Here is a 137,995-nt window from a genome sequence, read left to right as displayed (position 1 = left end):
GTAGTCATCAATCAATATCAACTGAGCCTTTTTAAACTGAAGTTTGTTTGAGTAAAGCGTACAAAGTATAATTATGTTTATCAAGCCTGAGGTTTGAACATTCTTATGTGGACTGAATAAGCTGAACAAATGACTCATGAAAACGAATCACTAATCTAAGTTGTACATTCCGGCCAGTAGATGGTGGTACCGTGCTTCCTGCAACTTATCCTACTTTCCAAGTGGTCATTTGTGATGTAGTAGAAGGCATCTATGGTAGAAGGTCTTTGCAAAACACACATGGTTATCATTTTAGCGTGGAGAGACTCTCTGTGGCCTTTTCATGATTTGATGCAATATTTGTTTTCATCATCATCAAAATCGAAACTGCAAGACGATTAAACACTTCGGAAACAAATACAAAACTACAATCACATCAACATAAATGAACCAATGGTTTCAGTTGAATAGGTGGTAGTATAACTTGGTCTCATTTATTTGATATAAGAGTTAAATATGGAATAATTTCTGAGAAATAACTTGACTGATATTGTGCAGCACAGGCAGGGTTAGTGATGCTCTGTCCATGCATGTTGTGCTAAATTAAGACGTCCTGACTAATTCCTTAACATGTCATATCCTAAATATATCTTAATCGACCAAGTGAGGACCAGAATGTTGGAACGAGCTCTTAAACATTCATTGAAATGTGATGTTGGGAAGTCTGTTGTCATATGTTTGTATCACATTCAGTACAACATAACCACAACGTTAATCACATCTTTATAATATCTTATACCCCTCTTTGTCTTCCTTCAGACACTGACAGACACAGACATACAGACATGTAGGCAGGCAGACAGGCAGACAGGCAGACAGACAGACAGACAGACAGACAGACAGACAGACAGAAACACAGACACAGACACAGACACAGACACAGACATAGACAGACAGAAACACAGACTGAAACAGAAACACAGACTGAAACAGAAACACAGACAGACAGACAGACAGACAGACAGACAGACAGAAACACAGACACAGACATAGACATAGACAGACAGAAACACAGACTGAAACAGAAACACAGACAGAAACACAGACTGAAACAGAAACACAGACAGACAGACAGACAGACAGACAGACAGACAGACAGACAGACAGAAACACAGACACAGACATAGACATAGACAGACAGAAACACAGACTGAAACAGAAACACAGACAGAAACACAGACTGAAACAGAAACACAGACAGACAGACAGACAGACAGACAGACAGACAGACAGACCAACAGACAGAAATACAGACACAGACACAAACACAAACATAGACAGATAGAAAGAAACACAGACTGAAACAGAAACACAGACCGAAACACAGACAGCAACACAGACAGACAGACAGAAACACAGACATACCCACAGACACACCCACAGGAGCACGTCTCAGCTCTCCCTCCCTGAGAACACGTCTCAGGCCTGGTCACATTACCTCAGCCTGAATAGAGTTTGACTCCCAGCTGCTCAGCTGAGACGTCACCCTGTCACTCCAGTCTACTGGGATCGTTCCCTGACTGAGTCTATGCTGGGAGACATCTGTCAACATGTGTAACACGCTCCAGGAACTAAACTAAAGCCGGTACATGTGGGAGTAGGCTATCAGTGTCGATAAATCTCAACCTGCACAGAGAAACACGATTGGCAATGGGAAGAAAGCAAGAGACATTAAAAAGAAAAACATTGAATTAAGTGAATTCACTTACATTTTCTAAATACAAAGTAAATGCTTATTCAGTCCCATGAACTATAATGAATCTCATTATCCTTATGTAGATGGAAACGCTTTGTGGTATTAAATACATTAAATGATTAAGTGTGTTAAAGCATCATAGAGGATAAACATATTTTCCATAATTTGATGCAGATTAACGTAATACATGTTGATGCAATGAACAATATGCAGCATAATGAAGCACAACAGCTTCTGTACAGTTTCTATAATATGTGGGCTGAAAGAGAAATGGTGTCTTACGTAGCAGAAATGTAGTTATTTCAAAATCTTGGGCTATTTCCATCCTGCCAGAAACAATATTGAAGACTCGACTGTAAACAGTATGGGATAATGAATATTCAGCAATTAGCTGAAAAGACTGTGGAACAAAGGGGAGATAGGGATTGAGTGATGGTCTGAGGCTTTTAACATCCTCAGACTTCAGAGATTTTTCAAAAACCTTGGCTTTCTTTAGTTAATGCTGAGTGGCATCTTCAGTCTGTACCAGCTCATATCTGATCAATATTTATAATAATAAATACTGTATTTGTATCATCAGTAATCTATACAACCTTTCCTTTAAGGGTCCCAGGGGGATAGCCAGAGCCCATCTGCGCGGACATTAGTCAATTGGAGGGCTACACCCTGAGCTGCTCTCAGACCTGCACTGAACTCCGGAGATCCTCTGTGTGTGTGTGTGAACGCAAATGTCTGAGTGAGAGCCTTCAGACTTTCTGCGGACGGTCTCTGCCTGGCCCACTAGTGTAAAGAGAGACAGAAGAATCCCATGTGAGAACACAGCAGGAGATCCCCGCTGGATTCAGGCAAGTTGATGAAGCTTCTAACGTAAACAGATGCAAAAATGTAATATTATATATTATATATATTATATCTTACCTCAGCCTGTGTACCATCCCTCACCTCAATCCTGTGGAGGATTTGTTGCTGTTGTGAACAACCCCTCCATTATGTCCACTTTGGGATTGGTTGCTCCTTCCATGCTGGTTTGTTAATTGCTACTTTGCCAATTTTTTTATCCATGTCACAACGCAATGAACTGTGGGTAATTCCCGTTGGCAAAGTCTGCAGTGATTCACACTTAAGGACATTTTGCATAAAGGGCTCAGAAAATCTGCAGCAGAGCCCTCAGACACTTAGCGATTTCCCAGTGGGACGGCCCTGCAGTTCAAAGTCCTTGAGGGTGGACTTAACTTTTGAGGCTCTCATTGCCGAGCCCCAAGGAAGTCACGCAGCGAAACCAACCCGGGATTTGAACTGGGAATCTTTTTGCTCTGATGCGACAGTGCTGACCACTCTCACCTGTTGTGCACAACCTTTCGAAAAAAAGGAACCCAGTGAACAGGACCGTTTCTGTTTCGTCTAATTCCTGCCGGCTTGATAGACTCACACACTGTCTCCTTTTCAACAGGAGGCCACAGAAATGAGAAGGTCAAATCACAAAGACCAAAAAAAATCAAACAATCAAAAAGCTTAAATTTCTTTATATTTACTCTGTAGGGGGACGCATGACTGAATAACCCCTCAGCTAAACATCCTGTGTCGGAGTAAAACCTTTTATTTGTTTATTTATTCACTCATTAATTTATTTAGCAGAGTTAGGCTTGGGGTCTAGGGATATAAGTTGTGAAACGCATGAGCAATTTGGTCCTTTTTCATTAAGTGTTCATTGAAATATTTCAAAGACATATTAGTTTTGTTTCCTGTATAACTCTCTTTGATATGGCTCAATTTAATCAAGCTCTGAAATGTGTTCTTAGAGGCCTGAAGGCCACAATCACATTCTTCTCAAATATATTGTCCTGCATAATTACTTATAACAAGAGGTAAACAAAGTTAGGTTTTCTCAAAGTCATGGCATGAAAACAGTCTGACTGTTAAATATGTAAAAAATGTCATTAAACGTCTAAAGACGATTATGTTGTATATCTTGTTTACTTACATTACCCCACAAATACAAAACCCTTAAATTATTCCAAACATGTGCAAATCCAGAAAAATCCCAAATTCTATTTACATCTCATTCGTCATGGTCGCCCTTTAATTGCATCATTTCCATTTTGACTTTGTCCATCTCTGCCATAACTTCTGTGGCAAAGGACACATGATGAATGTAAATCAGACTGCTCGGCAATTAGCAATTCGGCTGTTTTTGTCCCTTCCAAATCCCATGATCCAACGATGCTTCATCAAACTAGCTCTCTTGTTATTGTTTTGATTGAGAGACCCCTAACGGCTGAAGTTGCATATTGCACTTTTAATTTATGTATTTTAACCCTGATCTGAAAGCAATGACGAGTTCTTATTGAAAAGCTTTTACTCCTTTTATTTAGACCTGGAACCGAGCACCGAGCTTCAGAGCTGCTGCCATAGAGTGATTTTGATAAATTACTTTATTACTTGTTTGGATGTTGAGGGACGATGTTTTTCTGCCGCCCATGATATTAGTTTTTTTGTCCTCACAGAATGATGCCAATAAATCTCACCCAGGGCGGACGGTACATTACGTGGACTGGTCCCATACAGAGGAAGAGGCACCTTCTCTATTTTCCTGAGAAATTGTTTGTCCCACAAAGATGCCTCGGGGCTTTGTTCCGTACATTGTCACCTGGATTAGTGGGTTTGGCCATTTGGGGAATAAACACTCGGTCACCTTCTGGCTGACGGTCTGATGGGTGGGGACTCGGTCCAAAGCAAGGTCGCACAAAGGTTGCACATGACAGCTGGTGTCCATCCGTCACTCACACTCTGACACTGGAGCTCTGAAAGTTACACCACACATGAAACTTTCTCATAGGGTAAGAGTTAGGTACCAACTTTACCAACTTCACTGCAATAAAAAAAACATATATAAGATGAAATGTTTAGCTTATACTAACACATTTCAACCTTTTGAGGGCAACAGCCAATCATTTGGGGCTTCCATTGTGGAACACTTCTCCACCCAAATACAAACCGTGTTAAGGCGTTTTAGGTCCAGATAACAGTTTGTCTCTCTTGTAATAACTATCAGCATATGAACGTATAGATGAAATAAAAAGCAGATAGCCTGGTCAAATGTGATTGGCCCCCGAAATCTTGTCCCTCCCCTACAAAATCTGCATGTTGACATCTAGAATATGTCTAAAGAGATAAGTCTTGCGGGGGCACATCCTCTGGGAGCATGAATGTCTGTACAGAATTGATGGTCGATTCTTACAGTTATTGAGATATTTTAGTCCGTCCGTACAGACACAGTTGATCTGCTGACGATGACCAACGATGGGATTCTCATAGTTGTGATGTGTAAAGTTAAAACCCTGCATTTGAATTTCACACATATGGATGTGGTTTGTCGAAAGCAGTGAAATAGAAAAAAAGTACTTGACTGGAGTACTGGATGAAAACAAGTGTTTTTCCATATGTTAACAAAACTGCTTTACGGAATCACAAAATTGGACTTTTAGTGTTTGGTCTCTTTTTCACTTTTGTCTTATTACAGAGAAAACACTTTAACTTCACCCCGGGGAGCACTCTCTTCTCTAGCAAATCTCATGCTAATACCGTCAAGTCCCCAGGTAAAACCCTGCCGGAGAGTAAGCACAGCTGGAATCAGACGCACGGTCTGTCACTGATGACTCAGACTGTCCCTCAAGCCCAACACAATTTGGCTCACAGGACGGCCACCACTGCTCTGCCTCAGCATATTCATGCAGCCTGTGCACAGAATATAAAATACACAATCATCACAAGCAAGTTTTAGAGTCCTGTATGTTCATTTACAATATCAGGAGCCGCACGCCCTCACTGACATGTACTGTATGAGCTGCTCCGTCAGCAGTGAATAAAAGCCAATTATACGGTACACAGGGTAAACCACCATTCACTACATGAGAGGCATGTCTTGGATAAGCCTTGCTCATGAGAACAGTAACAGCAGCAGCGAGTCAGAGATGTGCTTTTGAGTTTTTGACACAACCTACACTGTGCTGTAGGGTGGGAGTGCCTGGGGGAGGGGATTCAATAGGCCAGTATGAATGAATAATTCAGCCAAGTTATGGTTGTTCTTAATGTGATTCATGTTCTGTATGCCAAGAGTTCACTCAATTAAATTTGCATTGAAAAAAAGATTTCTTTCCCCCTTCTATCTCGAATGGATGGTTTCTAAACCTGTTGACCTCTTCACCCGACGGCTATGGAGCTCTAATAATCCTGAGGCATTAATATGCACCAGCCGTGTGTGAATGCTCATATGTGCAGATTGGCAGGATTAAGAGAAAAATGTAAACACACAAGGTATAATTCTATACCTTTATAGCATCTGGACCATAGACTGTGTATAAAGATGGAAAGTAAAGCCAATTCATCTCAATCACACCCTGGTGGCTGGCTGTGGGTAATAAAAACCTGCTTCCTCCAAGTTAGCAGATGGGTCATGGACCAAATAAAAAATCAAATGGCATTTTTCAAATATCGTTTCTGTAATCACAAGGGTTCATTTCTCTGGTAAGCTGCGTTTTAGTTAGTTATTTGATGCAATAAAAACCAGGTGACACTGAAAGGTGATTGGTCGGGGGGGGGGGAGGGGGGGGGAGGGGGGGTCAATATGCAGGGCTCTAAACCTCCCTCACCTCTGAACGGAAGTCTGGGATATTTTAGCTTCTGTACAACGGGAGACACAGAGCCCGTCTTTGATCTTTCATTGTTTTTTTTCACGAATGTCCAACTTGCACCAACATGTCTGTTTGCATATATGTGTGTTTCTGTGCATCTGTGTGAGCAAATTAATCTGAACGTCAGAAAAATTATTTTCTGTCAGCACTGAATGCACGATCAAGGACAGGCTTGTTAGTTTGGCACATGGGCAATAATCAATATCAAAGATTCAAGACTCTAGCAATCAATTTCTCATCTTCTAGCTGGAGGACGAGGGTCTCCTCAGCACTCTCATTCATATTCACTTTTATGGGAAGAGGCTGAAGATTAATTATTTCCCTGCAAATTGTAAAGTCAACACGAGTCAACATCACATCATTTCTCTCAAGGAATGAATGTCAGGGAGACTTGACAGCTTTGATTTATCAAAATCTTATTAAGCCTGCCAGCTATTGTTCAAAGAGGAATTACATTTCTTTTGTAATCTCAGAACCTTTAAGGAACAAATGACACGTAATGTGAATTTGGTAACCCCACAGCTCCTTACAGGGTGTGTAAGCGTGCAAACCACATAGTGCAATCAATTAGTGTAAACCAATTTAACCATCTTCGGTGAATTCTGTCTTATTGTTGTGTCCACTACAGTTGGATAATCACATTATGATCGTTAGGCCCACAAAACACATTTTTCACTCTAGATATGATGTGATTGTCTTTTTTCTAAGAAGTTGTAGCACTGTTGATGTATTTATTTATTCTAATAATGCAGGAATGAGTAATAACAATAAGAGCATCTTTTCCGGGGGGATAAAAATAAAAACCTGTTAATAAACCTGCTGCCGTTATAATGAGTGACAGACGTGACAAAGAAATGTCATGTGAAGTTTATGAATCCATTAAAGGAGGATGCTGTGGTGGTGTCACACAACATGTTCCATCGTTCAGATCAGAGCTGTTATCACGTGTCGGCTTCACAATGACACCATTGTGGAGGCAAGATTTTGTGTCACTTTCGATAGTTATCACACGTAACGGCGCCACACTCTTCTGAGCTTAGTTAGCGTGGCAACACTGTGTGACCGGATGTGAGGCTGCTCCCAGGCACTGTGTTGTGTTGTTGGTGTGGCGCGGCGCTGACTTGTCACTTGTGGTGTGGTTTTGTGGATGTTCTTCGCTTGCAGGCATCCACACAATGCAACAGGGGGAGGAAGAGAGATTGCTGTAATTCTGTTGTGAAAGGAGGAGAGCAGTAAGAGAGGGGTGTAAGAGAGGGGGGAGAACAGGAACTATAAATGTAACATGGTTGTGCGATCGGTACAGATCACTGCCTGTGGCACTTTACCCAAGTGCCGTAACCTGAACTCTGTGAGCCTGGCGGGTTCGCAGATCGTGCTGCTGCTTAGGAGGAGCAATGGACAAAATGCTCATCTGTGTTTGCCAGCACATTAATATGAACATGATGATTGAGAAGAATAGCTCTTTAATATACTATGAACTTTCCGCTATAGTCCCAATCTGCTTTTGGTTTTTACTGATAAATCCCATGAAAAGACCAAACCCAGGGGGCGGATCCAAGGGGGGAGCCAGCTGAAATCTAATTGGCCCTTGAAGTGCACCTCTCCTGTGAGCAGTCTTTACAAAACAGCCCCTTACCCACAATATTAACAACACATGTGATGTTATGAAGAACACAGTGTGCTTGTCCATGGAAACCGTTTCAAAACACATTCAGGGATGTGTGGCTTTGCTCAGAGCTCCAGAGCTTATGGTAAACAAGGCGCTACTTACCCGTGCACCTTACGGCTGCTGGATGTGTAATTGGCCCCTCTGCGTAAACTGTTGCTCCTTTAGAAAGATCCACCAAACAGTGAATTGACCCTGCTCAGCTTTGCGTGCGAGTCCCCAGAACCTGACCTCGCTGTCTCCTCCTCCATCGTGGTGAGACTATTAAAAACACATCAGTGAACCATACTTCATTAAGATGAATGTGGGCAATGTAGTTTATTTGGATCTCATCCCATAAACACTTTCCTGCTGCCATTGGTGCGGGCCACACACCAAATCTCTGGCCCTTTTAATTAAAAAACCACAGAGCTCTGCTGTTTCAGGTGATCATTAAAAATTTGACTTTATAATATTGTGACCCGTTCTGTCGGTACAATTTCGATCGGAGCACAGGGGACAGCACTGTGAAATTAATGAGTCCAAACATTTTTTTTGCACAGATGAGTGGTTCACATCTTTACATTACACCCACTTCTCTTTCTAAAGAATTGTGTGAATAAATGTTAAAACATAACGGTAAGGCACGATGCTAACCTCCCTGTTCATTCGATATTTTCTTAACACCCTCTTGCAGCTCTGTGATTTCCTGTTGTTGTTGTGGTGCGATGTCTTTTTTAAATTTTTTTATTTGAACAGCAGCTGGGTGAAAGCAGCATTTTCCAACAAAAGGGTTCTAGGTGTTATATTAATGGTGATGGCAGCTTCTACAGTATGTCTGACGAACAGGATAGTTCAGTATCGGCACGTTTATCTTATTCACTGTAAATAGATGACCCTGTAATCTTCCCAACATTTTATCCCTTTGAGGATTCATGTGCACATGGAAGCTCCACCAGACCAGCTCTCCTCAGAAATGATTTTCTTGAAATTTGCTTTTTAATTCTCATATGACAGCAAATTTTTATTTTGTTTGTGGAATTACACTACTTTACCACTAGCTCCAGTTCAACACAACTTTAAACTGGCACTCGTGGAGCGCATACGTCTGACAAAGTTCATAGATATAAGCCACCTGAATGTGTCTGATTTAAAAATTATCAAGATCCATGAAATATTTCCTGGGAAAACAGTGAAAATGTTGATGAAAGGGAAACAAATATCAAAAATCCTTGATCCACATCCCCGATTTGGTCCCACACCAAAATATCGTTGGTTCTTTTCCGACTCAGGCTGCATCCTTCCACCGAGTTTTGTGGGAATCAGTCCAGTCCACAGAAAACACACTGACTTACCTACATCACCTATTATTGTGCTAAAAACACCTAAATATAAAGGGTGCAGTTTTTGAGGAATTGAGTGTTGACAACACAGTGTGGCCTCGGTAATTAAACATGTGACTTGTGCTAATCGCTCACCTCCCTGTAACCTTTAATTTGAACTCATGTTTACTCTATCCTCTCCCATAAGACATTCATTAATTACTCACTCAATTAAACCATGAATATTCAGTCTAATGCAGAAGCCAAACATAGATGAAAAAAAGTGCTTAATTTCTTTTCTCCTGGTGAAAGTATAATTATGAGAGAATCTACTGAGCTTCCAGCACATCGCTGGAAGCAAGTGAAAACACAACGTGAGCATTGTTTTGTCCTTGAGGGGAGATTTAGAGTTTAAATGAGCTCAAGGCTTTAAGCTCCAGTGGCAGCAATAAGTAAACCATTTTACAACGTAACCAACAGACCAACTGCACTGACAGGTTTGCAGCAACCTCGGCAAACCGAAGAAAAATCATTGCTCCTTCAAAACTAAGACCTTGGTGTTTTTTTTTTTTTTTGATTGAGGTAAATTTTATTGTATTGCTCCTCCTCAGGTCTGATTTGAGATTTATTTGGCGTCAGGACAACAAATGCGACCTAATCTCAAACTGGTTCCGCACCTCCCACTCGTTCGGCTGTTGTGACTAAATCAGCCTCCTTTCGATTTGGAGCTCACTCGTCTGTTGTGCTTCATTACTTCTCTAATGACCCTCTCCAGTTTGAATGAACAATCCAATATAATCACCCTGAACAGATGTTTATTCCGGATTAAAAAAATCTAATCATGTCATAAAATAATGATGAAGCCGTCCGAGGCGACATTTTCACTGCAGAGTGATCACTTTCATTATCTATTGGTTCATTTGAACTTGAGTAAAACAAGACGGTTATGATTGACGCTATCAGTGCAACACGATAATCAGCCTGAATTACTGGACGGGACAGTATTGAGAAAATGGAAATGGAGGAATGTCACCAACCCTTCTTCTAAGACGAGAGGCTCCTATTATGTGTCATTTACTCACTTGACCCTGAGTGGCTGCAAGCTGTAAGGTAAAATTAATCGACTGTGTGACTGTGCTGATTCCGTGTTAAGCAGAGACGGTTTCCAATCATCACGACACAAAGCTGCACCAGGTTTCAGTCTCTAACAGATAAGACATAGTGCACTATAAGTAATCCAGATATAACCGAGAACATAACAGTCTTTCAGTTTCTCAAATTTAAATGTAATTATATTTTAGCGCTTTAAGGTTAAATAGGCAACATTTCTGATCGATCTCTCACAAAAAAACATGATATCACAAGATGACATGCATGTATTTCACCACAGCACCCTTGTCCCCTCAATTACATTCATTTATTCATTTATTTTCTCTCATATCGCAGCTATTATGCATATTGCATTATGCTACGTGTTTTGCATAGAAGGAATGAAGAAGAATAGAAGGAAGGGCCATATAGGTTGTTTTGCATTGCTGGAAATGTGAGCAGTTCCATTTTAATGGTGTGTGTGGTTGAGGTGGAGTAAATGTTTAGAGCTCAACGAACTGATCCAAAACTGTGAGAAATGAGTTTCCTAAAGTCCGGTGTGTTTCGTTAAAAGGTGAATCTCACATTAAAGAAGCAGAAATTATCATTTCTTCAACATTTTGCTGAGAAAAAAGCCAATACATTTTCTTTTGTGTGATTATTTAATTACTAATTCAGCAGCACTAACGTTATGTGTTTATTTTCATGTAGTTTAATCTATCACACAGCATCAAATTTGATAAGGTTTTATCCAGAGCGACTTACAATAATAGCATTCAGCCATGAGGGTACAAACCCAGAACAACAAAAATCAATCCAATCAGATCAAATCCTGGATATGAGGCTTTAAAATGGTGAGTCTGTCCCTTTCCGATCCATTAATCCAGGTCAGGGCTCAGGTGAAGTGGGGAGAGCAGTAAGGTTTCGTCCCTTCTGGATGTCTCGACCGAGTCTGCCCGGCCGTCTCCTTCACGATTGGAGCTATTTTTATTTGGAACTCCAAACACTACAGCTGGTTTTATCTGTAGGAACACTGGCCGGACGCCAAGGTCCCCTGAAATTGCAAATTCCTCATCCTGTCACTCAGAATATGACCAGCTCCCTTTCAGACGCATCTCATTTCAGGCGCTTGTATAGGTGATGGTCATAAAAAGGAGCGGTCAGTAAATCCAGAACTCTGATTTATGGTTTAGTTCTTTCTTTACAACCAAGGTCTGATAGCAGGGTGTGTGGTGCTTGAGTTGCAAAACAGTCATTCACCATTCACCATCAATCACACAATCCTACCTTCGCCTCGTTCACGAACCAGGGTGACCCGATCAGCCGCCTTATACCTGGAAGTTGGAGAGCGGGGTTCAGCTGAAGTTTATTGTGCAGGACACATCTCTGCTCATTGGAGTCACTGTAGTTTCACAACAACAAAGCGCAACACAACTGTGACCATTACAATACAAAAGGCCGCACCTGTTTGTGAGTTTGCATATTGTACGTTCGCTCGTGGGTGTTTGTTTCTTACCGACGGAGTCAATTTGCATTTCAAACAGTTTCAGCATCTAAAAATCTGTCACATCTCCTACTCCAGGAAAACAAGATCAGAGTTGCTCACCCCGGTGTCTCCTGCCGCTCAGGTCATTTGTTTTCATTGAGAATGGCAGCGTGTGAAGAATATTAAACAAGCGATTGTTAACAAACTGTGTCGGGTTCTCCCAAATGAATCCCTGGCCTTGTTTACAAATGGAGCAAGAGAGTCATCCCAAATTTCCAAATGGGTTTCTGGGTACTGATCAATCCGTGCACACCCCTCCCTTTAAAAATCTCTTGTCTGCATTTTGGTACTCTACTTTGTAATTATATTGTGATTTCTTTACTTTGTGTGCAAATAAACAGGCTGTACCTGCACTGGTAAAGCTATGTGCTGGTCAAAGTAATGAATACCTGTTCAAGATCAAGATCCAAGATTCAAGATTTTTTTATTGTCAAATGCACAACAATAACATTAAGCAGTCGCTGGCAGTGAAATGCTAGAGTCTCAGGCTCTCTTCTAGCAATGCTCAAGTAATTACAACCTATAAAATAAAATAAAATAGAAATAGTATAAAAGAATAAAATAGAATATCATAATTTAAAATAGAAAATAAAGTATATATATCTCTATATATATATAAACAGCTGAGGAGAAAATAAAACAACAATAGTGCAAATGTTACTTACCTCTGTGATACATTGATTTTGATGCTGCCATATTTGTACTTAAAAGCTATCACTGTACTACAAAGCTTGTATTGATAAAGCAAAGCCTGATTTAAAACACACTGAGAAGAAGAATATGTGATATTTGATGTAATTAGCCAATTCAGGCAATTCTTACTTTTCATATTGTAATACCTACATTTCATTATGATATCAGCTTCATTATATATATCATATAATGACAAATGATGCTTGATCTAAGTAAACTAGAGATCGTGCCTCTAATCAGATTGTTTGCATACAAAATAAGATACGATTTTATTAATCCCGAGGAAAACTCTTGATATTAAAATAGAATACACTGAAAAAGTTAAGTTAAAGCAATAATAAGTTAATAAGTTAATAAGTTAAAACAATAATAATACAAATCTGTAACTGTATGTCCTGTAAACTTGTAACCTGTGATTTACAGGGCAAAGGGTAATTGTGTGAATAAGGTACAGCTGATTCCTTAATGTGGCCGTGGTAAGATGCTATTCTGAGGAAAATCATTCTTTTGGGAAAAGGGAGAGAACAGACCAGATTATCACAACCCCCACACCTCATTCTGATCAATCCCAAGTTATTTATTATCCTACTTCTTCCTCCTTTTTCACTGCTTATGTTTATTCCCCATTTTGCCCACATTTGAGAACTTTTTAGCTACTTAGACATGCTCAGTATCTTACAAGTACCCGATTCATAAAAACAAGATCCCAGTGTAGCCTGGGGCTCACACCGAATCTCCAAAAATAAGTTCTTCCCGGTTATGAATAATTTTACCGAAAATGGCAACACGAGAGCAATCTTATTTTTCTATCTGTTAAAAATGAATGTGTAACCTCTGTTTTGTGTACCAGGAAATAAATCTTTAAAAGTTTGTGTGAGACAGCTGTTCGGGGGTGGGGGGGTGGGGGGGGGGGATATCTCTGTCTGTGAGTTTCGGTGTGGAAAGCAATCTGTTTTCCAAGGCTCATCTAATTGAGTTCTGTAAGGACATTCAGGAACAGTCTACTGATGGATTTTGTCTTGCAATATACTGAGGATTAGAGCTTATTGTGTTGCGTCTACCCATGATAACTTTAGAGCCAGGTGGCCATAGAAATGAGCTGCTCTCCTTCCAATGCTCCAACCGCCGCCGCTCTTTGCTTGACAGATGCCGTTTGCCAATAAATGATTCATTTTGCATCGAGGTCAGCGTGTTTGTTCGGAGCTTCAAACGTCAAACAAACGATACTGTGGAAATAGCATGTACTGTACGTGTGACACAGATGGAATAAGCCTTTGAGGTGTGATTAAATTTTCATTGACCTGTGCAGTTCCACTCTCTCCTTGTTCCTGTGTGACTTGACTAACGAGGCTCTCACTGAGCCACATGTCTCCATGACGTCTGTCCTCAGACATACACAGTAAAAAATTATTTAACGTTAATGTTTTAAACAACATGTCAAGTGGATAAACAGATAATGAACAACAATATAGTAAAAAACAAGCAGATGTTATATTTAGAAAACCCTTAACATAGATACGGCTACATTATGAGTGTGAGATATTCTTATTTTAATGTTTGCATATAATGCTTAGACATGTTTAATACTAGTACTTGAAATAAAGTGGCAAATAAAGTTTTTACTATACAAACCTTTTCTTGAGTCTTAGATATTTGTTATCTTCAATGAGACATATAACAAAATTGTTTACTTACTTTAATGACTATAACCAATATTTCATAACACTAACGCATGACAATGACAATAAAAAAGGATATGGAATATGGAAGGAGTTGCCTGCAATATCATCATCACTCAAATCTACAGCTCCCCTTAGCTTTAAAGGGCTTTACAACAAACTTCATTGTTTAAAGAACTGGACCAGAACTTCACAGTTTTGGTTCATTGTGTTGGTTTTGGCCACATGAACCAGCTGGTTGCAGTCAAAGTCTTCTGCTCAGCAACAGATAGTACAAGAGATGGTAGAGACCAAAGTCAGAGCTATTATACAATCAAATCAGATAATATTGGACTTATTTATTTATCTTTTTACATATCAGTTAAAATCTCAATTAACCTGGGTTAGAGTTATCTTCATGTGGTTTTATTTAAAAGACCCCTTTTTAAGATAACCATACACCTCCAAACATGTTGTGATTATTTTGTAAAACAACCCTGAACAAGATAATTATTTTAAAAACTCACCAGCTTTAATCAAAGTACTGCAGTGATTGTGTGTTGGTGTAATATTAAGGCTCTGTGGCTGCATCTAGCAGTGACAGATTAATGAGGCCGCCCTTCAGAATAACTGAATTAATTGTGCTTTAATTAAGGGGAACAAGTTAAGAGGAACATCATGTCAGGAATTACAGTCTCACTCAGTTCTTTACTCCAGGTTTGAGCAACACAGGTTGTTTTCATTGAGCCTGATATATTCAACAGACTCAGCTTTAATTTAAACAAAGTAAATCAAGATAATCATCTGTGATGGTTTGACCCTCTGATAATATTCTGTGTGTTACTGTTACTTCCTTTGCTTCCTGTCCTCTGTTGGGTTAGTCTGCCTTAAACTAACTGCTGTGATTTTGCCTGAATCCAGGATGACCCTGCCAGCCCTGCTACACTCAGGCAGCCACTGTCACATGTACTCACTCAGATATAAGTCAGCCTCTCAGTCTGACTCTCTCCATTCTGGATGTGGATCTGCTGGACTGGTCAGAACAACAAACTTGCTGGAATCCGAGACACATTCCCAGTATCATACATTCTGTTCTCTTGTTGCTGATAAAAACATCTTGAACTCTCTCTCTCTGCTCCTGTGTTGAGCTGTGAGAAGCCGTCCCTCACCTTTGACCCCGAGTGATTCAGTGGCAGAGGATGTGTACTTCGAAACATGGAGAACACTAACAAAGACTTTCCACAGAGGAAGACAGATTTAACTCCAGTTAGAACGTCCTGAGAGCTAAAAGCAAATAGACTTCAGATAATACAGTCAATAGTCATTTTCACAGTTTAATCTGATTCAGAGGCTTCCTCGTGGATCCTCATCTATCACTGTCAGGAGCCAGTTAGATTGCAATGGATGAAGTGTCACACTATCTACATCCTCTCACTTGTTAACACTTAGGGAATATAACAAGAGCAGTACAGTGGGATCCCAGCTGCTCAGGCAATGAGCCTTTTGAAAATCTCTTCTCAGTGTTGATGACTTCACAGACTGGCAGAGCTGAGACATGTAACATTCAGGCTCGTTGGTGGCTCAACAAAATGACTATTATGGACAGTAGGGAAAAAAGGAAATTAGCATCTCTAACAAATTGACATAAGTGAAGATTTTATAGCTGCATTAATCAACATTTCATATAATCAATAAATCAAACCATTATGTGAAATGTTTGTGTATTTTCCGTCACACTTGCTATTTTAAAATGCATAAGGACGTTTACAATGACAAGTATTAACATAGAGTGAACGATAAGTACCCAGCTGTTGCAAAGTGGTCAATAAGTTGATCGTAAAATCATAATTCATATTTCTTAAAATGATAAAATTATGAATTGTTAACTGCAATCCTTTTTCAAAATGTGGAAGTAAAGTTTGTTAAATTAGTGAAAAAGTAATTACTGATTTTAATCATTATGTAAATCACATCTTGACAAGTCTAAAAATAATTTCTATGTAACAAAATAAAGTCATTTCCACGACTGAGAATCAAATCAATGCTGATCAGTGCGACTTATTAAATGTAAAAACAGTTTGAACAGATAGTCGGTGTGAGACGAAAACAGTGTTAGTTGTGTTTATAACTTTCTGTTTCCCAAAGAGATAATAATGCAGCTTTAGAAGCTAAACTACAAACTAAATTGGTTATTCTTCTTATTGATGAATAAAGCTGCTTGAAGTATTCTGTGGACAGAATAAAACTATATGATTCCATTGTCATCTGTAGTTTAGAATTGGTTTTCGCATTAAGATTATTAACATTTATACTATTAAACATTATTTAATATACTTGAGTGGTGATTTTATTATTCACCTACAGACAATGTAATTTATCACAAAAAAGGCTACTACAGTTTATAGATACACTAAATAGTATCTGAAAGAATGAAGAGCTGTTTAATTTAAAGTGCTTACATTTAAAATGTTAACTATTTATGAATGTTTTAACAATATGCTATCAATAATACTAACCTATTCAAAATGTCCTGTATTAAAACACATCTTCCCGGTAAATATTTTCAACCCCAACTTCATTTTTCCTCTTGTCAAGAACTATATTTCTGCTGTAAATCTCTGATTTGCACTTTTTCTTACAGCACAGACAGATATAAAACATAACAAATAGTTTTGACACTTGCTTCATTTGCAAAGGTCAAAACATTGAACTGCAGCAAAAAAATGGCCAAAGATGAGAGTTAAATATAACCCTACAGGCAATTAAACCCTGTCAGGTTTTTCCAGCTGATACGCTCACCTGTGGTTTGACGCCTGAGGGAAATCTGAGAATATGCAGCGTTCGGCCTGTAGCCATGGCAACGAGGGCACAGCTGCGATTCGCTCTTACAGAAAAACAATTAACGGTGTCATTTATCCACACGTGGAACATTTGGTCTGTGCAGCAGGCACAGATTTCACGCCCACGTGCGTTCTCCTGGCAAATCTGTTTTTTTGGTGTTTAAACATTTTGTTGCTGCTTTAGATTGTAAGTGAAGAGTCATTTCATCTTTGGCAGGGTCTATGTTTATTTAGATTTTATAACACAACCTGTTTTGGTTTCTCTTTGTGTGTGTGTGTGTGTGTGTGTGTGTGTGTGTGTGTGTGTGTGTGTGTGTGTGTCTGTGTGTGTTGTCCCGTACGCCCTGCGGTAATGACAGCTTCCCCTCAGCTACCTGTGGCTCACCTGCAGGAGAGATAACAGAGACAGACGCCTCTCTGGATCCTGGGGAGCGTTCAGGCTTCCTCATTTCTGACAACCAGCTTCCTGTCACCGGGGTATCCAAAACCCAGCTGACTCCCCTGATCGCCCAAGGCTGCCAGCAACACCAAACCCTGTGTTTCATGTCTCTGCATCATAGGGCAGAAAATAATGACAAGACATGTTGCCTCTAAGAGCCTACTGCCACCAAAATGTGAATCGTAGAGGTAGAAAAAATAGATTGATGGGGAGAGAGAGAGAGAGAGAATGAGAGAGAGAGAGGTGGAAAGTGACTAAGATTCTATTCTCAGAGATAGTTTGATATTTTAATGTTTATTTCTCCAGATACATGAGAATATTAATGGTGTCTGACTCATAGATCTTATGTTTGCATGGCAAATACGGAGCTAGAGCTATAGTGAGCTTAGCTCAGCATAAAGACTGGAAACAGTATAAACCAGTTCCATAAAACACATAAATAGTAAAACAAGTAAATCGATTTTTAACGTTTGAACAGGATGTTAATATCTTAGATATTAACTGGATAATGAATATTAAGTAGGTCAATGGTCATTTTAAAAACACTATAAAGTTCCTAATTAAACACTAATTTGTAACCTCATTATTATTAATTCCGCTTGACTTGACTTAACTTACATTTGACCTGATGTAGGCAAAGTACTTCACTGATAATCCAATGTCCCCAGTGATTACTCTGTAATTTACATTAAGTGATGTGAACATTCACCTGACCTTCCGAAAGTAATTCCACTGTATAGCCTAATATTTCAAAAGCATGTTTGAAGTCTTCACTTAGTTTAGCAAGAAGATTTAACAATGATGGGGAGCAACACAACTGTTGAGAATCAAGGATATTTTCCAGAGAGGAATTTCTTCTCATGCACAGTAGACATCATGTTCCCAGAAATAGTGCACGGTGCCCTTTCGGTCCATGCAGTTACTGATCATTTTGTGTTATATGAGGCCAAATCCTATTTCTAGCAATTTTCAACTGAAGAAGCGCTTAAATTGAAATGTAAAAAAACTTCTCCTGTGATGATGTGCAGATGTGAACACAATTTTCACGCCAGTCCGTCCAGGAAGGAAGGGGATGTACCTGTTAAAGGTCAGAAGGGAATTTCTTTAACAGGGAAAATTATTCGAATTTGGCAAATGCTGGATCTGGAAGGCACGGCAGATATATTATCAGGAAGTCTTCATCGGAATCAGGACAGCACTTTTCTGAGATAGTGCATGTGACTCATGCTCAGACAGAAACAGCTCCACATCTCAATCTCCATGGGATACAGTTAGATGTGTCTTTTACTCCAGATTTACAGGGAATTGAAGTCTCGGCAGTGTACTTTGTGCCAAACCTAAAAAAAACTCCCCCCTTTTTCGAGTCATTTTATGGCACAAGAAGAAGTGCTAAATCAACAAGGGTGATAAATATATGTATGATAATAGAATATTGAGCAAATGCACACACACAGACTCTGTATCTACAGTTATTTTCAAGCTGAAAGGAATGTTCGGGAAGTGCACCAGCAGGCATTCAGGATCAGAGGTCAACTAGAAGAAACTGCTGGGATGTGCATGGGGATACTGCTTTGTAGAATTTCTTCTATTCAAAAGTTGGAGCAGGCAGAGGCGCACACATTGCATATATCAAGCTGTGTTAGTGGCCCTTTTGATGAAAGTGGGTTTGCATGTATATTTGATGCCATGGTTTGCTGAGCGCTGATTGAATGTGGATGGTAATCAGGACTGGCATGTTGAAAACAGGCAGTGCCACTCGTCTCCTCCCCAGGTGAGCGCACAAGTCGCCGCCGTTTTCTGTTACAGCTCCTGCTCCTACAGCTCCTGCAGTTGTGGATACAAACCGACGACATCACTTCCAGGACCCCGTGCTTTATAGATGTGTGCGCACATTAGTGAGAGTGTGTGTACATTATTCAAGAACAGGTTCCACTTTGTAGACAAATCTATGGTGGCTTAGTGAGAGCAACAGACACATAGAGAAATCACCACCAATTTGACAGAACAGTAAAAGAAAACATGGTTTTATGTGAATTATTATGGATTATGTTACACTCTCTTAATGCCCAGTATAAACAGAATTCATGATAAGGGTAAACAACTGGTATGTATGGTCACCTGACTATTCTTTTAAGACAGATGTAAAAATGTATGTTAACCTAATCCTTAAGCTGACAAGTTGTGCTCTAAAATAATTTTTTAAGTGTGCTGGTTTCTGAATACAAAATGCACATGTTACAGGACAATTACATGTGAATAACTGTATGTGTGAAATGGCTGATATATACTGTACCACATCTGTTATGAATTAGCATACACTGAGCATGTTCGGCATATGACTTTTGATGAATACATATTTTGTCCTGTTTTTATGGTTTGACGCATATGAATTTATTCAAAGATATGTTTTCCTTCTTTTTTGTTTTGTATATTTCCCAGCGTTTTTATCTTTTACAGTGTATTGAACTCTCGGTGCACCTCAGTAAGTTTTGAGAGTCAATAATCAACTTGAAAGCGGCGACAGATTCCAGTCCTTCCAGATTCAATTCCAAGGTAACGTCTTTTATCAATGTGTGAATAATAAATTGTGCCTTAAAAGAAAAAGAAAAGAAGCACTTGCACTAAGTAGTTTACATCAGTAATCATCAATTTACTGTTTTATATGACAAACATTTGAAATATTTACATTTAGAAAATTATCTCATGTTTTCAGATTTATTCCAACGTTTTTCCACAACTGTTCAGATGAATCTCATAATAAACCTACAAACCTGAGACACTAAAAGAAGAACATAATTACAGCAGGGACAGGCTCAGAGAACTTGCTACACAGTAGCAAATATGAACAAAGTACAAAAACATACTGAACCCATTACGTCTTTCAAGTCAACAAAAATCTGACTATACTTTTCTTACCACAAAATATACTCAATATACTACCTCGTCAAATCTGCAAAATGTCCACCAACGAGGGCGGATCCTGTAGGCAAAATAAAAGGTTTAACATTTGTGATGTGATGTCGACTGCTCAAAAAGTGCTAAAAAAAAACATGCTCAACCATGCACCAGTCACACACGCGGCCACGCGGATACACATGTGCACAAATCCCCCCAAAAAACGATGTGCTATTAGGTCAGAAGTTCCTTTCAGCAGTCCATCATAATAAGCTGCTAAACAGAACGTTTGTGATGGACCACTTCTGTCCAGAGCATTTCTGCAGAGCCAGTTGGTAGCCGAACTCATTGTCGCTGCTCGCTACCAGCTCCAGGCATCTCTTCGATTTCCTGTTCTGAATGGATCCTCCCTGAAAAGACAAACAGGCTGGTTAAAATGGGGCCGAGCTCCAGAAGAACAATTAGAACAACTATGTAACTTGCCTCCTCTTAAACCCACTCTGTTGTGAATGGATACTGATGGGAGCTGCCGGAGCGGCCTGGGCTCTCGGCGCTTTTGGCTGATTCACACAACCGCCCTCATCGGGGCCCACCAAATATCATCAACATGGTTTCAAGGCAAACACAACAATGCGATTGCCAGTGTAGTCATTAGCCCTCTTCTGAGCAACGCCAAGACTGTGAGAGCATGCACACGATGAATAGACCAAATGAAGAGAGCGAAAAAAGGGAAAAAAAGACACAATACCAAGCGATCGACAGAAACAAAAAACATCTGGTACTGAAGTGGTATTTGGACAAATACACATTTTTTGTTCTCCAGGCGCTGAGATTCAGCACATTCAGTGTGACATCAAATTACAGATGCTGCATTAAAGTGCCAAGTCTCAGCTTTAATTTGAGTTGGTTTACATCAGTACAGAAAGAACTCTGTCGGCGATACAGCTCCTTTAACACATGGTGTCCACAGACGCAGGGGCTCAAAATACTTGAGGAAAAATAATTTGCAGTGAATGACCCACAGGTTTCAGCGGACACTTTGTAGATTCCCCGGCGATGCTCTCTCAGAGCTTCACCGCAGCCTCCTTCAGCTCCTGCATGTTGCAGGGTCCCTCTGTTTCATCTGGTCTCCAGCAAGTGAAGCTCTGCTCAGGCGCACTGAGATCATGACACTGACTAGAGCAGTCGAGTATATTCACTCTCCTCATCTTAAAAAGCGTATTTTTCTTCCCGCCATGGCTGTATGTTTAAAGCTTGGGTTGGTAATCCTGGCAAAGCAAGTGAGAGCCAGCTACACTGATACATCCCGGCTTCCTGTCAAAGCTACGGCTACATGAAGTTTGACTTTCATATTATATGTAGACGGCTACAAGGATTTCAACAACTAAGATGAAAAAGTCTTTCAGAAACAAATTACCAACCCTACCTCCAAGATTCATATCCCGCTGAATGATGACCTGCAATCTACCTGCTCACCTCATGTGTTTCTGTTCAATTACTTTTTAACCCATAAACTTTAGCCACTTTGCATTCAAAGTACGTTAATATAGTACCTATTGTTTAATTTAAAGTGAATATGCTGGAGCACGCGGCTCGAAGAACAGAAAAATTTGGAACCAAGACCTAGGTCTGATATATATGGAGCCTGAAGGAAGAGGAAAAACCTTTAGAGCAAAACTAAAGGAAGGTCCAACAATTTACAAACTATAGTAAGACAGCTGTTGCCTGTCTGAGCTGAGGGAGCCTGATGAAATGAGCATTTTTCCATTACAGTGTCAGGGTTGAAAAAGGACGTGTGACTGAAGCCATCACCATTCAGTACAGCGCTCTGAGGAGGAAGCTCCTGCCAATCGCTCAAGAGGAATGAAGAGGGACTGGGGAGAAAAAAACCTAAAGATGGGGCTGGTTGTACCGACTGTGAGCTAAATTATTCTTTCGTCACTGAGGCTCCAAGAGACATCTTTCTTTATACATAGCAGATTGGTATTAACTGCTGTAAGTAGGCATTTATGGGCCAATATGTAACGACGCCCTGAGCAAGCTCATAAGTGCAATCAAGACGTTAAACTAAAGTGTATCACTTGTAGGAAGCCAGATTCATTTAGATCCTCCGTGTATTGAATCCCTATTCTGGGAACAACAGCTTCCAGCCGAGCTGTGAACGAGCGAACTGCAAAGATGATAATATCGCCATGACAACAGAGCAACTCCATGTGGTGGAAAGATTCACACACGATAAGATGCTCTGTTAAAAAACTACTGTTTGCAAAGTAAGACAAAAAACAACAAATCAAACCTCAATTATTATGATATTCAACTGAGAAATTAGAACATGAAGACCTATTATACGTTTTTTGTTATTGCCATTAAGGCTGATGTGTAGCCAGTAATAGGTCAGGTCAGCACCAGCCCCCCCCCCCCCCCCAACAATACCCACTGGGCCACCCAGCCAACTGTGATCAAAATACATTTTGCTTCTAACTATAGAAACAAGTTATTGGAGGCCACCAGAACCTGGTTCCCACAGAGAGACGCTCGGTTTGCCTCTGATATTCAGGAGCTGACCGTAGTAATGAAGCAACAACGGCTGAAATAATTTCTGCACTGAAAACTTCAACAAGCAACACAAAGATGAGACGCATACTTCACTCGAGACTTTTACGGAAACATTGATTAGAATAAATAAGTTGGTTCGGCAAATATATGTCTGCTCTACTGTTCCACCTCTGGTTAGGAACTTTGCTGTTATTCAGATAAATGAAACCCAGAATCCATGAAAATGTGAAACACCGATAGGAAGAGCTGCTCTTGGATTTTCTCAGCCAAGTCGTGCACACACACACCATTTGGGTGTTCTTCTTATAACAGCCTCCAGGAGCTGGATAATGAATGTACTGTATGTATGATGTACAGCACAGAGCATCGTTATTTTAGTGAGGATACTATGGGGTTTACATTAAATTCACTATGCTATATACAGATATTTGTCACAGGCATCACCCACACATATCCATGAGCAAACCAACCGTACAGTCCCACCCACTGAACATGTGTTTGTTTTTCCTAATGAGGACTAACTCATGACTAATAAACATGCAACCATGTGCATGTTTAATTCCACATTCCAAATCCACAAACCGAGGCTGATCAAAACCACTTTGAGGTCTTTACAGTGGAGGCAGATTAAGAGTATCTTCAGTTAATCAGGTTCTGTGCAGAATGGAGCAACATTTGAATACAAAATAAATAAAATAACCTTCATCCAGTAACTGATGCCTCATTTCAGAGACATGATTCGCTCTAGGCTTGCCGACTCCCTCTTACTAAATTATACAAACTAAATAATAAGTGAGGAGATGTGTTAAAGCGCATTAAACACTTTCATGCCTAGTGCCAATTATGCAACAAAACCATATGTACACACCTATAGCAGCCGTCCATAAGAGACATGATCAAGAGAATACTATATTCATTATAACAAGCTTTTAATGCGACGCACATTTGGGATTTCATACACATTTGGCTGAAAGAGGAACATAAATCTATAATTAAAACTGCACTGACAGCTTAGCAGAAAACAATATGAGGTCTTTTGAGCCCAAATCAAAGCGTGCTGTAAATCAAATTCACTCGCTGTCATATGGGGCATTCTGCAACGTGGCTGCTCGCTCTGTTTAAACACAACGCAAAGTTTCATATGGCTCCTCGCGTGTGAATGAGCTGCAGGCTGGAGCTGAACTCCGGACCGCACTAGATTAAACAACTTGCACGACCTACATCCACCCCTTGTTGCTTTCACAGATTAGAGTAACTGAGGCTGCTCAATGAATTCAGTTGAACATTTGAACATTTGCACTACACTGTACTTTTTTTACTACTGTATTATCCCGCCTACGGTATATTCATATTTATATATTTTTATATATTTATCTTGCTCATAGTTCTTATATCATACAATACCTGTTAATACTGTACTATTCCATATATATTTCTTACTGTACATATCTTATTTATTTACATTCCACTTAAAATACGCACAATACTCTGCACTTTTACTGCCTTTTTTTGCACTTCTGGTTAGATGCTAAACTGCATTTCGTTGTATAAGTACTTGTACTGTGCAATGACAATAACGTTGAATCTAATCTAATCTAATCTAATGACAGTAATCTGACAGTGTGTGTGCGGGGGGGGGGGGGTTACCTGAGTGAAGAGCCAGTGGAGCTTCATGCGTTTGGCCGTGGCGTAGCTACACTCGATGAGGCGAGGTCGGCCGTTCACGTCCACCAGGCACTTGTTGTCGTCATCGTCCACAGTGGGACTGAGGAGCCCGACCTGCAGCTGCTGGGTACTGGTGTAGTAAACATTCTGCAACAAACACCACATCCTGCCGTGAACAACCTGTGGGCTGCGATACTCCGAATGCCCAGAAGGCCGAGGTGACATTTTGATATTGGCCTCTCCTCAGCTCTATGTGACCATACAGGTGATACATTATGCAGTAAGTAAGGCTCTCCGGTTGTCTTGACTATGAAAGAGACGTCTATGAGGTGGATTTACATACACTAAAAATGCATATTTATACAGCTACCCTGACTGAAAGGAGGACAGGGGGAAGACAAGGAGAGGCACACAAAAGCCGCTCATGATTAATTCAGGAATTTGGGGAGAAACCCAAATAACGGTGCCCTCTATGACGGAATCCTTCCTTTCCTGTAGGACAGTTTGCTCTAATGAAGCTGAAAAAACATTGAAACCATTTGCAGGACGAGCGTGTTGGGCATTAAAAAGACAAAAATAAAGACGTAAGCATGAGAGAGAGAGAATGAAGAGAGAGAGAGTATGTGTTTATTGTATTTGCATCACGGTGCCCAGAGTTTAACGGCGTAACACTGGCTTTAATCTGGTGTAGTGCGAACGGAATGATAAACAAGTAGTGAACAATAAGGATGTGCCCTGTATGAATATATGAGATTGGTAATTGGTGCAAAAGACGTACCGCATTTTAAGAGGGTAGTATTGTACCTTTCCCTTCCGGTTTTGAACAAGCTTATGAAAAGCAATGCAGTTTTAAAGGTCAAACAGTTTCTCCAGGCCCATTTGGCTTCTTTCCCCTTTAAGAAAACACTGTCTTGTCAGGGGCACCTTCACATGTCTTTGATCTCTTGGCCGCTTCACCAAAGACACTTTCAAAAGAGGCAAATTGTCCAACATTTCATAAAAAGACCGATTTTTGAGACGTAAATATTGATGCATATGTAACAACAATCTATTAATGTCCCATATGCTGTGAGGGCTTTTAATGTTTCATACTTGGAGCACATTTAACTGAATACTCTGCTTTCACAAAACTAACAGCTAAAGTGATTTTATAACATTTTTCTGGTACATTTACCTAAACACAATTATTCCAAGTACTTTGATCGCCACCAGCGAGTTCAGCAAACAAATGAACGAAAACAAGATTCAAGAGTGGGAAGATGAATTGGTTTGTAGAATCCGAACGATAAAGAGGCACAAGACGGGGGAGTCAGATTCAGATCGAGCGAGCTATTTAGCAGAGTCTCTTTATTACATCAAGTGGGATCAGGATTTTTCTGACTGGTAACCTCTGACTCAGGACCCCACAAAATGTTATCTCTTAAAATATATAACAAACCAGTGCCCCATTTGCTTATCCGTCTTTGACTCTTATCCTTTCACTCCATTCTTGTTTGTCTGATAACGCTCCAGCCGCCTCCTTCACAGGCGCTTGAACAGTCTGACGAGAGCGATTTCTGTGTTGATGCGACGCAGGCTGCCGGGCCGTGTGTGTCTGAGGTTTTTCTTATTGTCGCTGTGCTGAAGTCGGTATGTTTTTATTTCGGGCTCGAGCTGAAGTGCCGCGCTGTCGCTTTGCTGACAACATGATCTTGCAAAGTCAGCCACGTGTTTGATTGTGAGCTTTGTAATTCTCATCCCTGCACGCATGCCTGTGCGGTTTTCTTTCAGCGCGTCGATGTTCTGCATTAACCGCAGCACCTTCTGACACAAAAACCCAGTTCTCCCACAGCAACTGCACTGAAAAGGAACTGGCACTGACAGTATCACGTTTTGACTGACTACAGCAAATATGTGAACCACTCTGTGAATCTGAACCATCACAGACGCAAATTGGGCTAATTCCTCCTGATGATGTAACACTGAAATATAAAAATAGAGCAGACTAGATTTGTCTTGCAAAAGAGATCCCAAATCTCATTAGGAATGCTGGTGCTCCTCCAATCCTTTGTTTGATATGCCTGGATGTATTAGAGCTTTATAGAACATAACATATTTATAATTAACAACTTTTCAAGTTATCAAGGTCTCATAAAGGACAGCAGAAGTTGACTAATGAGAAAGTGAGATTCCACAAGATTAACACAAGCGTTGAACTAAAGATTTCCCCCTGAAAGAGTTTTAATTTGCACGGCGACGCAAACGTCAATTAGGTGACTGACCTGCCAATAGCTTCACTTGAGCTGAGAGGGATAATGTGAGATCAAGTCGGACTCTGGGAGACAAGTTTATAACTGTCACAGCAAGGTTGAATAATCTCTGAAAACAATCTGCTCAGACGTAATGGGACGGACGGATCGATAGGAGCTGGAGGAGGCTGGAGACAGTAAATGATCATCAGCAGAGCTTACATTTGAAAACACTTACAACTCCCTGTTGTTTGGGCAGAGATGTTTCCTTCAGAAGAAAACCCCATGTAATTGGAGAAACAGCGGAAATAAACCGGTGTGGGATCAGTTTTTCTGAATCCCTGACATTAAACCGAAGAAAGCTAGAGAGAGAGGAAGAAGTTCTAACCTCTAAAGCAGGATTTCACCTGATGTGTTTTCCATAATGTGGTATTTTATTCTGAGCGTTCAGTATTCAGTTAGGACATGCCAGCCCTAAATGAAGGCGTATGAAAAATGGAGAAGAGTTTAATATGTATTCAAAAATAACAAGGACGGCTTCCGCAAAGGGCAAAAGAGAAAACTCAATCTCGTTTCATAAGGTAAGGCTACTGAGTTTGATTGAATCGAGAAAGCAGCGGGAAGACAAGTCATTTTTTTTCATGAACAGGTTTTATTGAGGAAGAAAAGCCCAAGATGCAAGTAAAATATAGTGGTGATATATTAAAACTGGGAATATGCTGCTCGCTCTGTGAAACTGTGGTGCAGAGAGAGAGAGAGAGAGAGAGAGAGAGAGAGAGAGAGAGAGAAAGAGAGAGAGAGAGAGAGGAGGGGGCTCAGGAGGGCTCTTACCTGAGGCGTCATCCCGTGACAGAGATAAAGGATGGGAACATTGTCGTTGTCAGGTCCCTGGTCCAGACACAGATCATTCTTCAGAGAGTTTTTCAGCTGAAAGAAAGACAGACAGACACACACACACACACACACACACACACACACACACACACACACACACACACACACACACACACACACACACACACGGACACAAACAGACAAAGATATTTAAAGATTCAAAGTCAGTAATCAATTGATTAATGGTGAGATAATCAGCCGATTCATCCATAATGGAAATAGTAATCAACAGCTACAGTGGGATAAAAAACTTTTCAAAGATCTCAAGCAGCTATAACAGTACAATCTTTCTTTTCAGCAGCTACTCTGGCAAGTGGCAGCGCTGTGTAGTCTTTGTATCCACAGATAGATCTCAGAGTCTTTGTAGATTCTTCTCAGATTTTTGTGGGTTCAAGTGGACAGAATTATGTGGTTCATCAGAATTTTATTTATATTTTCTGTTGCAATAAACAATAATACTAATGGGAGCTACGATGCTCTTTGTTCACCACCTCTTTCATAAATAATAAAGATTCAGATTTTCGGTTTTACATTTACTGCTGCTTATTTTGTGACAATTACATAAAAGAGGGTTTTTGTTTTCAGAACATTTAGGACCGTCTTTGAAGTAACTCTGGGGTTACACATGAACTATGAGAGATTTTGAATTGAAAAAGTTCACCTCACTTTGAATAGAAATATTAGAGAGGCTGAAATAATTTGAAACAATGAATGTTCTGACTAATGGACATAATACTTAAAATGGAAAACTATAAATAACCGTAGATACCATTCGGATGAAGGCACGAAGTCGTTAGGTGGTCACAAACCAAAGATGCTGACCAAACAGTGGTAACCAGCATCTTCACTGGGATATGAATATGAAAGGATATTTACAGAACATTGGGATGAAGCTGGACCTTAGCAAACTAGCATGTGAATCATAATCTGAATCCTCTTAAATTCATTATTTCTTTATGAAAATGTAAATCAGATGCATTCCGCCTGATGAACATGACTCAGACTTTGAGGCCCAGAGGGTTACTCATGCGTTTCATGACAAAGGTTTGCCTGATTGCGAGATGCACACTGCACCGCGGGGAGTTCCAGGGCCGGTGGTTTGTGTGTGTGCGTGAGTGGTGGATCAGGTAAAGATGTGAGATCAAAAGAACGGTTTGGGATGATTCATTTCCCCATTGGCTCGGGAAGCGTCTACATCTGACTGATAATCATTAAATCCACAGGCAGCACATGGTCCCGTGCAACAGCTCAGGTCTCGACATTTCTACTGTGTGGGCGAAACAAAATATGCAACACAATGAGAGACACCTGTGGAGGCACGATTAGCCTGAATCAACCCCAGTGAAGCAGCAGTTAGAGCATCTTTGCTTTCTGTAATGTGACACATTTCTGAATAAAACATAAGAGGTGCATGGAGGGGAATTAAAAGAGCTTCAGATTAAATCCAGATTGGAATGCTCTGATGTTGGCCTGGTTTGGTGAATATGGAGCCGCTGCTGCTGGATCACCAGGAAGAGGACGGGTCTTATGCAAGCACATTTTCATATTCTTTTAATACATTTCTCCTACATTTGTTCTTATGGTGAGTATAAACATGCCATGTCAGATTCATCAACTTCCATCTTAAGAAAAATGTGCAAATGACATACATGATTTAGGCCAGCTGTTCTTTCTGTGAAAGACGATGATCACAAATTAGCATAAGAAGAATAAAACTACACAAGGCTACATTTCCTGCCCAATGTCAGAATTGTTCAAACATGAAAATGACATTGAAGAGTAACAAGCAGAGCTTTATGAGTTCAGAGCCTGAAGTCCCTAGTGCAGAGATGCAGTAAGTAAAAGTCTCATCATCACCTCCTCACAGCCTGGCCCCTGACGACTGCAACAGGAGGAGAGCAAGGTAAAGTCTCTGTTCCTGATATGGAGGAGCAAATATCAACCATAACAGGGGATGACACATTTTGAACTTTTTCTGCTGGTGCTGCATCAGCACATCTACGTCCACAGTAATATTATACAATACGCAGCAGGCTGAAATAACGTAGCATGAAGGGCAGCTTGCCACCAGCTGTGTCAAGGCAGATCCACCCAGGAGGTGTAATTTGTATATTCATTTACAAGTGCTATAAACCAATGAAATATACAATCCATGAGTGAAAAACTTGACTAATGACTAATTTAATTGGACTCCTGCAGGTCAGGAGCTCTCATAAATTATGTTTGTACCTAAGTAAAACTTGAAATAAGAAGTTTGAGAACAAGCAGGGTATGTTTGAGTGTGAGTGCAGGGTTTTGAGTGTGACAGGATCTGAACGTGAAATCACCAAGTGCTGCTGTCAAACTGAAAAACCACTCTCTTGAATGAAGATGGTGAGACTGGCTCGAAGCATCTCTCTGCCTGTGTTCCACCTCACGGCCTCTTAATCATCCTCCGAAGATACTGTACACTTCTTCCACAACACCGTTCTGACAGCTAATTAAATTTTACATAGATTAACGAGAGGGATTTCAATATAAGTCCCTGAACACGCTTGTTGTCATATACGAAGCATATCAAGAGGTAACGGAACAATTAGGACCCGGAAAATGTATTTTTCTGTAACATAATTTATTCGTAGGTCCTTTCTGTTTTTACTGCTCTGCTGTTGAACACGGACGCTGATGTGCTCTCCGGCAGTAACTCCTCAAACCACCGGGGACTGGCTTACCCATCGGATGCATGTCACAAATAAAGGATAATGAGGTCAACAGTGTCAGAGACGTGATCGTAATGAGGTCGTTCTGCTTCCCTGGTAATATATCCATCCACCATTTGTCAGTGTGTATAGGGGGGGGGGGGGGGGACATCCCATATAGCAGTGAAATAACACTGCGGTATGTGTGTCACCGTGTATTAGGGCGCGTCACTGTAATGCAAGGTTGGAGGACCGTGGAAATAAAGCTGTTTGAGAACAACCAGGGGGCAGATAGAGACACTGTCAGCGTGCCCTGTTGACAGCTCATCTGGCGTCTCCGAGTAAAACAATTCTGCTGGAAAGACTTCTGCATCTATATTTAAAGTCAGCTTAACGTTCATGTATATTTGTGTCTATATCTGTCTCAAAAATACCAACGTAACAAAGTTAGTGCGATTTTAAGGAAGGAAAGAGTCAAAGTTGCTGCAGCAAACTTAGTCTTTGAACCGTTTGTGTTCCTGACTGCAGCCACCCGGATCCCACCAGGGATTAGAATGATTTACAGACATGGGGATTTTTTTTAAAGCCATTCTTTTTAAGCGTTTGCTGCCACTGAATTGAATTCGGGATGAAGACGGAGGCGGCTTACTGCTCCGTATGCGATGGTGTCGCTGTACATCCTCATCTCGGGGTAGATGTTGACCAGGTACCATCGGAAGGTTTTACACTGCAGCCTCTTCCTCAGGGCCTTCCTCTCAGAGATGTCGCCGATATCAATCCCTGAATCCTGCATTCATCCAACAACAAACACACACACACACACACACACACACACACACACACACACACACACACACACACACACACACACACACACAAATAGTTCCACACAGGGCATAAAAATGGTTTTACCATGTTTGTGAAGGATGAAGCATTTCAGAGCCATTTGCTGTGTTTTTGAATCCTCTATAGGGTTTGGATATTCTTTCCTTTTCAGACTTGGGAACCCTTGACAGTATCATGGCAGCAGCTACTTCCCACAGCCCCACTCAGCCCCACTCTCATGTTAACACTGATGGAAAAGTACATTTCCATCACCAGTAAGTCCTGACTGTAATTGTGGTTTTAAAGCACTTATGTACGTTATTTCCACTTAAAACTGTTTTGGATTTCTACCTGTTTCAGGCACGTTCTGTTTTAATCTTGCGACATTATTCTAATGACTGGTACTGATTGGACTGTGGAGTGCCCTTCAGGGTCTGTTCGGGGACCTGTGTTATTTTCTATCTGTATGTTTCCATGAAGGGTTCTAATTCTCTGTTTTGAATATATCTTTTAATTTATATGCAAATGACACTCAGTTCTACGTGTGAGTGAAATGTGAGGATCTCAGTGATTTAACCAGACTAAATGAATTCATGAAAGCAATGGGAGGTTGGATGTGTCGACACTTTAGAAAACTGGATGAGGATAAAACCGATGTTCTCACTGTTGGCCCTGATGGCAAACCCAGGAATTTTACAGAGAGTAAGGCAAAACTTTAGAATTTTTTTTCCATTGATGTTAAAAAAAAGAATCAGGCATATATAGAGTGCAAACATCTGTGAACAGGTGGATTTAGTGCAGATCAATGATCCAGATAGATCTGACCTGGATACATGTGGTAGACAACTGGTCCTGGTCTCTCTCTCCTCTCTCTCTGAAATCTTAGTTATTAATTCTCTGGCTCTAAATAGGAGAACCCTAAAAATACACTGATGAACCCATATAGAAAACTTGAAATAAAATGGCTTTAATTGGAGAAGTTTAAATTATAGTGGACAAGTTAAAATGAGACTAACTTTTTCGAATAAACTCACATTCGTGTGTTATAAATGTTTTGAAGTTGGTGTAAACCTCCGATATTAAAACATCGGATTTTTAGCACTGACATTCTCCAGACCCATTTATATACACCTCGCTTTTCACATGATTTTTTCACTTTGCACTCATTTTGTTTGATTTGTTTTCATACGAATTTCATATGAGATATAAATAAATCTTAGGTTACTCTTGAGATTAACATCGTACATAGACAAACTTAATAAGGTCATAAAATACACATTGCTAGGAATAAATCAGGGGCTCCAAGCATTGTTATCCACTTATATGGTTTCACTTACTGGCACACAGGAAAGTGTATCTAATAAAATAAACAAAAAACAACACAATAACAACAACTAAAAAAAAGATTATTAAATCTAAACAATTATTATTTTTTGACTTGTTGGAGGGGCTAGACCCTGTATTAAAAAATCTTAACTGCATCTTAGAGGTTAGCATCTCCAACAAATATAGCAATACAATTCTAACAAATAATATTACATGTTATAACTTAATATGAATGCTGGCACTGTGTTGATCTCAGAGGTAAATTTACCCAAACCAAATTTGCTGTATAGTTAAATCCAGGGGCTGAAGCTGGGGCTACATTTTCATGCTTCTTAAGTAGGGACTGTGTTAAATGCCTCATTATTGACTGAGTGAATTGCCTGCAGATGTTCATCTATTCATAACAAGGATTTACATATTCAAACAGATTATGCAGGAGATGTAAAAAAAGCTTCAGTGAATAAACATTTGACTTTGCCTTTGAGCCATCCTACATTTAACATTAGGCAACAGGGTGCCATTATTTATTTTAATTCAGTCAATTCAGATGAAGATCAAATAAAAAGATGTATCCTCTCCCCAGCTGTGAAGAGCAGGAGACTTGTACATTTTGTATCAGATTCATGTTGACACTGCAGATAGCTTTCTTCCAATATGTTCAATAATACAATAAAGGCTAAAATAAAATGATTCAAAAGAATGTATTCTGTAAAATAAAATATAAACTGATTATGCACATTTTCTATTATTTCTGTACATATCATTGTGCTCTTAATGCAAATCTATAATGCAGTGAGTTTCTTCAATTGACCTTTTAAAATGTTATTATACCCATTGAATCCTCTAACTGCTATTGTTTACATTTTATTGAATCATATTAAGTATAGATTTGTTCTGAGGCATGCTTTTATTTCAGACCATGAAATGTTATGATTTCTCATCACTTTGTGAAATGATGAGAAATCATAACATTTGAGCCTCCAGTAGACGTCTGGTACATGCTTCCACCCATCTGTGGTGAGACAGGAGCAGGTGACACTGAGGCCGGCTTCTATTTTTCTCCTTTTCAGAACAAACGATGCATCAATGGTTTGAGCTGACATCTGAAATATGCTGGGCAATATTGCTGTTTCAGCCTCACTGTCTCTAAAGCTTAGAAACTGAAAGAACTTCATAGCAAAGTACAGCTCATGATGGTTTAATGCTATTTTTTACATTTTGAAATTTTAATGGTATTTTTCTCCTCAGTAATTCAACTCTCAGCTTATGGTGCTGCATTTTAAATGGTTATTGGCAAAAGGTAAATGTATTTTTCAAAGGAAAATATTTATTTACTATAATGAACATTTTATTAATCCAGATTTGATCCCAACACAGATATTTTTTAATAAAATTCCCAGAAATATTTCCAGACAATGTGAGGTAAAAACATTTACCATTTAAACTCAGTCCATATGAAAATAGGATATGCAGGGAAACTCTTAACAGGCCATGCGGTAAAACACAAAACACTTCCTTTCTTTTCTGCAGATCTAAATCCCATCAAGTCGAGGTCGAATACCACAGAGATAATCTGAATGGAAAAAAGCAGTGATTCCAAAACAGTTGCTGATTAAAAACCAGGGACCTTCAAAGTGGCCAAACAACTAAGGAGTCATTTCCTGAAACCCGACTTCCACAGTTTTTTGCATTTATCTCTAAAATCGGATTACTACAAGATAATTAAATCAAATTCATCCCCACCTAGGAAGAGGAAACTAACAAATGTAACAGGATAGAAAAACAGAGATGTGATGAACAGGATCGCTCACCTCCACGGGAATATTCCAGGCCATGTACACGTGGCTTTTAAACTCATCCATCCAAACCTCGGCAACTCTGAGAGCGTTTCGCCGCACGTGAGACGTCAGGTCCTCCGTGTAGGGTTTGTGAGCGCGCTCGATGTGGGCGATGCGAGCGCAGGGCAGGACCTCCACGCTGCCGCCACACTGCCACACCTGAGTTTATTAAACATCACAAACACAGAGAAAAGATTTGTCAAGGATCTACAACAGCCGAGCAACGAGTCCGCCCTACTTTTAAGAGTTCGGTTAAAAAACATTCAACTGAGGTCTCGCACATGGTTAAAAGTCACAACACAGACACAAAAGCTTCGAGATGTGAAACCACAGCTGTGACCGAGGCCGCACAGATGTTGTTGTGACATGGTGTGTAAACCTTGCACCTGATGCTCAAACAGCTACAGGATAGTTTTCAGTGAAGAAATGTCTGAAGTTCACTTTATAAAGTAAAAGTTTGAGTTGAACTCAATCCCTCGTGTTGCCGGGAAACACAAGTTGTGAATAACATATTTTTTGTATTTTCTTTTTTGTACTGTTTTTTAAGGGGGTGTTGTGTATTTCTGTTTTGATCTGAGCATCAAAATATAAGCAGAAAATCTCTGTCTGCCTCTTCTCTTAAGAACATCTTCAAACTTTGTGAGCGGGTTTCGGAGGATTCAAGTGAGTTCGGTTTTTTGGAACGTTTTTTGGACGAGCGGCTGTGGAGAAAATCGAAAGTACAAATCCAAAAGAATCAATGCAACCATCCAGCTGACGGAGGCTTCTGAGACGACCCTGGTTGTGTCCTCGGTTGTCTCACAGACATTTAACATCATGGACTTGTGCACTGCGAGATCATAAATTATACAAACAGGAATCAGCTCCTCGGGACCAGTGCTGCACTGATCAGAATTAAAAACCGACCTGGGGCTAGATTGTGTCCAATGTTTATTTAATACAGGAGACATTCACAATCAGCGCATGAATACAACACAACAACAAAAATAAGAGCAACACTACAAGGAAGAATCGTGAAAAACATCAGAAACCAAAGATTTGAAAGCACCAACGTAGGAGATTGCAGCTCACTCCATTTAAAAGATGCAAAATACCTGAACCCAGTTCTGCCAAAATCAAGGGAAGGTGATATGGTGATGCAGTCGCTGGATGGATGCAGTGACCAGTTTTGAACAAGATAAGATAAGATTAAACTTAATTGATCCACACAAGGGGGAATTCAGTTGTTACAGCAGCAGGCACGTCAGAATAGAAAAAGGCAATAGAAATAAAAATTACAATTAAATAAAAGTGCAGTGGCACCCGAAGATTGTACGAGCAAATAACAATCTGTTTTGTACATAAGAATAAACATTTGTACATAAACACAAATGTGCATAAAAACAAAATGAAGAGAGAAGTTTGGGAGATTCATCAGTAGAGCTTCATGAGTGAATAACTTGAGATGACTGTTTCTTCTTGAATGTGAGGACGTCCAGCTAACCAAGTGAAACAGAGGACAGTGGTGAGTGTGAGATTTGTCCTTTTGATAAAAGTAACACCCTGTGATACGCAGGGTTTAACTGTTGAGGTGTTGACGGGGCAGCGTGACAATACACAATATCTCCACATCTCCAGGAAGGACATGACTGTGGACTACACAATCGTTTCACAGTTGACAGAAGACAAACATCCTTCAATTCTGTACAAGAATCAAATTTGTTTTTTAACTATGGAGTCAAATGTTCTGTGTAGCGATGTACATCTTGTAATGCAGTGGCCGATAAGCAGAAGTGATTCATCACCTCTGCAACCTAATGTATTCTCCACTGTGAGAAATGAGTCCCCATGATGGGAAATGTTAATGTCCCACAATCCAGGAGGAGACGTCCGTGTCCTCGATGACTAAAGACCTGTAGCACTCACTCGCCTCATAATGAAGACCCCTGGGAGGGTCAGGACCTCGGGGTGAGAATCTAGACAAAGCCTTTCTAATTGTGATACCGTCATTGAGCAAATGTTAATGATGACAAATCATTTCGCCCTGCGGTTTTGTACCTTCGCCAGCCACAGATTCAGTCTACATGAATTTCTTCCAGACTCACACGAAGAAAGGCAACATGACCTTTGACCACTGAAAACCTAATCGGTTGATCTTTGAGTCCATGGTTATAATTGGAAAAATATCATGTTGAAGAGGCGAGAAACCTGTTTTGTGAGGCCAACATGACATTTGGCCTCATTCACAAATATCTTAGATTTTTGGCCAATGGCCGTAAAAGGGGGTGAGACTGCAGTGCCGTGTGCACACACAGAAAAACAGAAACTGAAAAGAACATTAAAGAAGTCAGGAGTGATCCAACAAAATCTAAAGACGTAGCTGCACCGGAATCAAACCCTAAAAAAGTTGTTATATTGTGTCGGCAGTGGATATGAAATAACACAAAACAACTTGAATACAAATAATAAAACATTGTGTTAACTTAAATTATTATTATACAACTGTAAAATTAAAAGTAAAAACAACTGATTATTTTACAGAAGCATCTCAGTTTCCTTGAAAGCTGAGATGCTCTTCAGTGTGCGTAGATTCTGTTCTTACATAACTAATCACAGAACATTCGCCGAAACCACTGGTGAATGTCAGAACCTTTGTAAAACTGCATTAGTGGGTTTTAGGAGAATCTGTGAGTCAAAGTGATCAGTTGTGTCAAATCTAAAAGGATCCTCTCGAGGCGCTCTTCAGGTTACATGTTCACGAGGCAGAAAAGGATGTGTGAGGTCACAGTGCTTCCAAAATCGATTCAAGTGATCCTCGGGTCCAGGTGAAAGTTTGTGTCTGTTGTAATGGGATTCCCTTTGAGAGTTGCTGATATATCATGTTCACAAAAACATTGGGGCATTGTGACCTTGACCTTTTGACCACCAAAATCTAATCTGCTCTGCTTCGAGTCCAACCGAAAATGGAAAAGAAAACTGAATAGAAATCCCCTCAAGGAAATCTTCAGATACCGAGTTCACAAGAATGGTTCGGATAGACAACCTGGAAATAACATGCCTCCAGCTTAAGGCATCGCCAGCATGTTAAATATATTTTGTGTACAAACAGTTATACTTTCTTTATTTACTTTACAGCATCATGTCTGTGAGTCAACGAAGGACAAACAAACCAATGCAGCTTTATACATTTTTTACATCACTACTTACTGTTCACACATAATGGCATAATTAGCCTAATCCGTGCTTCACTTCATGTATATCTACTCATCATGAAATCAAGATTTAATATAGTTTGTTCTGTGGTTATGGTTATTCATGAGAACCCATGTGAGTGATTTTCTTATATACATTCTCGCCTGCATTTGTTGACAGCCGTAACAAGTAAGTTAATAACGTTTATTTTATTCCTTCTGTTATCATTTTAAATGAAAACATCAAACAGGATATGGATAAAGAAAAGAAAAACTGAATTAAAGCTTGGAGCGGAATGAATCAGGAAATGAATCAGGAAATGAATCAGGCTGCTGATTAGTATCTGAAGAATTTGAATGGTATCTCAAAGCAATTCCAACGCTCTGCAGAGGGAATGAAGATGTACTCCTCTATTTACAGGCTTACATTTTTATGGAGTTATCGAAAGAGACGTCAGGAGCAGCGCCAGCGGAGGAGGCTCAGAAATCACTTATATGTGCTGAGATGACCATTTGTCCGGGACAGTTTCTGAGAGACTGACGCTGCGGCCGGCTCCTCCTCCGTCCGGTTTAATCAACAGCTTACATCCCTTCTGCTGAGAGAAGACTGGACGTACAGCAGCCTTATAGAGCTGTACGCAGGGGTTTAAATGAGGTTTGACATTTTTGGACTTAGTGCTCGCCAGGTTACAGGTGACTATAGTCTGCTCGATTATGGGTAGTGTGGTTTTGGAGTTCTCTATCTTTTGCTAGAGGATAATTGGGAAGATTACGGGTCCGGCATTGAGCAACTGAGCAGGTTATTTGGCCAAATGATCCTGACTTGTGACGGATTCATGGTCTTAAAGTCACAGACTGAATCAGAGTTGTTTTGAGGTGTAAGTATTAAAGATGTTTGATATTTACAAATCGAAAATCTGAGAATTCTGAGATGACCCTGTACACTCTTGTGTAGTATGACAGGAACAATGATTCAGAAAGCTGCAGCAGCCGATAAGAGTGAGCTGAACAGAAGGCGACAGCAACATGTTGCATTCTTGTGTTTCGATCTGAAATACTGCCTACAGCATAAATAAGACTATTTTCCTGTGCCAGTGGTATGAGTGCTCGTTTAATGAGTAAAGCTCATTAAAGCGCATGCAAAATATTGTTTTTTATTCTGATGTCATGTTTGATCACACAAGTTACTGCAAGTATGAAATCGTCACTCAGAAATGCTATGTTTCAATGTCAAGCGTGTGGTCCTGCGTCTCCACTGGATCTTCTACTGTGTGTAAAAATGTATATGTATATGTATACAAATTATACATTTGTCGAAATGACTTTAGTTGTCCATGGTTTTAAAATCTGATTTGAAAATACTCTAGTGTGCAGGAGGCATAGGTTAATATGACCAGCCAGGGAAATCCTCACAGTCCAGACTATCAGAGGGAAAGCTTCCCTGATGTATCACTCACAGCATGTGTGATTCACAGAAATCTGAGTATCATCCCTTTGACTGGTGAGAGCGAAGTCTTCCACAAAAACCTCGAAACTAATGTCCTTATTTTGGTGGGCTGCCACGCTGCAGTGTTGGACCATCTGCTGCCCTGAGACCTCTCTCCCTCTCCTGCCTCAATTCTGTGTGCTTTGGAATCCGGAGCTTCGTCCTCCAGCCTCCTCCTCTTCACCTACTCTCCCTCTGTGTGTTTGTGTTCTGTGCGAGTGTTTGGTTTTGCCTCTTGCATCTGTCCTCTTTCCAGGTCTTAATGCGGGAGAGGAGGTCATTTGGCTCAGGTTTTATCTCTTCCCAGCACCTGGATGATGCACAATGTTCTCACAGATCATATTCTTCACTAATGTGTACAGTCTATAACGGTGTCATCCTGGATGTCCATACTATAAATCTATTTAGTTGCTCTATTCTGTGCACATAACACCTATTGCTTCTTTGTCCGTCCTGGAATGGATCCCTCCTCGGTTGCTTTTCCGTTTTCTCCTCCGATTCGAGGGTCTCGGAACAGAACATGAAGCTGAACAGATGTCAAACTCCCTGATGCAAATTTGTTATTAGTCATATTAGGCTATTTCAATAAAGTTTGAATTGACTCTTGACACCCCTGTGTGCACTGTGTCATTATGTGAAGAACAGAAAGCAAAACCGACATCCTTCTCTTGTTAAAGTAAATGTGAGTTTAATTAACATCTGTCAGAGAACATTATATCAAACGCAGTATCATCTGACGAATAACTAACATGGGATGTGACAGTGAATGTGACTTGGGTGGCTTTCAAGTAAAGGGATCACAAAGGTCAATAGCATTAATCCTTTGGACACTATGTATTTCTGAAATTCATCCAACATTTCAGTCTGGACTATAGTGACTTGGCTTCTGTGTTGGAGGCTTCAACCGAAAATGCTGGCAGTTCCATTTGAGTGGGAACACGTTGTGCATTGCTGAACTGCATTGTGCTGATAGCGGCATGTTAGCTTTAAAGATGGATATGTTGAGTGTCCTAAGCATGAAACTGGGATTGTTGACGTTGATCAAAAACCAACAGATTAATTGATAAGGAAAGTGATCTGTTGCAGTCTTATTCCTTGATCAAACCCAACTAAACACACACAATATTCGTTCAAGCTAAAAAAGCTAAAACATTGGAACATTAGTGGAATCCCTTTCTGGTATCACTGTGTTCAACCTCAGCCAGGAAATAATCCAGTGTCATCTTTCCCCCCGTGACAATGAAACACACGCCTCAGAGTGTTTGCCCGTGTGACATCCCTGTAGTTAACCACTAATTATCTGCTGCCTTCTCCAAATTAATTACAAGAAAGAGGTCATTAGTGTCAAGATAGTGGGAGTCGACCATTCCTATGGAGGGCTCGGATGTTCTTCAAAACACTCTCATATTTTACAGTCATATTTCTGATCAAACGCATCATTGAATTTGCAGTGGGCCTCATTCAATCCGTTTCCCCAGGAAAGCAGGACGCCATGCTCAACAGCACTTCAGCAAACACTCACACTACACTTTACTGCTTTAAGATGGTGCTGGGAAGAGCGACTGCCCTCCTCCACCCAAAGTCCAATAATAATTAGGTCTACCAAACTTCTGACACCTGCTCTGTGTGGTTTAGCGGCTGCTATCACAGTGGATCAGCATTGAGGTACAAACAAATCACCACTCCAGGTTAGAGTCCACATTGGGTTATTAATATGCAGGTCCTCATGGCACAGTAATGGAACAATCTAAGTCAGCACGGCACAACCACGCCTTTTCCTTGTAAACTCGGAACTCATCTCCTCAAGAAATAAACCACAATCCCCCCTCCCGTATCAGGCCACACTCCTCCATACCCTCCCGCAAATATGCCCCTGTCTGAATCCGATCTTCCTTGCTCTTGAGCCACTCTTCCTCTAATTTCTTTTTGTCGAACTTTCCTGGCAGAGGAGCGGTCTCACGTTACAGCAGTGTTTGTTTGGATCTATTATCAGGGCCGATCCCATAAGCTAATTCTACTGCTGCCCTCATGATAATTTGCTTTAGATCAAAGCAAGAGCTAAATAGCTTTAATGTAGATGTAATGTGAGTGGAAGTACTCCATTAATTTATTCTGTCTAGAGTGGTGTCAGTTACAAGATGAGCATCTCGTGAATGTAAGTGGAATTTGATGGGACTACTCACAAGGTTATTTCACAAACTCGGTGCAGATATGAGTCATAATGCTGATGCAGCCTTGTGGTGCAGCAGCAAATCAATTACAGGAAAAATTCAAGCTTGTACTTAATGTTTGTTTTGCCAATCTTCTTAATAATTCCCTGAACTTTCCACAACCTCCGGTTTGTGTGGAGTTCACAGCCTGAAAGTACTCGACCTAAAATCTGTCTTTTGAGTGTCAGCCACTCAGTCTGTGCCGCCTTTGAAAAGCGCCTGTTACGTGATTTTGTTTTTCTTCTTCACTAAGAAAAGCAGCAGCATGAAGCTTTGTCAGTAACGGATTTCAACATTTACAAAAAAAAAGACATCTTTCTGCTGCTCATTCTTATCCTCAGTATTGTTCTGCTGAGACATACACGTCTTTGTTAGTGCCGTTACCCTCCTCTAAGTTCTGCCTTTCAAACAAACTCCAGGAGAATTTTTTTTTAATAGAAAATAAATCTAATTATACCCTAAATCAAATATAATTTAACACATTTTACAACAATATTACCCAGTTAAGACGAGACAAGACAAGACTTTATAATGCAAAAAGGTAATTCTTGAGTCAGAATAATATATAACATCATAATAGTTAAAAAAATATGAGATTAACTAGGTAAGTACATTTCTATCTAAGTCATAATCATTTAGAGAAACTGACAATGACCTCTTTGACCTATACTAATAAATAAAACGCACTTTTCAGTTTGCAGCATCAAGTGCATTGTTAAAGGCAGTAAGCAGGGGCAGAGTTATTGTGATATCGTTAAGTTTGACATGTAGCAACAGTACCTATAGCCTTTATCTCAAGTCAGGGGCTCCATCTTTTGGAGGCTGCACTTGAAGCCCAATAAAATGGCTGCCGTGAAAATGGTGTATTGCCTCACGGCTTCACCACTAGGCTATCCTTCCATTCCTGAGGATCCAATGGGTGGATTTCTCTTGGGCCAACATACCCCAGGATTCACTGCATTCTAATGACAAAGCTAACGAGCTAGCCATGTGGGTAGCTGACCTGCAGCAAAGTAGCTAATGTTGCGGGACAAGCTGGTGACGCAAATACAAAATCCTCCAGACCACCATGATTCCCGTTTGGCCTTTGCAGTCCAAGTGTCTCACTAGGTCCCTGAAATGGGACACCGCTCTATTTTTATATTTATATTACCCCTCATTAGCATATGATTTATATCATACACCATTTACTTGAAATATATTCCCACATAAATGCTTTATTACAAATCTTAGATTATTCCCTTCGTACATTATCTGGTGATGACATGATAATATATTCTTTGCATTCCTCAAAAGTATTTTCACGGTCCCTGTGTACCATGAATTACACATCTAGTCAGAGATAGAGGTCTATGGGACGTGTTATCTCTCGGTAAGGGCCGTGGACACACACGAGACCCTGGAGGATTTAAAAAAGATGATATGGTCTCATTTCAAGCCGCAGTGGTCGGAGATCTGCAGAACGACGAGTTCACGCATCAGTCATGCCGTGAGGTGGTGTATGATGAGGAAGGGTGGATTTTCATTATAAACATCAGACGCCCTGATAAAAGCTGGCAGACGTTTGAACACCTCAAGATCTAAGGATATGATGAGCAGCGCATAAATCTGTGAAAACACTTTTTTTATAGAAGCAAAGGAGAGATTCACAAAAAGCTACAGCGTTTCTAACAGTTTTCTAAGTCACTCAGTTTAGTACTTTAGGTCTTGACATTGTTCGTTAGATTAGATTCAACTTCATTGCCATTGCACAAGTACAAGTTAAACGAAATGCACTTTGACAGAGAACCAGACAGTGCAAATAAAATATAAGTTTGTGTCATGTGTTGCATAAAAACCTTTAAAAACAGATAATACAAGCAGCCAATCCAGTTATTTAAAGATATGGCAGATAGGAGTATAGACATTGCAGTGAGAAGAGTATTGTTTATGAGACCGATTGTTTTGTAAGATGATTGATTCTATTAACGCTCATGAAATCTAATGACAATGCTGCAAACTGGGATTTAAGAAGCCACATGGCCACAGGCTACATTGTTCCTTTAGTATGAAATATGTGTAGCAATGATGTTACAAGCAATGTGATGTGAAAATGTGGTGACACCTTGTCAATGATAAGTGTCAAACCTGAAAAGAAATGCAGTAGCAGAGGAAACATATGATCCTACAGACTCCTGACAAGATAACCACAACTATAGGATTTCTTCTTTGCTCCAGATATTCTTGTGATTTATTATTCCGCTTCAGGAAGTTCCCCCTTCTTTTCCATTTGATACCTTCTCCATCTTCCTATCTGGACTTATCTGCGTTCATCTCCTTGCATCACCTCTTCTGTCCACCCAGAAACCAAAACTTGAAATGCCTGCAATATTTCCCACTGCATTCATTTCACATTTCCTCAGCATGTTGTGATCATGAAACCCTTCACATCAAAGCACAGATTCACTTCTGGGATGAAGCTATCGTTTCCTCCCCTGCTGCCCAGAGCACGGAGCTGGACCGGCGCAGACAATTGGCCTACAGAGTTTCCACTGTATGTGTAGCAGCTTGGTCCATCTGCTGTCTGAAAAGAAGGAGTAAATTCCCCAAACTCTTCACAGCAAACTAAAACATTTAGGGACAATCCGAACTCCACCTGATCTGAGCAATTCCTGATTTCTTGTCTGGCTGGGTGATATTACATAAACAATTATGTTTATATTTGTTTGTTTATAAACAAAATGACAAAAAAAAGATAATGGACAAATTATTACATAACCTGGAGGAGGGATGAGGTATGGGTCAGGGAAGAAGCAGTTAAATGACGGTGTGGATCCAGATCAGGGTGCAGATAGAGATGAGAGATGAGACGAGGCATTTTTTTACCTTTTCACTCTTTTCCCAGCGAATACTCATGGATCTTGATAAAAAAATCCAGCATTTTTAGGGGACTGATCTCTTTGTGTGTGCAATTACCTGTCTCTTGATTGGATCTAAGGGGACCGTTGGGTGAGGGTGTTAGTATGTGTTCAAAACACTTTACAAATCAGAGGAAGAACAATTATGTGTTATACCTCCCTGGGCTGCCTACATAATGTGTAAGTATTATACTGATGTGTATTGAACCTTTGTTATATTTCTATTGATGTACATTTGATTGCAATAAATATTAATATTGTTTAATTTTCATTATTTTTTTCTAAAATATTAAAATGTTGGTCTCAACGGAACTCTGTAAGTGTCTTTAAATGCCAAATTCTTAATCGACACAATATATAAATGCAATTTCAGTTCCCAAGCAACCTGACACAGATCACTTATACGTGACAGACCTTTATCATGTCACCTCACACATATCTGCTTAATGCGAGCAGCCACTGCTGACAGGAGCGTTATCGGAGTTCAAAGCTTTGTATGAAGGAAGAATGAAAATGTTCAAAATGATTTGATTCAAGGTTCAAATCTGACTGTTAAAACTACGTTAAAGCCTGATTGGGTTAAGAAATACATGTTCATTTTACATGTTAAAAGCATTTTAAAGTGTCATATAGCGTCTAAGACAAAATAAAGGAAAAATCCTAAACATCACAAAACTCCACCAGCTGAAGTTGTCTCGTCATTTCAGAGCAGAATTAATGTTTTTTGAACAAATTAAGAAACTTTGAACAACTTATATGACAGAAAACTCACTGAGATGAGTGTCTCCGGCTGGTTATCACGCATTCATACAGAAATGTAATATGTGAACAGGAAGCTGGACTTTTATAACTTCACAAATTTGGTAAATGGACCGTTTTTTAATTCCCTGTCATTATGTTTAACCATCACAAAAAGGAACCCTATTAAGTGATGGCATTGATGAGAAAATTATAAAGGGATCAACTGGCTTGTTTAGACGAGAGAGAGAGAGAACACGGGGGACGTACCTCACACCCACTAAAGCCCATTAATTGAACCAGCAAGATAAAGAGTCATTCAAATGCGAAAAAAATATGTAAAACCCACTCACCCACGTCTTTCATGCCATTATGCTCCAGTATGACCACCTGACTCCTATCATGTTTAAATATATAGAACCATCTTATAACATATCATCACTGGGAAAGATAGGTGATTCCAGCAGTGCGACAGATTATATGTTGGAACTGACAATCAAGTATAACATGAGAAGAAGTATTTATAACAAAATTTACTTCTAACTCATGCTGCTTCTCTTTTATTTCGACAACAAAATAAAAATATTTGTTTTTTCACTGTTGGTTGGACAACACTGTCAAAATCTGAATCAACATCTGGATCAGGAATTTATTTTTTTGACAGTTCATGAGCCAAACAACAAATGAAAAATGGGGATAATGATCTATTTAACGGATAATCTTCAAAAAATACTAGATTCAGCCCTATAATAAACATACTTTCCTAATTGACAGTCCATTATTTTGTAAATATAAGTTTTCCCTATTGGATATGATTCATGCTACAGTGCCATTGCTTCTTCATTATGTGGAATCAGCATGAGGTAGTTATCTAGTGCACTGGTTGTTCGTCATCTCCTGCTTTCTAAGTGCGTCTGCTGAACCCTGGGCCTCGTTTGCCTCCATGTAAAGATCTGCTGAACTCTGTATTTGACCTGGATCTGCTGTCTGCCCCGTTCCACAGAAAGGAGCTCACTTTACAGACATTCCTGCAATATATTGCCTTCACTTGGATTTTTACTCTACCTCATAACTCTACTTTTAGAATCTAGAATATTGATATTGAATTTAAAAACGTGACAGAAAAACACTGCATATATTGATATCGGTTAATAGTTTACATGCTCATCCTACATCCTTTGGATTTCACTGACCCTCACTTGGCTCCGAATGTTGCCGTTGAACATAAATTGCTAATGAAGAATAAATGCATATAAATGTAATTTGTATGAAACCAGGATGCATACAGGCAGCCAAGTGAAGATTCCCAGCCTTGAATTATTAATGGCTCACTTGCCATCACATCCTATCTCACTAAAAACATGGAGTTTTCTAGAAGGGCAGTGCTGTGGATGGCTTTCTTGACTGGCTGTGGTGTCTAATCATCCAGGGGCTGTTTCTGTTGGACTAACACTAACTTTTTCTTTCTCTCTCTACATGTCTTTAGGCCCTCTGGTCTTTACATATGAAGGCACGGGCTACCACTGGTGTGTTCATTTGAGATGGTGTTTGCAGAATATGTATTTGCTCATGTTCATGTCATTCAATGAGTGAACAGGACACAATAATCTTTGACCTTTTACATTATATTCCCTAATCTAAATTGAATCCTTTTTTTTCTCCGCACACGCTGTCACCGCTGTTATGCTGCAGACGGATTCTACCTCCAGGAGCAACACGATGAAGAAATTAACTCAGCAGTAAATGACAAGCATCTTATGGCACATCTGTAATCCCACCAGTTACAGCCACTTGAGAGGTGCTTATTATCAAACAACAACCAGCACAGATCTGCTGCGTGGCTGCGAAATGAAATCCACTGAGAACGAAACGCTTTGTAATGAGGGACATGACTTATTTTTTAGACCGTTTCCTTTTCTCCTCAGAATTGTTATCATCAGCACAAAAGAAAGTGTGAATCCAAGACAAGATCAACATTCGGGCATGAGACATATTTTTTCTCACAACAACACTTTCCGAGGCCAGACTTTCCACACAATAATCAAGAAGGTACTGAACCTACACAGCTATTTTTAATAAGACTTCTTAACCATAAGATGTTTCTCCTAACTAACTAGGTTCATCAAACAATCACTCGTATGGTACTTGATGGTTTTGTTTGAAGAAGAGGAGAGGAGCAACCATCAGCCACCTCCTCTACATGGATGAGCGAGATATCGACTCTGACTGATCCTCATCACTGGGATCTACAGCAATGACATTGGAATACCATTCAGGCTTGATATGTGTGGACAGACGGCATCGAAGAGAGTCAAGTTGAATACCTCAGACAGCAGAGACCCAATGATGATGATGAGGAGGAGGAGGAGGAGGAGGAGGAGGATGAGGAGGAGGAGTAGGAAGAAGAGGGATGCACGGCACGTACCATCGACAGATAGAAAGATTGGCTAGTATCAAGAAATCTTATCAGTGGACTGGAAAAGTTGGTCTGAAAGAAAGAGGCCCTAATCATGGCAGCACAAGAACAGGCACTGAGATCAATGGAGGCCAAGGTCTACCACACCAGACAGGGTCTCAGGTGCAGACTGTGCACAGATGTCTCTAAGACAGTCCAGCTCAGAACAGCAGGGTGTAAGATGCAGGCTGGTACGAGGCAGATGAAATACCATTACCAAGTGGCTGGCATCGTGTACAGGAACATCTGTGGCCTGCATAAGGAGGTTGAGAACCACCGAGCTAAGATCCTGTGGGACTTCCAGATCCAGACGGATGAAATGGTAATGGCTGAGTAGCCAGACATCGTGATGGTCAACAGCAGAAGAAGAGGGGAGTGGTGATAGCAGTAGAGATCCCAAGTGACAACAACACCTGTTTGTTTGTTTTAGTATAAGATGAAGTTAATCAAGGCAAATCCACTTTCATTCCACATACATGACTTTCAGCAGGGTGAAATTAAACCATGAATAATTAGTCATTGGAGGGAGGTGACTCCAGAAAGATTGTCCGCTGATAAATGGCCCCCATGAATTCAGACATAAAGGACGAAAGCTCGGAGTAGACACCTTGAAATATTAAATAGGAGTTCATTTTACCCGAAACCCACAAGCGACACTGTAAAAAGCCTCCACTCTGTGCTCCTGAAACTCTGTCGCCACAACTCATCCACAGGGCTGCAGCTACAGTGTGTTCACCCTCCTACTGTAGATAACTCCACCTCCTGCTCACGGCAGCCCGACCCTAAAGGAAACACACGCCCTCGTCAAATCTTCCTTCCCTCGATGAGACTTGTCATTGCTCCAGTAAGATTTTATTTTCCACCACTGTGAAATGGTTTCTTGATGCCAGGTGAAACAACTGAGCTGCCAACATCCGCTCGATTTTCTGTCTTCTCCATGAAACAACTCGGGATTTGACTAGAGTATAATTGTATGATATGGTTAAAGAAGCCCAAATAAACTTTTCTTCCATAGCCTTATACTGAGAATGACTTGAAATAACCTGTAGTTGATGTATATAACAGAATATCGTTGCTTATACTCAATACATACTGTGACAGTGAAAGTTATTTCTTATTATCCTAATCATTAGGGAGCTGTGATACAGGTGTATTACTGTATTCATATTTCTTTAACACTTTCAGGAAACAGAGGTTGAGGAACAAGTATGAACATTGTTTAAACAAAATTAAAGCCTGTGTGGTGTAAAACAGTTGGTGGAACTTTGTACTATCTATTGTGGAGTCTTTCAGGCAATTACATTTTTTTCTTCTTTTCTAAACGAGTAATTAAAGTGAGTCAGAGTTATGTGAGCGGACTGGGGTTTGTTATCATTCATGGTTTCTGATAGTTGCATACGGTTCTAAATATGAAAATCAAAAATACAATAATTGTTTCTTTTCTAAACATTAATATCGGTAGTAAAGTAGGTAAAAAGTGTCCTTCAGGGTACTGTAATTTAGGATGAATTTAAGTAGGATTTAATAATTGCTAAAGTTAACTACGATAATCACATTATTTTACAAGAGAGCTATATTGTTTTTCACATTACCTCCGACAAAAGACTTTCTAATTGATTGTTCTGTTGGGCTGAGAATTCACAGCGGGGGGTTCGATAGAGTTGCAGCAGCGGCGGGATCATAAATTACAATTATAATCTGAGTGATTACGGTTAAAACATTTAGATATTCCACCTGTGTAATTACACAGAAATCTAAATCTCTTTTACCTTTCAAATGATGGAGAAAGTTAAAAAAACATGGATAATTATGTTATATGTTACATATAAGTTATACACATTCAGATACATATTAATCACAATGTAATATATATTAGAATCATGTTTCACTTTGCTCTTTAAAATCATCATACAAATATTAAAACATTGTGTATATGTAATGTCTATAGAGTCCAACTGCATATTCCAAATACAGGTAAATTCTACTGTGTAAATCATTACCGTGACAGTAATGATGCTTTATTGCAACTTTCATAAATACTGTGCACAGAGCTGAATGATAATTGGTTTCCAACACGTCAATGATCCTCCTTCCCCAACACAACCTTTCTGGAGAGAGCGGTGATGTGTGCTTTGGTCTTTCTAGTGACGCATTGTTGCAGCGTCACTGGCAAATTACCCACAATTCACAGGCGTTTCAGGAAATCATGTGTATTCTAATTCACTTTCAGGATCCTGTCCACTTTTCTTTGTGTTTCCCTGCACACTCTGATTTGAAGAAACCTGAATTCCTTAGGTTTGGCATCCCAGATAATCAAATGACAAAACACATTGTGATTTGAAGCTCAAGCTCATAACTCCTGTTGTGGTCTAACTATGTATTTGAAAGGGGACAAGGACCTTCTCTGGGAACATGGTGCTACAATCCAACAAAAGAAGAAAGAAAAAAATCGGTATATAATTTGATATATGTCATTTCCGACAGGAGACAATGTACCCAGCTAACAAGAGATGAGTGGAACCTCCGAGGCAGATGACTCAGTTTCTCATGATCTTTGACTGGACTCTTGTTGGTGTGTCACTAGAACGCAAATCTGAGGACTCAATGTATTGAAGTGAAATGATTAAATGTAGCAGAGCCTTGTGGTTTTTGTCGGCACAGCATCATTCAGAGTGGACATTGCCGAGGGTTTTTCTTCCAGGTGTGTAGCTGGAAAACTGGATAAAATTCACATTTGACACATTATTACCATAAGTTCAATGGTATTTATTTGTTACTTGATGGTTTGTTTGTTTGCCAACGGGATTACAAAACAACTACTGGATGGATTACCAGGCAACTTGGTAAAAGGATGTGATATGGGTCACAGAGAATTTTTGGTACAGATCCAGGACTTTTCCACTTCCATTAACTTGATTGGACCTTTTTTCCACATATACCCCGTTTTGCCAGGATTCATGGGTCTCGATGAAACAAATCAGGCAATTTTAAGGCCCTGATTTCTATGAGAGCGTGCAATCTGGTGCAGCTTGATTGAATTTAAGGGGACTGCTGGTACTTGGCGGCGGTATGCACTTTACTGAGTGCCATTCTAGCTTGACCCTATTTTCAACATGCCGAGGGTTTTATGAGATCTTAATGTCATAGATTGTGGCAGGAGCAGTAAAAAGTTAATTTTCTCAACTACGTGGTGTGTGGGTCTAACTGCGCCTCTGCAGTAATGGCAGCTGTTTACCTCGGCCCTCTCTCCAGTTTTGTCAATAGGAATGTGAACAGATTCTACATTTGTACATACAGATATCTACTTACATTAACATATATAGATAGAAAATCAGAAAGACCTGGGTCTGCTTAGCATTTTTATGCACATCAAAAGCATGATAAGAAGTTAATTGCTAATTTCTATCATGCAGCACACCAGCATTTGCTATGTTTCTCTACACGCACACACACGCGGACACACACACTGTACAGGGGGATGTTTCACATAATAAAATAAATATTAGTGTCACTGTAACTATTGAAGAAACAAATTCTTCTACACCGTGGTGGAAAAATTCATCTTCCACTTTGTGACCAAATGTGAGCTGAGAGCAGCGGGTCGTTTCACCCTCACACTACCCAGGACAGAACTTTCAAGCCTCAGCCAAAGCCTGAAGCTGTTGGCCTAGTTTGAGTGTCTCTGAGGATCTGTCAGCAGCCAGTCAGCGTGCTGGCAGGTGGTCTAGAGGCATGACCGACGCGCAGACAGACAGACAGGCAGACAGACAGACAGGCAGACAGAGCCTACCCACCAACCAACCCTGATGGGTCTCTCTGGGGCTGCTAATCAAAGGCCAACCCAGGGTTCCAGCATCTCGTCATCCTCAGCTCACTGTTTCACTGTTTCACCCTCTAAACGACTTGAACCTGCAGGCGAGGGGCCACTTCCTCCAGTCCAACACAACCAAGCTAGGAAACAACATGGACAGCAACACCTACTCTGAACTGAGAAACCAAGCAATGACCTAAAACTATTCATCCAACTGTTTGATAAGGGAGCTAGGACCCAGGTCTGCACTCCCATCGATGTGAATGTGAAAGTGGTTTCAGAGCTCACTGTTTGTGATAAAATCATCCGAGTTTCAGACTATAAAGCAGCCAGCGAGGCTATTATCAGGCCCAGGAATTGGAAAAGCATGTAATTTCTGGAGGAAAAATGACTGAGGGGACTAATCTGCTTTTCTTTACTGATGATTGCATCTCTGTCATTAGCGAGGACAGATATTTCCACGTTGGGTATCCTGTGGCAAGCCTGTCTCCATTTCCTCCTCGCGGTGCAAATCGAGTGATGGTGGCGCCGAGGAGGAGTCGTCCCTCACTCCTGCTTCCACTGAACAGGCTGATAGCTTCATTAATGTTCTTTGTACAGTAGATGTGAGCTATCATTAGCGTTCCCCAAGGAGGATTGTTCCTCCCGTGGTCGAGCCTCCTGTGGTACTGCTGGACTGAGTGCACACAAAGCGACTTCCATGGTTTACGAATGAAATACAACGCTGTGAGAACAACACGACTACACACACTGTACGTCTATTTGCTCAGAACAATGCTTTCACACATCACTGCTGACAGCAACAATGACAACAAGTCCGACAACTCTCAGAGGCGCCTCTTCAGAATCACCAGGGGATGAAGGTGATCGTTCAGACTTCAGAATGAATTAGTAGTGACTATTAATGTTAAAACTACACGAGAGAGAGAGAGAGAGAGAGAGAGAGAGAGAGAGAGAGAGAGAGAGAGAGAGAGAGAGCACGTCTCAGTGGGTTTAGGGGACACTTGCTGAGGGATAATTCTTTCCCCTGTTTGTTCCTGTTCCTTTCAGAGGATGTTTGTCCCAGCATTACATTAATAACCCTGTGTTCAAGTGTCTTGTTGGCAATATTCTATAATTTTCTAATGATCTACATGACACCAAAAAGACACAAAAATTGAATTGATCAAACATTTTTTACCTTGGGTGTAAAAGTCTGATAATTCCTGTATGTCCAGAATTATAAATAATACACATAAATGAACAGTTTTTATTAAACTTCACAGTTTCTATTGTCTGATTCACGTCATTATGCAAAAATGATCGAAAACAAATTATTATCATTTCATTGTTGGCGAAGTCTATTTAAAGAAATGACATAAAATATAATTCAACTGTGACCAAAGATAATACAGATATCATTAAATAATCATTTAAAAATGAAAATGAAACCAGGCCACAGGCTCTGTACATTACTGTGCAGATAAACCATCCTTCTGCTACACATACATCATAACTAACAAAATGTGTATTTATCCTTTTACATTCGTTTGAGTTACTTTTGCTATAAATATCACAGCAGCCCACCGTTGAGTGTCATTATCACAGTTAATCTTACACACATTACAGGGATGAACAATGGCCCGTGGCCACAGAAAGACACATTATTACTCACCCGGATGCCAAGCTCCACATTTTCTCCCCCGTACACCTCCATGCCCTCATCCAGCAGACCAATCTCCTCAAAGTACAGCCTATCCACCACGAAGCAGCCAATCAGGGCCGGGCTCCTGGGGGAATTAAGGTGATGTAGATGTCAGGGTATTGGTTTTACCTTCCCCTTTTCCCTCTGTCTTCCTGGTGTTTTTACTGTTTACATTTCTAAATGTTATACTGTAGAGTTAGGGCATGCACTATGAGTATTCTCCCCAAGAGAGAAGTACAAGTTTGTGTGTGTGTGTGTGTGTGTGTGTGTGTGTGTGTGATCCAGGTATTACTTATGTTGTGTTAAATATTGTTACACAGTCACGTTATGGGGGCTTGTCTTCCTAATGGGGACCAAAAGCAAGTCCCGTAACGTTGATCATTAAATTCTTAAGTAAAGACATGCTTTCAGGTTAGGTTAAGGTTAGAGTTAGAGTTAGGGTTAGGATTTAGGTTAATGTTTAGGTGAGGCATGTAGTAACTTTGGTTAAAGCTAGAGTAATTATTTGTGTGTGTGGCTTCCTGCTTCTCTTGCCAGTTCTACCTGTGCATCAGCAGTTGATCTTCTAATCCATTGGTTCCCAAACTAGGGTACGTGTACCCCCAGGGGTACGCGAAGTGGTTCAGGGGGTACGCGGGGAAATATTTGATTTGCGTTTTGCATAGCTCAACATCTTTCGTGTCCTATCGCACGCGCTGCGGGGGGTACGTAGCTGGAGATTGAATGTCTGAAGGGGTACGGGACTGTATAAAGTTTGGGATCCACTGTTCTAATCCAAACAAGCCGCTGCAGTGAAGCCTTCAGCTAGTGGACAGACATCAAGGCCAAGTTCTTTGCTCTCTGGGAGGATGTTTTGTGTTCACCAGCTCTTTTCTAATCCTGTGCTCTGCCTGTGCTTCAGTATCATTACGCCTGCCCGCCTCTACTCCTTCCATATCCAGCAGTGTCCTCTTTTGCAAGCAGCCTGTTTGGATCCGAGGTCCCGGTCCACCCTGCCCACTCTTCAGTCCTGCAGGGAGGGAGAAGACGACAGCCTCCACGCGGCCTCCCCTGCAAGTAATGAGATATGGTGCAAGACCAGCTCATGAAACTAATGTCGCCACCCAATCGTCACGCTGTCAGATCAGGGCGCAAGAGGCCGGGGGGACGCAAGCTCACGTCAGGGCGGGCAGCCATCCCGACCATCGAGCGCCAGGGCCTGGCAGTGCTCCAGCTAAATGTCGAGGGCCTCACCACCGCCAAACTGGACATCATACGCCACCTCGCCGACTCCCATGAAGTCGCGGCCGTCCTCCTTCAGGAGACGCACTGTGGAAAAGCAGACTTTCTCAGGTTGCCCGGGTTCCACCTCGCCGGCTCCATCCTCAGCAGGCAGCACGGGATGGCCACCTTTGTCAGGTCTGACCTCAGCTGGACAGCCACAGGCCAATCCCCTCCAGGCGTTAGTCTCGAGTGGATGTCCACGAGGATACAGACAACAACGGTTGTGAACGTGTACAAGCCCCCACCATCTGTACTGTCCACATCGGCCCTCCCAATTACCCCGGCACCCGCCATCTACGCCGGGGATTTCAACTGCCAGCACACCGACTGGGGATACTCCCACACAACACCGGATGGGGAGACGCTGAGCGAGTGGGCCTCCAATGCCAACGCCCATCTCCTGTTTGACCCCAAAGAGCCACCAAGCTTCTACTCCTCCAGATGGAACACCTGTGTTCCACAGTAAGGACCCGATGCCAGAGAGAAGGGTCATTGACAGGTTCCCCCGATCACACCACCGACCGTCTGTCATCAGAATACCATCACTGGTGCAGCCGGTCGCAGGGAAGCCTGTCAAAAGATGGAATTTCCGGAAGGCCAACTGGCATGCTTTTTCTGTTGACACAGAGAGAAGATCTGTCACCCTCCCGGACCCAGACACTCCTAATGTGGATGCTGCATATGCAGCCTACTGTGAAGTGCTGACAGGGGCAGCGAAGAAAACCATACCACGAGGCTACAATGAAAACTACATCCCGGGTTGGAACGAGGAGTGCAACCACCTCCTGCGAGCCCACCAGCAGGCTAGCTCAAGAGCTGAAGTGGATGCGACAGCAACGGCACTGCTTGAGAAGCTGGACGCCACTCGCAGGGCTAGATGGACAGAGGTCGTCGAGTCGATTGACTTTACCCACTCCAGCCGTAAAGCGTGGCAGACCATAAACCAGCTCTCAGGAAGAAGTACACCGCCTCCCAAGTGCCCTGTGACAGCAAACGCCATCGCAGCCCAACTCCTGAAAAATGGCCGCTTCCCAGACGCAGACAAAGAGTTTGCCCGCTCAACATCCCACGAGGTATCCAGTCTCTCTAGGGCGGCCAGTGTCAATGCCAACCTGTCAGGAGATTTCACACCAGCTGAGCTCAAGGACGCTATGGCCAAACTCAAACAAGGCAAGGCACCAGGCTCCGACAACATCCACCCAGAGTTTGTGATCCACCAGAGCGAAATAACATCCGCCTGGCTGTGTGCTTTCTTCTCTGCGTGCCTCCGGAGGTCCAAGCTCCCAAGGGCATGGCGACGGGCCGCTGTCATAGCCCTCTTGAAACCCAACAAACCTGCGGATGACCCCAAGTCCTACAGACCAATCTCGTTGCTGTGCGTCCCTTTTAAAATCCTGGAGAGGATGATACACAGCCGAATTGAGCCAGTAGTTGACTCACAGCTACCGAGGGAACAGGCTGGCTTCCGCCGGTCTACAGTGGACCAGGTAACCCTTCTCACACAAGATCTCGAGGACAGCTTCCAGGCCAAAACCAAAGCTGGGGTGGTACTACTGGACCTGACTGCTGCTTACGACACCGTCTGGCACCGCGGACTCCACCTGAAGCTGCTGAGAACAATCCCGGACCGTCATATGGTCAACTTTATCATGGAGATGCTGTCAAACCGCAGCTTCATCCTCCAGACCAGTGACGGCCAGCGCAGCAGGCTCAGGAGGCTGAGAAACGGGGTCCCACAAGGGTCTGTCCTCTCACCGATGCTCTTCAACATCTACATCTTTGACCTACCGGTGACGACATCTAGAAGGTATGGATACGCGGATGATCTAGCCATCATGCTACACCGGCCCACATGGAAGGCGGTTGAAGAGGGTCTCAATCAGGACATGGACGTCCTGGCTGCCTACCTTCGAAGCTGGCGACTGCAGCTCAGTAAGGGAAAGACTGTATCAGCAGCATTCCACCTCTGCAACAGGGAAGCAAGAAGGGAGCTGGAGATCTCAGTGGACAACAAACCCCTGGAGTTCCAGCAGGCCCCAAAGTACCTGGGCGTACGCTTAGACAGGACACTGTCCTACAAACAGCATTTGGATGAAGTGAGGGCTAAAGTAACAGCAAGGGTCTCACTCATCCGGCGCCTAGCTGGTACAACCTGGGGGGCCTCGGCCAAGGTTCTACGTATCTCCACACAAGCCCTCGTATTCTCTGCAGCTGAGTACTGTGCCCCAACCTGGAGTAGAAGCCCACATGCCAAGAAGGTCGATACGGCCATCAACAATGCCCTCCGGATCATAAGTGGCTGCCTGAAACCCACCCCTGTGTTCTACCTGCCAGTCCTAGCAGGAATAGCGCCAGCCGGCCTACGGCGAGAGGCTGCTACCCTCGCCCTGGCAAGGAAAGCCCAGGAACACAGCTGGCACCTCCTCCATGAAACCACCACCATGGCAACACCTCCAAGCAGACTCAAGTCCCGCCACCCATACAATCAGGCCGCACAAGAGATGCTTATTTCCATCCCGGAGGATTTGACAACCAAAGCCTGGCTGGCAGCGGCATGGAAGCAGGAGTGGGAGTCAGCAGGACAGACACGCCTACACCATTACATCCAGGATCCTGGAGGTGGCGTTGAGGGAGAAGATCTACCTCGCCGGCAATGGACCCTCCTGAACCGCCTTCGCACAGGGGTTGGCTGCTTCAAAGCGTCCATGAAGAAGTGGGGCCTAACAGACAGTGCAGCGTGTGAGTGCGGGGAGCCTGAGCAGACTGCCGACCACATCATCACCACCTGTCCCCGGCATAGACCACCCTCAGAGGAGGGCCTCTTCCAAGTGGGACCTGAGACGAGGGAGTGGCTACACGACACGAAGTTGGACATATGAAGACGATACACGAAAGAAGAAGTCCTGCAGGATGCTAAGACCCACTGCTCTGCTCTGTCGTTCCAGTTCCTCAGCCAAACCAGACTGTGAGAACCCGCCAGCTAAACCAACAAACCCGTCTGCAATTCTCCTACAGTAAACTGTCTTTGCATCCCTTTTAAACTCCTGGTTTGTTGTTGTAATTAAGGTTCAATTGGTTATTATGGGATAAGAGTGGATCTGTTTTTGTTTGTTCTCTTTGGAAGTTATGTTTGTGCTTAGCCCAGTTGCTATAGTGACAGCAGCAACAAGTTCAGATATGTGACATTGCACAAAAATTACCCTTTGATCAGAGATATTTTTTTTAAGTTTTAAAAACCATATTAATCACATCATGCTTGATTGAGGCTGTGAAGACTTAGTTCACTTACTGTATCGGTGCAGTCTTGTTGTCCTTGTGCCACCAGGACTTGGGTGGGTTGAGGTAGCGACACCACAGCTCCCAGTCAAAGCCCTGGGCAGACAGCGGATACTCATCTATCTCAAAGGTGTCGTACTTGATGTTGTCAAACGATGGCGAGATGATTCGGGTTCTGTCTTCTTGAATTCTCTGCAATATGGGTTCGGCCCTTCAAATGCACAGATAGAGGACGTCATTTCACTGTGGATTTGTTTTGACAGGCTTGATCCATTACTCTGGTGATCATCTCTGCAAACACGTAATTAAAAATATAAAAAAACATGCACGTCTTCCCCTTGGAAAAGCATGTCTGACAAGATTATAATGCATTAATTGTGATGATGGTATTATTATAGTCAATATAATTAATCAATTGTCTTTATTCTATGTATACAGCACTCGTAAAAAGTCCAGATTACAAACTGAGTCACAAACCAGTAATTAGAATAAATAAGTAATAAAATAATCTGATTCAAAAGACAATAGTTATAAAAAATAAAGAGAGTTAAAAATATGGAATGTTTAAATTCAAGTAATATCGAGAAAGGCTCTGTGATGTATACCTCTTTATATAATTTATGTCTGCAATAGGTTCATGTTTGAATTATAGACATCTAAAACAACATTAGCTAAAGGTTTGTATCTTCAGATTAAGTCAAAGACGCAGAAAACAGTCTGCATTGTCTGATTTTCAATGATTTCCCCCAAACCCACACAGTGTTAGGACTCTAGACCCGCTGCTTGTGTTAACATCACGCTGCTCACGATGCCAGAGTGACTCACCAGCCGACGTTGAACTCGACGTGGGCATCGAACAGGGCAACGACCGGGGCGGTGGCGGCCCTCCACCCGCTCACTCTGGACCGGATCAGACCCTCCTGCTTGGCATGCCGCACCATCTTAATGAATCCTGGATGCTGGCTGTTTGTTTCAGAAACAAAATCCTGCAGCTTCTCTTTCAGCTCATCTGCAAAGCACACACACACGCACACACACACAAACACACACACAGAGACAAACACTTAGACGCTGCTGCTTGTGAGCACACTTCCACCCGAGAGACTCTGTCATGTAATCCTTCACTGGGCAGTATATCATAGGGTCAAAAGTACTCATGCCTTATTGTTTTGAACACTGGACCAGCAGCTCGAGCAGCACAGCTCACCTCCATGGGGCTTAGCAGTCATAACTGGATATTGCAATATTGAGGACTCAGCCTGCAATGCTTTTCAAAGCACGGGGGAGAAGGCGGAGGAAGTCCATCCAGTTTAATGTTTGGCTTCCGAGTTTACCTCCATTATTACCTGAGCAATATATTGCGTGATGGCATACCCTGCAGGATAAAATAATCATTGTTCCCCCTACAAGTCCTATGAGGTGGCAATATTTTTGGCATTTAGAAAATGTGATAAGTTACTGCAGTGCATTAGAGGTTAAAGAATACCTTTTCAGGTGTGAAATGTCAGCAGGAGGCCGCAAGGATCAGCAACACCATTAGATCACAACTGCATACTTTACTACCACCAGAACAAAGTTTGAGAACTTAAATCAGCACAGAGTTTCATCATTTCTTGTATAAATTACCTGAGGTGCTGTTCTCACTATTTCACTTTTAACCCGTGGTGAGCCTTTCCAGTTCAAAGGGAACGTGGAGCAGTTGCGGGCAGCCGGAGAGCGAGTCCGCTGTGCTGCGTCTGGCTTCCTCAAAGGGAGGGTGAGGGCCTTGTTATGGAGTGGAGAAAAACTTTGGCTTTCCAGTACAACTATACTGGAAAATGTTTTTGTGGAGAATTAGTCAATCTAAGAAACTGAAGGTTTCTGTTTCGTCCTTTCATCTGGGTCACAGAAAATACCTAAAGCATGTGTTCCTTGAAAATTAAGATTCTGCACTGACCCACATTACCTCTGTTCGTTTAAAAAAAAAAAGAACTTCTTCTTACTCTAATAATACGTAATAGGGTAAAGCCTGTGTTGTTTTTTAGGGAATATGAGAAATCACAGTACATCACAGTGCCTGTAAATGAGTAATTAATCAATAGTTTATGGAGTGACTGGGATTCTGACTTTCAGGTCAAGGACAATGTGAAGGACCTGAGTTCTGTGGAGTTATCTTCTTATATCTCGACATTCACTGCTCCTCGACACGGTGTAGTGAACAAATGCCGGATATTTTTCCATCCCCACAAAACCTTCACAGCTGTGCTTTGTTCACGACCGTGTTTTGTTGTGTGCAGCTTCACTGCCTGTGTTGTGCTTCCACTTCTATACGCGTAACAGCAATGTGGGTCAAAGTCCTGTACGGCTCCAGTTATGTGTTTTGTTGTTTTCATTTCTCTTTCCCTTTTTTTTATTTTCTTATACTTCACTCTGTACCTCTGCCTGTAACTGTGACTTAATATAATTGTTTAAAACCCGTTACAGACGTTAGGGTACTTTTAAGTTACAATATACTGTTATATCTGTTATAATAATATGTCCTAACTCTCCCTTGGGCAAAAAGCTGATCTCTTGAGTCATCTAAATGAAAATAGAAATAAATACATTATTTCATAGAAAGATATGAGTCAGAGATGCTATTCATACAAGGGGATGTTGATTTTACTGCTGCTATCTGGAGCAGAATAACAGTCTCTCTTCATACACTACATGCAACACGGGACTGTGGTGGTTTACATGTAGGTGGAGTATGACAGTATCCCACTGGGAGGAGCGAGCAATGAGCCGTTTTCTAGCCTTCCTGCTGAACTGCAATCAGCTAACATCCACAAGTTGAAATCTGCCCTTGATTAGATATGAAGGACTTCCATCAGAAGGACGAGGGCTGACAGGGTTTTTGGGGGTAAAAATTATGATGATAACAATTTTGGACTCTTCTGCTAAAAGAAAAGCTGCTGCAGCTGCATGCCTGCTGCTGACGACCTTCCATCAGTCTACTGTATCCATAATAACTCTTAATCCATTAATAATTGAGACATTCTGCTGTGCGAGTGAATTAAGAAAAAGAAATATGGAGTGTTATGCCCCACAGCAAATCAAAATAAAGCACAGTTCATTACACCAGGAACGGCTGATGGCCAACAGTCATCAATCTCTCGGGACTGATATCCTGCTGGAGCTCAGCAGGAAAGCAATAGGCTTTGTGATCGAGTTGGACCGGAACAACATGCAAACAAGTTTCTAAAATCAGCGTGCAGCCAATCCAGCTACATTATCCACAGTAGAAGGAAAACATTCAGAAAATTTGTCTCAGAAGATAAAGAGCAAAGGTACTGGTGAGGGGCAAAATGATGAACACACCATTTGATTACGTCTATCCCCCTAAGTGGGATATACAAAATGTATATGTATAACTACCTAAGTATGAATAGTGTTTGTCTTAATTCATGAAGTAAAAGGTGAAGAGAATGTAATTGTGATAGTGTCATATATACTGTAGTTATACATATACACACAAATATATATATACACACACATGTATATATATATATACAGTACATTGCATATGCATTTCTGTGTTTATCCATACATAGGATGTTTATTTGATAAAAGCGATTTTAGAAACCTGGCTTTTTGCTCGCTGCTTCACTGCTGTTTGTTACTGTATGTCTGAACTGGTCTGTCTAGGTGCTGGATACTCAGTGTTCCCTTCACGCCTGTTCAAACTGAAATCGTTCATCAGCATGCAGGCGTTACTGCTAGCACAGCAGATGGTAAATCGACATGAATGCAAGTCTCACGGTTGCTGTGTCGTTTGCACAACGCAACTTGCCAATTTCTCACTTCTCAATTCTGCAGTTGTGAAAATATCCGTCTAAAATAACCGACTGATTCTCACCCTTCCTCCACAATTCCAGTCTTGTATCAATCCCTGGCAGTTTGTTCAAAAACTCATGTTGCTCAAGTTCCAGCACCTCTTGTAATTCATAGTTGGCAGCAAGTGCAGTACACACAGCTTAGTTGTTTTTTGCTGACCTCCCTCCAGCTTTTCTGTGACCTTCAGGTTTCATTGGCTGCAGCGACTGCTTGCTGGAAATCCGTCTGCTTTCAAACAGCTGCTGGAACTTCTCTGAACACCTGAGGTGATGATCGAATCATCTTTATGAGATTATGAGAAGCCAAAGAATCTGATCAGCAAAAAAATGTCACATGCTTGAAAAGCTTAACCTCGGTATACAGGTCACTCTTGACAAAAACCCTTAGCTGAAAAGATTAGCTGAAATTGACAGAATAATTGTAAAAATATGAATTGCTTTCTTTCTCGTGCTTTCGTACACTAGGAAATATTTTTCCATTTAAATGGAAATCGAGTTTCAGGGTCAATTTTACAGTTTTCAGCCATTTTTCATGGACAAAACATATTTTGATAAAATTTAGATGCTCATCACAAAAACATTCATTCTCACCTCAATCCAAAACTCCTTGGTATTATAATCATATAATTAAAATGTGTTACCATGGTGATGCAGATGCAGCAGCCGAAAGCTTCCTCAAATTTTGCAATTCATTTTCTTTGCAGATTTCTCCTCTTTATTTTTGCATTTCACTTTTTACTTTACTTTTTATATCTTTTACATATTTTTATTTTATATATTGTTTTTCCTATTTGTGCTGTATTTATTGTGTTTTTATGTTCATTGTATGCACCAATAACCAGAGCAAATTCCAGGTAGGTGTAAACCTACTTGGCAATAAACACCTTCTGATTCTGATTCTGATTCTGAAGAACTTTTTACTTATGACTGAAAGACAAACATGTAGCAATTTTGTTGTGCAATCTTCTTAGGCACAACAATAATTAAAATGTATTTTGAATCTTGAATGATTTAAGGTTTCATTGAAAGTAACAAATCTAAGTCCTGTGATAGCTGCTCCAATAAGTGAGCCCTTCTCAGAACCCTGCTTGTACACAGAAGAGCCTTTCTCGGGCCACAGCTTGGGACATTATCCAATTACAGCGGAATCAGCTAGGTCAATTTGCCCTTCTCTCCCTTGACGGCGACACATTCCCCTGCATGCTAATGCGTCTCGGAGGTGAGCCATGACAGGGGCGGATGACTAATATAAAGCTGAGGATGCCTGGGAGGTTGGCTGTGGACGATGACCCCCTTCAACAATCTCAGCAGCATCACGGGTCAACAGGCTAACGACATTTAGCACAGATAAGATTAACAGTCATGGTTATAATGATAACACTGGGCCCATCAGTCGCACTGTGACAGAGTGCCCAGGCAAACAGGGTGAAATGCCATGAGCAAAATGTCAGTGCAGGATTTGGATGTTTGAAGGAGCTGAAGGCAACAGCTCTCAATTATCTGGTGAAATATGAATTATTATGAGACATGATGTGATATGTCGCCTGAGTTAGAAGGAGTGAAAGTAAACATTAGGGTTCGCAAATTTAGATTTTTTAATAATTGGTTAACTTCAGATATATTGAACTTTCTGGTTGAAAATTTCCTGTAGGAGAAGGATCATTCATATTCCAGTGCTTTGAAATAAGTTACAGAGACAACCAATGACTATCTTGTGTTCCAGAAAGCTACAGGCCGCACTATATTCTTTGCATTACTGACTATGGTAAACATCTTCTCCCCAGTTCTAGTATTTCCGATGCTGATTGCCCGTAATGGTTGTCTCAGTCCTTTTTACAAGCGGCACAGCCCATTTAAAACTCTATTTCCTATAAATGGCCTTGGCACAGTATCGTTAGCCTTTATAGCCTGCTTTCTACCTTTGTAATGCAGTTTAAGTCGAACACTGTTCACACGTATAAGTGGAGTTTAGTTCTTGTGCTCTGCATGGCAGAGGACTCACCTATCAGTATTTTCACTCATCAGTCATCTCAGCAATCACAAGTTAACGTAGCTCAGCATTTTTACATTTTCAGCATATTCTGGAAATCATTTAATCCCGATACTGTTTACTCTACATCCGACGCATGCAAATGTGTGAATTAGGGTTGCAAATGCGGACAAGATATGTGCAAACACTCCATCACCTTGCTGGATTGTTACCTGCCTCGGGAAAAATATCCTGGCTTTGCAGCTAATTAATGTTTTTCATCTATCGGTTAAATCCAGTGAACACAGCCTCTAATTAAAAACATGTAAGGAGTCTATAGGCCGTGAGAGACGCATAACACAGATACAGATTTCACCTCACAAGAGGCGACGATATGCAAACTATAGATTCCTGTGGCATAACGCGGCTGAATATTACTTTCTGGGATTCCAAGCTTGATTCACACACATTACATTTAATGCAGAGTTTATAAGGATAACTCAGACAGATTTAACAATGAAAATCTTTGTAAATTTTTCCAAAACCTGAATTCTTAATTTCCAAAGGATGTTGACCAGGGGTGGGGAATCTTTTTCCTGCCAAGGGCCATTTCAATTTTTATAACGTCATTCAAGGGCCATACTAAATTACTGTAAACATAAATCACACTAAGTTATGCTTCTCTTTGGTAAACTGGCGGATGTCAGATGGTAGTAATCATGATGCTACTCGCAGCTTTTTGCCATAAAACAACTTTGTCCAACAAATCCTAACCCCTGGTTGTGCAGTACCACACATGTCTTTTAAAGATCACATCACATACATCATGTCCCTCCCTCAGCAATATATGAAATGCACAATAATGGCTAGCTGGGTGATGGGTGAGCTGGTTTCTAATTTATGCATTCTTATATTTTCTCAAAATTCCCTTGAAAACTGAACCATTTGTTTTTCTTGTTTTTCAGACAGTTGCCATGATGCTTGCGGTGCAGCTGTAAAACAGTGAGGCTGACATGTGAGTTTCATTTACCCTGAATGTGTCCTGCAAGCTTACAACCAGATGGGACTACCATCTAGGACATGCTCGTCTACTATTCTATTGTCTTTTATCAAAGAAAAAAATATTGCTGTCACAGGAATTAGTTTTGTGTATCTGTGTTTCTCTTTTTATATTCATGAAATGTGCTATAGGCCACATATGACCCAGTAGCTGGACGTTCACCACCCCTCACGCAAACAAAAGCAGACTTTCTATTTTCAACATGTCAGTTTTATGGCTGAGATTAAACACTGAAGGTAGCTCCATGAGTTGGAAACTCTGACAAGCAGAGACAAGGGGGAGCCTGCCAGTGAGGCTACAGAGGTTGCGTATGGTTGCCACATAGTACTGACAGTTTTTAAAGGGGCTATTTTTCCGTAGAAAGGGGTTCCAGTGAAATATTGTGCTGGGGGGATCTAGAGTGTCCAAGTAGACATTAATACAATACTATGTTCTCAAATTGCATCTAACCATCTAAATGGCTAGATAGCACAAGGGAAAAGCAACATTTTCATGTTTGTATTTCTATATTTAGATATTGGTCGATTTTGGTGAAGTGACCCATTCAATGAATTTAAGGGACATACATTTGTACACCCGTCTTGAAAAAGATAATCACACTGATTAATTAACGTTTACACTTTCACTACCTTGCAAACACTTTAAATACAGAGTACATTTCTTATTACAATGCCACATAAACTGTGCATTTAAACAAACCAAAATAACTGAGGCGCTTTGTGCCATAAATGAACACAGGAATTTAACTGCTGTATTATAAAATGGTGCTGCTTACCGTTACTGCTGTTGTCATCCACCAGGATGATCTCTTTAAGAAGATGGGAAGGCGTCCTGTTGATGGCAGAGTGAATGGACCGCAGGAGGACAGACAAGGCTTCGTTCACAAAAATGAACACTATGCTCACTTGAGGAAGGTTTAAAGGATAAGTGAGGTTTCTGCACCTGTGAACGACAAACAACAAATTTGTGGTGAGGCTACGTTTAGAGCTGCATCTCGGGTAAAAGTATTCACAGATAAAATTGACGTTGATCCAGAGAAAGTAGGGCAATGTCGGCTTTTCATGCTGGCCCAGGTACTGGGCAGATGAGAACAGGACCCCTTATTCATAGATTGGCATAAAGTTAAAAAATCGTGAAATAAAATATTGTGCTACTGCAATAGTTGTGGGGGAGTAAATGAATGATTGTGTGGTCAGGTCTGCCAACACTCAAGCTGACTTTCCCTTTCAAGATATTGTTTCTTGCTACATGCTGACATTTTCATTTTTAATCAGCAGTCCAACCACCTCTTCGAGGCAGCTGATGCCTGTTGTTGTTTTTAAATGCAGAAAGAGAATGCTGTAAAAAGTATGACCTTAAAGCTTGAGGTAATGCCTGGATGAAAGTGTTTGAATCAGATATCATGTTTTCTGATTGTAATGGCATGAATGCGTTTTAAAATCTCCTCTATTAAAGTATGTTGATTGTTTTATCATAATCTTATTGATATGACCATGAGATTCATTGTAAAGAGTTCATTTTTTCGGATTCTGACAGCTTACCTGCCAAGGCCATTACCACATCTTGCTTTGAAAACAGCATGTTCTAACTACAGACAAAACGTGGTGCTACATTTGGTACAAGGTGTGTGATTGATAATAATCCCTGGAACAGTTTGGATAACAGAGCCAGTATTAGTGTGGATGGATGGGGTGAGGGGAGGGATGTGCAGAGGAGAGAGCGTCCTGCAGATCTTTGAGCTGCGGAGACGTTTGCGCCAAGATGTCTCAGTGTGTGCTGCCGTAACCTTGGTGATGTGTACATGAAAGCTTGGTTAAAAATCTGTGTCGCAGTCAACCAGCATGATGGTGTGGAAAATCCCCTGTGAAGGACTTAGTTGATCAAAGTGCCCGCAGTGCATAAATAACAACACGAGGACATGTGCATTAATTCATAAGCTGCAGATATGATGCACATGTATTTGTCCGGCCGACTTCAGGCAGCCATGAGGATCTGAGAAGAAGAAGGACCCCTAATCAAGTCTATCAAGAGTTTTCATCAGTCCACATATAAGTAACTCAACTGCAGGTAGCTCTACTGAATGCTATAGGCGAAAGAAAATCTGTTGTTGGTTTTAAATTAGATTCACTCAGTGATTTAAAGGGAACAAATGTTTTTTCTCCTTCTTTCTGTGAGGTAACTGCCTCGTGAGCTCTAAGGTCCTGAGAACTCAATAACAAACACAGAGCAGTCGAGGGGTAGATCGAGTATATCCACTGATGCTAGAGCCAAAATCATTAGTAACTTACTTGTTTGACATATAACTAATAAGCTATTTTGATACTCTCCACTGCAGTTGTTGTTTTCACCATTTGTTTGCTGTCTGTCTGTCTGACATCAGGATTACTCCACAACTAATGAACCAATTTCCAGGACATTAGGTGGGGTGGACCCGAGGAAGAAACCGTTAAACTCTAAGGTTGATCCCAGCTTCACAAATGTAAGAATTTCTCCATCTGTACAGCAGTTAATCCATTCACTGTTTGACTGTTGGTGAGTCAATACAAGCAATTTGAAGATGACACAGCTGGCTCTGGGAAATGACGGTGTAATGGGCATGAATTCACAATTGTGTGACAGTTTATAGACACATCCTTGGTTATGTCGAGCCAGCTATGACTTGAACAGCTCTAGGTATGTTGGGAACATCGGGGTCAATGTTGCATAATGAGCAGCAGTGACATTTTTCAATATCTGATCATTACAACATTTCTGGTAATAACTGATAAATGTTTGTTCGTTGGTCGGCTAGTTGGTCCAGACTTAAACATCCTATCAGCTTTTGAATGAGTCACCAAAATCTTCTGACATTCAGTGTCTCAGAGGATGAATCATCATGACTTTGGTGACTATTTGATCATAGTATCTCAACTGCTGTCTCATCTACTTGAAGAAGTGGCAAAAAATCTGCTAGTGGCACATGATCTCCTGTTCTTGAATCCTATTAAATTTAAATCATTTGGCTTTTCTTGAATTGTCAATATACGTTTGTTGCACATCGCTCGACTTGATTCCCTAGTGTTGTCACCACAACCTGCAAAACTGATTAGATTCCCATAAGCCTTTGCTGCACATTGTGTTTAATTAACAAATGTCACAATATGTGAAACTAAGAGGATTTTAATTGGGTAGTATAAACATAATGTCTATGTAACATCAGCATTTTGGTATTGTGATGCTAGCATTTAGCTCAAAGCACAGATTCATAGTGATGTCATGAATGTGATGCTGTACCATTAGTGTTAGCCATACTTTCCTGGATCATTAAAATCATTATTATAGTAAAACATAAAATCAAGAGAACAGAGAAAATTTCCACGAAAAATCCTATGTGGACACAAAACATATTTTTTAACTGATCTCACAATGTATCACTCAATGTATTTCAATAACAGTTCAACCACAAAGTGAGGAAAAAAATCTGCCTTTAATGATTTTTAATCCGTAATTCAGATTATGTCAGAAAACCACAGTGATATAATTGATCTACTCAATCACAGGTTACTGTTAGTATCTAGTGTAGAAGAAGTGTGTGCTGCTATATAAAAAGGACACAGTGTTTGAGCACCACTCCACCTTCCCTCTTACCCTTCAGGCCTCAGGTCAGATGTCGGCCTGTCTAAAGAGAGACGATCACTGAGGTAGCCGTTGTAGCCGTAGTACTGGAACATCTTCAGCGCCACTCGCCGGTTCTCCGGACTCAGATCCTGACCCCAGTGAGCGAACAGCGACGAATCAGAGAAGGACTTGTCCGCCTGACTTTCCTCTCCCCTCCCTGGAGTCTCTAGGAGGCAGAGCAAGACAAATGGCATTAGTATTTGTCTGGTCCACGGCTTCTCAACCTGCCGGTGAGCTTGAGCGTAAGGTGACATTTCAGGAATGGGGATAAATGATGGCGCTAATCAAATCACTTTGATAAATGCTTTTTTCCTTGCGCTGTAATGTAAGTACGCAGGTCGCAGGTGAGGGGGTTTCTTTACAGGGACTAACTGGCTGTCCTTCTACAGAAGCATGACGAGAAGCTGTTGTGCCCTTGAACAAAAGATTCAATCCCCAGCAGCTGCGGCGTGAACTGTTCTGTAGCAGACTTTTCTCTTTGACCTACACAAAGAGCGGAAAGTGAACTGAATTTCCCTCAACTCTATCTCCAGAGTGAGAAACACCAGCTTCCTTTAATCAAGTTTAAAGTGTGATCATTGTCGCCGTCTCCGTGTTTTTCTCGCAGTGCATTAGAACCCCTTTAATATTGAGAGCTCTGAAAATGAGAGCAGTCCTGACTCATTTTACGGCCGAGCAGCAGTGACGGCGCAGCGAGCCGAGGCATTTAACAAACACTAGCTCAGTGTGACAACATTACTGCTCATGGTCCTTATTGATGGACTCAGTTCATGTCCAGACTCCATAAAATACACTGGTAGCATCTGTTAAAAATTCTGTCCTGCTTCCAAGATGTTTTAATGCACTTTATGGAAGCAAACATTGTAACAGCCGACAGGGAGTCGGGGAGCTTTACCCACAGGCTGGTGCTGTAAATGCTAAGGATGCAGTAGAGAAAGCAGATAAAGACAAAGTGGTATCATCATGAAGAGTACATGCACAGGTTAAGACAATTGCACCTGCATAAATAGAGTTACTGTTTGCGAAATCTATGTGGACACGTATTTCTTTGTTCCATAAATGAAAAACAGCACAACAAGCTTTTCACAGTTTTTTTTAATGAATGCAGCCGTTTCACTGAGTCCTTGTAGCTGTTGGGACATTATGCAACATGTCACAGTCACACTTGAACATCGCAAAGCTTTACTGTGGATGCACAACACACTGATATGTCTGTTCTGTGGAAGTAAGAGGCGGCGGATGATTCAGTGAAGATGGGAAATTTTGATTTGGACTGAATGGTCACAAAGATTGTTGCTTTTGTTTAGTGTACATAAACAAATGTAACCTCATATAATGTATACTACTGAAAACAGAAGGAAATAATCAGCAGGGGTGGATCCGGGGTTGGGGCAAGGGGGGACATTTACCCCAGCTCAATTTGTTAGAGTTGTTTATTTTTGCTAAGCTTTTTTGAAGAACACAATGTCCATGAACAAGGAACAATTATCACAATACATTCAATGATGTGAGGCTTTGCTCAAAGCTGCAGAGCAAACAGAAAACAGTGAGTGACTTAAATGTGCACCTTACTGAATCCGGAACTGTGCACAGACGTTGGACATATAATCAACCAACATTCTAGATCTGCGATTGAATCAGTGAACCTTTTTTAATAACAATATATCTGATTGAAAAAACCTTAGTGAAGGAGACTTTGATATCATGGATAATAATGGCAGACTGTTATTTAAAAACATTCTAATCAGTAGAAAATTGTATCTAAGGAAACCTCATTGAAACTGTATAAGGTAATAACAAAAATACCAGGTTCATTATGAAGCTGTCATATTTCATGTTCTTGCTAACAGACTGAAATTATCAAGAATAATTCCCAAACTGCCAAATATAAAAAAACATCTGTTTCTTGTGAGCTTAATAAAATACAACAAGAACGACGGTGATAAAAATGTGATGAAAAAGGGTGAGATCAGATTACAGAGGAATAGACACTCGTGACTGCAACTAAAATCTTTCTATCTCTGGCATGAAATTAAACAATGACAAATGAACATGAAATTATAATCTTCAAATACCCACAACATAACTGTGAAGAGTGGAGGAATAGAACTTCCAGCCCATATGCAGAGAATACGGTTAAGTTGTGTGCGTGTGTGTGCGTGTGTGTGTGTGTGTTTTTAAGCAGATTGGGAAAGGTTAATATTCATGAGCAGATTGTCTTAAAATGCGAGTGACAAACTGCGTGAGCCAAATAAGAACTAAGACAGCAATATGGAGGCCGGTGTGAGGTGGTTACATTATGAACCAAAACAAAAAGAACTGCCAATGTTTATGTGAAGATATCCTGATGGCATCCTGAATCTGAGAAGTAAGTTACTATTTTAGGATGTATCAGTACAGTTCCACGTACAATGTGTGATCTAATGTAAGTTAGAACTGGAATACTGTAAAGTAAGTTTTAACAGGGTAGTGCGAAGGTGGACAAGACATGTTGAGGTTTTACAAGCTTCATCACTTCACTAGAAGACAAAGACTCTGAGGCAGAGAACTCACTGGAGGCAAGGCTGGGTTCAAAAAGTCCTCACTGACAGTCCTAAAGGTCATGAATGGGTAAGCAGTCCAAAAATGCAAACAAAGCAAGGAGGAGTGTGGCAGAAAAAAAAGAGCAGGGAAACAATTGAAGTCAAAAGCACATAGAAGCAAACACAATGATAAACAATATAAAGCAGTGAATGCACAAGGAAACAAAGACCATCTTGGAGAGAGGCATGAGAGACATGGAAGTATCACAGATAATAAGAGGCAGGTGAGTGATGGGGGGGCATCCTTCAGAGGCTGCATTTGAAGACCAATTGCTTCATAGTAGCAAGTCTGAGCTTACAAAACCTCCTTCAAATGGTTCCTTTCATCCCTGAGAAATAAAGGCTCCAACGGATGGATCCCTTCCGGGGCCGAACCAATCTCTGCTAATGGCACAAGCAAGTAATGAGACGTCCAATGCTAGTATCATGCTTCAATTCAACCCAACAGCTGATGGAACCAATGTAAAAAGAAAAGGGGGGAAAATGACTTTCTTGTTGTGTTCAACCTCTGCCCTGTTGCTAGGCAGGGGGCGGCACAAGCTCGTGACGGCAATCACAGAAAGCCTCAGCAGACCAGGCCGTCTCTTCTCAGTTTGGTCTTTGCAGTCTTTGCAGCTCGCGAAGACCACGTCCTATGAAGGAGATGGCCTCCAATCTGACATAATGTTAGATTGAAGTGATAGTCTCCATATAAATTTAAGCTCTAAATTGTGTGCAGCCTGACTGAATAGCTAACACTAATATATTCAGAGCTTGAGGTACAAAACTTACTGTGAAATTTTGTAAAACCAAACTGATTCATATGATTATTAAGGCGTGAAGCTACAATAAAGAAAAAAACCATGCAACCAAATCTGTATTTACAACAACCAAATGTGGACCACATTTATTCATCTTTTAAAATGAATTTTACATTAACAATGCTGAAAAAAAAAATTCTGTGAAACATTATCAAATCAAAAAGTCAACCAACATCCAAGTTGAGAGAAAAAGTGCAGCATGAACGTTTCAAGCCCGAGGCGGAAAGACTTCAGCTGCTCACATTCAACACAGCTGTCAAAGTTTCTCTGCCGCGGAGCAGAGGAAAAGTGCCTCAGCTCTTTAGAAGGCAGCGCTGTGATTAGACTGAGGACAAGATAAAAAGTTCTGAGTCTTTCAGTCCTGGCAAGTTTGCCTGAAGGCCCATTCATGTGGTGGGGATTAATTAAGCCTCAGAGACAGTTCGCTCAGCAGTGAATCCCTGAAGCCGCGGTTACACCAGGTTAGTGTTGTTTGGACGAGGTAACCATGGCCACTCTGTCTGCTTAGCATGTCGTGTCCGTGTCAGAACATACAATGGATGTCCGGCAAGCATGTTAGTGCAACCTTTGTCATGGCTCACATCAAAGAAAATACTGTTTCATGACCTGTTTTTTCATCAAGCAGGTCATGTGACTTACGTAACCTCGCTGTCTGGAGAAGCGTTTCCTCTTGAGTACACATTCAGCAAACTAACCTTGGTGCTAACTCAAGCAAAGCGCTGCCAAATACCTGAGGCAGAAACTGGTGTGTGCATGTGTGAGAGTGTGTGCGTGCAGACAGAGAAAGTAGTCCCTAAGCTTCCCAGCAGCACTCCAGGCGTGTGTGGATAGCAGCACTAAGTGTGCTTCCATTGCGTGCACAGCACAGCAAGGCGACTGTCTGCCACAGAGGAGAGAGAGAGAGAGAGGCGCAGGAGAATATGCACATTCAACGTGCACACACTCATTGTCATTAACACAGGCAAAGACAAAAACTGCTGGGGAACAAACTGAGGAGGAACAACAAACCTCCGGGCCCTACGTTAGCTTTGTTTTTAAATGCACGGCAGCCCATGGTAAATTATTAAATTGGATCTCATGAAAGTTAAGTCCAGGGTAATGAAACTGCCCAGGACGCAAAAAGACTCCATCAAATTACATTTATTCATCCCCTCCTGGCAGTCCAGAGGAAAATATTTCGAATTATCAATCTCGACACATCATTAGATAACCCTGTCTCGTGCTATGCTAACTCGCGGCGGTTCAGATGCAGACCTTTTACAAAGATGCTGTAAGCCTGAATTCTTTACTTGTTGGTTACTCTGAAGCCGACGCTCTATCCTCGGAGGTCGGAGGGAAACATTTGGCCGATGTAACAGTTTCAGTGAAAATCAATGAAAAGGTCAAATGTCAGTCAGAGGATCTTTACTGACAAACAGAGGCTGGAGGTAGAAGATCCTCACTCAACCAACCATGCACACCTCAGGACTTAAGAGTTACAAGGTGGGTATTTACTCAACTAGGGCTAAATCTCTTCTATTTGTCTTGTGTCAAAATAACAAAATTGTGTTTGTTGTCCATATATATATATATTTGTGTCTATGTTGCTTTTCTACAGAATGTAGGTACAAGGTGAAAACAGGTAATGTTGTGTGTCTTCATGCTATAGCCTGAAGGCACAGTAACATAATGGATCATTGCCAGTGTTTCCGGTACATTGCAGACCAGCATGTGTTGTGTTTTGATGTCGTTTGAAAATGAAAGCACATCCGAAGCAGCTGATGAAGACTTTTCATGTCTATTGATCAGACATATACTTTTGATGAAGGCATAAAGGCAATGCTGGCTCAGAATAAATATACCTTAGAGTAAAAATAAGAGATGGCGCTGAGAGACTGAGATGCGTACGAGATTTGGGATTAGATTTTCCTTGCTCGTGAATTTAGTTATTGTCATTTATTGACTAAACTTGGTTTCCCTGAAGCCTCTGAATGCTTAACTCGTTGTAAATTCCATCTTATGAAGCTTCTTGACCTTAGTTAAAGCTAACTAAGTGTATACTTAAGCATAACTGAAGGCACAGTGATTAAAGATTAACATTTGAAGAAGCTTTTCACCACATTTTGAATTAAAGATTTTACCGTTAGGCCATTAGAATTGTGTAAGTCTATATTTTGTCCTGAACCCAAATGTTCTTCTTGATAAGCTTTAATTAAAATAACATGAGTGATAATGTAGAAATTAGAAAAAGAAATTATTCTAACACAATTTAAATAAATGTTTTCACAATTTTGTGTTTCCCATTAAGGTTAAATACAGGTTTAAGAGGAATCTCTACTGTAAGCGGCAGGTAAATTAACCAAAGTTTTCTTTTTGAACTAACTTTCACCCAGAAACATGAACTATTGAGGTGAGCACTGCAGTTATCCCTTTGTGTCCTCAGAAATAATGTCAGCTTATATTTATTTCAATGGTTTCCATGATCAAAAAGAAGAAAAACAAGAACTTTGCGGAAACATCAGCAATGCTCTTGTTCTGTGTGTGTAGGTGTCGGATGTTTGATTGACAGCTGCTGCCAGTCTGCAATGTTCACCGCAGAGAAGAGAAGAAAGAAACTTGATCTGTAGCTGAAGCACAAGTCGTGAAAAGACTTCCTGTTGTTAGTGGAACTGAAGAATGAAGAAAACATCAACATCAAACCAGACCTAAGCCACATTTGCAGATATATACGTTTACATGTTCCTTAATGTGCTGAATCTAAGAAGCTAATTAGCGATCTATGTCCCCTGGTGAAGTGTTTACTCTAAGTCATATACCAGGAGGATGGGTTTATACTCCGGCCTCTGCTGAATTATTGTCAGCACCAGAGGGGACAAAATGTATCCCACTCATATCGATTAATGCTAATTCAACAAAATATCTTCAAAACATGTTCAAATAAGACGCTGTGAATCGAGAATAGCATCCAGCATGAATGAAAAGAATCGAAAAAATAGATATGGACTTTCACTGTCGGCTTTTTAAAAGCCCTAGTATTGAGTATGTAACTTATAAGGAAATAGTAGATACTTTTTTATTAAATATTGAAGTGAAGTAAAAACTATATTTTGACATGACTGGACGGGTGGTGCTATCCGTGGTACTGAAAGGGGGGATTTAATTCTGCCATTTAAAGTTCAAGTTTTAAAACCATTTTTATCAAGTTCATATTAACTCTTAATAAAAATGTAAGAGCTGTACGAAATATATTTTCATCACACACAAACAGACTTCATAGTCTTTATAGAACAGCTGTGGTTTGTGATTTATTTTAATAGATAAAAATGTTTGAGGGAGGAAACTGAGAAATATGATATAGCTGATAATCAATTAATTTCATTTCGACTAAAGCTCTTTACATCACACTTTCTAAAATACTAAGCACTTAATATGTGTAGATATTTAAGTGCAATCTTAACTTTTAATCTGATTAATTATTGGGAAACTGGGATCAAGCTTTAGTTGCCTGTAGCATGTACAAACAATAAATAATTGGCTAATGTAAAAGGTTATAACACTTATTGGCATCTACTATAGAAATGATAAGTTAATACTCTAATCAAACCAGAAGAACATGATTTCAAGGGTTGATGTAAACAGCCAAACCATTTCTGACCATCCCCACAATATATAAAATGCATGCTGTTACAGAAACCAAACTACAGTTAACTTCTGTTTTACCATATTAATATCGGCAGCTTCTCTCGGTCTTATTCAACCACAAACTAAAAGTAAAAGTCAGATGAGGATCTTTGTTGGACCAGATACATTTTTTTAAATGACTCCTCTCAGTGCTTCAGTGCTTCTCCTGATTCCTTTGTCTGTAAATGCCCTTCAATTAAAGCAGACAGTTTGAAATTCATCCTCAGTGGTTTTGTCATTTTACATCCAGCTTAATGAGAGCGGAGCATGACGCCGAAACATCAAACGCTGTGGCGCAGTTAGAGTATTCATCGTATATTCACACTGACAGGGAAGGAGGAGAAGACCTAATATATATCTGATCGACAAAACAAATCAGCCACATGAAATTTTCAGGACACAGGTGGTTCTACAACTTGTTATCAAAGACGCGGTCAGCCTCATCATTTATTTAACACAACTCTTCAGGTTCAAGACAGTTTAAACAATAGTGAGGAAATCCCCAAACATTCTGCCACAGACACGTTTGACCATTTTTCCAGATGCATTACCACCATTCTAGCTGTTTCCTGCATAGTTCTAATATTAATAATCACGATACTGAAGAACTATGGGAAGTTATCAGGGCTCCAGTCTCTTTTCCATTATAATCAGTGTTCATTTTACAAAATAATTTAACCTGAGCTCGCATGTACCTGTATGCAGTAGGAGATTTGTAGGTGGATGAGGCGTGGGGGGGGGGGGGGGGGTGCCAACCCCTTTGATAACCTGCCAATTCTGCCAGCCCCTCTCAGACATCCCCATCCCCAAAAGGAGCGAGAGAAGAGTGCTGTGTGTGCAGATAGCAAATTTGGGTGTGCAGGTGAGCATCCTATAGTTATAGGCTGCTCACTAATTCATGAGATCAGCAGTTTACTTTAAAAAGTTGAAAGCGGGCCTGCTCCTTCGAGATTTGCGCGGATGGGACCCAAAGCAAAACAGGAGGAGGTCAGAGCAGGGACCCCGTCAGAGGCGCAAGGTAAATACCGGCCAGAAAGGCAGAGAAAATAAAAACACAACAACGGCCTTTGCCTCTCTGTCTCTCTCTCTCTGTCTTTCTCTGTCTCTCTCTGTCTTTCTCTCTCCGTCACAGTTAGATTGACCATCAGCAGCGCCCAGAGGAATCCTATAGGTCAGTGGACGTTAAAACATCCATAAAGCTGTTACAGTCTTGGGCAGGCAGGCAGGATTCAGCATTAACTCAAGGATAAGGCTTACACGGTTAACATTCATGCAACAAGCACTTATACGCCCACGCCCTCAACCAATCAGCTCAAGAAGTGGATCATGTAACTCTTAAGTAGTACACACACTAAGTTTGGTGAGAATTCATCGATGCACACACACACACACACACACACACAAACACACAAACATTCACTGGTGAAAAACTATTGGGTATTGAAGCCCAAACGAGAACCACTAAAAATGTTATTATTCTCCCAGTTAAAAATTGGCAAACAAATCGGCTGCTGCCTGTGTGCACCTAACAAGTGCAGAGTTTTGTATTGTGTGCGACTGCTGGGGGCCCAGCACTGTTCAAGTTCAATTTTTTTGCAGGATCCTGTGCTGGCAACTCCAATACTTTCAAACGAACAGCGATGAAGATAGATTCTTTAAATAAATTATACTTTTGTGGTGAAAGTCTCAGCTTCTTACTTCTTTTCTATTTTCAACAGGAACAACTCAAAGTTACATTGTTCCACTTCACAACGTTGTGTCTCTTTAATCTACTGACATAAAGGAGGTTAATGGAAAAACACAGTGATTTGTATTTAGTAACAGTTTGACACAGACGGCCCCTTTAACACAGACTTCTTTAAATGTGAAGCCGTGTTCAAAGACGGTCTTTTTTTAGTTCAACTTGACAGGTGAGCTGATGAAGAGTGTTCCGGCTCTGTGTCAGTTCAGAAACACTGTTGAGATAAAACTGCTCTTATCTTACAGACGCTCGTGCTCTCATCTCTTTATGACTGAACTTTTGTTTTACTCTTGCCGTCACCATTTCAGCTGCAAGTGCAAGGAAATGTAGCGTTGGCTCCTAACGGAAGCTAAATGACACAATTACAATAAATTACTCCTATTTTATCGTCTTTGCACTGTGTGCCTCTGAGGTTTAGAATCAATTTAAAGATTTAATAGATCACCGCATCGTCTGGTTCCAAATCAAATCTGCAGTCCCCCAAGAACGAGAGAGCGAAGGACTTAGATCTTCGAGAAATAACTTCCTGAGTCGTCCACAGATGACCGAGGGGAACTAGGGCCTCGGCACAAGGTCTTTTATTCATATGCAGACATTTATATAACTGCTTTTTTATCTATTCAGCAACTGTTCTTATTTGCACTGAATAGAAGAACAGATTGACGCAGGCCACATTTCAGTCAGACAACTCTACATCACTGTAAGGTTTTAATTTGTGCCTCAAATGGCCGATTACAGATCTGTATAAACTGATCTCCTGACAGAAATGTTTTGCAGGTCAAACGGTTTGTTGTAAATCACAGCACTAGTTTGGGGGGATTATTACGAGATGAATGCTACGGTGGCACCATCAGCTCACGCAATGTTGGTATATTTTTACACATAATACTTTATTCACATTACATCTTTATTTAATTGACAGTTTATTTTCACACAGTTTCGATAATATTCTGCCTTTCTCTTTAATTTTCTGTAACACAAACCCTTTGTTGGTACCGAGCTCCCCTGGCAAAGGGCAGAAAAAAAGAAGAAGTTACATTTTGGTGCAAATGTGTATCAGGGGGCGGAGCCAATAATCATTTCTCCACTTTCTTTAACATCTTTTTTGACATGTTTGAGCCTCTAAAGAAATAATAAAGATTTTGATGAAATTAATAGGCATAAATAGAGAACTGATATTTATTTAACGTTTATAATAATACAGGATAACTTTCTTGACATCCCAAGCCCGACCAACAAATTCATGCAGAGTCAGAACATACATGTTGGTCTATGAGCTGCTCTGACAAACTGCCGGAGATCACTGCTCATACTTTCACTTTATATGATGTTGTTATTCTTTGCTCACTTGACGAACCCTCTTCACTGACAGTAAATACAGCTAATAACCAATTAGTCTGTTGCTGGGGGGGGGGGGGGGGGGGGCTTCGCCCACTGCTGTATAGACGCTGTATAGGAATGTGAGAGTTGCTCCGAGGGAGGGGGGGAAGTTCTCTCATTAGGACGCATCAGTAGTTGGCACGTCACGCTGACACTTTCCTCTCGAAAGAACAGAGGGGTGCATGGCTTTGTCTTTCTCTCTGTTTATTCCCAAGAGGGGATATGCGGTGGCAGAATTTAGGGAGAGGGTCATGTTTACTTGCAGCGGCCTCTGTCATCTCGACCCTTTTGTTCATCTCTCCTCATTAAAGCGCTGAAATCACTCGTACTCGTCAGAAGGGTACAAAAGCTTTCTTTGTGTTTTTTTCATCCTGGAGGAGCACGATCCTCCTCCAGCAAACCCAACATCATTAAATCCATCAGTTTCTGAGCAACAAGCTGCAATATTTTCCTTCTTTTGAAGAACATATGATATTATGAGACGTCATTTGATATCAAGCTCCGGACGTTTTGCTCCTGCGCCACATTTCTCATTTCCACTGTTCAGCTTGAAAAGATGGATTTGTCGTTCCATTAAATCCAGTCAGCTGAGATGCCTTTCCTATAACCTTATATCTGATCTGATACTTCCTCAGCACTCAGCCTCCGTGTATCTTCACTTTTTATTTGACAAGTTTCATCTGCGCCCCGTGTTTAACACCAGCCGTCCTTCACAGGGGTTGTTTCCTTTATAAAGGGTGTCGCCTCGTCTCAGAAAAGCACTCATCAGGGTAGGATATAAAGCAAAGATATTTCAGAGCGTTAACCCGCAAAAAGAAGAGAATAAAGTTGAAGGTATATGAAAAAGCCCAGGGTGAAGAAAGTCATTAATCTAGAATGCAGGGAATTCTTATTTCTGACCCGACTACAGTTATTCGCTGGTGAGGATGTTTAAATGTTGACCTCTCAAATATTCAGACCAAGAAAGATAACTTTTTTCTTTTAACTTTTCCATGAAAACAATTTGCTTTAGTTCACTGTACTAACACAACTGGACAATAGGAGAGGCACACTCTTATCGTTTTTTCCATTTTTTGGATTTCCCACAGGAGTGGCGGTTAAATATAAACCCAGGAGGAAACTGTTGACATTTACATTAAGTTAAATTAAACTGCATGATGTAAACTTTAGAAAAACTTGGCTATGGAGCAGCATCAAAATCAAAGCAGGCGTGCTAGTTCATCAATATGATGACAACATATATGAACAAGGATATGAACTGCAAGTCAATAAGTCAAGGCCTGTCAATAATTGACGATAACATTTCTCAATAGTTTATTTTGCCTTTCTAGCAAAATAAATAATATAATAATACAATAAATATCATTTCTGCTAAACAGTTAAAAAAAAACGTTCACCTAGAGCTGCATCAGTCCATGAACACATGTTTTAATGAATAGGAAAAGATCTTAAGCTGTGAGAAGGTTTCTGACATTCTGTGTTTAATATTTCACTGACAACTAGCAACAGAATTTTTAAAACCCTGCCAAGTTTGTCTTTTTCTTTCTCGCTGCGTGTAGAAACAGAAGTCTTTGCTCTATATTAATGAAGCCTACATGGATTTGAATGACAGACGTAGACATCCAGTATTTTATTTTATGTTTTGTTTTTGATCATGGCCTCTGTTCGAGCTGGTACGGGGCATACATCAATTATTCAGGTGCAGAGATCCTTGATTTATCATTTGGGGAGTTTGAAGGGAAACAAGCCACAGGTCACTTAACAAACGAAGCAATTGTGAGTCTCTTTTCAAGTTGTTAGTCGGTGCAGGTTCTGGTTGTAATGCTCTGCCCCTGATGGAAAAGGTGATAATGTCAGAAAAATGTACCTTTCACTCTGTTTGCACCGGGATGAAGAAGAAATGAACTAAACATTTGAATGAGTCATCTGACGTTACATGTTTGGTGCATTCGTCTGTTGCAGCTACTGAGCTGCTCACTCTGAAAACTAAAACAAACTAAAACAAAAACAAAAAAAAAATAACTCAGGACTCTGCAACAAACTGTCTCTTGTACTTCTTGTACTCTTTGCACTTTTATCACTTAATCACTACGTTTAAACGTTAGAGAACCTTATGCTGCTGTACTAAAAAATCTGTATGTTTACTTCTGCAACAAACTGTCTCTTGTACTGTTTGCACTTTATCACTTTAATCACTAAGTTTACACTTTTAGAGAACCTTATGCTGCTGTACTAAAAAATCTGTATGTTTACTTAGTATTAGGAAATGTCTTGTGTTATCTGTTGTGCCTGTGCACTTTATATGTTTCACTGTGGGAGAGTGGGAAACGTCGTATCGATTCCTTGTATGTTCTGAACATGTTAAGGAATTGAAAATAAAGCTACTTTATCTTTATCTTTTTTATCTTTATTTTCTCAGTTAACAGATTTTTACATCATATCGACACAGAAACGGGTTTCCATCATCAGGTTTATAGAATCAAAGAAACCAAATTTCTTCTAGGCACAATATATGCAACTGGGTTTCATGGTTTAAATGTACATGTGCATTACGAAACACTGCCTGCTCCATTTCAGTAGGAGAGCTCAAAGATTGTGTTTTAGTCTGAACGAGCAGAAAAGTCCTAAAGAGATGTTTGGAAACGATCACAGCCGTTTGTACCGATCACATGACCCCCTTCCAGAAGAGAATAACCAGCAACCGCCTTGGCTACCAGTGTAGAACGCAACATGGATAATCAATATCGCTGATCCTGTTGTCCTTGTTAACAGCAGAGTGATAACACAGGATATAAAGAACATATGGAAGAAAGAAAGTGCAAACAGAGATACGGATCAGAAAACCAAACACAAGGAAAACAACAAAGTAAAAGAGTCCAACAAAAGATCCAGACAGAATCACGACAGCCTGATCTCCACCTGATGGGCCCCAGCACCCCCACCAGCCTCCTGACACACAAACTCTGTGTCCAATCAATTTGATTTACTCTGAAACAACAAATATGTTTAGAGGTAAGATATGATTCCACTTGAATCATATTTTTTGTTAATCAAAACGTTGCAAATTGGGATTGAGAAAAACACATCTGCACTTTGTGAATGGAGTTTCAAAGAGACAGTGTTGCACACCCACTCGGCTCCGCAGGCAGCGACTTGTATCATGATCAGACGTAAACCGTGCTTCCACAATTAGAAAGGAGGTTAGGGAAATATCTGATTATTGAACTGCTGCCTGTTAACACAAATTTACAGTAGCAGCTGTATGTCAATCATTGTGAATTTCCCTGCAACAGTTTTTCTTGTGTGCATGCATGGATTCAGTGTTTTGGTTAAAGACAATATTATTGTGAAACAACTAAACAACCTTCAGGTAGATTCACTGCTGACATGTGTGTATTTTTCTGTGGTGTTTAAGGATTTAACAACAGCAAAGTGGATGTGGAAGAATAATTAGCAGAACCCGACGAATTTCCAATCTAAGGCCAGATGACAGTTTATTGATCCCACTGTGGAAATTGGCTGCATTTTCCTGCTTGTTGGCTCCTTTGACTCAGGTTGGACTGCACGTCGACCTTAAAGAAAACACCTCTATTAAACAAAGAGAGCTTTCTGTCTCAGCTGCAGGGAAATTAGGATTCTGACACAAACGCTCACGACACATGGAATCTTCTTTTTTTTGATGAACAATAAAAAGCAAAGAGGACCGAGAGCATTTCTGGGGGATGTGAAAGCTGCAGAGGGAAAATGTCTGCATCTAAAACAAGTGCGATATGAGTGAGTCAGTGCTCTGGGTTTAAATCAGTGGTGGTGATCTAGAACCATTATTGTGGCTGGAGCGGCTGACAAGGAAGGGAAGTGAGAGAAAGTGAGAGTAGAAATGGTCTCCTGTGGTACACGCTCCGATGAGAAATGGTCCAGCTCTTAAGGTTTGATAACTGATGATCCATTCTCACCATCTGCGAGTTAGCAGAAGGGCGGGGCCATGATATCAGTCAAGTTATTGTCATTTCTGTTCAGAGGACGAGAAATGACCTGCAGGTCGACCTGTGATGGATGGATGGAGAGAGGGACAGTGCGATAGATAGATAGATAGATAGATAGATAGATAGATAGATAGATAGATAGATAGATAGATAGATAGATAGATAGATGTGCTTTTATGTTAGTAATTAGATTTTTTTACGTGAGTGTTTTCTTTGTTTGAGATGAAAATCTGCAGTTGCACAGGCCTGAATGAAACAAGATGCACCTTGATATTTGTAAAATGAACACAGATCTCTATCTTACCTTGTTGAACCATCTCCAGCAGCGCTAACCTGAGGTAAGATGCTCCACACTTGCTTTTCAGATCAGTCAGTGTCTCTTTTTGTTGTTGTTGCCCTTGCCCTTCTTGGAGGGATTTTTTTTAATGAGCCCTTTGAGGTTCCATTTTTTTTTATCTCATCTGTGTTTGCTTGCCTCCTTCCTTCTGTTTAATCGCTTTCATGTGCACGTAAATATGGCGTCCTGTAAATTAAGAGCGGTGGAAATCAAGGACAGAGTCATTGACTGAAGGTTCAGAGAGAGAATCCAATACTCTGATGGAAGTCAAATGCAAGTAATCGATAGAAGGTGTTAAATATTGTTAAAAAACACACAAGAGAGAACTTTTGACAAATTAGCATATTTTAAGTGTTAAATGCTTAATTTTCTAAAATAAATAAATACTGTCACCCTAACCCTACCAAAAAAAACCCTTAACACCCAATTTTTCTTTTTTTTCCTCATGTGGACCACTCCATCATCACATGAGATAATTTACAATTCACACACTTGGTCTGTAAGATTTCCAGGCCACTAAATATCATCAAGGCTAGAAAAGATTTGCCAGTTAAAATTAGAAACACTCAACATTTAATAATTCTCATTGATGTATTGGTCGACTTCTGGGCGATGGAACAAGAAGTTCCAGAAACGACTTCTCACTTATATATAAGTTTTCCTGTAGCACTAAAAGTATAAGTATATATGCTAAAGTTTTTCAAAAGTTCAGTAGTCATTATGTTAATGACAGTAATACACATATCACTTGTACACCAAATTTAGCGATGCAGGTTTTTAAAACGTGGGCAGCTTTTCCCATTGCAGACAAAAACCAGATGTTAGTGGTGTTAATGGTTTTTGTGACCAGAGGCAAAAGTAAAACCTATTACAAGATGTGTTTGTAGTCTAAAATCGACTAGCAGAATATAATCCATACAACATGGTAAAAAACGAATAATTACATTTCAGAAACTTGGAAAATGAAAGCAACTTTGAAAAAGTATAAATCCATTTCATAATCATACGTGTCATTAACCTCAGTCATATAAAACCCCTCACCACAGATGCAAGTACGAACTGGCGTGCTCAATCATGTGGAAATGGAGAAAAATAACCTCAGGCTGTTTCCACTCGCAAGACCAGCTGGCTAAATGTGTGGTACCTTTCATATCCCCCGTTCAGGGTGAAGAAACGAGCTAAAGGCCAGTAATGATGCTCATCATGCCTCTGGTGACAGACGGCTGCCACTGGTAAACATTAAAGTGGAACATCGGAGACAGTTGTGAACCTGGAAAACAGTTTCATATTCAGGGGAGGAACCAGATAAATGTTGAAATATGAAATTCACCTAAATATTTTTAAGAAAATAGAAACTATGATACTGCAGCTATTGTGCAAGTCAAACCGTATTCTGAAAAGAGGATAAAAGGTTTTTGAGACATTGAAATAGCACTGGTCATAGGCTGTACAATATTTGTCAAAAGTTTAAGAGCAACAACATTTTTTTCCTTATATAACTTTTTACAGAGATTAAGAATCTAATCAATTTGCAACTTTCCTGCAGCGGTGGAAAGAACCTCAACAAATTAATCGATTTTTTTTGGTGATGATTTTCAAATTCTCTGTCTCTCATCAAACTGTTACTACACCCTCGGATGCGTTATGTGGAAAATACAATACTGCAGGAAGTGGTTCTGTGTATTGCTACAGTCTCAGAATGTTAGAGGAAAGGAAAGAGCAACAAAGGAAGACAGGCTGGATTCATCGCACAGCAACATAATGACTCATAACATGAAAAAGGAAGAGGCAGACATGGACTTCAGATGATGGAAGAGCAGCTCAGTCTCCGGACTTAACTCACACATATACAAAGCGGACAGAATACAAAGCAAACTACAAGTGCTACTTCTGCAACAGTGTTGGGAGGATCCCTCTGAACAATAGTGATTTTTCCTCCATGATCGTGTTTGGCTGCTGGATGAGAACAAAATTAATGTTAGATCTATAAACATTGAGGATTTTTCCACACCTGAAAGTACGGACCAAGGTTCATGTCTTTCTTCCCTAGTACAAATTTTATCTGTTTAGACTTTGCAATTTAGGGAACACAGTGTACAACATATGTACAGCGTGTCCTGATCACCTATACGAGTCTGCCATGACATTGATTGGTTTTTAGATGGGTCTCACCCTGTTTGGACATTGGTCGATAGCTAAGCCTTATTTTAGTAAAGTTCGAGTAGAGATTATTGTTTGTTGACATGATTTTATACGTGCGCATGGATATTTGTCGCTGTAACAGACTTATTATCACAAAGCAGAGGTTAAGCGCAAACTCTTCACTCTTGGATAGTTTAATTACATACGACCACAAGTCAAAACAAACACCATGGATATACATGATATAATGTGACAACTTTCTTTGTTACTACTTGAAAAAGTAACTACATATATGAGCTGTTTGCACTTTAAGGCGAGGTACGGACGAACTGCCTCAGCACACCACTTCGAGTTAACCCACTAACCCCCAGTTCATGTTTTTTTCCCCATCAGGGACCAAAGCAGTACTTCAGCCTGTGGAGTCAGAGCGACCGCTGACGAGTCCATGTGTTAAACCCCAGGCTGCTGATTCAGAGGCGCTGGCGAAGGAGCCTCTCAGCACCAAAATGTGAAGGTTTAACTGCAGACGTGTTCTTACATTTCCAACGTCACCAAAAAAATGCTTGTTTTACATTCTCCTCTGTACTCGTTATAACAGAACCGTTAAGAGACCATTCTATCTAACATTAATTCCAACAACAATACAATGAGATACATAATTAGCTTCCAAACCCTGCACTGTGAAGCAAAAAAGTGAAAGAGCCTTATCGCTGCACAGCAGATGCTCACAAACGCACATGACGGGGGGGATTTTTTGCACAGTGCTGGTTTGCACCTCTGGCCGGGCCGACTGAACGGCTGCTGGCTGGTTGCTGATGGGAGCCACTGGCCACTGTACCAGGCTGACAAAGCGCTGCATGACGGCCATAAAGACCTAATATGTTTTGTTAGAAGATCCAAAAGCTTTCCGAAAGCTTTTAGAGTGTAATCTTATAAAAGGGATGACAGGGTGAAGCAGTGAAGCAACGTTTTACTGTCAAAATCACATTAAATATACATTAAAGCAGGGGCTGTCGACATGGGGGGAACGTTGGGTCAGCTGGGGCCCTCGGTTGAGGAACCTTTTAAATAAGCTGCAGGAATCATTTCTCAGAAATATACGTGTCAAAACTTTTCAGTATTTGTGAGCCACATGAAAGTTTGTTGTTTTTTCTTCCTATTTCGTTGAGGACGATTTCACTTTCCCTCCCTATGATGCAAAAAATGCTTTGTTCTGTCAAGCTACTCTAAGGTAAAATATTTTATGAGGCGCTCAGACAACAATGGTGCATCCATGAAGGCAAACTAGGCAATTACCTGATGATCAAAGCCAAATGTGGGCTAAGATATACGAACTGGTGAGGGATAAATCAGTCAGGCTGCACGATAGACAGAGATCTTCTTTGAGAAAATTGTATTTCACAATTGAGAACGATGAGTTATTGGTTTGGGCCATGTTCCATCTGCTAACATGGAGGAAGGTTTACGACCTGTTCCGCTGCCAGCTACCAGATGGTAATCAAGGCGTGTTGGCTTTAGTTTCGGGGAGCAGTCGTATTGTCCATCTTTATATAAAGCCTGTGCACTGCACCTGCAACCTTAGCACTTGTTCACCTCTGGAGATGGAGTTGAGCTTTATATCTGCTCCCATGTTTTTTAAGTTTCTAGTCCAGTGATGATTTAATCTGCTTGTGCATTTAATGTGCTAGTATTTTACAGAAACTGGTGTACGGGGGAGGTTTGCACTGATATTATTTAGACTGAGGAGCTGAAATTCAATTACTTGGAGATGACTCTGCTGTAAACCAGGTTATTGCAGTTATTCTGCAGACCTGTGTGCTGCATTATTTGTAAATGGATCCACAATATGTCGACATATGCCCCCATGCGTACTTTAATATTGTTGACACCGAGCACGTGGGATGGGTCTGTGGAGATTAGCTTGTCCGGGCATAAGCGTAAATTAAAGCCAGAGTATAGAAATATTAAAACACCGTGATATTAAAATCCAAGTTTCGTTTTCTCAATGATTTTGTGAATCAGAAGATAAAAACCTGGAACACTTCCTCTCTCATTTCTCGTAAGAGTAATTGAGACACAAGTGACACATTGAAGTGTGACTGCATGCTGCACTGAACACTACACAGTATACACACCTTAAGCCAACATTTCCAATAACAACTAATGCACCTCCTTCAGAGGACAACAGCTGGTAACTGACAGCAGAGTAAAGAGATCATTCTGGAGCTGTGATGCAGCAAATGTTGTTTTCCTCAGTGTAGAATTCAGCTGAGACATCACCATGCAAATAAAAACCAGCTTCTGAGTATTATCTTTTGGGAGAATGTGTAATGACTTCATTTTTGCACCAAATCGCCTCCTTAAAATGGATTGGATCTATTTTTGTTCAATGCATTTGCATTCTAGAGGCATTTGTGAATATTTGATGGCTTGCACTTGCACCAGAAGAGGCACAGACAGGCAGGGGATGCTGGTGCAGACCTGTGGGCCTTGACTGTTCCATAATACCACCAAAACCAGTTGTGACTTCATTGTGTTGTAAATCTAAAGAAGATGGGGATCCAGAAAGAGAATAATACATATTGGTACTACTTCTTTGATTTTCTTCTTCTTTATCTTTTTCCCTTAGTTTTTTGTACTTCTAGTCTCTCCAAGATGCTTTATACTGAATATGATTTCTTTTAATGTTTATTTACATTTTAGGAATAGTTTCTGAATAATAGCTTTGAGCTTCTCTCCTCTTCTAATCTAACCTCTGTTTAGCTGTTTATTGTTTGAGCAAATGCAAATAGCTTGCAATGTATGACATTTCTTTTATAAAAACTGCTTGTTTTTATGTGGGACAGTTTGGATAAGAGGACTGAAATCATGCAGTCATAAAAAGCATAATTATATGTAGTACAAGTGGTGTTTTGTAGTAGCAGCAAAAAGAGACAAGTAAACTTGCTTTAGGATTAAAAGGTGCCACAGCAGAAAGAGACTAATTCAATTGTCTGGTTGCAACAGTTATACTGAAGCTGCAACTAAATATTACTTGATCAAACATAATTTTCAGTTGTGAACAATGTCATTAAAGAGTTAAGATTTGGTTTTGTATGGAAAAACGGTCACAATCCAAAAATATTCAGTTCACAATCGTAAGACAAAGCACAAGTGAGACATCTTTGCATTTAAAAAGGAGACATTTCTGGGTGTTTTACATAATAAATCAACTATTTATTTGTTCTAAATTAATTTAACTTTACCTGAGTCCGTCATAGTTAAAGCGATGGATTTGTCCTCAAATCATCACATCTAGTTTGTAATGTACATGAGGCGTAATGAGTCAGAAATAACAGAGGACAACTGAGTCATGTAGAAAATACAGATTTCCAGATACTCAGATGATTTTTAATTGCCAGCAGAGTCGTAAAGTGTATCCAGAGTAGTGGGCTGAAAAAGTTGAGTGGTTTGAGAACTTAATGGAGTAAAACACTTTTACAACCTCTTAATTTCAGATGAAAATATGTTAATTATTTTTAGTGGTTTAAAACATGATTGAGCCATTCAAACTTCAGGAGAACAGGAGGAGGATCTCACTTTGGACAAGTAAACTTTAATAAGTGATTTAACTCTATAAATGTTCTGCCTAAAACTCAAGTCAAAAAGGGATAAAATGAGCCAAAGGAGTCTTGTGTGATTTAAGATGTTTTGCACCTACTTTGTGACACATATTCTCCGACTGTGATCTGAAGCGCACTCTGTTTGTTTGCGTCTGTCTTTATCTCAAATCTGCAGGAGGAGATATGAGATGTAGTATTTACAGCGTCTCTAAGTCATTTCTGTGGGTGAAATTTTGCAGGGTGAAAAAAGTGCAGTTGTATAAATAGGGGGGGAAATTAAGCACGTGGTGGGGAAAAGAAGCACGGATCTCTGTAAAGCCTCTCCATCTGTTTTTATGCACGCTTAAATTGAAAACCAAAAATGAGGACATTTGAATTAACTGTTGAAATATCACAAAAATGCAGTTTATCTTGCTTATTTACTGGAAAATGCAAAACAAATTATGAAAAACTAAAGTTCACTCTGAAGTAATTGCCCAATTTCCACTATAACTATTGGTGGGGTAGTGCAATAAATGTAATCTGCGCTCTGGATGAGTAAGAATCAGCGCTCAGTACATGTCATATTAAAATGCCTGTGTGGAATAAACATTGTGAAAAAAGAGCTTCTTGTTTTCTTTTGCAGATCACAAACCTGTCAGATTCTACAGGACGAAGAAAACAAAACAACTTCAGCAATTATTCCAAATCACAGGAGGACCCTAAGTCCTCATTCTTGTCCTGAGTAAACAGAGCTGAGCTGTAATAAGCTGCAGTGATAAGACAAATAAATAAATGTATTGGGTACATTAAGACACATGTTTTGTTGTTTGAGTGACCAGTAGGTTTTTAAAAGGGAGAAAACACGTTGTTATTTCTGACACAGGATCTGTGGCTTGTCAGTGCCGCGCTTTGTGACGGATAACGAAAGTTCCGGTTAAGTCTGTATAAGCAATGGATTAATGATGAGTGAAGGTTGGGAAAATGTGTTTTGATAGAAGATCTCAATTATAGTTAGCTTTGATGGAGCTTGTTTCCAGGCCGCAGCAATTTACTTCTGTCTTGTTGCGTCTCATCCTGTGATCCGTCTCCACCCTCCCCCATCATAACCTCACATCACTAACAGCTGACTCGATAAAGATGAATCAAATACGGACTGTTTAACTCCGCCGCCTGGTACGTATCCACATGGATCTGCTGAGTGGGAGGAAAACGCAGTATCGATCTAATGCATGAAAGATGTTCCTGTTAATGTGGTCGGGTTTGGAGGTTAGTTAATATGAGTTTATTGAATTTACTGAAGAGCTGAAGAGATTGACTTTGATGGCAAACGTGAGCTGCACATTATAAATCTGACATCACTGGGTGGGACGCTGAATGCACCAGGCCGAGGCCGTCTTCTTTAATACCTGTCATGCTTTTGAAGGATTGTGTGCAGAGATTAAAGTGAAAATTGAATGTCAACTATTTTGGTAATCGATTAATTGTTCAAATAACCAACAATACCAATAACTACCATTAAGAGTTAGCTGAAGCCCTATTTGTGCATTAAAGTGATGCTGCATGTGAAATGCTAGTTGTATTACCACATATGTAAATTAAATTGTGATGCGTTTTGCAGTAAAGAGGCATTTAATTGCAAAAATGTGATATTGTTGAAAATTTATTTTCTAAATGATAGAATGAGAAATGTTTTTCTGTTTTTATTGCAATTAAGATGTTAACTGGTGCATGAGCTGTAAAATACAGCAAAATAAAAATGACCAACAAACCAGTGGAGTTCATTGATCTGGACGACAACCTTTCAGGACTTAAAGATGATGGCATTCGTAACTTCCACCCAGGTAGGAAGCAAACAGCTGTTAAAACTAGTTATGTATCCGGGATGTGGGTGGTTTATGTTTGGGATAGTTTTATTTTATTTTATTCATTTATGTTATTTTATTTTATTTTATTTCCCTGTGTTTTATTACATACATATGTTATTGTTTTTGTATTAATGACCTATTGTATATTTGTGTTTGTTTATTTAATATTTTCATATATATATATTTTTTCTATTTTACTATTGGACTTATTCCTAGTTATTATTTTTCCTTTATTGTTTACCTTTGTGTGTCTATATACATTGACAGGTATGAGTACATGTGAATGTATATGTTGTTATTGATTACTGTAACATTGATCTGTACCTTGCTACATTTCTCAGTAAAATAAAAAGTTGATCACAAAAAAAAAAAACTAGTTATGTAAGTTGAACTTTTTAAAATGCACTGGTATCAGATCTCGGTATCGATACACAAAGTTCAGGTATCAAAATCAGAATCAGGAAGGGAAAGCTATCGGACCAACTCTGCTGCACGAGAAAATGACAGAATACACTTGTTAATCAGTAGATGAAAACATTTTGTACATAATGGCGTGAGTGTGTTTGAACCAGAGAACGCTTCCTCTGTTAGTGCCATTAATTATGAAAAACGAAAGTGCAGAGGAGCGAGACAAAGAAACTGCTGATGAAACTTAAAAGCACGAAGCAACAAAACACTCAATGTTGTCCTGCTGTTGCCTTCACTGACGACGCTGCAGCATCAAGACGAGGTTTCACAAAGGTGTAAAAAATATCAAAGTGGACCATGAAGATACTGATTGTCATGGAAAATATGGGTGACTTTTCTTTTTTGTTTTTACAAATATCGATTTTTATATCCGTAGGCCACAAAAGCTGGACTCTGACCAATGAATCAGCAAGAGTATGTTGTTATTACAAGACAATCTATGAGGAAAAAAACAACCAAGGATTAACTGTTTGATTACATAACAAATTCACATAAGTGAGATTCAAAACCGTTATTTAGCAGGATTACACAAAAACTATTCATCTGTTTTCCTTGAGATTTTGTGGAGTATGACCCAAGGAATAAGAACTTCTGAATTTCTTTTCGCTTTCTTTAAGACTGAGAGACTGAGCGCATTGTTCAACATATTCACTGATTTCTAAGGGAAATATTTTTGACTCTTGATGAAACAAGTCAGGCATTTTTAGTAGAGTGTGTGGGTTTGGTGCAGATCAAAATACAGATCTGGATCTAGTGGATTTAAATGAGAATGAAATTAGAGTGAATACCTTTACCAAGGCCTGACTGTCCCCTTAAATTCAATCAACCAAATTGAACACACTCATATATAACAGTCTCATAGATAACAGTCTCTTTCAAAATATTTTTCTATTATTTCGTGAGGAATTGACAAAATTGTTGATTTTAAATAATAAGGATCTGCTCCAAAGAGTTAAATGGTTCTTCTTTGAACCTTACCCCTCCTTCCATCAACTTTCAATTGAATAAATTCTAGAGTTTTTGCCTAAACCTGCTAATTATTACCTCCATCAAGGAGGTTGAACCCAACAGACAATGTAGATCCAAAACTGCAGCTTCTTGTCAGTCTTACAATAAAGTAACTTCAGTACATTAAAACAATTGGTGCATATCATTGGAGCTTGTGTCTCCAGCAAACATAATATTTGTATGCGTCAATTCAAGTGAGTCTAATGAGGTGGCTGCAGTTTGCCTCTAAAGTCAGACAGTACATGTATTGCTGAACATACAAACACACTGTATCAGCTCTTCTACATTCTGAATGCAGCGTTGCGTTACGAGGCTGCGTTGCCTCGTGGAAGCGTTTGGAAAGAAGCATCACGCGATCAGCAGAGATGGCGGATGCAGTTTTGGCACTTTTGTAGGAAATGGCCACTCAGTGACTTTGTAAAGACGGAGACGGAACAGATGGGCTTTTTAGATTTTTCTTTCAGCTCATTTATTGAATCTGAAGTATCCCACCCTGTGCTTCTATACAGTGTTGACATAAAAACCTTGATCTTTCCCTCATGTCAACTTAGTGGTTTGAATTGACTAAACATAACCGCAAAATTGAAATTGACTTGCCTGGAGCAGGTTATTGTGGAACAAAAACACATTATATCGACTGAATGTTTTGCGTTGCAGCTTTTGGATTGGCAGTGAGCACTTTGGAAGATACATTCAATGTGAATGTTTCTTTGTCATGCTGATAAAAACATTATGAGGGCAGCATCATGTTTCCTAAAAAACATATTGTAACCAATATATTTAATTAGTTGTATTTGAATGAATTTGTGGGAGACAAGGTTGGAAAGTTGAGAATTTAGATGCCAATGATTCACATATTATACTTTATATTAAAAAGTGGAAGAAAAAGCCGACCCTCATCCTTCAGGCTGTCAGCAGTATTTGATGAGCTGATAGTGCATGAGTAATGTGTTTCTGTGTTTTGGAGACATTCTGTTACTGGTCAAAAATAATTGAATGCAGCTGTAAGTCTACTGGGAATATTTACAGTGTTTCTTAAACCAACTCCAAGCAATGCTTATCAAAACATCACTGTATATCAGTGTATGGAGATAAATGGCTTCCTGTCGACTTGAGCCGTAAAATAAATCTCATTCAGCCTCGGCTCAACCAGATTTACATCTGACTTACAATGGATGTTTTCATACTTTTGTTGTGCTGCAAAAAAGCATTTGGGGGGAAAAACTACATTTGCAATAGTGAACTGATCTATTTAGCGGAAATTGTCAAGGGATGACCTTTGATTCGACACTCTTGTAAGAGGCTTTTACGTGTCTAATTTATTCTCTTCATGATGATTTTGCCCTCTGGAGTCAGAATAATTAATTGTGTTCATTACCAAACATTCTCCAGTGCATTTATATCCCCGCATTTCAATAGGTGCTCAATTTATTGGAATCACCACCCAGAATATCCCTGGGTTTTATATCAACGCCCCTCACCCCAGCCCCTCTCTCTCTCTCTCTCTCTCTCTCTCTCTCTCTCTCTCTCTCTCTCTCTCTTTCTTTCTCTCGTGCGCAAACAGCAAGTGCTGGGAGGTAAATCAGCCTGGTGATAAATCTACAGCAGAGTGACTTTAGAAAACACTAGTTACATTAATTTTATACGTATGAAGTATGAAACCAACCAAAGAAGCACAGTCACTGCAGAGTGATGAATTCATTAACTTCTATAAAGGGTTGAGCTATTATAAGCACTTAAATATCAAAACAGCTATTTGCCTGTGTCAGTGTCCCCAGTGTCCAGCCTGGCTGCTCATTTAAAATGCAAGTGAAGAATTTCAACCTTCATAGCCGAGAAAAATAATATTCTCTCAACAACCATTTTATATATCACATCATCTTTGCACAGTGATTTCGGACGAATGACTCAGCCAGTCAATATTATATATTTGCTAGTCTCATACCTAATGCATGGAGACGTATTTCAATCAATATGTCACGTGGAACTGCATATCAAAGGAATAAATCACAGTCATTTAGAAACAGTGGTGACTATAAGTTATTTTACAAACATGTGTTACATCATCCAGTGGGCTCGTCATAAGTCTTTAATAAACACATCCAAAAAATGTTTTATCATGTTATGTGTTCAATTTTTACATATTGCTTGGCTCTAAAATGGAACGTCAAAGTGGTTCAATGTTCACATTCCCCTTAAGATAAATTACACTACTAAACACACAGTAACATTAAATGTTGGGCCTGTTCAACATTGTTTGTGCTAAACTTCACCTTGGTTGCATTTGGTCATCCTCTGTCAGGAGGTTCTTCATTTGGAAGACAAGGGCACATTAGGAGGCCTTTATCGAAGCACTAAATATGTTCGACAAGACAGAGGGTGGAGTAAAGCACTGCATAGGGAGAGTTTAAGGTTGTTCGAGGTGTTGGGGGAGGAGGTTCTTTTGGAAGAGAGGTTCTTAAGGACACAGAGCGACACCCCTGCTCTGTGAGCATTTACAAGCTCGTTCCACAATCAAGGAACCACGGATGAGACCAGTGTGGAGAGGGATCGCCTCGCAGGGCAATCACTCTCCAGCCGACCATCATTGGCAGCCAGGGACGAGCACCGGAGTGACACGTGCCCTTTAAGGCTGATCGAACACAAGACGTGGTGCCACATGCTGAACCAAGTCATTAGCATTTCTTGAGAATAGGTAGGAAATTAATTAGGAGGCAGAAAGTTGCCAGGTAGTTATATTCTCCCCAAAGGAGAGTTGGCCCATTGCCTGAAGCGATGGAATTTGTTCTGATAAGACAGAACTATATGAAGTGATATTGAAAGTATTCTTTTAATGACCACTCTGGTAGATAGAGCTATAGAATCTAATGAGTCTAGTAAAGCAGCTATGCTACATGTATTTTTAAACTTGAGAGAACATGAGAGATTGTAATTCCTCTTTTAATAAGGTTGAAAGTGGTGTTGTTGTATTGGACTATATTATATTGAATGGCGTTTCTAATGTTGAATATCTTATGTAGTGTTTCTAATTATGCCCTGCTCATGTGCATGGAGTGAGAAAAATATCACAAACTCTCATATATTAAATCTAGTCCAGTTCTACAACCTCAATAATAAACATTTCTTCTAATCTCTGATATCCATGATTGGCTGGGATTCAAACCGGAAGGTGACAGATCCAACCATGCTGCCCTGAGCTCTGACAGTTATGAATTGTTCAATTGGATTGTGTTAGATTTCACATGTGTACAAGATGAAATGTACAAATGTGTCTGCTATATCCAGATTATTTCTTCAACTAGCTGCTGGAATCTTCACCTCATCATTCAGCCTGTCACTATCAGATCCAGTGATTTCAGATGCAGCCTCCTCCTCCCCAGCAGCAGACCCCATCTGTGTGTGCCTTCATCACCTGCCAGAACACGTGTCTCCCATTCACCTTCATTAGACACTCAGGTTCTGCCTTCTAGTCACCTGCCTGGTTACATTGAGCCACTATGACCCAATAACCTGACTAAAAGTTGGGGTAAATATCCCCTGTCAACATAAAACATGAAGAAGTTCCATCCTCATTTAGAGTGGTAAAACAAATCCCAAAAATATTCATCATCACCTATTATAAATAAATCTACCATCACGCTGCTTCCGTAAAAAACAGCTAAAAAAAGCAGCATCCCCACCTTCACCATAGCAGCAGGAGAGAAGTTTGTTGCACCCGTCTCTTGCCTGCTGAGGTGACAGGATCTCAGAGCGGCCAAATGATTTTCTAATCAAAACAACCCATTAAAAAAATTAGATGGTCTCTGAAAAATAAGCCAAGGAAAGGTTTTTCAAGGATTTCAGCCGCACTGGAGATATTTGAGTCAATAAACTGCCTTGATAACTTGGGCTGCCTTTAATCCTCTTTTCTCACGCCTTTAAGACGCCCACTCAGGCATCTTACATCTCACATTATCATTCAAAACTTTAGTGAACAGAAAAGAGATGATGGGGATAAGGGTATTTATTCTGTGAGAAGCAAGGGTCCCTTCCTTAATAAACTATATGAAAACTGTGTTTTTTAAGTTTTTTTTCCAAAAGGACTAAAGACTGAAAAAACTGTAAGTATGTATGAGGCTAACTTGTACTTTCCTGAACTGCATACCATAGCCTGCATGCATAAACATGCACACACACACACATATACACAGACACACACACACACACAGACACACACACACACACACACCAAGTGTATTTATGTGCTTCCTCCTCTCTTATTTCTCCCTATCGCTCATTTATTCTCCTGCTGTATTCATTGTCACTGTGGAAAATCACATCAGATAAATAGCCAAATATAATTGTCCTCTGAGCATCGGCGGATGTGTTGATTTACTGAGCTTCTCCATTGACGTGATGGGTATAGATTTGCTTGAAGCCATCACGGGAACTGTCACCATCATTTACAGCCAAATAAGCAGAGTGTTAATGACCGGTTCTCACAGGCCTCATGGTAATAATCATCCTCAGAGGTCAGAGCCAGACAAGCGGCCTTTTCCTGAACTCATCTGAATAAAATCTCGATTGAAACAGCAGCCAGTCAATGACAAACATCTGACTTCAGACTGTTTTCTAATAATGCAAACACTGTATTGAAAGTAATCGTTATCAGATTTTCACATACAGTTTTGAACTTTTAGATTTGTCAGCATCAGCAACTGCTATGAATGATTCTCATTATTCACTAAGCCATTAAAGTGATTTCATTCAATTCAACAAATATAATGACTAGTGGAACAACTGATGAATCAATCACAACAAGAAAGTGAATCAACTGTTTTGATGAGTGATTGTTTCATTCATTTAAAAAATCATTTTGTTAACTAAATTGTCTGTTTTTCGGTTTTTCTTTGCCATCCTTGACAGTAAAAAAAAAAATGTCTTCAGTTTTTGCGATAAACACAAAACATTGTGATCATTAGGAAATAATTTAGAATAAATTTAAAAGGATGAAGGATCTGGGAAATTAGTCATTTTTTTGTTTTCTTTCTTTCTCTTTACTTTATTCTTTTTGCCAGTCCAGAAACTAAATAAAGAAAATAAGCGATGATTGTAGAGTCATTAAAATAACTTTTGGCTGGAGCTCACTTTAATTAAACACTTCTCAGACTTATATCGATGGGAGTGTAATTGTATGCAGCAGCTCATGTCAACAAATACCAACACAATTAACAGAAAAAAGCTGAAATAAATCACAGTTGATTATAAAATCGAAAGTAATCAAAAGTAAAAGTGGAATTCCGATAATAAACTGAACACCTGGATAATATATCAAAACATGCATAGTGACTTAGCTGCACTTGAGGTATACAAATTCCATATTCGGTTATTTCATTTACTGAATATGCCAAAACTATGAAGAATAAGCGCTTTAATCATAATTTTTCATTCACATTATAAAAACCATAACCTGACAAGGTTCCCTGTAGACTCTCTCCAGTGTAATAGAGTGAGGCTGCAAACAATCTTCACTCATTTTTTTTGTAGCATGAAGCTGAGAGTGTAGCAAACAGCCCTCATTGTGGGCGTGTGGGAACCTGCTCTGTGCACCTACCCAATAAATTCTCCTCGGCTGACTGTACTTAATACAAAAAGAGGTTCAGTCAGGTTTATGCCGTTGCCAGGTTGCTTTGTCGTGGTAACCGGCCACTTCATCACACGGTTACAGAGGTGAAATATTCCTGCACCGTCCACGGGGGGGGGGGGGGGGGGGGGGGGTGACACCAGAGATTTCTCAGCTCCCTCGGCTGTCCACCGTGAGTCAACGTGAAGTGTTGCTCTGCGGTGATTTTGGCCTCCACTGCACTTAAACTGAGTGAATCATGTGACTCTGTGGTCGGGCCGTGCGATATGACCAAAATCTCATGTCCCAGAGATAGAAGATAGAGAGATATAACAGATATTATTTCATAACCATAGAGATAGCTACTCGTCCACCTCTTTGCAGATTTAAGTTTTACCGACCACCATCTCCTTCCATCTTGATGATTCATACTTGCCATTTAGCCTCTTGCAACGTCAGAGAGTGGAGTTAGTTTTGAGCACTCGACTGAACTGCTGTGACTCTGCCTGTACTGTTTGACGTGATTATTGTGTAGGTGGCAAAGGAGGTTAGTTTCAGTCTCTTGTGGAGACGCGTCAGCAGCATAGTTTGCAAAGCAGATCTTTCTGGCCTGTGTTGAATTCGGTCTATGAGGGGAAAGTAGGTCCTCCTGCAGGTATGAGCTCTGCATTCAGTCTCTGCTGCTCAGAGTCCTCAGTGTCACGTTAACTCTCCTCCATGTGTGTCTGTGTTGACGTCGTGCACATTTCCCGCCTGAATCCATATTGTGTGGAAGAACACTAAGTACCATCCAGGTGATGACAAACATTGCAGTAAAAGGTGATTTGTGGAATAACGGATTAAAGGAATAATATGAAATGTTATGTTATCAAAACTATCGTACTATCTATGAGCATTATCATTATGCCGACCTCGATATTACCCGTTTGTTTATTGTACAGCAACCAGTGTTCGATCAACCAGTGTTCGATCACGTGACCGTCTTGTGAACCACTACACGGAGGTGACCTGTAGGCAGCAGAGCAGTGAGAGAAGAGGTTGGAGGAGAGGATCGTCTGTTTTACCTTTGCAAAAGTGTGTTGTTAAGTTTGTGTGTTGGGATCAGAAGACTCGTCTCTAAAGTCGATGTCGTGAGGAAATCATCTGAGGGATTGTTTATTCCCTGTAGAGTTTCCCTAGCTACCGGTTGATGGCCGATGCCATATTCCCGCCTGAATAACCGACTTCACTTTCTAAAGTACCGTGAGAGCCCTGTACATATTGTATATAGATGACAGATGACATGGATGCTGGAGAGTTGTTGCTTAGAGAAGATCCATGGTAAAACCTGCACCAACAATTTAGTCGTATTTGTTTTAGCCCTGATTTAACTGAATGGAACTGAATTGTGTTTTACTTGTGCTTGAGACTGAAACAAACTTTCTACAGACACAAACTGAACTCTGGACGCTGAGACTGTGGGACACAAAAAAGTCAAAAAATTACAATATTATCTTTCATCGCCATTATGTCTAGCACAATATATGGAACTAAAATAGTTATGGTGACAGGCCAGGTGATTTTGTGAGTCCTAGCACTGAATCAGATTATTTACAATTCCTGCACTTGTCCCTGAACACGATTTAGGAAGGAAATATTTTTAGAGACGTCAAAAGTGCACTAATGACTGTGTGACTCTGCCCAGAGCTCACTTTGTGCTGAAGCCATCAGCCCTTTACAGACTCAGATTATGGAAGTTTATCTGCAGTGGTTTCATCGTATCAATTATCAGGGAAATCCAGAAAACATGATTCATACTTGAAGTGTGTGTGTCGCAAATATGACATCCACAGTGTCCTCCTGCATTAGCCCCATGGAACAGACTCAACAACGCTGCTGCACTTCACATCTCCCAAAAAAAAACTAAAATGACAAGCACAGAGACACACTGTTGATATTAATGTGATTTCTGTCATGTCCCTGAAAATTCATGTCAGGGGCCTGGAGACACGCAGGTTCCTCAACTAAAATGAATACAAACACCACAGAGCAGCCGTTGATGATGCTGGCTATCTGTGTTTGAGCTCATGAGATTTTGAGTGCGGAAGAAGTGAAAATGTTTGATATGCATGACTCTTTTTTCACCCAAACTAATTACAGAACGGGTGTCCTACTTTTAAAAGTGACATAACAAGACAATGTGCCTCAGCTCGTTTTTAAAGAGAAGCGTTCGACATTTGGGGGAAACACTCTTCTTCTCTTTCTGGTGGAGAGTTCGACACAAAGAGTGGAAAAAGAGAGGATGGAGAGAGCGTGTGATTGTCTCTGTCAAAATGTTCCTTAAAAACTCCCAGAGATCCAACAGCAGAATGCGTCAAAATATATTATTTACTTAGATTTACTTGAATCTATGATAAAGCTTGATGTGCGCCAAAGTGGGAATTCATTGTTGAAACATAGAAACACAGAAATAGTAGAAACACATACTCCGGATTCCCCTGGGACCTCTGAACAAAGCTCCACCCCGCAGAGGCCTGTGGGCGCCAAGGTGAAATGGAGACCTGCCTCCAGGTGGAATGTTTACTCAAGCTTAGCATCAGGCCATGGCGCTCAGAGGGAGCAGGTGAGGATTCCTGTCTGCATTTAGTTTCTCTGCACCACCACTGTGCCATTGGAAATCAGGACCTGCCCAAAAAGGACCCCCTCCTCTCTCTCTCTCTCTCTCTCTCTCTCTCTCTCTCTCTCTCTCTCTCGCTCTCCCCTCTCTCTTTGTGATGACAAGAATAGCTCCTTTAAAGACACGGACAGAAATTAACAGTGTGCGATCGAGCGTGTGCTAACTGTACATGGCGAGTGGAGGCAAAAGACAAGAAGGAATTCGAGAAAAAATAGGGATTCCAGACATTCCTAAAAGAACAGGTTCAAGTCAAATTACATACGAGGTGCAGAGAATTAGCTCTGACAGCTTAATACATAAACCCAGTTCAGTCAGATATACAAAATTGGACCGAAAACACTTGCTGCTGCATGAAACTTTATCACATCATTGGCTTGGGGCTCTTAATAACGACGGAGGAGGTTTGTTGCTGCATGTTAAGGTGGAGAGTAACAGATGCAAGGGGCACAGAACATGCTTTCAACAAAACCTCTGTAATTAACCTTGAAAATGTAATTAACAGACTGAACAGCAAAGTCGTTCACAGCCTGTAAATCAGAAGATGGATGATATCTACTTTGCAGAGTGCTCAACCATAGGCTACACGTTAAGAGCAGAGATAGTACTTGTTAAATTGCAGTAAATCTATTCAGCTCTTGAATAAGCAGCATCTTTATCAAACATGTTGGGTTGCAGCCAAAGCGGAGTGTGATCCTCGTGGGGACATTCCGCTTTGTCCTCTATCTATCACACCTTCCTCACACCCAGGTTTAGATCAAGTTCCTGCTCTTTCCATCTCACACCAGACCGTATTAATCCACACTTGAAGTGTTACTGAAACTTGAACCAGGAGGTGCCCAGTTCTCCTCCAAGCAGTGAGTTAAACTGGTTAATGGGTGCTTTACCTTGTATGTGCTGGTTGACCACATTCTCCAGCCGATCGAGCCTCTCCATGATCCGGAGAGTGTCCCCTCGTTTGTCCCCCTCCAACTTTCTCTCCGGCAGAGGCATTGGCACTTTGATGTAAATGTTGGCGATGTAATTAGTTACCCATCCCACATAGAGCAGGCACACGATGTTGGTCATGCCGCTCAGGATCACGCATGTGGACACCAAAGTTTTGGTTCTCCTGGTGCAAGCCATGCCGACATCCCTCCATGCAGCCTGCGCTATCCCGTGACACCGGAGCACAGGGCGACAGCCGCCCGCACAAAAACAAAACGAACTGGGGGGGGGGGGTGAAGTTAATTCCAGCCGCTGCAAGATCCGAAAGCGCCGAGCCTGTGCCTCAGATGCGCCTTTGTGGGGGAATTTTTACGCAGGGAATGTCAAACATCTACAGGTGAAGCTTCCCGCTCCTGCTCCAATGCGAACCTGCGGCGGATCCAGCTGCATCTGAGGCTAGAGGAGGAGGGAGAGACACCAAGCATCCTGCTGCAGCCAATGGGAGGGAGGGTGAGGACTGACAGCCTCCCCGCTGCACGCGTCCCCGCTGCGCACTGGCTCACAGAGTGGATCAGACCGGACCAGCTCCGCGGAGCAGGGCGCACGGGCTCCCAGTGAGTTTCTGTGGGCACGAGACAAACCAACTCCGCACAGACTTTAAATCTGATCTTTCCTGCACGTTCTCTGAGAGTTGATTAGTTTTTGTTTTTTCATATATGCAAGTCACTTTCTTGGAGAGATCTTCTGAAAACGAAGCTGCAATACTGGATCAAACCACGAGATAGAGGCAGCGGGGCTCCGTGGGAGATCCCGGTGTGTTCGAGGGGTCATGTTATGGGTCTGGCTCTGGTCCAGCTCTCTGTGAGACGCACAGGATGCAGAGAGGAGGCTGCTCTCATCTCATATGCGTCTGTAATTAGACCAGCGCAGGGAGAGATAGCAGGAGGACTAATTACAGCAGAAGTGCTCCGAGGGAAAACACTGCAGACAAAGTGAACTCGAGGAACAGCAGTTTAACCTGCTGACGCAAACCTGGTGCCTTTTCTTTACCGAACTGAGAATAACCCTCCCGGAGTAGGGAGGGAAATGTGTTTATTATGGTTCTGGTGCGGGTTCTTTGTATTTCTGTGGCCCAGGAGAAGAATGGAGGCTCATTAAATGGCACAGCTACAAGGAAAAAAGCTTAACATGCAGTCATTGTGAAGAGGATTTTGCCCATGTTCACTCGCAAAGTACCACGCACTAATTCTCATATCTGCAGGAGTGTGCTCGGTGCTGCAGAGTGGCTGGAGTCTGTGTATTTGCCAGCTGGTTATTTTTCCCAGCCTGTGTCTGGGAGGCAGTCTGACCTGTCATTTATTGCAAGTCATCCTCCTACTCTTTAACATTAACTCTTTTTTATTATTTATATTTATCTCCCAACTGGCAGCTACTGACGACCCACTAAATGCACATGAGAGCTGCAGCATCGGAAGGAATGTCAGGCCTGTTACTTCTTCCACTGAAGTTCTGGATTGTGTCTTCAGAGTATTTTTCATCTTTGCCAATGAATATTTGCTAATAACAGCTTTTAATTGTCATCCAATCTGCAGCTACAATAATGCATGATTTTAATTTTTTCATTTAAATGAGCAGCATTATTTACCACGATACTTCTGGATGACTGCAGCATGTTTTCAAAGTATATTACTGACAGAAAACACGCAGAAACGTCTTTGTTTGCCACATTGTCCACAGGCACTGACTCTTCAGAGCAAATTGCAATTGAATCGTCGTCTTTGTAGTCGGCTGTTATCATCCACCTCCATTACTGAGGACGGTAGGCAGGAAGAAATCAGTAAATTGAATTGACAGCTGGAAATATGCCGCCCTAAAAAAAAGAAGAAGCTTTAAACCCAGATTACTTTCAACTCCAATGCGAATCAGTGCACTTTCAAAACAATTAGTGGGTAAAAATAATTTGTTCCAATTCATTTTGTCCGACAATGAGCATCAGCATCACCCCTTATTGCCCTTCCCTGTGTAATATAGATGTAACGACAGAACGCCTCCCTGGTCCTGTGTCCTCAGCAGCAGCCATTTATGACTGTGAGATGATCAATGCAGGAGCATGCTGCCCATTCGTCTCAGCTAACAGACCTGCCAGAGTGAAAAAATGTACTTCTTGTGGTTTGCAATATGAGAGGGGCTTTTTCTGTATTTCAGCTACATCGACATGATGAAAAGTGTTTTCTCGCTGTTTCTGCTCGTTTAATAACTCAAGAGAATCTACAGGAAGTCGATAAACTATTTGTGGGATTTTCAGCCACCAAATTGGTGTAAATTGGACCAGTCTTCTACCAAAAGTCCTTCTATCAATGAAGTTCATATACAGAAAATGTGTGTCCTTCAATTTATGTTTGAAAAGATAACAAATGTTGTTCTCAGCCAATTATTATCCCTGAAGAGTGAATATCTCCTGCCTTCTTTAAAAATCTTAAGTAAATTTTAAGATGATTATTACCGATAATTCTGTGTTGTTGATTAGTCTCCAAATAGGTTCAAAAGAAAAAATAATTAATGTCCATTACTTTGTCAAATGCCAAGACAATGTTAGTTTCTCTCAGTCTTAAACCAAAAGTCCATAACACAATACTTAAAACATAAAGTAAGGCAACAAATCCTTATTTTTAAGATGTTAAAACCGGAAAAACAAATTTTTCTTGGAAATGAACTTGACAATGATTCAGCAGTTATCAAAGTAATCTGCAATTTAATTTCTGTCAATTGACTAATTGATTGATTGATCCTTCAAACTGTGATGAGCTCTGACAATTTTTCAATCATAAAAAGAACATTGTTACAGCCCTAAAGTTCTGACCAACTTTTCATTTGAAAGTTGATACTTAAATATTCGAGCTCAGGTCTCTCGGCACAATATTACAACTATAAACTACCTCAAATTTCTCTCTGATCAGAGAAACACTTGAATCAAATCTCTGAAACGGAAAAATGTGCACAGTGTAGCGTTGAAGACAATAAAATTGGATTGAAAATATAATGAGAAAAAAATGATATACCACCAATCACCATGAAGGGCAGATTCAAAGATGAGCTTGTTTTATGACAGTATGGCACTGCGTGATGTTCGCCTGACATTGGTGAGTATAGTTTCGTCTCTGGTTTCACTTTATATTTTTGACTGCTGCTCTGTAAAGGGCACACGGACATCAGCACATAATGTTGTCAGGGAGGCAACTTCAAGCTGTTTACGCCTTTAATTGACCAGCCATATACACCTGCAGCTGTGTGACCTGCACTATCGATTTCTGTTGAATCGGAGCCAGCCTCAGGGACACTTTGAGGTTGGTAGTAGGTACCTATGATCCTCCCATTGAATGATCCACCCAGCCAAGCAGCTGTCACATTTAGTCTGAATGAATGGGCTTCTTCTGGGCTGATTAATTACCGTGCTAGAGGTTATCCTATAATCATCACTGTGGGGGCCTGAGGGATGAGAGGCAAAGACACTACCACTGTAAGTTCCTCAGGTCTGGAGACAGCGGACATTAATCAGCAAACCACGCACTCGACATGTAAGTATTAAACCTTGGCAGCATAGAAAAGATAAGTAAATAATTACAGTAAATTTGACATCAAATTTAAACCCTCCTTTGAAATCATGCCTTTTGAATTATGGATAATATTTTGCCCACATTGAGGCTGATATGAAGACTGGAAAAGTCTCAGAGCAATACCTTCAAGAGGTGCTGCTCTGAGACTGACCCCCTGATAGTCTCACAATCCCTCCATTAAATGGTTGAAATGGCGGACGCAAATTCACCCTTCATATGGAGTGGGAGAGATGACCCTTTACTCTGAACTCTGTGCGTGTGTGGGGGGTGAGGGGGGGGGGGGGGGCTTACATGAAAGAGGAAATTTCCCCTGAGACACAGGATCTCTTTCAGTTAACCTGTGTTTAACGGCTGCACACTGCTGAATGTTGGACAGGAGCCTGAAAAAGTCAATTCATTTTGTTTGGAAAAAAAACGTAAGTACCAATGAAATAAATATAAAGTCAATTTGGTGCCCTGTGTGAGGTTGTTTGCGTGAATATACCATGGGACTGTATGTGACTGTAAACGCAACCAGCTACATGTTGGGGAACTAATTAAACCCGATTATAACACCAAACCATAAATTCTCTCACATTCAACCAACAGATATAGGGAAGACAATAACTTTCAAAATATCAGATAAGAGAACCTGCCCATTCTTTCTGGTAAGCATGGTCATTTGCACAGTATGCTGCTATTCTCTTAATTTAGTATCACACATTTAACATTTTCTCAGAAATCAGATGGATTTAGTTGTCTATGAAGAATATATCAGACCTTTTTGTGTGACCAACATCTGCTTTCTATGACTGTACTTAGTTAAAAAAAAGAAAAGATGGATTCAAGTTATATTATGAGACTTCACTGCCAACAGATGAAGGGCAAAATTTGTGATAAGATTGTTTTTACTCCAAGCTGGTGTGTTTTGAATATTTGTACATTTTGATGAGCCCACATATTACAATAAGTGGCTGCGATGTGGACACAGGAATTGTGAGATGAAAATCACATTAAGTTCAAGCTAATTTATTTATAGAGCCCTTCATCAGAAGTGCTATCCCAATGGACGTCACAGAGAGAAGGCGCCAACCTATCTAGATCTCTCTAATCATAATCATTCACATGGCAAAATGAAGGGCTGTAATAAATGATGAAACACGTGAAATACAAGGTAGCTAACGAGGCCCAGAATAGCCTTACATGTCTATTTAATCAAGAAGAGACACACAGATATCACAGGTAGTTGGACAACCAAATGCAATTCTATTTAACAGTCCTTAAATGAAGAATTCATTTTAGAAGCTCATGTTATAATATTATTTTGTTAAGGTAGACTGGGTAAACCATGAACTGTAAATTATGCTTTGTATTATTTATATCAGATTCAATCGTACATGTTGAGAGGTGAGCTGGTAGCGACAACATAGTGAACACCTTAATAATTTCAATTTATAAAGTATTAATTTTTGCGGCACAGTTGGACCAAAACTCATCTGGCTGCAAAAAATATTCATGATAACGTGTCCACATAGTGTAGCCAGGCCTCATCTGGAGGAAGGTCGAGAAAACCACCCTAGCTTCACCTTGTAGCAGTCAAAGCTGCATCTACCTGGTGCAATCTATTTCGAAGTATAGCACTTTTTCAAACTAGAATAATTTTAAAAATCTCATCTCTCTGTGCATTTGAGCAATAACATGGTGTATTTGTGGGCTGCCTGAAGTGCAGAAACTCATCTTTTTAAAATAATACCACCACAAAATGAGAAGCCTGGGGTTTCAGGTGTAGGCACACACAGCTGTTACGGACCAAGAAAGAAAGAAATCTGTGTCTTAATTTTGGAAAGTGAATGAGGCCAGAAAATGGTTGGAAATGAGAAAGTACGCCCAGACGGTTCTCAATGACGGGACTGATTTTAACTTTCACTCTCTGTTTGGGTGAAACACTGAACACAAGGTGGAGGCACTCAAGCGGAGTTTTTGATGTAGAAAAATGTACTGATGTGTCAGGAAGTGATGGCGGAGGGTTTTGAAGAGAAGCAGCAGTCAACTTTGGGAGAATGTTGAAGGATAAAGGTGGGTGTACTCACACGGGCTTTCAAAGGAAGCAGAGTTTACAAGCTCAGTTTGTTGCCCTGGAAATGACGTCTTGTGTTTTTTTTCTCCACATGAGCAAGAAAGAGTCAAGTAGGATTGGAGCTGATTTAGAAAAGTGAGACAATAAGACATACTGGAATTCAACTAATAAAATAAGGAAGCTGAAATAAAAAGGGCAAAAGATGAGTAATTAAAGCACGAATGTGATGACAGGATTAGCCTCCAAACACGATGCTGCTGCAGCTCCACAGCTCCAGCTCTGTATCCTAAGTATCCTATTTTTCTGTGGGTAAAATGAAAAGATTTTGTTATGAAGTTGTGCTGTGATGTCTGAACCTCATCATAAACTTCAAAAACATAAAAAGACACCCAGTGACAGGTTGGACAGAACACAAGCCTCAGAATTGTGCTTTGAAAAAAAATTCTGATACATCCCACAGCAGGAAATGAGTTGCTTAAAGAAATTAAAAGATAAAATCTAATAATTTCTTGTGTGTCCTCCAAACCCAGCTGATCTTAGTTACTGTTGCTATGCCTGTGTCTGTTTTCACCCCACAGCTACAGTTCAAAATGATGGTAGCCTAATGGCAGATTTAACCCAACAATGGTCACAGAATCCAGTGGCTTTGTTTACAATATTTTGCAATGCTCAAAGCAACGGGTCCATACAAATGCACATTAGACACATTATAGAGCATGGTGCTTGTATTGCAGTGAAAAACCGGTTTATCCTGTGCTTATTAATGTGTTTTGGAAAAAATCAAATGAAACATTATTTTATTAAAACGTTACCTTAGTGTCTTTGGTCTTTTTCTTTGGTTTGTAGAAGTGATATAAATTGTTAAAAACCAAAAATTATTTTTATACTGAGCATACATGAAGCGAAATTTTACTGGGGACAGCCTTTGCCCATTTGTAATGAGGGGAACAGTGGAAGAAAAAGACAGAGCCCTCACAAAGCTCAATCTGTTACTATGAAAAGTGATTAGGAATGTAAGTAACATATAATCTTGGCTTAATGAATCATTTGACATGGATAAATCCACTATGCGGCGAAAACAATTAATGAGCCCGCTAATATTTCTGAGGCAGCCATACAAACTGAGCTCATAAAGTGGCCACTAAAAGTCACTTCAAAGAGTCATTTCCTGCAGTGGAACATCCCTAACATTAAGTTGTGTGTAGGTTTTTAAGAATTGTAATGTATAACATGATGCAGTGATTCCCATTAAATTTACAGTTTGATCATTTCTGTCTGATAAAGACTATTAATGCTGTTGTGTCTGTGGGTGAAGATGAGTAAACAGTTTCATTTTCTTGTCAAGAGTGTGAAAGTCTGGGTTAATTCATGTCAATTAGGACTTTTTATTTTCCACAGTATTTAATGAATACGTATATGTTTGCTTTTAACATTATAACATACAGAGTGGCTTACGCTTTCTTATTATCACAACAAATGAGCAATAGAACTCCTTTTCTCCCTGTGCACTTACTCTTGCTCTGTAGCGTATTCACCTTGGGGTGCTCTAAATTTAATCCTAATAATACAAGCTTTGTAGAAAAAATAAATCCCTCTTAAATCCCTTTGTTTATAAGCCTTTAAGCTAGGAATGATTCACTATTACAAGCAAATCTAAGCATTTCATACTAAACCTCAATTTATCTGAAAAAATATGTAAATGTAGGAAATGTAGAAGGCAAGGAAACAGGTTTCCAATTAAATAATTTTGACTGATAGTAAAGATGGCAACTCTTTGCTTTGGGTGACTGACTTAAGAATTAATTAAACACTATTGACTCTGTCATGGAGTACTTTTCATACACTTCAGACTAAATAACTGTTTATGAGGATGCTTTGTCCCGCTGGAGACAAATGTCATGTCCCCTGTTGGGAAAAACTAATTTGGTCAGTTGTTAAGGTGAAATTATGGTCAGGGTCGGACTACAGGAAATTAAGTCCCAGAATTGACCTGTGTGTGCATGTGTGCGTGTTTGTGTGTGTGTGCATGTGTGTGTGTGTGTGTGTGTGTGTGTGTGTGTGTGTGTGTGTGTGTGTGTGTGTGTGTGTGTGTGTGTGTGTGTGTATGTGTTTGTGACTCCAGTCTGTTTACACAGTCACAGTTTGGGTACATATTGTCCTCATGGGGACAAAAGGCAAGTCTCCATCAAGCAAAGCATTTTAAGGTGAACACATTTTTTTTTTGTTCGGTTATGGTTCGATATATGAAGTGAAAACAGCCTCTTTGTTTTCTGAACCAATCAAACTTATCCAGGAAATAACTCTAGCTTTTTGTTGAATATTGCCTCAATTGCTTTTGTTGAAGTGTACACAAATGCTGAATGTGTGGAATGACAATGACGGTGAGTCTTTGAAAACACAATCAGATGCAGGACTTGCCATGTATTAACACATAATGCTGACTGCACTGTTTTCAACATGAATCAAAGTCTTTTAATCCTACATATAAATAATATAGTTGATGACTTCTGATTGAGCAACACCCACCATGGGAGATATAAAGCTCAGTGAATATGTTATCATTACTGGTCAGTCATCTACTCTGAGAGCAGACTCCAACAGTTGTAACATGTAATAATTTGTAATGCGACCATTTGCAAACAGATATAACATCAACAATACTCCTCCTTTACTAAATTAAAGTTTATAAATTAAAATATAAACTATTTATTCTTGTATTTTGGTCTCGTAATGTGTCGTAGTTTGACACTCTTCTGTGGCTGTCATTGTGAAACTGACCATCGCAAACAATAAATCTAAATAAGGTGGTTTATTTAAAGAATAAATACAACAAAATAGCACATGGAGCTGATGGAAATGTTCGTAACATACCTTTCTCTTATTTTCCTTGCTACCCTACAACAAAGATCCTCCATAACTATCGATGCAGTTGATGCAGGAGACGACTCATCTCAACAAGGAAGATTCAATACAGATGATGATTCTCACCTGAGGTGCTTTAATACAGCACTGGGCCAATGCTCATTCTCTGCATGTATTAGAGGAGAAATCAAAACAGACAAAGAAATGTGCAGCTCTATAGAGCTCTCCAGGGTAATATCTGTTACACATGAGACATAGCTCAGCAGGCACTAGAGACTTGATTCTTTCTCAAATGCCTATAGAGCACATGCTTCTGCAGGAAGAGCATCCTGAGTAGAGGATGAACATGTCTCTTGGCCACGACCTTTCTGGAAATGAACCATTAAATCATCCTCCACAGGGACATAGCATATCAATAAATGTAACCTTAGAGTATGGAATTGCTTTAGATGACCCTTTTCCATATCATAGGATGTGGGAGTGGATAGAGGTTGTCCGTTGAGGGTGAACCTGTATTTTTATTTAAACAGCAAGAGAAATATTTTCATTACCTTGTTGTTTTACAAGTGTGAAGGAAATCCTTATTTCCCATCGTCCAATGAACACATATCTCAACCACGATGTTTCAGGCACCTGATTCAGAAAATGAAATTATTCTCAATCCAAAGTGGAAGTCAACAAAACACAAGATTTCCACTCTGTGTTAAGTTACTCTTTAAAGAAACTCAGTGTTATGTAGTAATTAATATCTGAAAGCAGACTGTAGCACTCAGCAGAGTCGGAAATGACAGAAACCATCTTTGAGAAAAAATTTGTTTGACGTGTACTTTTACTTTTTAGTTTGGTCCAGATCAAGACACTTTGGCTTCACTTTTAGAGAGCTGTCATGTTAATCTTTATAAACGGTCTAATATTCAGATAAGAACCAATGCCAGACATTGTTCACTGAGTGTTAGAGACAGGACATGAACATATATGATTGGTTGGTTAGTAACATTTGACGAGTATATGAAATTACTGCTGCCTGAGTGACAGTAACATTTCTATCAAAACTTGCTCTTTTTATGAAACACACTGAGGAGGTGCATCCAGGTTAGAGCGATTATTTTAAAATGTTTATAAAATTTTGGTGAAGCCCAGGGAGGTAATGAATTGAAGTGAAGCTAGAGTTTATGTGGAGGTCGTATAAAAAGGAAGGAAGTCGAAGATGTTCCTGATATTTAGTAGATCGGAGCTGTCTCATGACAGAATCTGCTGCTTCCCACTCAAATGCAGGCAAAGAGCTTTTTTAATTATAAAAACCCTCAAAGGAGAAACAACACTGACTGAATTGTGGCAAAACTCAAACTAAAAGTGAAATGAAAGAACTGTATTTAGAAGGAATAGAGGCTGACACAAAATACCTAAAACGTTATATTTTTGTGTTTGTGCACCCATCACAGTTGCTGCAGAGATGAAGGACAAGTCGCAGGTGAAGCCATAAAGAGTGTTACTCTCACATCTATGAAGCATCATGAATTTTAACAGGCAAGTCGTTCGGAAAGTGACTTTACACATACTCACACACGCTTATATAAGGACTTATTGACCTTGGTGAAAGAGATACACTTACATCTGGTTACACCGTGCATGGCCTCAGAACTGTAAAATGGTCTCTGGTGTACAGTCTGCACTTCACTCTCATACATCAGTGGAATCTGATTTGCACTTCAAAGCAACGCAGCAAGAGACAGGGGGGAGACGAAAAGACAGAGAGCCAGGGAAAGAAGGAAAGAAAGGAAGAGAGAAAGAATGAGAGAAAGAAAGAAAGAAAGAATCGCCCTGGTTTAGTTTTGATTTGATGTTCATTAGACAAGAGAACATTAAAGTAAAATCATTTAAAATGTGAATCTTTGTTCCGGCTTGTCACTGCAGGTTAGTGTGAATGTGCCGTCGGGGCGAGCAGGGAGGAGCCGTCCACACCCAGCTGCTGCTGTTACAGATCTGAGAGCAGCTTTGATTAGTGGCTCCATCTCCAGCTCCCTCTGTCTCTTTGGTTGCTCGGTGGTGGGGTTAGGAGCGACTTACCTTTGTTTCTGCCGAGAGACGCAATCTGAGAGCATGCGGTTTCCTTTTATCAGACGTTGTTATGAAGTCAGGACTGTGAACTGCCTGCTTTGTCGATTTACAACACAACTAAGACTCAACTCTGAGATGTGAAGGTGCTGCTTAGCTCCAACCTAAAATAGCTCTGACCTTATTCTGATATATAAAAATAGCAGGCGTCATTTACTTTAAGTGAAGCGGGTTCGTGAGCACAGCCGCCAACACTCAGAGCATCACAGTCTCTGGAGAGTGGGATTTTGCACAGCTCCTTCCAGAGGTGTATTGGTGAGTGATGCACGTGGTTATATTGTGGCTCATTTTGAAGGTTGTGTAAACGCTGTTTCTACGGTGACAATTTTACGGTAAACAAAAACTGGCACAATCATGTTGAGAATATTACGCAGCTGTCAGCCGGACATCTTGCTAAGTAGTATTAGACAAAAGCTGGAAGGTAATAGATGATAAGTGTGGTATTTAACGAATAAATCAATCATTCAGCATTTAAATTAGCTTTTATATACTTTTATAGAGATACAGTTAGTAATCACAAAATATAAAATTATCATTTATTATTATCTGTTATATTATTCACAATGATTTCACCAAAATATATTTTCTGCAACGTTTTTATTTTATTTTATTTTATTTCTTACAATGTGACAGTTCAGTCTATCCCCAACAATCATCAATATATCAATGTATGGCCCATGTAAAGAGCTGATGTTGATATCTATGCTGTCATGTTCCAAAATGTGTGTGTTCTACAACAGGGGGATTCATGAGTTGATGGCTTTCATTTTTCTCTCTTTTCGCTGGAAAGCTCTTTGCGCAGAAGCTTTGAAAGTGCCGTCTAAATAAAATCCATTATATTATATTATTCATGTTTTTGAAGGATTCCATTTATTTGTGCAGTATCGAGCAAATGAAGCTGCATTCAAAACAACCACTCAGAGGAAACGTTGTAGAGCAGGCAGAGGTCAGGCTCATCTACTAAGCTACAGGCTATGAAAACATAAAGCAGCTTTCATCTGTGGAGGCAGCACAAGCTGTTTAACGGGTCGAGTTTGTAAAAACCATCAGATGAGCGAAGGATGAACGAGAGGATGTTTTTCATCTTCTTCATATTCGAGCTTGGGAGAAGAATAATTTTATTTCAAGTTGGAACGTTTTTTCTTGTGTGTTAAACTGTACACGATTTAATGTTGTGAATGCATCAACACATCTTAATGTAGGAGATCTTGGACAATTAAATTTGGCTCTTTATTGGCTCTTTCATGGCATAAGATTTTGTGACAATTGCATCTTCAAGTGCTTAAAGTTAATACAGTTCACTGGATTTCCTCACTATGGAGGAAAACATGTGATGCTCCTGCAGCACTACACCTATGCTGCCCTTAAAACCCAAAGTAAAGCAACTATACACATTTATTTACAGCTGAGCAGGACTTGTGATATCTGTTCAGATCACAGGTCGTTGTCTGTATCTATATGAAAGTCTTCTTAAGAGGACACTTCATGAATGCATTACCACTAATCTACCTGCCAAAAACTGCCAAAATTTGGCCAGACATTGTAAAAAATCCAATGCATTTTTTTTACTAAAAATACATCGAAATCCCTTTTTTGTTTTAAAGTAATGAACTTCTTATGTATTTGACCAAGGTTCCCTCCAAAACAACCAAGCCAGAAGGATACAGCATTAATCCATAATTTACAGCAGACGCACATAGACTCTTGGAGGAAATTTATAGCTGCTCACAGGCTTTGTTGTTATATTCGCTAATTCATCATCTAATATACAGTAAACCATTCATGCCTAATAAAGAATTTAGCACCATATGCTTCTTGACTCTTGAACGTACACAGTCATGCACAGATGTACAGATATTAGATGGATAAGACAAAAGAGGTAATTTAGATGAAATGTAATTTGGAAGGAAACTTTACTTAATAAAGTAATTCTTTGGAAACATGGAGACATCAATGAGCTATTTGTAGCTATTTATAGGAGAAAGAAACAAACAGGTTATCTTCTTTACTCATTTGTAGGACTCCACTAATTGCAATTAGCCCTCAGTTTTGAATTTATGATCACAGAGGTAGTAACAGTAACCTAATAAGAGCATTAATCAACAAGCCTTGCTTTTCATTTGTCTTAATTATGAGGTGTTATAAATTGAAAAGGATGAAACTTCAAACAAGGTATGTCTGCCCTCAGGCAAATATTGGTTTAATTTAATCTTGGCATTAAAGACTTGTTTCTTCTTTCATTCCCACTGGATCTCATCGTCATCCCAACTTCATTTTCACAGCTTTGCACTCCGCCGAAATCACATCCAAAGACGTGAGGCCATTTTATTCATAATTCTGTATTCAATAAATTACATCTACAGCGACACAATTACTATTTCCTTAATTACATATGCATAAAGTTATTTCCTATATCATAAATGTTTAAGGTAGGCCTGTAATTTATAATGACAAGTCCTTCTAAGAGCCGACTGACCTTTCATTGTTGAGTCAAATGCCTCAATAAGACCTACTGTATATATACATTTAAGTGAGAAAACTCTCATGCATATCGCTGCCATATAAACACGTCAGGCTCATATTTATCACCCTCCATATTTCTTACATGGATTTAATGACAGCAATATTTGCCTCAGAGGAAGTGGCACACACAGATTATTCTGAAAGCATTTTCTCATGATGTTCCCAACGTCTAACTTTAACATAAGGGACGACTTTCTGACCAACGTTATTCACCACCGGGTCATCAATGTGCGCATGATGAAGAAGGTCACTCTCATACACATTATAACCTGATAAAGTGCTTATTTTAACCAAACCCGCAATTGACCAGGTTGTTTTTGTGTCACCAAACATGAACCATTGACAGAATTATATTTCAACAGTGAATTGCTGGTTTTGACTGTAACTAGTATTGTCTCGTTCTACAGGGCTTGATCGTTACATTGCAATGAATTTCATTTCATTTAGCTGACACTTTTATCCAAAGTGACTTACAATCAGTGCATTCAACCATGAGGGTACAAACCCAGAACAAGTAAGAACAACACGAATCAAGGGATCAAAATAGGTATTGTGTTTGCAGCTTTTATAACGACGCACAAAACATTCTCTCTCTACTAGCTGGCACATACTGAAGTTGTCTCTAGTTGCGCAAAAATTTCATGGAAACACTACTGTCTTCACACCGTGCAGACCATCATGTCATTGTTTGGACCAATGCCATTAAATCATAAACCAATGCACTTCTTCCTGAAGAAAAATGACAAGGGGAAAAGTCTTGGAAATTAAAACCCATAAGTTTGTCACTGTTATCTGATTCATAGACTGGAATGGAACCTGTGAAACAAGGTTAAATGACAAGAAGCCAGCAAAGACTGCTGTGAAGTTCCTAGGGACCCATCAGTCACTGCCTGAACCTGAGAGGTCTCACGACTCTCACCTTTCCAGTTTAGCAGATACAACAACAGCAGTGTCGAAACAGCCTTCTTTTCTATCTCAAAACAAGGAAACAAACATCCTGCAGAAAACACTGTGCTGCACTATCAACAGTGTGTTTTCTTCTTTTAATATGTTCATAGATCTGCACTCTGCAAACATTTGTTCACCTGTAAAAGCTGTGTGGTCCCAAACTCAGCTGGACTTCAGCTCTAACAAGCCATGTCAAATTACACTCCCCTGTCTCCTAGAAATGATGACGTTGGATAATTATTGGTTATGCTTTTTTGACAGTTATTTGTATTTCTGTGGATGTCCAGTTGGATCGTATCTTGGAAATATAGTGGTTTTGGATGAATGTAGTAGCACAAACACGTTTTGTCTTTTCCTCTATGTCGCATCTGAGTTATTTATTATTTAACAAAGCTGGCTATCAATTCTGAAACTTTCTGTGCTGTGAGTGTCCAAAAATCACGCTGTGAAAAATATGCAGAACCAAACAGTTATGATATTAAAACATTTAAGAATTATATGATCAAAACAGGGCAGCTGGGATTGGCTCCAGTTCTCCCTCAAGTGATAAGTGGTATAGATAATGAATATATGCAGAAGTATAACATGTGAGTCAGGTGCCTGTTCCATACTAGCAAATTATAAAAGAGAGAGGGTTTTGATACAATATAGTGTTTACGATATAGTTTTTATGTGAAAAAGAAGCCTTGGTCTAATCCTCTGTTGTGTCTTCAGACAAAGGTGGGAGCTCCACAAGCAAAGTCAGGCACACACACACACTAACAAGGTTTGTCCTTGAGCCATATTGAGCAGTTAAATTAAATTGGCTCACTCAAACAACAGCATTAAATCCAAATACCTATGTTTGCAAATGGGATGTAATGGTGTCTGCTTATACAATGAGCTGGCTAAATAGTTCTTTCCCTGAGCTCCCCGCTGGGTCACTACGGTTGTTTCACACAGCTTGAGCACGTTCAATAGCATCATCAATGGAACCTGCAACCAACAGACAGGCGCTATTTAACAGCCTCGGCTTTAGTAAAACCTGCCCAACTTTACGGCCTCTGATCAGAGTTAATGGCCTCCCGGGAAGGAGTCTGAGGCATTTTGCTGAGCAAAGTGGAAGCTCTTATTTTCCTTTGACCAATCAATGAAATCTCTTCAGTCGCAGGTCCCTCTGTTAGATGGAAGAAATGGGTCGTGACTGCAGGTGACAGATTCATTTTGTGACTTAATTAAATTCACTCTCCTGGTGCACAAATTAGAAAAAAGTAAGAGGGGATAGTTTGTCTGCCAATATAATCCTACGACTGGAGGTAAACTTCTGAGAACTGGGGTTGAGAAGGAGAAGACTTGTGTATCGTAGAGAAACCTTCACACTCCCTGCATTCCAAGTCTGAGAGATCTAACTCTGGTAAGTCTTACCTGTGTATCCCTAATAGACGTGCAGAAAACAGCCAGTTCCCTCAAAACCACAACAGCTAAATGTTGCTAAGTTTTTTCCAGCTCACAACTTTACTGTTCTGGTTTATCCACTCAGTTTTGTTTGCACAGCATTAAACAGATGTGTTCAGCAAAACCCCTCTGAAGACCCACTGTAGAACCTGAAGAACCAAGCAGCCCGACAGACACTTTCATAGATGATCTATTAAATGTTGCCCAAAAGCGTTGGTGGAGTCCAAATATGGAGCAAAAAAGGAGTGAATGTTTGTTTGATCATGTGGCCAGAAACGATACAAAATTTAGCTCTCTGTAATAGACAAACTGTTGATTCCAATTTCCATTACCCTAAAATTGCATATTACTCCATGTTGTGTTTACAAATTGTTTATACTGCCCCCACAGGCCAAATTAACAGTTACTGTAGTTTTAAGTTAAAGGTTATTATATGACTAGCTGGAATAGTTTAATAGTTGTATATTATTCCAGAAAATCTTGTTCTATTGCATTCTATTGCCCTTTTACATGCATTCAAATCCTGTGTTGTGAAATCCATTTATTAAATAATGTTTAACTAACTAGCAACTTGGCTCTTGGCTATTGAAAAGACTAATTAAAGCTAAATCAATTGCAAAGTTGACACATGATGAAGACAATGGCAGTTGATGTTCTCTATCTGATAATTTGCTGTGTATTGATTCTCGTACTGCATATATTAATCTGACATTCAGCCACTGAATAGATGTAATTGAATAACTGGACAGTGACCTTGAGCAGCACATCCTATCAACCTAATTGATTCATTGCTGTTCCTCCAAGTCCCATAAATCAACTTGTCACTGTTCAACTGGCAACAGATGTAGAGGACAGTGGACAGTCTATTATGTGCATGTATAACTGCTGATACAAATCACTATTATGTTGTTGAGGACACAGATCCTTAATAACCAGGAGGGTTTCTGGTAACTTTCAGTCATATAATTTGCTGAGACTTGAATGTACATTGATTCATGCTGCTATCTAACACCTATTGAAAAATGCATTTAGAGGTAAAAACTCATCCTTAAGTTATTTGCTGCAACTATGTCCCACCTTGTTATAAAAGAGAACAATGTGGCCTCCACTTTTCAAACACATAAATGGAAAAAAGGAAAAAATGTTATATTGTGCAGCACAAAAATTCTGTAACAGACAATGACATTTTGTAGAGAGTGGTAGCAATATCAAAATTAGACGGTTTCATAACCAGTTAAAATCTCCTTGTAGGTTTTTTTATCAAGAAGCAGCAACGTGAAACAACACTTCACTAATGAAATTGATAGAAAATTGGTTGTTAAACACTACGAGGTTCCAAAAAGTTTCACAATCTGGACATCACTGAATGTTGCATGAATACCCCAACATTTTCTATGGCTCTGAGCCCTGTCTCATCATCTTAACATTCATAAAATCATAATATATATTTTACAGTCTTAACAATTAAAAATGAAAAAGTATTATCTCAAATCTAACAGTTATTATATATATATATTGTTATAACACCCTAATAATAGTATCTGGTTAATAGTTTGGTTTAGTTTTTTATAACAGACTGATAATATGTCAAAAATATGATGTGAATACACAGTGCTTTACACAAGTTTACATGTACTGAACAGCAAGTTTATTCTTACATTTCTGTCTTATCATATTGACATGTTACCAACATTTCATCTTGTCAATTATCCCAAATTCACTACACTATAATTACAGTATTGAAAGCAAGTGAAGAGGTTAAGGAAGGGTTTCTTGTGTGTGGGGGCTCTACTCTTCTCAGAGCAGTTTTTTCTTCACCTTCTTTCTAACCAGCACACACGCTGTGCACCAGTAATACAATCTGAAGAGGCTGCCTTGATACTTGGACCAAACACTTTCCTTTAGCTGCATCTGGGGCTGACTTGTGTATCAAACAGCATCTTAGTGGATCTTATGTTACTGGTGCTTCACTGAGCACTGATACTCCTCCAGGGCTCTTAATACATTAGGTTTCCTCCCACCACGTCGTGTCTGACCGAGCAGTGCTTTGTTCAGGTCCGGACCTGCCTGAACCCCGCAGTCTTACTTACCTGCCTGCACCCACACACCCCCTTTAAGCCTCTGTAAGTGCAGGGTATTGAAAAAAGCTCAGCAACCTTAACAAAGGATGTCCTTTAGACTTTGTGCTGAGCAGTTGGGTTCAGATAGGGGTTTTCAAATGCAAAATAGAAAATGCATTGCAGTCCAACAACCTAATGTGTTTGTGTACACGCAAATAGCTATGGGATCCCCGTCAGATATTTGCATTTGGCTACTGCAAATGTGTTTGTTTGGCTCACTTATCTAGAGTTATATTCTCTAAATATTTAAAGTCATAATTTCCACATGTTGAAAACCTGGATACTGTCATTTCTATTTGACTGCATGGCCACTAATACATAGTCTTCTATTTTTCTAACTAAGTAAATTAGAGTTTCAAATAGTGATCGGACCTTTTGATAAAGAAACGAGAGCACAGAGGAGAATAGTGGATCGGCTGGTAGAGAACAAGCACAGTGGTTGTTTGTCTTCACTGGGTAACAAATGCAGTGTCGGCTGGCCACTCTCTTTATAATGACCCTAATCAACCATTAAATGCAACAAATACAAATTTGGAAACTCTCTCGTTCATTTATTGACCGTTGTCACGACGTGCAGAGCATCAGCAACAATTCATTTTTACAAATAAACACCTTTAAATCTTCTCAGTGACTTGATGTAACAACAATAACAAGATGTCACCTTGATCTAAGATGTATAACCTGGTACTACTACTATACTACTACTATAGATACTGCTAGTACTACTGGTAGTCTTTACTGGTAGTAGTAGCAGTAGTAGTATATATAACAGTACTACTACTGCAATAGATTTATTTATTTTTAACTTAGAAAGCAAATCAGAGCAGATAACTCAAGCAAATAAGAGCAAATAACAAAGTATATCATGATCGGGTATTAATAATACAGATTAAAAGCAGTTTTGCGTCCCAGAGGCAGGGGCCAGCTGTGGGAAAGTCTCTGTCGCCCAAGGTCCGCTGCTTGGTCCTGAGTGGAAGTGATGGGAGGTTGGTCTCAGAGGAGCAGAGGGTACGGAAGGTGGAGCATGTCAGTGAGTTATAGGGGTTCTGGTCATGGAGGGATTTGTAGTTGAGGAGAAGAACATTTGAATTGGATTCACCGTGGGACAGTGAGTCAGAAAAGTTTTCAGGTGACCTGTCCTGGGTGAACCCTTCCTCTCGCTCAATGTCAGCCGGGATTAGCGCCAGCTCCCCCACTGCCCTCAAGGGATAAGCGGTAGAGATAATGGATATACACATGAGTTTTTGGTTTTCCTCGACGAGTTAAAACAAAGAACTTTTTCTGCTGCACTAGATTAAAATGAGGGAAAGCAAAGTCATAAAGATTTTTCAGAATCAGAGCTGTCAGGGCTGCTAATAACCTTTCATAAGTACTGCATGCTATGCTAAACTACACCGCAGCCGGCTGCTGTAGAAGTAAACAAAGCCATAAAATAAACAGTGTATGATGTGATGCATAAATTATTATACTTCAAGTCTCTTACAATGCAGATGGCAAATGCTGTATAGTTACTGTGGGGTGGTTCATTGTGTGAAGGAAGGATGATTAAAGGAAATCTGGATGTTTTTTATGTGATTGTCTCAACAGACAGATTCTAATCACTGGTGCCTCAGAAAAACTCTGAGCTGCTGAGATTTTTAGTCAGAAAAACAACTTGAAAAGAAAATTGTTACGGTTGGTGAGTTGTTGATGTCATCCCTGATAAACCTATTAACATAATTTTATAATCAACTGTAAATAGTATCTTCTAATGTAAACATGTCAAATGTTAAACCTTCGCACGTGATCCTTTTACTTTGCCCTCCATTATTATGCAAACATCGCAAAGAGGTTTCAAGTTTCTTTAAACGCTTTGAACACAAGACAAACCCCCCTTGTGCTTACCGCGTGTGATCGACAAACAGGAGAGGAAGCAAGAAGAGATCATTTAGAAGTCGAGCCATCCTCCGTTTCCTGACAACATCTGTCCTCCATCGACTGACTAACTGTGCAAAACTGTGTGATAACGTTCCCCACATGGCACGCTTCTGTCCTACAAATCACATCAATCAGCTTGTACATCTGCTTCTCTGCTTGAGGCGTGTCATCCGCTAACTGCGAGAGAGATGAATTGATGGTGATGTGTAACAATCAAAGATGAAGATCGGGCTTAGAATTTTGTGCCTTAAATTTTCGGTTCTAAACATGTTGGTTTGAAATGGGCTGTTTACTTTGCCTGTGGTAAAACTGGTTGCAGCTTAATTTCTGAAACTCTAAAAATGAGACGTGTACTGTAATTGAGCTGTGGCAGCTGAAGACCGTCTCAGTCCACAGAACCCTGAAGCTGCTGCCGCACAGAGAGCTGTTAATAAGTTCAGTAAAGTGCGACTTTGTTTGCAGAAACTCAAACTGCAGAATGGATTGTCGTTGGTGCCTTGAACGCACCTGTTGTAGTGAAAATGCTGTTGTCATGATCGACCATGTCACTTATATAGATGACCAGCCGCCACTACTACAAAATGCTGTTCGCCTGTTTATTCAAAAATGATTATGGAATGTACTCATTCCCAAATTTAACAAATTCAGTCCAACACTTCCTTTGGCCATTAGCAATCATAGTTTAATTAGCAAGAATAGTTTGTAAGATATGTGAACCACATACAGGCGGACCGAGATTTATGGAATTAGTAAATTAGATGAATAAAACACTGATTATTTGTGGTTAACCCTGATCAAGGTCCTTCAACCAAACAAATACTTAATTTGTGTCTTGTACAATCAAACCAACAAAGTGAATGCCTTGTTAAAGCCTTAATGCTAATCTTTATATGGTTTATAGTCTTTATATTTTTCTTTATCTTTTGACAAATCACCAGGTTTACTTACATTATACACAGAAATCCATATCTATAGACTTCTTTCATTTCCAGGAATCTTGTCTTGCAGACACAGCTCATACAGTCCAAGCAATCCTCACACACACACACACACACACACACACACACACACACACACACACACACACACACACACACACTAACGCACAGTGTGGGTGAGCAGTGCTGCAAAACCTACCTCTCCTGCGACATTGTTTTGCTTTTGTTATTTAATCCCAAGACTGTTTCTCATTTTCCATTTGCTCAGTTCACCTGGGAGCTTGATGTTATCCTCGATGTGAGTGTAGACCATGTTAGACTTTGATGTAAAACACGCTGTGATTCAAAATAATAAGAACAGTTTTTTGTTTTCCTCTGCTGCTGTTACATTCAGTCAATGAATCCCATAATGTGGGAGTAAGATGTGTCAGACTGCGTCTCCTCACATCTTGATGATCGTGACCATAGATGAATCAGCCTTCTAGCATGGTAGATCATTTCCTTTTTCCTTTCTGTCCCAAATGCAGCTGTGATAAATCTAATTTTGTGTGGTAATTTGTGGTAAATACACAGCATTTATTTCTCATGATGCACGTCACAGACAGGCTTTGTGATAATGATGCTCTCTGGACAGCCTCATTACAAAGGAGGTATATTTATATGTCACATCAGATCTCAACATCATCACTAATGAGCGAAATTCCAATATGACAGCCATTTCATGTGTAAATCATTCTCTTTTCCCCAATGGATTACATTTGCCAAGAATGGCTTAATGAATATGCAAGTGATTTAATCTTGGATCTAGAAATTTGCCCGCAATTAAACCGAGCACCTGTGGAGGGAGGTGGACCCCAACTGAGGAGATTTGGAAAAAAAATTAAAAAGTAAAGGGATGTATATTTGACAGCAATTTATAGGGCTTTGCATAATGTTTTTTTCCAAAGTGCACCTGTTGTTTTCAAGGGAAAATATAGAACTGCCAAGTTAATGAAGCGTTCTTAATATTTTGCACGCTGAGTTCACCGCTCCGGCATTACAATGCAGGATGAAATTCTCCTCTGTTCTTGGACACCGGGAGTTTCCCAGCACGGAGGAATGAAAGGCTTTACTTTATCACTACACCAAAGTTCCCTTTCTCTGCATGAGTGAGAGGATCTACTGAGGCAGGACATTTCTTTTTCACCGCAGAGACTTTTAATTCTTGGCTTAATTGCATTCAGGGATTTCTATTGTTCCCTTTTTATCTTGCCAGCTTTTTTGCTTCCAAACCATTTCCTATTCATCCGCGGCTCCCTAACAGACACCACACAGTGTCTGAGGCAGGGCAATTAACCTCAATACAGTTAATTAATTTGAGGAAACAAATGGCTGGGTATAAAGGGAGAAGTGTGAAAATTTGCAGTATTTGCAGTCATCTGGAAAAACCTATTGGACTTTAACACGAGCCTGTGTTGAATAGAGTTTGATGCAGCTCTAGTAACAGAACGAGCAAATTGGTGTGCATACAGCAGCATTGCTTAAAAAGCTCCACACTGAACCGTTTTTAGTTGGCTTCATGTAGAGCAGGGGTGTCCAAACTACGGCCCGCGGGCCATCTGCGGCCCACCATCCATTTTAAATTGGCCCGCCACAAAAAAAATTAATTAAATTAATTAAATAAAAATAAAAAATAAAAAATAAATAAAAAATTAAACTAACAATTTAGTAGTACTTTAATGGCAATTACTTATAGCACTTTGTAGTTTAGCTCTATTTTTGAATATATTGTACTTTCTTGATTCTTGTTAATCAGAATCAGAATTATTTTTATTGCCATGCATATTTGCGTTTGTACCCTTGAATGCACTTATTGTAAGTTGCTTTGGATAAAAGCGTCAGCTAAATGAAAGGTAATGTGATGGACTATGGCCCACTGTATTGCAGCTGTCCCTCAGAACGCAGCCACCCCCCCCCCCCCCCCCCCCCCCCCCCCCAACTGTCAACAGTCCGCTCCAGGGCAGGGGGGCGTGGCCCGGACCTTCTTATTTTGTTCTATATGTGGCCCTCGGGATAAAAAGTTTGGACACCCCTGATGTAGAGCAACACACAGACAAAACAAGGACAATACAACACGTGGGATGATGAAGAGTTTTGTAGGATAATGTCGTTTTCACAGGAACTATCTTCTTTTTCAGATATATTAAATATATTTTTTTAAACCTGCCTCGAGTTTGGTGTGATAGGAAAGCCATATAGCATCAAGTAAAATCACATAATATTCCTTTTTTGGTTTATTCCCAGTGAAAGCATGAAGGAATGCAACAAAGCTGTTTTTGTTTGTTTGATTGTTTTTTGAGATTTGTTTGATCTGGTAAAACAACAAATGTTTTAACCTGACAGGAGTAGCTTTACAGGAATTGGAACCATGACTTTCCAGAACAACAGTTATGGAAATCCAGACAACATGTCAACGGAATAATGGATCATGTGTTAGATCAACAGTGTAGGTAAATGTCAGCCAATTGCAGTCAGAGTTCTTTTAGGTTCATTAAATGAGATTAAAATGAAAAAAACTGATTCCTCACAACACCAGGAAGCAGAAACTATCTCACCACCTCCAGAATGAGCCATCTGCAGACTTAAAGACAAGTTAAGAACCAGGGCAACGGAACAGGCGATCGAAAACCAAACAGATTTATCAAGATGCTCTGTCAGAGCTGAATCCCAAGAGACTGCATGACTCACAGGTCTGAAACCCAGCGATATCAGTAGTCCAGTCCTTGTTCTGCACTGTAAGCACAGCCAGGCCAGTCACTGAGTCTGAAACTCATCCTGTTCAATCTCTTAAACCAGTTGCTGACCTGCACTTCTGGGTAATGGGACATGTTTCACGTTCAGTAGGAGGAGAGTGCAACACGTCACGTAATGGCTTTACACGGAGAAAAAAATAGTAATAGATGTATTAATGACCTGAAACAGGAAGGAATATTCACACAGCTAAAGTGACTTGAATCTGTTTTTCATATTTACAGTAAACTGGAGCAGTGTTAGTTTACATTGTCCGCAGTATGATGATCTCCAAGTAATATTATTGTAGATGCGATGTAATCTGCATGTAGTCTGGTCGATGCCATGTCAGAACAGAATGACAGGTTCTGTCTCCTGTAATTAATCAGTTTACTCTGAGACTGAGAGAGGTATGTTCACATATTTTCCACAGTAGTTTAAGGGATTATGAGATATGGAAATAAGCCTCTGATACTGTTAAAGTTTGCATGTGGCACATAAAGGATCTATTTTAATATCTATTTACGTACCTACCTGTATCTCAAAAGCAGGTTATTGCCAGCTTTATTTCCCTCATAGCTTAACGAGTTAATCTCCTGCCACTGGGAACATGTCCCGGGGAGAAGTGATTCCTAGAAGCCAGCATCCACGGCAGAGGACATCCACGCTGTGCAAACACTGCACCTAGGCTGGACTGCTGTGACAATGCAGGATGATGGAGGCCGGGGTCTTAGGATCTGTCCTCTGCACTGCAATATATGTTGCTGAAATATGGACAAGGATCAAGGGAAAAAAAAATCTTCAATTTCACTGCAGGCCATCTGAGTCATAAGCCTGGCAAGCACCGAGCTGTCAGAGCAGTCAAGGCTGTCCATGCTCATAACCGCCACGACGCCATGCACCAATATGTTACGACAAACTTAAGCTTAAGAGACACAATTAGGAGAAGGCAAGAGCAGCCAGTTATCGGTTGGACGGAGAGCAGATTGACAGCTACGGAGAGGCAAGGCGGCATTTGAGATCAGCTCAGTCAGGAAGAGCAGGACACGGCTCCGTCTTCTCTCCAGAGCCCTGTCTCCTCTCTCCCTGCTTTTCATTACCAGGTCAGAATAGGATAGAGAGGCAAGGAGTCAAACTGCCTAAAGAGGGCAAAGTTAAAGACAGCGAGTCCTGTCTTGTTTGATCCTGGGCTCAGGAGGGAGTTAAGAGCAGAGGGGCGCTCTGCACAAAGCCCCCACAGATGATCCACTTGAACGGGCAATTCCACCCCTCAGACATGAAGAAGAAATCTGTAATCTTGCTTTTAAGTGTCAGTGTAAAATTAAAACATAAATATGAAGTATATATCCATCTATTCTGCTTCCTTTGGTCAAATATGTCTCACATCTTTGCCTTAAGGGCCTCTATGTAGTATTTTTATTTCCTCTACAAGCTTTGTTGAATTAATTCTTGGCCACAGTGAGTGTTCGAGTGAATGAGATTTGAGATGTGATGGGCTGAGCAGTGACCTCCCCAACAACATCAGCATGTTGTGTTGTGAATAGGAAATAAGTGGAAGCAGTGTTCGAATCACACAGTAGCTTTCTGGGGAGCCCTATTTTTGGGTGGCACTAATAACATGTCACATACACCCACACGTTGAAATTGCCGGCTATTATGGAGAACACTATTTTTGTGTGTCTTCATGGCTGACCCAGAGTTGTTTTCTAAATGAATGAGTCACCATTCCAACACCGCGGTAAACCATATGTGATTGACAGGAGCACCGCAACACACGGATGGCCACAGCAGGAGGAGACATAGCTGTTTGTTATTGACACGTTGTTGACATGAGCGAAAGTGGTGTTCTGATGTGCCAAAAACACTTTGACATATTAATTTTCTTCACTATTTATTCATTATTTATTTCAGGAGCCTCATCAAGATATGTCACCTATAAAAAAAAAAAATGGAGGACGTGTCATTGCTGATGTTCTTTTCAGGAGAGCCGAGCCCCCGTTTGCTCCTCCATAATTCAAATCCCCATTGTGAAAGTCTATGACCGTGCCAGCCGCCCTGTGAGGCTGGACGCAGGTACAGTGGGGAGCCTGTTGACACGCTGATGTTTAAAAGTTCATCTTAATCATGTTCTCACTGATTTAACCCATAGTTTAGTGAACCACCATGTTAACATTAGCTCATCTGCACAAAACATTGAGTAAGGCTGAAGTCGTGGAAATAGTTTCCCAAGTATCAGGTCATAAAACAAAAGGCCAAACAACTTATTTCCACTTATTTGTAAGAGACTGTGTGTGACATTAAACTGTAAACCAATCAGCTTAGAGCTAAATTGATATTTTAATCTTGCTGGTGGTACTAGGATAAAAGGATCTTCAAAAATGATCATTTCCTGAGACTTTGGATTATCGTCAAAAAGAGAACAATGCTTATTCACAACATCCATTAAAAATTATATTTGGATGAGAGCTGGATCAACACAGCATCACAATAAAATAGAGAAATTCCACACACCTCGTTCCCCTGAGGCAGAGCCTTGTGCTTGAAATGTCACTGGCAAGAAAAACTTTTATCGGAGGTCGACTTTCTGTCTTTACAAACTTAAAGTATCGGCACCAATTTCAATCTGTTCAACTTTTCAACATTTCCTTCCAAACCAGAAGAAAATCCCATGATGGCACTAGAGGAAAAGTCCTGTGATCAAGTGGTGAAGACGGTTCATCCTCCTGGGACCATGGATGGTTGTAAAAAAAAAAAAAAAAGGAAGCTGGAAGAATATTTCAGTGTGGATAAAAGAGGCGTGCTGACCAACTGACAGCGCTTTCCAAAGAGAACCACTAAATATATGAAAAGCTATTAAGGGCCTATATAAAGAGAAGTAATTCAAGTTAGAGAGTAAATTTATCCACATTATGTTCCCTAAATTACTCAACAATGGAATGAATAGCCTGTGGTGCCTATTGTCTATATGCTGCACTGTGTTCTGTTTACAACAGTGCTGAAAATCATCATGGTGATTCTGCACCAGTCAGCGATGACACATAATCATCATGATTTGTACGTGACCAGTTTCCCTCTGAGCTGAGCTTCATACGGACTGTAGAGAGGAGTGATGCACTATCCAGTGTATTCTTTGTTATTTAATTATGTGCTATTATTGTATTGTGTATTTGTGTAGATGTAACTCTATGGGCGCGTTACAACAGAGCCATTCAGGAAATAATTGTCCATCTAAATTCTCCACCTCCATGATTGATGAGTGCTCTGAATGGCACAGCTGCGTGAGACAGGAGCACACAGGTACAGACTGGAGACTAATCTGATCTGCATCATGTTACAACACCTGCACTGAGGGACATTAGAGGAGAAAGCTGGTGTGTATCACATGTCTCAAGCATTTTGGTATGGTAATGAGGCCAGAGTATGAATGTGTGTGTGAGCTGATAAGGAAACAGAAGAGACTTTGTGTGCAGACGAAGTTGAGGGGGAGGTCAGAGGGGTGGTTCCACTGAGAGCTATTGTTTATTGTAACTATTGTGACAGAGACGTGGTTTCTCCATTACTGGAGGGAAATATAACCAAATCTGACACGGACCCGCCAATCCTCCAAAAACACAATGTGACATTGTTGAAAGGAAATCGATCAAATAACTTTTTTCTCGTCTTTTCGGGATCAAATGTGTCCTCATCTCCTGAACCCAGACTGTCAATTTATGCACAAAAAGATTGTTTTACTGTAGAAGAATTGTGATATGTACTGTTCTGTTTAATGGGGGTACAGCGGTTAGAACTGTCGCCTCTGCAGGAAGGAGGTTTCTTGGTGTGATTTCTGCATGTGCCGGGGACTTGCTATGTGGATCTTAAATGTTCTACCTGGGTCTGTAGTCCAACTTCCTCCCCCTGGTCCAAACACAGGCAGAACGGGGTTAAGCTAATTGAAGACTCTAGATTAACCGCAGGTGAGAATGGTTGATTGACTCTGTATAACCATTTTTTTGTCAAGATGACACTGTTTCCTGTCACACATGAAGAACACAGCAGGAGAGTGTCCGGTCAAACACTGAAACTTTGATGCAGAAATCACATGTTTTTGTTTACAGCACATCGACGTCCCTGAACACCAAAAGCTCTTACATTCCGTCACTTTAATCTGCTGTAGTCTCACATGGGCTCACTCGCACATTTCTAGGGAGCTGGCAGGAAAGGTTCCCGAATATGTTCAGATATCAGTGAATATCTGAAAGCAGCTTATCTTGGCCCTGTGATAGGCTGGTGACCTTTACAGGTGTGCTACCAGGACTCTTGTTATCAGGGACTGGCTCCACCGCCCGCAACCCGTAAAGGATAAGCAGTATAGTAAATGGATGCATGGATGGATTCAGTTCAATTTCAATTCGATGAGAGAGGAGAGTGAGACCAGGAACAGTTGTGTACCATCATGCTGAACGGGGGGGAACATATTGTTTTCAAATGCAGCTGTCTAGCATGTTGTTTCATAGCTGATTGCTCCTATTGTGGTATTTCTCTGTTCTGTCTTTCTCTGTTTGTTAAGTCATAGCTACACACTGTAAAACAGAAGCTGTTAAATGGTAAATTGCAACCAGTGCTTGTTAATGTTCACACTAGGTATAGAAATGTAAAGTTGAAGTCTATTAAAGTTAAAAAGAAGCTTATTTCCATTCACATGTCCATCCTTGCAGTGCAAGTGGGTACATGCAGAGCTTTCTTAGTTGAAAGGAACTTTGGGGGACCCATGGTTCCAGGATTAGATCTGACATTAAGATTTGGTTTTCAAGGGCCTTTTCTCACGAGGCAGGATTAGCGGGTTACCAAGCTAAAGTCGGGCTTACCCGTGGCTTTTCTGTCTCGCTGCCAATGACTCAGTATGAAGCTAAGCTAACCTGCTGATGAAGGTGAAAAGGTCTCAGCCTTAAAGTACAGAGAGATGTCGCATGTTGTGACAAATATAAAAAGAGAGTCATGCCAGTTGAAGGTGCTGAAATTCCTCCACTAGAGTCTCAAGGATGAAACAATTGCCTGCACTCATATTCTCCTCGGCACGGCCTTCAAGGGGACGCAGAGCAAAGCAAACTTTGTGTTGTGAAAACCCTTCCACCGCCTCAGCATGAAGACATTGTAGTGTATTAATGAAAAAATCCCAACAGCGCTGTAATGACCTGGCAGTGATGAGCCTGTTTACTCACACATGCTCTTTTCCTCCAGACTTCCTCTCAGAGCGTGGCAGCAGCCGCCGTTACGTTTTACTGTTGCACTTTGGTGTTACTCATATTTATTCATTACAATGTTTATTTGTTCGTCTTTACAGACAAACACAGGGCTACTGATCCACTTCTTCCCCATGTGTCCCACTTTATCTGCCTTACTAAACAGTTTTCAGTTGCCGACTATCACAGAAAGCCAAACTTCGTGGAACTTGTTTCATGAGGTGGTGCCGGATGTTAACATTACTGTGCGTCATTCCAGCAGATGTACTATAGAGTTATAGATTTGGCTCATTCTTGCCTTAAAAATTTCTAAGGACAAGGAAAAGATAAAGATAAGGACAATATACCGAATCCATTTTAGTGTGAATCTTCTCATATGTCATATCTATTCATCCTCTGCTGCCTGCATCCACGTGCTGCTTTCAGTAAAGCCCATATATTCATCTCTTGTCAAATATTTCCTGCTAGTTTCCATTGTGTTTCCGTCCTCTCTCTATTTACCCTCGCTGATTTTATTTCCACTGACAGACTGCTTATACGTATCAGTGCTGTTTCTTTGGGGATTAACACAGTCTTTGTTCACTTTTGTTTTCATTTTTCCGTGTGGTTGGGATGTCTCACTGTTTTTCCGGTGACTTTTTTCATCCTATTATTAATAACCTTCGCCCAGAAGGTTTTGTTTTTCGCTCGTGTCTGTTTGTTTATTTCCTATTACGACCAAACTGGCTGAGCTTGTGCAGTGTGTAACTGTCTTTAGGATGTGTCTGATCATCACATCTAGGCAACGGGGGATCCAGAGAAGGGAAATGTTCACAAAACTTGTCCGAGGGAGGAGGGAAACTTTGAAGTGGAAGTGGATGAAGGGGCGGATGCAGGATTAAATAAAATGTTTCTTCGTCTTATTAAACTGTTTAATTAGAAATAAATAACTGAGAGAAAAAACTAAGACAACTTAATTCTTTATTTTATATTTCTACTATAAGAACTTGAAGAGGATTGTTCAACCTTTGTGGAGGTACTGTACGTCTCCCACTTTATTAGACATGCATGTTCTGGCGACTTAAGAGATGTTTACCTCCTTTAGTAAATTGTGTTTGTTTGTATAAAGTGTGATGTATTGGACACAGTAAGTCATTTCCACTGCAAAAGATTGGGTTTAACTGCTCGTCACATTACAGTTAAATTACCACCCATTTCTGCAAATGCCTCTCCTCAGTAAACTTTCCTCAAATGTCTCTCACTACAAAAGTACTCAGGACATAAAAGGATCAGGTAGTTTGAACTCACAGCGTATTATGGCCCATGATATTATATTTTAGTGGCATTTTGTACATTATCTCTGACTCTGCTGAATTGATTTGGTTTTTAAAACTGTCCATCATGATGACAAGATAACAGTGAGAATCTCAGACAGCAGGAATTCACCACTTCTGCCTCCTCCACTGTTTCCCCTGTAAATATGACAGCAAGGAAGCAAGAGGAAGGGCTGCCTCTGCTGACACTCCTGTGAATGTGCATGCTGGTATTTTCGGCTCATGATAATTTGACTTTATCAAAATGCCACACACACCTTGGCGAGGGAAGCTATATAGGGGGTTTATCATATTATTATCTGATTTCTCTGAATCATACTCCTCAGCAGCAGTGGAAAAAAAATCAAATTAGAGAAACGTCTTGAAAGATCATCAGCTGCAACGTTTTATTATGGAAAGAACCTTTAATCTGTCTCCGCCTTAAATTATTCTTTTGACTGCAGACTTATTCAAACACACAGCAACAGCATTCAAACAGTGCTGTCAGGTTAATTGCTCAGAGAGATCGTCAGCGCGGAGGAGCTGCGATCAACAGCTCCTGTGTCAGTCACTGAAGAATGAACCAAGTTATGACAGTTTAACTTGAAGATGCGTTCATTTATAAAATGAATAATGAAATTCATTATGGTAGATTTACTTTAAACTAAGTTTACAACACTGTGTTTGTCTGACCTCTCTTCACTTGTCTTCACTGCGATTGAGTCATTAGCAACTTAAACTGTTTTCAAATAGAAGATACTTTTTATATAGTGCCTCAGTTATTATTTTAATGAGAGATGTGAATCCACATGACTCACTATGCACAGCTCATCAACATTTTAAAACCTGTATTTAAGTAATAGAGCCCAAGAGTGACAGCCCACCTTTACAACAGCTCCAGATCTGAAACTAAATTTTCCATTGATTTCAGCTATTGATGTTTCAGAAAATCTTTATAAAAAGAGTTGTATGTCTGGAGCCTGCTTGACTAGCGACAAGATGAATGGTGAGCATGAAACAATTTAATTTGAAGCAAAAACAATTATTAGAAAAAAAGGTAAAAGTACAAACTTTGTACACAATTATTTTAAGAGTGAAGGAACTGCACGTTCTATAAACCATTGCAAATGATCTCTTTCCAGTGACTTACAGAATTCTTCTTCTCTAATTTAACCAGAATGTTAGAGAAGGAAGTCAAGCTTGCTCTGTGGTAAATGTAAAAACAATGCTGAACCATCTGATGATAGCCAGCATGTTTTTGGAATTTCCATGGTATCAGCTCGTTCCCACAATCGTTATTACACATGAGGATTGTGGGTAGTGTAGTATTTTCATGCATGGCTGTTAAATGCAGCTGCAATTTATATAATCTTTTGCCCATTGGCATTCATCAAATGTAATAATCTGCTGAATTTCATACCGACTTTGTCATAAAGGAAGGGGTGGATTTTGGGGTTTTGGTAACTGCATCACTCTGTCAGTCATGCACATCAGTGTTTAGTGGGCTGGCCTCACTGTTAAAGCACCCAGAAAATATGCACACACCAGACTATTTTCCCACTGAGCTCCATGACAGGAGCAAAAAACCTAAAAGTAATTCTTCAAAACTGAACATCTTCAAAGCGATTTTAAGTGTGAGGTCTATTGTCTCTGTCAAATGCCGACATTTTCCTTGTGTCTAGTTCGGGACAGACAGTTTTTCCCCTCACCTCCTTCTTCACACAGCATTAATATGCCCACCCACCATTAGGAGATCAATCTGTGGCTGCATCATTACAGTCAGTGGCTGCCGGCTGCCTGTGTGACAGCATGTGTTGCTTGCACAAGCCTTCACCAAGTGTGTGGATCCTGCTCGGTGTGTGCTGAGTTTTCTCCTCCCTTTTAAACACCTTCTGCATTTCAGTGATTTAATGTGTCAGTGATATTCCATGCAAGTGTCGCCTTCTACCTCATCATGATATTCATTTTCACATAAAAACTTTTGTGTGTCGCTGCTTGTATCCAGTTTTTGTTGTTGTTGTTGTTGTTGAACCTGTTGAATATTCAGCTGGGTCAATATAATTAGGCTGAAGCATGTAAACCACTTGACTATAGCACCAAAAAGCTTATTGTCATAGTTGAATGATAAACAATATCAGAAAGAATTTGAGTATGAGACTGTTTGTATCCAAAACAAATGCATTTAAAAGTGGTCAAATAATAGACATAAATAAAAAAACATATTAGCTACCCCTAAGTTATTTTTCTGAAAGGGTCTTTCTGTCATTTTAGGTTGTTGGTATCGCATAGATTTTTGTTCTGGAATTCATTATTCAGGTTCTGTTTGATCGTTAATTTGGTCCTCATAGTGTGATGCTACAAAGACCGAGTGAAACACTATGAATGAGACCGACTCCAGTGAGTCAAGCACGTTTATCGGCTGGATCTCATATCCTGAATTATTGCCTTCAGCAGATCAGTCAACTTTTCCCAAAAATATTGTTTTCATAATCAGTTTCTTCATTTACAATTTGTTGGACATACGGTTACACACAAGCTACTCCACTTATTTTCTTCTCTCTGCAGTTTTCTGTTCCCCTGCCTGTGTGGAAGGAAGACACCCCCTGTGACACCAGAGTCAGGACTTAGAGCGCTGAGCCAACATGCACAAAATGTCAGACTCGATTTTGGGGTTCAGAACGGTTGTCTGCCATCTGTTTTATCTGCAGCTACAGCCCGAAGCACAGTGACATGGGACTGAGGGTGCTGTTGATGGAAATGATTGTCAGCTTCCAGGATAACCATAAATCCTTATCATAAAGGAAGTTGTGCTTAATAATGTAATTGCTGTTTATTTATATTATCAAATGAGAGAAATCCTATTTGTTAACGTGAGATTCATACCACAGTGAGGTTTCATAGTCTGGCATGAGAGGTGCATAACTTGGTCCAAATACGTGGTGCGTTCACTGCCCCTGGGTCACCATCTCCAACCCGAGCTGCCGAACAAAGCATGAGGTGCTCTGCGGTGCAGGTTAGCGCACAAATCCCATGAGGGAGTCTGGAAATAGAATCACAATATTAATGAGCAATTTGATGGGCATTATATATGAGTGTGTGGTGTACCTGCCCACACAGCACTTTCAGTCCAGCAATGGCAGTCACATTCCTTCAGCAGGATAAATGATTAAGGTGTTATACTCTGGGGATGATGTGATGAGGCCGTTTGAACCTGCACAGGGCACATTCACATAAGTTATATGAAATTATTAGTGTGAGAATCAGTGGCATTAACACAGCAGTGTGGTTGTGCCCTGCAGGCTCAGTGCTGACACACAGGTTGTGTTAGTTAAAGGTTTTCATTTTGCCATTACAATAATAATATATTGTCTGCAGTTTGGTTGAAGAGCACAGTGCTGAACACAGGGAGGTTAAAGACTCTACAAAGATCTGCAGAAGTGCAGGGGAACTTCAGTGATAGATTATTACCCTCAGCAAGGAGGTTGTGTTTTCATTGCTGTTTGTCCGTCTGTCTGGCAGCAGGATTACTCTGAAACTACTGAATCTATTATTATGAAATTTGTGAAGAGGTGGATCATGACCCAAGAAAGAAACTATTACATTTTGGGGCAGATCCTGATAAATTTGCACTTCCGTTACCATGGGGGGGGGGTAGTCTCGGTGAAGGAGTGGACACACTGAGTGCCCTCATAGTTCTCTGTGAGGCTGTCACTACAAGTGACTGCTTCCACATGCAAATAGTCATGATATAAATCATTAGTATTGATGATAAGAGCTGCTTGAATGTTTTTTTCAAACCTTTAGAGAAAGTGCTCCTCACTGCCTCCTTTTAGAGATATTACTCAATTAAACTCAGATGTAATTAAAAGCTTGTAAATTGAGCTGGATGAATCATTTTATTATTATTATCTTGAAATAAAATAATGAGTTTCAAAATCATTTCAACAAAAAAAATGCATAAAAGGAATAAAATATGATAATAAAGGAGTGAAAGGACAATGTCCTCTTACTTCTTTGGACTGACTCTGTCACCCACTCTGACCCCTGACTACAATGACACCCTTGAATAATTCCAATTAATGCCACTGCTCTTGGGGGATGTTCTAATTACTTTTCCACTGCCACAGATCTGATGATGTGTCTGCTGCGTTCCCCTGGGCTTTACCTCCAGTAAATAAGAACATAAGCCATTTTCTTAACTTCCTCCTTCAGTCGTCTCGATAATTCTGCCCAGCTTATTCTGTAGCCTTCATCTCCCCAGCGAGTACCACTTGTTTGTAGGCAGCAACTCCAGCCCGAGGCATTACTTATCTGATTCCTGTACGACAGCTCTGGCATCTTCCACCCGGCACAACAACACTTTTAATCTGCAGTTGTGCTTATCATCTCTTTTCTTTATTCAGCCCAGTGTTCTGATGCTCTCTGCTGCAACCTTGTAATATCCCCAACCTCAGGAGCGCTGTACAACACAAGGGCCTGAATCTGATCCAACCAGGCATCTGCTGTGAAACATTTTCACAAGACTTTACTTACCTTAAAGGATTTATATGTCATTTATTTACTGTATCAAAACGTAAAATTACCATGAAAAATCATCAGAGATCATGATAAATTGAAACAATGAATTCTCTGACAACAGTGTGTAGCCTGAATATTCCTTAATAAATTCTGCGTTCCATCCCAGGATGTTTGTTTTTGTTTTGACCAATGAGATTAAGATACATTTATTTGTCCCAAACACATGCACAGACATACACAGGCACACTCATGCAGGTAGGGAAATTTAACCTCTGCTTTTGACCCATCTGGTGCAGGACACACAGAGCAGTGAGCGACCATGTACGGCGCACGGGGAGCAGATGTTGGGGGAGTAAGGTGCCTTGCTCAGGGGCAGTAGACAGGGTAGGGAGAATCCTCTTGGATTTTTCGACAGATCAATCCAGGTTCGTCTTTTTTTTTTGTTTCTCCGTTGAGTCGAACCAGAGACCTTCTCTGCCCATAGTCCAAGTTTCTGCCACTAGTCCACCGCCTCAAACATGACTGTTTACATAGATTGTAACAGGCAGTAGTCCCGCCCACTGCCTGACCACTTCCAAACACGGGTTGCCAGACCGACCAAACAGACTCAGCTTTAGCTGCCGTGGAAGCACCAAAGCGAGCTGGATCAACAGAGATGGACTCAACAGCAAGTCTCAGATCAAATAGTGGCAGCTGCAGCGGCAGCTAGTAATGGCAGTTTTTTGTGGTAACACTGACTTGCCAGGGCAGGGCAGTTGCTAGTGTTAATAAGAGGGATGCCACGGCAGTTGCCGCTGTTACAGGAGTTTCCACTGATTTGCCAGGATATTTGACGCTGTTTATAGGAGATGCCATGCAAGAAAGATCAACCTGCAGAGCCAGAGAGCCCCCCCCCCCCCCGCCCGTTCCCGACTTACGCATGCGCCACCAGCTAGACATACGTAGAGAACCAAACTCTTCGAAGGGTGCCAACATTATATATAAATATAAACATTTCTTAAGTTAAAAAAAGCCATATGCCGATACATAATAAAATTATATAGAAAATAGCTCTATCTCTACACACACATATGCCTATATGAACACAATATATGTATTTAATTAAAAAATGTCAGCCTTTATGATGTTAAAACAGTTACTAGATTTAGTCAAAAACCTACAAAGCAGCATTTGTATAAATATTGTTTGTTGATTCTCTAACGTTTACAGAATTCCAGAGTCTGTAGTCTGGACAAAAATAAACAGCTCAACAAAAAGTAGCACTAGCATGCCCAAGTGAAGCTGTCACTTGGGCACCAGGCCGCGGGATTTTGGGTAAAGAGGAGGTCCTGGACTCGAGGGGCTGCCCGACCTCTTTCCCGCTCTTGATCGACTGAGTGACAGAGAGCAAAATGAGATGAGTTAAACAGAGTGTTGGAATCCCAGCAAAGGTCATGAACGTTTTGACTAATTAACATTTGTTCTATGATTTTCTCTAGTTTCAAGCCAAAAACCAAATATCCCAAGATCCAGCCGAACTTCAGGACAAAACCGTTAGCTCTTACGTCATGTTCTGATTTGGTGCTATGCATAAAGTGTAACTGAATTGAAAATTGAATTATTAAATAAGTACAACATGTGGTATTGACAGCTGAAGGAGAGCTTACAGGTGACAGTTAACTTACCCAGACTTGGATTTCTTGAGGCCGGAGATGGTGCTGGCTGGCCCTTCACAGTCTGAGGCATCTATCACCACCACATCATCAATCTTGACAGAGTTCCTCAGAGCTTCTGACAGCGCTGGGGCGACCGACGGCGCCTGATAGTCCAAAGTTGTCCGTGTTGGAAGGTCCAGTTTCAGTGTCGGGATGAGTACAGCCTGGGGTAAAAGAAGCACAAACAATTTTATACTCGAATTGGACTAAGGATGCACATTTCAAATTTCTTTCTCACTGATAACTGACACTGGTTTATCCACCATACGCCGTTACAAGATTCAAATGTTTTATAAAACTACCAATAAAGTTTTTTAATTACAATTAATTACTAATTTTACATGTGCAAACAGCAGCATAAACAGTAGAGCATGAGGAGTCACGTCATCACACACCTGCAGCTGCTGTGAACAGTACCAACTGGTCGACACGTTTCTCGTTACCTAGACACTCCTAATTCCTTGGTTCTTTTATAATTTAAACACTTCTCATAATAAAATGAAAGATATCGAGCTTAATGTCTTCTGACCTTGCTTCATGGTAGAGCTGTGTGCTGCGCTCTTTGCCTCTGATTATAAACATATCATATATATTAAATAAGAGGTTTTGTATCAATTGTCTGAACATTTAGGCTGAGCACCTGTGGTACAGTCAATGTACGGAGTGAGGTTGAATATGCTCATCAGTGAAACAGGTGAAGAGGAAGTGCAGCTTACTTTGTATCTCGAGTCAAGTTTCGTCATGGGATAGCAAGTGTGGTAGAAGGGAGGCCTCCCGTAGTCAGGTGGCCTGGTCATCATCCCATGGTGAAAGCAGACACACACAGTGAGTGAAGCATCATGGGAAAACTTGGCATTTGACCTTAGGGCTTTGCAATATGATATAATTCTATTTTTGAAAAGTACCAATCATTTCATTTTGCGCTATGATGTTTACTTCACTGCGCCACAAATCACTTAAGATAAAAACGTGCCAGGAATATTGTGTGACTCACTTCAGTGCAGGCGTGATGGGCTTCAGTTTCCAGTGCTCATCCTCTTCATCAAAGTAAACTCTGCTGTCTAATTCGCTCTTCTTCTCTGGGGGGATGAAGTTCTCAATGATCAGATGTCTGAAAGAACAACAGACAAGCAATCAGCCAGAGGCAG

The 137,995-nt window shown here is 40.4% G+C and overlaps 1 protein-coding gene and 1 pseudogene across 1 annotated transcript; both read right to left on the bottom strand.

Moving 5' to 3' along the window:
- Positions 1–20,168: 20,168 nt before the first annotated feature.
- Positions 20,169–101,173, bottom strand: galnt18b (UDP-N-acetyl-alpha-D-galactosamine:polypeptide N-acetylgalactosaminyltransferase 18b). The gene is given in 12 exon segments (XM_053420800.1): positions 20,169–20,963; positions 24,757–24,921; positions 27,834–27,929; positions 31,224–31,361; positions 34,537–34,770; positions 47,626–47,637; positions 52,973–53,099; positions 57,567–57,764; positions 58,379–58,562; positions 65,212–65,378; positions 68,064–68,259; positions 100,786–101,173. Coding segments are annotated over 12 exon segments (1,902 nt in total). The 5' UTR covers positions 101,024–101,173; the 3' UTR covers positions 20,169–20,816.
- A 35,264-nt stretch (positions 101,174–136,437) lies between these two features.
- Positions 136,438–137,995, bottom strand: part of LOC128440221 (kinesin-like protein KIF3B) — a 4,607-nt pseudogene continuing 3,049 nt past the window's right edge.

This window comes from Pleuronectes platessa, chromosome 1 (genome assembly GCF_947347685.1).
Source record: "Pleuronectes platessa chromosome 1, fPlePla1.1, whole genome shotgun sequence".
NCBI classification, from domain to species: Eukaryota; Metazoa; Chordata; class Actinopteri; order Pleuronectiformes; family Pleuronectidae; genus Pleuronectes; species Pleuronectes platessa.
The sequence above is the reverse complement of the archived record's forward strand: the minus strand, read 5'-3'. Positions and strand labels throughout refer to the sequence as shown.